Here is a 144,121-nt window from a genome sequence, read left to right on the forward strand (position 1 = left end):
CGGTTGGTTAGGAATCAATAAAAAAAAAAAAAAAAAAAAAAGGGAATTACAGTGTGCACGATTTCTGAATGACTTTAGGATTTATGACCCTCCACTTTAGGCACATATAATCGACGCGCAGCAGCGACATCGAAAGAACACCTGATCGTCCCTTTTCTTTCTTGTCGCTTTTCTATTCAGCTCAATGTGGACAGATCTGAAGAACGCCCGAATATTCGACGCGTCTTTAACCGTAATGACGTTGGCGAACATGGGCGAATGATAATGTTGGGAAGTTCGCAGTCTGACGGTCCGGAATACAGCAATAGGACAGGCAATAGACTACAAAGAAACAATAGCTCGGCTTCAACATTCGTCTTCTCCAGACGAATGAAAGACTTGTAACTGTACGTCGCTTACCTAACAAGGACGTTTAGCGCCTTTCCAGTGAAGTATTGAAGTTAGTCACGCGGCAGTATTTGCGTAGTGAGCGTGCATTCCACATGGGGAAAGCACGCGACAATAAATCGGTTTATTTTGCCCTTTATAGCGTAACAAGTACGAACGTCTACGAGGGAAGACAACCGTGTATAGTGCCGTGATTGCTTGGGTGGAGGATAGTCATTTTCAGTGGTAGTACCCGCCTACGTCGAGTCATCATCTTTTCACGTAACATGTATATTGTTAGATAAGAAATGTTTTCTAGGCCATCAGCTGGTGTGCTTTCGTACTTTTATCACTTTGAGTGGGCTTATTTCAATCTACAATGGACTCTTGATTTGTGGTTCAAAAACAATGTACTATATTTCTGAGTGAAAATAATGGGCATGAGCTAAGATATAACTCGCTTTTGTGGAAGTTGGATTAAAAAAAAATATATATATATATATAACGATGCGTTAATTGGGTAAATATATGCCTTAGAACTGCTATATCTAATACATTTTAATACGAAGTAGAATTCTTAACATTTTGAAAGTTTTCAGTTTACAGCTGTGTGATATGTACATACAAGTATATATATACATGATGTGTATATAAACACCGTATGTGCAGGGCGGAACAAACTCTCAAGAGACCTTATGCAGTGTGTATAGTATACGACTGGAAAATTTTGTAGGAACTACATACATCGGCAAAGATTTCGATTGGGTAATTATGTCATGGTTCTATAGAAATTTTAAAAACATTTTTCTACTTTTGAGCGCAGGCTTTATCAAAAGGTGCATCGCCAGGACAAACGATCAATAACGAGAAATTATTATCTCGCAAATGTATTTCAATAACATATTTCCATCATGCTCGGATACCATGTGGTGATTCTAACTACATAAATGTCACGTGAAGCAGGTCAAAGGCAAAATATTTTATTACCACCGCTTCAGCACTCACCTTCGCATGGCAGCTTTGGTAGGGAGACATTGAGAAACACGGCGATTTTTTCCAAAGGAGATGGATTATCCACATACAACTCAGTCACCCTGAAATCAGAAACGTGACAGAATTGCAAGTCTTAAGAAAATCGATATGTTTATTCGTAGTAGCTTGAAGTAAGTTTTAAGTAAGTTTACAAGTAGTAAGCTTTAAGTAACGAAATCGAATCTTGTATTGCTGATTTTTAGAAAACAAGTTTACCAAATATAATGTCATTGGTTCATATCTGAGTGCACTAAAGTGTTACCTGTCTAATTACTGTGATGACCTCATGACAACGTCGTGATAATAATGTTATTCAATAGACTTCGACTTTGTGTACGTGCAGAGGTCACCGTAGGGTCTTAATACGTACACGTTACCGATAATTAAAGTAGAACTTTTGCTAGAAGAGTGGTTAAAATACTCAAATACTTTTCGACAGTAGGTCTCTCTACAGTACTCCTATATGCATTGGACACAAACGATAATAAACATATAAACAAAACTACATCATACATAGTTTTTCTTCTAAGACTAAAATTGCTTTAATAGTGAACCTACATTTATCGATCTTTCGGCGAGCAAGATAGATGCAATCAAACGAGGTGTGAACTATATAATAATAATAATAGGCCTCTGTTATTTAAACGTAAAGCTTAAATTTGCATATATTACAGTGTGACAATCATCTAACTGTTGGGCGTGTCACAAAGCAAGCGTTCTCCGAGTCGTCTAAATCCACTACATTTACCTCTGACATCTCTGACGATGTTCAGCTTCCCTACGAATCGTGCCGGATGACGGCCTGAAGAACGTGTCAGACGATTGACCAACCCGTCAAAGAAACGTATAGCGAATGGCAAACAAGATCAAGTCGAAAGACTGTTCAGATTGAAAAAAGTCATTTCCAACAGTTTATATTATCATAGAAAGAAACGATCTGTGTCTAGCCGGCATAACAGTATAATTACCGTTAGCGTGGGATTGCCGCTGCTGCTAGTGATGAAAGTAATTGTCGTCCAAAGTAGCGCCATAACAGAAACAGAAATAAAAACGGTTCGTCAAGGGTTGTTCCTGGCCACACTGGCCATTTCCTTCACGTGCTCATCGTTAAGGAGGAAAGAGTCAAAAGAAAAGAATCTAGGAGGACATTTCCTTTAGTAGAATTGCGGAGTAGTGAGGACATCCTTCCTTTGCCTTACTGCCGAAGCGGCCTATCGATTATGAGTCGTAGGGACCATGCGTTTGTGGGGCACCGCGCGTCAACACTCAATAATGGCTGAATTCGGCGAACAGTAGCTTAACCACGTCAATTCTCAGGGAGTGACGATTCAGCTACAATAGATGATGGAACGGAAACGAAGCTGTGTATCGTTCGTAGACGTATACATTATGCTATATAAACGAAAGGCTCGCTTGTTGATTGATATGGACAAACGAGGCTAAACCGAGCCCATACACTGGTACGTTTTTTTTTTTTTTTTTTTTTTTTTTTTTTAGTAACACCTATTGTATGATGGAAGAAATATTTGATATACACTTGTATATTTACGCATAAATCCAGCGATTTCGCTTAAATTGTTTTTGAGATCGCTAATTGACATCCAATATATTTTCTTTTTCTTAACTTTTGCTTATTGAGCGAGTTTTGGAGTACAAATATTCTATTTAGTAGACTTTGGCACCCATTATGGGCCTTACTTTCTCTATGAAGCGATACTGAGACTACGTATAATATGCGCGAGATGCGCACACGTACAAACCAGGAAACGCTACTACGATTACCAAGTTGAATTCTGTGGGTTCCGTTGTCTTACACATACTCTTATTAAGTTACACGAGTCTACCGTGCATATGCGTAGATGTACGGACGAAACGTTCGAACAGGACGCTAGAAACGTGAACGCTAGAAATCCATTCATGTGACTGGAGCACGACTTTTGCGAGGATTTCAACTTACGTCTTCAGTAAGTCACCAGCTTTTAGTGCGTTTCTAGAAAATACAACTCGTGGCGGCTACCTTCATTATTATGGTCAGCTTCAAAATTTCAGCTCTTCGTATATGGCGCTGTAAGCAATGAACAATTAGGAACACCACAATGATTTGTAAGTAAAATAGCCTATATAAAAAGTTCTATAAAGCATAAAGTACTTAACAGCACACCGCAATGTCTACGACAGCCGAAGCGCTTAACAATGAATGTCCAACAGCCGTATGTTGAAAGGCCTATTTTGGTCAGAATATCTTCACTTTGGCCTAAAATTTGTAGAAATGTTATTTAATGTTTGTTGTTGTAATAATTAATGTTGCTTCACCAAACCAAAGCCATTTTGTGTGACATCATTCATTGACATCACAAGAATCACACCAAAATAAAAAACGATCTCACGCTGCGTGTGTCACGCAGTCGATTCATTTATTCATCAGTCGCGAGTAGAATACAGACAAAGCCAAGTCAAACGCACACTTGCATATTCGATTACTCAGAATTTGTCATGTTCCAATGCGAAATTTCAATATGTCCTAAGTTTCGCCACGGCAAAAAACCTACAATAAACGTCGATTCTTTTTCGATAGATGTTTCGTTGAAGCTCTACTGGAACTTCGACATTCCGGCTAGCTCTATCACTGAGGTTCGTAACTACGGCCTAAGCAAAACCTTCGCGGGAAACGGAGGAGGCGCCTACCTACATATCTAAGCTATATACTGGCTTGTCGAAAAAGTACCGACCGTCTTCATAACAAAATACAAGCAAGTATTTTTTATATTACCAAACGGAGTACGCACCGTCCTGACCAAGTGCTCTCTGCCATTTTTCGTATAGTGCCACTATCTCACCGCTGTTTGTTTCTTGTTGGCGAAAAATTGTAGTAAGTGGTTTTTGCACCTTTCAGTTGACAACTAGGGATACCATTAAAGGAATCCTGCGGCAACCTAAACAGATAGTAGTCCGATGACCCAATGATCAGGGCTATATGGCGGATGCATAGGAACTTTTTATCCAGATCCTCCCAATATTTGCCGGGTAGCTGAAGACGTATGTGATTTGGCATTGTCACGCCTTTTCTGTCTACAACTTCTGGTCGATTTCTTCAATGGCTTGTTACAATCTTGTTAATTGTTTACGGTAAAGGTCCCAGTTAATCGTCTAACTAGGTGACAATAATTCACGATTCATTTTCAAACCCACGAAACACATAGCATCATTAGCTTTGGCATCAGTCTGGGCTTTGTCACAGGCTGTAGAGCACGTTATTGTCGTATGTGATCTACTGTTCATCCAACCGCTTTAAAAAACGTTCGACTTCGGTGAAGTTTAGGAGATGGGAATACGACCACGTATTTTATTTTTCGTCAAATTCCCAAACAAACATCGTGTTTCTTTTTTTGTATCGTTCACAACTATTTGAATTTTGGATGTTTAGCTCGATGGTGATACGATGGCTAGCCACGTGTCGATCTTGCAATTTTCTTTTCCATAATTGGTCGATTGCTACGAAAAGCATTTTAGAAGTTTAGGGAATTTCAGAGCGTAAGCGACATGACCATCTTTGGGCCCTCTCTTCTAATAATGTACCTTAATCATAGATGGCACAAAGTTTTCATAGACCGTTTTGCATCTTTTGCACTTTATAGCATTTGTACTTTCATTGTTATAAAATAATAAAGAACAGCGAGTCTTTGCAGAAATTGCACTGATTTTCAGGGTGCTTTATCTTAAATCTGAATAAAGGGGTTAAAAAAATTTTGGCACATCTATTATCGTACCATCTGAGCATTCAAATAATTATAACGCCGACTGATATTCCGAAAAAAATGTATTACTTAACACTATCCACATAAAAAATGTTCTATACTTTTTCGTCCATATATATATATATATATATTCAATTTTGCTAATTGTGTTTTTGTTTTTGAATGATTTTATTATTTTTACTCGATATGCTATTTTTACTATAAGCCCATTTCCTTTTAAATTAAAATAAATAAAAGCTAATAACGCTGTTCGAATCCGCGATTTCCTGTCAAGCGATTCGAGCGGATATTGCTTCTTTGGGGTGCACTTAATGGAGTGCAGCCATAAGTGCAGCCTGCGAGATACATACGTGTATGTATGCTATGTTATAAATCCTGCTAAGGGAAATAGGATAGGTTGGCTGTAAATACGGTCCAAGGCTATTGCAAGAACTATACCCAAATGAACATCCAGTGCCGTCCAAAGGCCGGAGACAGCTGGCTGGTGCCCGCCGTCGCCATCATTTAAACAGAACCCATTGGGACTAACAGCAGCGATAATGGAATAACAGAGCCATCTCCCAATAAGGGCGATTAACCGCTTGAGTTGTTTCCTTCTGCCGGCTGTGGTTCTAACTGTTCGTTGTTTTTGCGGTTTACTTTCCTGTTTCAATCACTACTGCACTCGCTGTCACTGTTGAACGCGATACCCGTTCCAACCCCGATTATTGCTAGCAGGTTGACCTGAGTTGGCATGAGCAATTTAGCACAATGAACTTTGCCGGGGCAGATTTGAAATATACCGATAGTCGTTGCTGCCGTTATCGTCGCTGTTGGGGTAGCGGAGGTTAGGTCGGTTGGATACGATGATGCCTCCGTGCAATGCACCTGTGCCAACAAACGGCTGCTATCAGACAGTACAATTTGTATAGATTGAGCCGGAGGGACTAACTTGAGAAATTAACAAACTGGCTTATTATTACTGTTTCACTGACCACCACGAGTTCGGCATGGGCATCAAACACGTATATCTCAATTTTGCTAACTGTAGAAACCAATAAATAGTCCTTCCGCCCAAACGCGCGGCGTAATCGCGGCTTGAGCATCCATCAGTCGTGGTACACGGGATTCCATTAAACCGTGTCGTCGACTAACGCTGCTCTGAGCCATTTTACTCCATGCTATGCTACTCGACCCTACATAGAAAATGATGGTTATAGCAGAATCGCTATCTCCACCTTAACGTCCTTTTTTTTATCAATGGAGCTTTATGAATGAATGCCGCCGTACTCAATGAACGTGGACTACGACAAACATTTTACGCAAACGTTTGGGTGCGCTCTTATTCTCGCGGCGCCAGCGGCGGCGGAGCTGGCAACGACAGCAGTAACATGGCCCTATAATAGAAAAAATCTACGCATTACACAGGAAGTAGCTGTCAGTAGTAAATGAGTGAGAGCATGAGTGCAGATGTATGTTGTTTCCGACGCTGTCTGGCTGGATTCTGACTGCGAACTATCTTTTCGTCGGTTGCTTGCGAAGAAATGACTAACGACCCTGACGCGCAGCCATCTTTGCCGCTGAGATCTGCAGTAGAATGCCCACCCTACTGCCGCACCAGATATCGAACAGCTGTCGATCAAATAGTAGTAATTATAGAACTACAGGAACATGAAAAAGCACCCAAATCCACAACTAGGTGATACCGATCGGGTAAAAATTGGAATTTTTTAGCGCTTATTATCATGAAGTACTACCAAACGCTTGCTCACTAAAAAGTAGCACCTCAGATCGCAGCGACAGTGGATAGGAAGAGCTAAAATTAGGGAATTGAGCAGCTGTGGATGAATGCATTATCTGTCGTTGGAAAATCCTGGCGGGGAAATTGATTTAAATCATTGGAGTTTACATAAAGGATATACACACGGGCTTGTAGGATACAGATATATAAATACGCATGGCAAGACGTATGAAACTTGTTGCAGAAGGCAAGAACGCGAACTACTACTGTTCACTATTAAAAACGCGGTGACCCATATGGTAATACTATAGATACAATAACCGCAGCCAAATAAATACATGAACAAAGTAGGGCAATTAAACGCTTAGACGAAAAAAAAAATAAAATAAAAAGAAAGAGTAGTTCATATAATTGTTTTTTAAAAATGTTCAAGAAGTCGATTTCCATGACTTTTAAAAATGAGTTAAGTAACTTCGCAACACGCGGCCTTTCATAGTGGAGCTTCCTTTCTTGAGCCTTTGACACGCTCTCTTGAGTAATTTCATTAGAAGTCATATATATGTATGTATATATATATATATTGCGTGACTTCCCATTCGCTTTTAACTTGTGATTTATTGTTTACTGTAGTAAAATGCAGTAGAGTGGATAGGATCATTTATTTAATTTCTATTATGATTATAATAAAAAAATATAATGGTTATTAATCTTAAAAACATTGCGTTTATCAATAGCTGTTTCGATTTTAATTTTATATATACCGCAGTATAAACCTGCTACAGTATATTGCCCTCGTTACGTCTATGCAGCATGTTAGGTTCTTCAGAAATTAATGAACATATGTTGATATGATTGACAGATCCGCTGTTCGAATCCATAAAAATATTTAAGGACCGCCACATGAATAAATATATAGTGAACAGGTTATATTTAACACATGCTTGCTTACTAAGGTCACGGCGCCATAAAGGGCGAACTAAGCCGTAGGATGTTAGTGCTGAGAAGGTTTAGGCCCTACGCAAGTTTGGAACCGACAAATTGAAATACGTGATATACCTTTTGTCCTGAAACCTAGTCATGACACAATGGGAATTAGAAGGAACATTCAACGCCTGTTTAAAATCATTAAACTCCTACTGCAATGTTTTTTTTTTTCGAACTCTAAACTAGAAGGCAAGCAAATTCTTATTATAAGGCCCAGTCAGCACTACTTTTTCTTATTACATTTCTAGTTATTTTACTCCACTTTATCTTATTAGCTAAAAATAACTATTTTACTATTAACAAGGGTCTGAATACATATTTTTTCAGATACGCGCTCTTTTTCTAAATAAACAACGAATATTCTCTACTAGCATCTGCCGTGCCAATGTTTCCATGGTAGTAAGATGACCACGCTAAGGGTGATTCTCTACTTATATAGGTAACGGGTTCAGGTCGCTTGTCGCCACTTATGCTTGTTCTTTTGGCCAAAAGTATTATAAAATAACAATTTCCCGTTATTTCAGACATAACCAATGCGATTGATGCTTTGTTGATACTTTCCTACACATGTGGTCGCAAGTCTCAGCCCTTCTAAAACTTTCCTTCAACGGTCTAGCCCCCGAACAGCACTACAAATATAGAGAGAGTATTGCATACTATATTAAGTAAAGGTTCAATCAATGCTGTTGAGCGAAATCCTCCAGCACCTACGTGTTCCATCGCCAGGACTGCCACGTCTATTAATATCATCATACGTTCTCCAATATAAATATGAATCTAATAATAATGTTTGCGTCAACTATCTATTTCACCCTATCGTATCATTCAGCTGTCCTGCGTCCTTTACAGCGACACCCGCACACTTGTTCTTCACGCGCCAGTCTGTTCACACAACTCGGCGAGAACCGCCGTGAAAGGACCGACCGATAACTTGTCTGATCTGTGATCCTCCCCTTATTTTGTTTATCATTCCGTTGTTTACGTATTTAGCTTGCTTTTGCTGCTGTATCTACTGCTCGTGCTTCCTTCCTTTTTATCTACTTTTATTTATTTGTTCTTTGTTGAGCACCTCCCTTTTTGAAGCCGCCCAACCCCATCCTTTTCTATACTTCGTTTTCTTTTTGTTCTGCCTACCATTTTCATTGTCTTCGTCTTTTTCTGCTTTCGTCCGACAGTAAAATTCCCAAATTAGAAAAGGCCCGTATTTCCCGATGTTCCGGACAAGCCCAACATTTCACTGGAGTCGCCCACCTGTGCCCGTTCGCATAAAACCTAAAGGGGAACTATCGGTGTCTGGCTGCAGACGAAACGACAGAAGCAGAAGCACTTACGCTGTCGCCATTGCTGCGAATCGGGCGACGCTCTAAACGAGAAAGGAAAAACAATTGGAGCGGCTGCACGAGCCGCTCTGAACGGCCAAGTCTGCAAGCGAAGAAATCTCTCAGATAGACTCCTGTTGAATTTTTCGCATGCTTGCGCGCAGGAGGGCTGAAGAAAATGGGGTAACGGGGCTAGACAGTACAGGGATAATTCCCATTACTTTTACAAAGATTCTATTTTTGGAACAAAACTAGTAAGACTAGTGGAGACGCGGACAAGTGGCCAGGCCGGGGCCAGCGTCTCGATTAGTGCTATCAGCGCAGAACCAATGTACGTTCACATTGCTTGCGTTACTGTAGGTTTTTCCTTTATTCTTTGTTCCTTTCCCTTTATTGTTCGATCCGTGTTTGTTCGCACTCTTTGGTGCTAAATCTCGTTACGGTAAACGTCCTGGAAAGATTCAACGGTCTGGACTAGGTCGAACGAATGACGCGACCCGTGTATTCTAGCAAGAGACTTTTCCTTTCATGATCGTATGTGTTGGCGCTTACCGTTTTCTTTAATACAGCTGCAGCCCTGATGACAGCAGCTGCAAATGCCAATCGCGTAGACTCTATCGCTGAAATAGAAAAAAAACTCTCAATCCGATCGCCTGCTGAAGTATGTAAAAGGGCCTATTAAAATCGAGCGCGTAACTAACATGGGAAATGAAGGAAGAACACATTAGGAGGCGAAAGTTAAACTAAAATTTCGTAGAATAACGCGGCCCGCCTTTTTTTTTCTCAGCCATATGATATACGTGAAATTCATTTTCATACGATCTGTTCACATTTGTTTACGTCTGGATGTGTCATGAGAAACTATGTACTGTTTGTGAGAAGGCTCTGGCTTGGCTTTACTTGATCAGTACCGTAAGAGCACTAACCTCCTCATCAAACCTTGAATAAAGTTACGATTACTGAACTGAGATTAATACTGTGCACTCAGAGCTTCGACCAACGACGAGTCTAAGGAAATTCGAGGCTAAGGAAGCGACGAGACCAAACAAATAATTATAGTTATATTGATAAAACTGCTTTTGTTTTTGTTATTATTGCCACTTTTGTACCACGTAAAATGCTTAACCTAACTAGAACGCTTTGAAGGTTTTCTGCAAGTACGATGGCATCCGAAGATCTGTCCTCTGAGTGTTTGAGAATTTTAATTTAATTAGTGTTTTTTTTTTATAATAACGTACTCCATTTGTAGGCACAAATTTAAATAATTCGATTAGCGCGTCTTATATAATAGAAATCGTGGCCCTGGTCAATAATACTTTACATAGTACAAGCAGCTGCTTCTCTCCGCTGGCTCAACAACGTTTTCACTAACATACGCAAACGATACTCTGTAAGTCCGCAACGCTTTTCGAAGTACTATGATTTCCTAACGAGGGACACTCGGTATTTATATATATATACATATTATTATATATATTGACCTTCATGATTTGCTGGCTGGTATCGTTCGAAAATATAATATACATCAACTAGAGGTTCTCCTGACATTATTACGTATTTTTCGGTAATGTGTATATTCACGTATGGTGGCCAATGTGTCTGACGTTTGCATCTCCTTTGTGTCTATGTGAAGCCTAAAAAGGCCTAATGTAGACGCGGGGTAGAAAAATGCATTTGAAAAACTGTCAGTCATTTTTATAATCGAAAATTTTTGTTGTAAAGGTATTGAGTACCGTGCATACATGCAGGCGTACGAAAAATTATTAGGTTATTAAATATTAACGACGGTGGCTGAAATAGGACCAGATTTTAACTTCAGATATACTATATATTTGAGAATAGACGTAATGCACGCGAGAAGTAATGTCATAATCAAGAATTACTATACTATGTCTAGCATGTACGAGGTCAACATCTCCGCACGTAGCCATGACTATATATATATATATATATACCATATAAAATGTATAATTACATCCCAAAACGCTTCGAGAATGTCGGCAGCACAGTAATTTGTCATAAAGTTCTTCTTTACAGGCAATTTAAGCCTGTAAAAAAGAAGTAGATGCATCAAAGACAGAGGAATCTTGGCCACCATTTTGACCTTTGGCACACACACCAACGACGTTAACGAACTTTCTACAACTTCTACTGGCCTCACGATATAATTTGTCTTCCGAAAGCGGCTGAATGGAACGGCCATCTAGATAATGATCTGTAAATTTCGCGTTTCTTCTTTAGTTTGCGGATTTACATAGATTCAAGTTGCATATGGACAACAGTTTGAAACCGCTATTAAATTTTATTGCATATGGCCGGGACAACGAAATACCATGCCCGTAGAAACAAATATTTACTTGAATAAAGACTTTCTTCCCCTTGTCTAATAATTTAAAACCTCACATCTCGCTGTTTACTGAGAGCCGGTAACCGCACCTTAAACGCTCGGACGCGTTTACACACACAAATACGTATGTACTATACGTGACCCATTTTAAACTTTGCTTTTAACAATAAGCTAGTCTCTTAGAGAAACCCTTCCACTTTGGTGAATAAGGCTCATGAAATACTCCATTCGAAGGTTTACAAATTGTCTCAATAATAAATTCGACCGTGTTAGACTGAGAAGCGAATCGAAAGTGGTACCTATGGTAAATATCTGCTGTTCGCCAATTCTTAGTCAACCACAAGACGTCTCAACATCGAAAACCGTGTCTCGTTGACAAAACATGAAGCCACAAAGTTCCCTTTTTGAGGCGATCACCACTCAAGACACAGTTTGCTCCCTTAAGGCCAACAACGCGCGTTCAGGGCAAGAATAGTCGTGATTTTTTGAAGACAAAACGCTTAGTTTTATAACTTGGTCTCGTCAGTTTTAAAGAAATAACGGATTAAGAAACAACACAGGTACAAAGCTAAGTAAACCAGATTTGCTACAGTCAAACCGCTTCCGCTCTGATTGCTGTTGCCATAAGTTAATACGAACTTTCTCCTAAAGTTCGTTTCTTCTAAACTAGCAATCAACCAACTTGGCACACCCTCTTAATTAATGGGTGAATCCTCTCTTACTTTATTAGCCCGATTCTCTACTATTATGGGGAGGTGACAAAATCATCTCACGATTGGCCAGGTGATTTTGTATTTTGATTGCGCGAATATGAGTGGGATGTTCGCTTCAGGAATCGGTCGCGGAAAACTTTAAACGTATCGTAGATTGTTTTCTAGAGTTTTGCCCCTTGGTTGATTATCGTTTACATAACCAAAAGTAAGGATACGCCCACGAGCTCATTGAATGACCTCGTCAAAGAATACGACTTTCACGTAATCTAAGACAGCTGAGCTCTGGAAAGCCGGCTGCTCAGATACATATTCGTACTAGATCACCGACATCTATACGAAAAACTTTGAAGTTCAAGGTCTTCTAGATAATTAGTTACTTTTATAATTTAAATTAAACTCTGCTTTATAACTGTTCACTCATGCGACAGCTCTCTGGTTTTTGATTCCATTCTTTGCTCTTTCATGGAACAGACAGGAATCGTTCTTCGTCCAATGGGGAATCTTCAGCTGGCAATTGAATTGTTTGCAGTTCCGGATGCTGTTCTTTCATTGCGTGTATTTTTATTGCAAGTGCTTTCTTTTTGCCTGCTATACTGACGTTTTTCGGTGCAGTGTGGTAGAACTGGACGCGAAGTTACAAAAACCACCGATACAGATGTTCATATGACCGGAACCGCTATGCTTCGGCCGATAGTTTAACATTGTATATTTTGAGCTTAAGCTTTCAGCGCATGCTATACCGAAGCTGGCGCTTGTGTCTTCTCCTTCCTCTCGCGGTGCAAAAATGACTGTACTGACAGTGGCGAGCATGTTATTAGGAGACGCTTAAAATATGCACATGTGCTTTAAGTGAGGGCAAAATTAAAACGCATCGGGTACAATTACTTTGCTTGATATAACTTGATTGAACCTATTCCTCTTATTCCTACCCAATATAAATTATGCAAGCAAAACCATCCGTATTGCATTCGTCATGCCACATTTTTACATCGCAGTTTATTAAGGCCCACCTATTTTGGTAGTTTCATTTACACGACCGCACATACACACACAAATACAAAAATTGGACAAATGCCACAGGCATGTATTTTGTTCATACAACCGTATAACAACGAACATTAACAAACGTTCCTCTATTAACTTCTAGTACATAGCATTAAATTCTCACATTAACCGTTCTCATCTACGTAAGTAACGTATAGCGCCAGATTAGGTTACGCCTGCTCAGAAGTAAATCATCTCATCAGCACTAGCCATCCATCAGAAGTTTAGAAGCAATAACTTGTCGAAACAATAAGCGACGAACAAATTCTGCTCAACCCTGCCTGACTTCGGTACTTTGGAGGCTGTTAATAGTTGATGTACCTTTCTTGTTATCATTTTGTTGCGTACAGACTTGTCCAAACTTGCTGATCAGCTTGCTATTGTTCAGTTGCCGCTCTGAACTTCCATACGACAAGTCGCATTGGTCAAGTACTCGTGCTGCTTGCGGTTGATCCGAACAGGCCAGTTTCTCTTTACCCTCTCTCGCCGGTGAGATCAGCCTTGGAAGAACAAATATAGCCATTACACTGAAAATGTGCCCGTAAAAGTACATCTCCCACCACATCGCCATCGCTTTGCCAAAGCTAAGCAGTATAAATGGTATTGTCGCGTAAGCAAAGCCAGCAACGGTTGCAACAAACGTGATGGCGTCCCATACAAACCGGCTGCTCGCTGATTTCTGGAAAAATGGCCGAACACTCCGACGGACACTGCGAGCAGCTAACGTTTGTACGGCCAATGTCATGAAGGTGAGATAGTAACCGGGATAGAATCCGTGCCAGGCCGCCGATAGGAAGAAGGTCGTCAGTGTCTTGCTCGTTGCTACCCGATCGTAGCAAATGCTGCGTAGCCATTGTTGGGTCGATTTATTCCAGGCGGCAAGACCTTCACGTTGTGAGACAGCGGTCTCCACTCCCCAGATATCGACGTTCGTACACCCATCCCAATGGTCCTCACCGTTCTCATAGTAATAGCCCAAATTCGACGAATTGCAAATGGCCTCGGCCATCTTCCAAATAACGTAATACTGCTGACGGGTTAAAGCCGTGTACACAAATAGCCAAAACATTTTAACCGGCATATATGAGTTGCGAAACTCATCACTAAATAGGAATTCCTGCTGGAACCTTGGCACAACAAATATCAGGACAAGGATACAGAGGATGCAATCCAGCGAGCGTTTCAGCACATAAGGCGTCGGGTTTGGGTCGGACACCTCAGGCTTTTTCAGCTTGTCGTCGCCCTTGTTCTTCATATCGCGCTGACGATCTTCGAAGATCGTACCCTTAGTAACTGCTTCAAACTCGTTAAACGGTATAAGCGGTCCACAGAGTATTTGGTGAAAATCAAATCCGTAAGCGAGATACAAAATAAAGCTGGGCTTTTTCTTCACAGCGTGCTTGAGCATAAGCGGTGTACACTTCTCAGGAAGTTGCCCATCGCGAAGGTTGAAGGCCAGGCTGGTTAACCGTTGGGTCAACATCATTAGAGCGCCTGGAATAAACAGCAAACCGCAGCAAAGATGCGCAATGAGTTAGATTATCAATTTGGAATAAATTATAATATTTTCGACATAACATCCAAGCATTCTACCCCGATATTATTTATAGTCGATCGTCAATTCTAGACCATAGAAGTAAAAAAAAATAATACCCGAACAGCATGAGACGGCTGCTGATGTCTGAAAAATACACAGTAGTTAGCTGCTAATCATTTTGTTTGATTCCGTCCTGCTTCAAGCTTTATGTCAGAGAGAAAATGTTTCCTCTAATTGTCACCCTAGCAAGCAAATCTAAACGCCGGAAATGGCCCAGCGTGTACATAAAGGACTACTCTATATATGTATAAGCAGTTACATTATTGAAAAAACCTCTAGCAACTTACTAGATCTCAGCTTGCTGAGAAAAATTCAAAGGAGTGTTTACTTTATAACAATGGCGACCAATGACTATTTGTCGGTAACGGGCTACCTACTATTTACAACTGTACAAAGTAGAGTTATTGATGAATCAATTATTCAATGGCTTTGAATTCAAGATTGGCTAAATGGTTAAACCAAGGACAAAAGGAATCACATGATAAAGTCGCATGTAGACCGGCAGCGCTTTTCTCTCGGCGGCTGTTTGCGGCCGGCGGTCGAAGTTATTCTTGACTACATAACAACCCCCCACCCGAACGCGGACACAGCACAAAGCTGATCGCAGGATCTCTTGTTGAATATTCCGTTTGACGCTTAATTGTTATTATTTTGTACCAGAGACAAACAGGAACCAGTCATGAGGACCGATACGGGACCACCACAACGTGTCTGTTTCAGCTATCGTCGCTGCGGACGAGTAAACGGCTGAACATTGTTCCCCATTATCAGCTACGCACAAGAGCGAAAATTGTGGGCGCTCGACACACATTTAAACCGACTTACAGCCGGGCAGACGCATACACACGCGCACGGGTTGCAGCTAAACGCCCGGGATGAACCGTTCGCCACCGCCGCTACCATCGTCATCGCTGATACTCAAACTGGTCGGAGCGCTGACGCCAACAGTAGCTACTTTATATATACCTGCAGCTGTAGGTAAAACTATAGGTACATCCGCTGAGAATCAGCTGTCGGATTTGCTTGCTAACAGCAACAAATCCAGCTAAAACTGGGCTAGTCGAATGCGTAACAAGAACATCCGTCATGTAAATAGTATACTTGTAGAAATCCAGACCCAAGCAATGCCTTAGTTTAACTAACCGCTTAAATTACTGTTTTTCTCTCGCTATGTATAGGACTCGTGTCACCATGCGGTTGATTTAACTGCTCATATTTGCTTTGTAACGAATACGCTTTTCTTATGCAAAGGTTAGAACGGAGCACTGTTAAACGGATTTTCCTGTTTTTGTTAAGATCAGCACAACGAGAAAATTACTCAACAGCTGTCAACTAATCATATGTCCGCTAAATGGTGGTCACCTGGGCGGTGTATGAAAATTTAGAAGACTAAAATTTAAGTTTCCGCCGTTTACGCTATCGTTACCCCCTCAGAGACGGACAAACGGATAGGTAAAATGTTTTGAACACTTCGCCATTTATTGGGCTTTACGTTAATGGACAAGTCGTACACTAGTATATGAAAGAAAACCATGTCTACGACAAAAATCAAACATTACGTTTCGCCAATAATCTAAACCGTTGCTACTTTTAGCAGTAGTAATAATGAGTGTTCGGAAGTACTCTAAAGCAAGCAGTTTTGCTGGTATTATTAAGACATATCTGCTATGTGAAGGTAGTTCCGTCAGATAAGCGTCTGCTAAAGACCCGGTGCTAAATAAACCTTGCGGAAATTGGAGCGCAGGTAAATAGGTGGGATGACATATAATACAATGATTAGCAAACGGTAGTATCTGCCCAGCTAGCGAAGCTATTGAAAAGGAAATGTTTTTTATGTTTTATCAACAGCTACAGAAATTCATTTTCAGTTCTAACTCTGACTATTTCTATACTGGAAGACGTTGATTCCTACGAAACTGGAGCAGCTTTCTGCCTTAGCGCTATTCTGGGACACCTCAGGCACTTCTAATGATCAATCGTCAATCAATATCCTAGTAAAATTGCCAAAAATGTCTTGAAACATCGCGTGTTGTTCATGTTTTACAAGCAAATAAATATTGTCCAGATTGTATTCTGTAAGTTTGTGCGACGTGTTCTGTTAAAGAGCTTCGTTAGATTTCGCGCAGGAAACTTTTTCCTCGACGATACCTAACGATTTAGACGTTTTACAATCAAGAACTTCGAGTATTGCTGGACATAATCAAGCCCAGCACGAATGTTCACTAGTTTAGAATGGCTACTTCTGCGTTGTTTACAAAGTAATAAGGAGGATGCAGGAGTAGACCGAAGGATACAGCATTGCATTGGTCATATGAAGGCGACGGTCAAAAGCGGTACCTCTCCGCACTGCTGGTAATGAAGTATGGATCTTATCCTTTAATCCAAAAAGACCACGATTTATCCTGCACAAACGAGATCTTTACGAAAAGAAGGCCCCGTTTTGTTTGTTTGGTGGAGCGTGAAAGAAGTTCTCGACCTTGAGGCTGTGATTTCTCGTATGACAGTGCTGCGCTACGTTGTGAATGTCAGCTATCTGAACTGAAGGAAATGTAACTTAATTAAAAAGAATGACCATTTACTCGTCAACGCGCAAGTTGCTTCGTGGCGAGAACCAGTTCGCCAGTTGGGCCTAGAAGTTCTCCATTACGCAGCTTGTTATTAGCCAGACTTGACATTTGTAAACCACCATCTTATTAATGTCGATGCACAATTACTAATAGGAGATGGTTTTCGGGCTTGACGGAATCAGAAAATAGGCCTATGATGGTTTTGATTCGACAGAATGAAAATTTTAGCGTAAGGACATTTGCCGATTGCCCGTAAACGGAAAAAGTATAAATCACTATTGACTATTGATGGTGTCAACGGTGTTTCAGGGAACAAAGTTGAATTTACCTGTACACATAGACACACACACACACACACACAAATCGCGATACGGGTTTCAACTTGTTATTGCAATGTCGAAATACTGGAACATATATAGACTAGCAACTAATGAATTCGAATAAGTGATACTTAAACTAGAAAGGGCTTTGCAAAATATATGGTCGACGAGTAGAAAACATTAAGCATCGATCCGCGGCAGTAACCGCCCGAGCTAACATCACGGTAACTAAACATGGAGTACACTAAAACAGTATATTATCGTTACCATGGAGCCATAAGCCTACCCTAAATTAGCAGTTACAGCATTAGGGCCTAAATTTTACAGAATCTTGTAAAAAAAAACTAATAGGATACGGTACGTTATCATTGAAGCCTCAATTCTAGACTATATAACCCCTAACTATCCGAATATATCTACAACATAGTCAAAATACCCTATTGATCTTTGCAAACGATGTATGTACACAAAATATGTTGTTCTCGTATATTATCTAGGCGTTCTCGTGGAGTTCCTCGTGCCTGCATCAGTAGCTATGGATACCTCTAGATAATGCTCAGTTCTCAAACAAATGAGCGATTTGCACTTAGCTAACGGAACATTTTCTTGGAACAAGAGAAATTATATATCTTTCCCTTATCGATATCTACGACGTCTAGACAATTTCATTGACGGAATAATAATAATACTGATAATATAATGCGTTATTATGTACGTAAATTTTAATTACGTATGGAAATTCTAGAATTCTGGACTTACCTGTAATGTCAAGTGTATATCCTTCGTAGTCGTAGTACATCCGTAACGCATGCATGATGCTCTGATAGCCGAGATTAAAGATTAGCGTTGTCCTCGGCAGTGACTCTATAGGGCAGAATGCTATCAGTAGAAAGCTAAGTGCCGTCTGAAGCAGCATGTGCTTAATATCTAACCCAAAACAAAAACAGAGTACAGCTACGCCCACAATTATAGTGTATAACTGTCTCGCTAGCGGAGTCACTCGAGATGGATGAAGGACCACCCGGTAAACGCTACCAAGTAGAATGCAAGAGAATCCGGCTGCAATATAATTAAACTTATCCAGTTGAACACCGAATACATTAGCAACGGGCTGCAGAAGTTGATTGCCCCGGTACCAGCCGTCACGCACTACCCAATGAGACATTGCCAATTGATAGCGGCCCGAAGTCTCAAAAATCCAGATCAGCAGGCACGCGCATACAAGTACACGTGCACACATACACACTCATGCAATGCTCGAAACAGCTTCCACGAACAGTTGTTCGAATGTTGTCGTATATTGTTTGAATATCGATAATCGGTGATGTCTGCGTATGGCCTAAAAGCAAGATGTTCGTGTCGTCCTAAAAGCCGTCCTTAACAGATTAACGTTAGCTGACTAATTAAAACACTCGATACTACTGCCTTAAACATTCGTTGCACCTTCACTGTTGCACTGCAGCTCGGTTCCATTGCACAGAGTCAATCTAATCGTTATTTTAGTTGATGTCGACGGTGCGCTAGATGACTTACAAAACTAATAATGGCGCCACCATCACCAGGCGTCGTCGCAACATTAGCACCGGTAAGAACGCGGTAAGAGGTCTGTGGCAAGAGCGGTTTGGCGCGCTATAGCATGATCACTGCTAGAACGACCACACCAGGCAGTGCAAATATCTGTTTCTTGAAAATGGCTCCAGGAACCCGGTCTGACAACCTAGTGTTGTCAGCAACCGCTGGTCGCTTTCACTTATCACACCAACGCGACGTTACGCTGGGTCTGTGGATCGGAATAATTGGAAGAGCAGGAACAACAGTAGCTGATGGTTCTGGTAATATGCTGTCCTTGTGTTATTAAAAAAAACGCAAAAGGAACAGGAAAACTGAGTATTTAATGTCACTGATAATGACGAAGACTTTTACATCTTCCTTCTCCGTTACCTCCTTCCCGCCTTTTTCCTGGTCGTCGTTGAGCTGCACCTGTTTCTCTCCTTTCCTTTTTCTTAACGTTACGCGCGTGCGACGATTGGTGCCATAGAAATTCTATACTGTACAGTGAATAGCTGTTGAGGCTGTGCTCTCGGCTGTTGTTGGGGGGAGAGACCGATTGGGTTTCTTTTATATTAGTAATGTACGCCTGAAAACTATGCTTCAGCGTTAATCGACACATATATCTATCCGGCTGTCATTAGCCCGTGTAGCTGGCTGTCCGCTTATCGGAACCGTTAGAACCATGGGTATCTGGACGCTGTCTCCCCAGCTAGATTGAAAGGACAACAAAGACCGTCTACAGGACGGGATGCCCGAAATAAGCAGGCAGCAGTAGCAGCAGCCGCAGGATTTCACAAACGTTAAGGCAACAACAAAGTCGGCATACGTCTCGTGTACAGCAAAACGGCAGAAGGAAGCTTGTCGACGGCAGCCATTCGTACTACCCGTTACTATTTTGGAAGGATCAACATGGCGATATTGTATGGCGTTGATGTTTGCTTCAGGCCATATGTATTGCAAGTCGGTTACAGATAAGAGAGCGGAGCTGGCCTATAATGACTTATGTGGATGGCACTCACTTCTGTGACTATAGCGCCTCGAGAAGCGTACGACCTTAACGTGAATAACAGCGCTGGTCAACATGCAGATCTGAATGCGCATAAATTCGTTCAGTAACAGTATCAGGATGTGTTATCATTATAAGTGGAACAATTATTTAAGTTTGTACGCACGCACGCACGCGCAGACAACCCGCACTATAAGACTATCGCGGCAGTGGGCGCGAGCCGTTAATAATTTCACTTCAGAGCGACCGCATAACCGCGTGCTGCGATAATGGTTGTATATGATTTGATTGTCAATTACGCCTTATCAATTTTGATCTGGGTTTTTGATATTAGTAGCATAGGATGATAGAAACAGAGAAGCGGACCGACGTTATCAGACGTTTGTTGTTATTGCTATTATTGTATAAGAGAAAAATTGTCGGTTTGCCTTATATATAGAGTGCTTTTAATAAGGTTATATTGATTTGAAGAAGCTAAGGATCTGCAACGGAACTTGCCGGCGTTATAGACCCTCTATTGAGGGGCGCCTATTAATTCTCTCTTTGCAGTTTCCGTTGGTCGTTGTTTCTTCCTGTCGTCGTTTTTTTTTTTTATCAGTAACAGTTTCTGTAGCTGAACTTGGCCGTTGACGTTGAGCTAGTCTTAATTTTTGCGGCAAACTAGACGTTGGGCAAACCGCAGCCGATTTCGTTATGGTCAAAGATCGCTCCCCACCATGTAACATGCAACAATGTGCCGGCCGTATCGCACGTCACAATCCCTGCACAGTAGAGTAGGACAAAATCTTAATCTAAGTATTTCTTAACCTGACAATAGAAGTTGCAGGCCGCGTTCGATGGTTACTCAAAACTTGCGTGTTCATGCCTGGGCTTTTGGCAAAGGCCGTCATTCGTCGATCGGGATCGTAATAACACAGTTGTTCGTATCCAATACGAGCTTCCATTTCACCATACCGCTGCGATCAGAAATCCCCTGAAGTTATCAGGAATGTTTTCTTCGAACTGACCAGCCGCCTACGTGTTCTACAATAAGATACACGGCAAATCGAGAACGTCAGGGCAAGATGCATCTGATACGCACATAGGCTGATGTCTAGCTGAATTGCACATCTTCGAAGCTCGACATTATCAGCAGCAGCGGCAAAAATTGTTCACCCATTGCTTCTCGTAATACAAAATTGCTGATCAGAAACTTTATCCCTCTGAACAGCAAATTTACGTAATAACAGCATAAGTAGGAACAGATTACTGAGCGCAGGCGGAATATCTGTTGCTGGTTGTATAGAACTAATTTTTTCCATTTAAGATGCCAGTATCTTCTATATCGAATTGTCACCACGAACTTATCTCACATGATATTCACATTATGCATGTGTTGTTTATATTTTTCCATACAGCGCATTATCTCACGGCAGACTTGTTGCCTATACATGATACGTGCAGAGCAGGGCTAGCGACAAGTAGATAGGTAAGCAGTCATCAAGAAACGCCGAAAATCCGCTAGTCTCTTGCAAGTTAGATTTAAAAAGATAACAAACACATGCGCACAGAAATTGGGAAAATTAGCTGCTCCCACAAGCTGCGGGCACCTCCGTGTGCTTCTCACCGCTCGTACTTTGCCATTAATATATTCTTAGATGAACTCTTACAGAGTTGGAAGTTTTTGCGGCGGCACCTTTCACACATAGCTATAGTTACGGTCAACCGCTCCACGCGGCGTTTACCCAATCATTGTACCTACAATATCAGTCAGGAACGTCTGCAATGACCTAACGAGAATTCTTCCGTAGTAATTGCACATACATTCGATGCCTACTCGAGCTGTTTGCCCTTGCTGCCGCTGGTCACGGGGGTGACTTCATCCGTTTGCCTTTCTGCTCTGTACGTTTGCCCTTCCACCAGTTCGCCTGCTTATCCGTATATAAATATGTATGTATGTATATCAATTTGACCGCTGCATGTCCGTGTGCCGCGGTGTGTTCCTTTGTGTATATATCATAGGTCATTTGTTGTTGTGATGGTCGCAACGTTGTTGGTGGGCTCTGGACGAAGTTCGGCTGCTACACTATCGGCAGTTTAGTGGTAGGTCCCGCCAACCGACTCTATGACAGGCTTACCTCCACCCTAAGCGGTAGCGGTAGCAGTAACATAGAGAGATAGTAGCGCGAATCTTGTAAGTAAGATCTCTAAGTAAGATCCGGTCTACTGGTATTGCATCCGCGGCTACAACACGGTAAAGTTCCCCTGGCTTGTGCAGTGATGCGGGCTGAAACAGGCTTGTTGTAGACTATTACACGACGGTCATACGCTAGGACTCCGTTGAAGCAGCCTCTAGGGCAGCGCTATGGACGTGTGCAAGAAACCAGTACCCAGCTGCGACCCAATCCCCTAAACATGCACACACGCACTCACTAAGGCTAAGCCACTTCGACCTTTTTTGGCAAGCAATTACAGATCGATCCACCCCGAACTCTATCGCCAGCGCTTCTTCAAATCAATCAACGAATTCTTTTTCCTACACCTAAAATAGTCCTAGCAGCATAGACTTAACTGACTACGCAAAATCATCCACCACCAAAACATACTTCATCCCCTTTGCTTTGACTTTGTGAAACTGAGCACCCAAGCGTCGTCTGCCAAATAAAGTCGATCTGGGAAAGGGACCTATGTGAGTAAAAACAGGACTTAGCGCTACGTCGAGCGAGTTCGTTTGAGGAGCCGTAACCTTCCGACTAAAGGTTGTAATTCGAAATCCAGTGTAAGATTCAAAAAATTAAGCAATGTGTAATGTCGTTCGAGGTAAAGAATAACGAAGTACGGTTTATCCATTGGTTATATTTACCAAATCCGATGTTATATCTGGATTCGCGGTGCACTCAGCAATTCGTATAATTAATTCACAGCCGTCAATTAAGCCGACTTCGCGCACAGGAGCATGACACGAATGGATGGAAAAGAAGCGAAGGCCCTTTGGTTCTTAGGGTGAGGGAAGTGAACTAAACAACAATAGACAATAGGCATGCGAACCCTCTCTCAAGGCTGCAGGTGCTGCTGCGTTTCACTTAGGGCTTTCATCCGGCACGTCGTAGGTTATTGGGCGGATCATGCGCGGAAAGTCAGGTCGTGCCTGTATTCAAAGAAGCTATTCCAAATAACTCAATCTAACAGGCAGCATTCTATAAACGTGTGTGAAAGGACATAGGTACATATAGACTGAGTAGATCTATTAAATAGCATAGCAGAAGTATAGGAGGAGATCTGCCTTTACTGCTGGACACACCGATTCTGTGAATATGTTTTGAATTATAATACTTGATGTTTACTGATAGACGGGGAAAATCACTTGTGTTTGAATAGGAGACATTGGGAACACGTATACACAAGCTTAGGCTCAACAAGCAGAAAAACTAATAATCTTTATGAGCAGAAATGATCTGTTTTAGAAAATCTACACTGCTGGTGGAACGAGTAAGGAAGAGCTCTACCAGCGAAACATGTTGGTGTAGGGTTCGGCGTCTACTAAGTAACTATTTTAAACAACTAATATAAGTACGAGTATAAGGACAAATAATTAGGCTATAACAAAATAGCTAGAACATAGTAATAATAAAAAGGAGAAACTTATCGAATTTAGATTCGAATTTGCTACTGTTGCTCCAACCGATCTGAACTGAAATCTTCGTTAAATTACAGATAATTTTTCATCTTACTAAGTACACTATTCCAGTAATAACCTGTGTCAACTAAAATCACATCGTTATCCTTCGTTGATCCTTTGTTAAGTTTGATCTGACAAAGGACTATTGAGACGAATATATCGTTAAATATAATCAGTGATGAGCTCTAAAGAACATGTGGCCAGCATACGTTTTTATGCTGTTTCGTGAAAAGGTCATAGCACTATTGCTTTGCTATTGCGCTGTTCGAGTGATACGACAGGATACAAGGCCGATTGGAAGACACTCCGCCCATTAGTCCGAATTTTAACGGAAGATTCAATGATGCTTTTTTATCTATTCAAGTTTTTCACATATATGGAATAAATGAGAAAAAAAAAAAAAAACAGCTAATTAAAGAAGGTACAGTGCGACATATTTCAAAACGAGAATACTCACTTAAAAAATTTATCATCGAATTTTCGCATTTGATTTCTACGTTTCATTTATATTGTGCTTAATTTTTGTCTTCGGAGTGCGTGACAAAGACAGATTTGCGCTGCGTGTCAAGGAGACTCTTGAAGCAGCCTTGAAAGGAGGCAGAGGAGTCAGTGTCTTTTGAAGGACCACGCGTTAGGCATTAGATGTAATAATTCCCGATGTGGGAGTAGCTTCTAAAACGCCCCTCTTCTAGGTATTTTTTTATTACCCTTCCATTTAACCCATCTATACTTCTAGCAAAGAACGAAGTGCCCATATATATATGGATACTTTCTGTAATTTTTATCTGATTTATGTTTATATTATAGTTTGTCATCGTTCTGCCTTAGTTAAGGATCACTGCGGTGCCTGATACTTTATAGTCTGCTAACTATCAAGGTTTATAGTCTATCAAGGAACGCCATTTAACCAACTTAGCCGATACCGAATTCCTATAGCTTCCATTGTCTGTTCACGTACCCAAACTGAACTCTCTAGTTACCTACGAGCATGTACAAATCCACATTTACTATGGCCAAATCGACAGCGAAGACTTGGTTCGTGTTAAGCGGTGTCAGACCGTTGACAAATGGATGGCAAGGCGATTCGACACTCTAAACTTAAATGTTCGAATTAGTTTGCCTAAATTCAGGCTTCATCCATGCGATGGACTAACTAGTAGAAGGCAACGATTAGCCTTAGTCCTTAGCCATCTGCCCACAGCGCTAATTGCAGGAACTGGCGAATACGTTTAACACCGAAGTAACATACATAGCCACGCGAGTCCACAGCTTCGGAGGTACTCATTGCTCAAGCAAACGTAGTCGAATGAACGTCCTCAGCAAACTACGTGCTAAGAGTCTCGTGCACTCAGATAGTTGTCCTTGATGTAAGCGACCTTGCGACGAAGGAAACGAGTAAATTTTGGGGAACTAGTGACGCTGGGAAAACTAAACTTGTCGATCTTGGTCCTCACCTGTGAGGCTCCCAAAAGCATAGAAGATATATATTAGAAGTATATAGTTTGCGGAAATTCGTCATGCCCGAATGGTTAGTTCGAACCGACACACCAGAATTTTTGAAATAGAAAAGGGAGGTAGGCACTCAACAGAGATCGCGTCGGCTATACAACAGGTCGTCCGGTCGAAAATGGAACAAATAACATCGGTCGGAGACCTCATCGTGCTACCCTGTTTTCCGGAACTCAATTTTTCTCGTTTCCTGCCAATATTCTTGCAATACAATACAACAACGGAAGGTTACTCGGTGGCAGGTTCTGCACTTAGGACTTCGCAAATACACATCTAGATAAACACGAGAAGGCCACGCTGCAAAGTAGCAATTTATATATATGTATAATAACCCAAACGTCAACTAATCAATCACATCAACAAATATTCGAGACACGTATACTCGAATGTCAAAGCATAGCCAAGGGTAGCGCTTCGAGACGCTTACAAGCAGAGCTATAGGTTATGCTATGAATATCGAAAACTCTGTGGTTGCTGCCGTTGCGGGATTTGGTATTATAACTACAGCTGCTACGATACTATCGTGCTTTGGACGGTTTAGATTGCGACCACACGCTTCTGAGGTGCAGATTCAGTAGCACCGAACGGCTCAATGAACAAGAGAAGCTCTACCTTCTCCCTAGTACAACTTTCCAATGACCTGAACATTTGCTGCTGTGGAAACTGTACTGCAGCAGACTTCAGGTGTCCATGGTGGCCTAGCAGTAGGTAATCTTCCCAAAAGCCTCTGAATAGCGGTTTATTAAAAGATTACTCTTTGTAATGAAATTCAACCGATTGGTTGAGTTCTTTTTGAGAGGAGTGTGCATGGTCCGGCCCGCGCCGCTGTGCAGGCAGACAGCTGATTCAGATGATATTCCTGGCAGGATCAACTAACTGAACGCTAGAAGAAGCTAACTTATATAGCCACTTGATATCCGTTTGCTGGTGCGTTTAACTGTCTGGTAGAGAAATTTTTAAGACACATATTTAGTGGCCTCAGCGGATAGAATTTCAGTTGGACTTGATCACCGGGCGATGGTGATGAAACCGGGTATCGACACAAGCCTGCGTCGGAAGGAACTGTTGTGGCCGAACGCAATTTCCTGCTTAGTAAATAAGGACACGAAATGTAACATGACTAAGAGGATAATTCTCTGGAGACAAATGCCATCGACCGCCAAAGATGGATTCTCCTAGGTCGGTTTTGGCAAAACGAACAAAAAAAGAAAATAAGTCACTCATATAGTCAAAATAAAAGGCGTTCTTCCAGTTTACATGGTGCCTTGCAAGATACATCCTGTGTACCTCTCGTCTGGATCGTGTTATTCTTCTAATGAGAACGCAGCCCTCCGTGAGCCGTTTCTTCTTCGGAAGCCACTCCGTTTTCACCGCCATCTAAGATAAGTATGGTAGGCTATACGACCATACAGACGTATACGATTGTGGGATTGCTAAAAGTAATCTCATTGTAATATCAGGACAAGTATAAGGCGATAATACGAGCGCCGAAGGTTGAACAATTATATTTGCGTCTGTGTATCTTCATAGCCATACACTTCAGAGACTTTGAGACACGACAAAGATTTGGGTTCTACGAAGAGGGAAACCGGCAGGGAATCGATTAACATTAATTCGCTGCATCCGCTGGCTGTTTCCTTTGCCAGTTCCGTGAGAGGTTCCATGGATGCAGCAGCAGCTCCGTCTAGGCACAAACCATGGATATTGATTAGTTAATGATAAATAAAGAGGTTTTCTTATACGGCTATGTATAAGATCGGTCGGCTATGTTAGCATGAAACAGTAATGCTGAGCATATGCTCGCCAGTAGTTTCCGTCAAGTTCGTCTATTCACGAACGGTATATTCGTCTACAACGCACCGCTGTGCGTGACACCGTCTGGCGGCTAGAAGCCAATTATGATTGCCCTCCTTTAAGATGCATGCACTTACATCGCTATTATACTGTGTGAGTTATCCGAGTGTTTTGCTATGAATGGCTTTGCTGATCAACCGATATACAAAATCGAAGACAAATTCACATACCCTAGAATAGATGGAGAAAAAGCCTTTGTATACGTGTATTAGAGAGCGATGTATAGGAAAAAGACGGATGGACAAATCCGTCAGGGAGCAGAGTCCGCAACGGCCATCAAATGGCCGCGATTAGCTCTTCCGCCAAAAGCCACGAGAAAAGTAGCAGCGATACTAGTAGCACCTCGTTTCGCTGGAACATCCGTTGCCGTCATCGATGCCCAGGCTACAAAAAAGGGCGCACACGCACACAAACACTCACACAGATATGGAACAAACTCATGAAGTGTACGACAGTGGCTATGAGCTTCGCTGAAATATACCCTATTAATTTTTAGGTAATTCGGATGATACGTAACATATAGAGCGATCGCACTTGAACGCTTATGATTTTTCTGTGATAGCACGGGAGTGTGGCTTTGGCTAGCTAGACTGCTAGATGAGTCCATGTTTTTAGTTGTGTTTTAGACACAGCTGGCGACAACTGGCCATCAAAACGTCGCCTGAACCTCTGCCAATTAGGAATCATCTCAAAATATCTACAGGTACAATTGAACGAACAAGAATGACACCAGCTAGGTTCAAGAAGAAAAACACGATATCATTTTGGAGGCAAATCGCTTTCTACAGCGTAGACACCTAATGGTAAGCTTAGAATACATTTCGAAAGATCGAATTAACGAACTTTAACTGCACAAGTCGAAAGCAATTGCTTCTTAAAGGCGTTCAGAGCGTTCATCTATTCTTCTCGTTCCTGGTACGCGATGATGCCAGCAGCGCCAGCAGCGGTGAAAACATACGCACGAAACACGTGGAGCACCTACAGCACCGCATTGCATCTGACGCGTCCTTTAGTAGCACCGCCGGACTTTGTTTGCAAAACGTGAGAAGACTTTGTTCGGTCTACAAGCTCATTTATCGTTTAGGAAAATTTTAGGACGAAAGTGGATGACGGCAAATGGTGAGGCGTGCGACGAATACGTCAACAATATGATAATTGCACACGATAATCATTGAAACTATAATGGTGAAACAGCTTTGTGGAAAACGTTGAACGTACAGAGTTGGTAGCGTTGGTCGTGCTGACGCAGCTTTAAATTGTTCAAGCAGCCATGAAAAATAGGAATTAGTCAATGTTTTATTTCGTAAAAGACTGTACCGTTTAGTTCAGAAGGGACGCATGCCCAAGCAGGCATATGCATATATGCTTTTTCTAGCTATAACGTATACAACTATATTGTGAAAGTAGAGTTTTTTTTCAATTAAGTTTCACTAAGTGTGCGGGGAATGAGCACAAAAGGTTGTAGCTGCATTACGAGCATAAAACCGACGAAAATGAAGGCCGAGCTTTATCGCATATTTTGAAACCTTTTTAAGAGCAAGTGACTTTCCACGCTTGCGCAAAGTACTCGAGGGAACGGCGAAGGATTTTTCCGTTCTTGCTTGCCTGTTCACGTTGCAAATTCGCCCGTTCACGCCCTACGAGCCCAGTAAACGAAACTAAACTCTATCAGGAAACGAATTCTAAACTAGCTGAAGCTCTTCAGCTTGTCATTCGGCTGTGACTAGTTCAATTACCGAACAATAAGGTTCGTACCCCCTAAATTGTTTCATATTCTCGTTCAGTGAGTGACTATTCAGTTCCAGAACAGAAATGTAGATCAACAGCAATCCTCTGGTCACGCTTAACTCGCGCTACATTCGATGAAATTTCGATTCGAATAAATCATCGCGCAATTCGATCACTCGATCGGAGGTCGGTTGGTGAACAGGTGGAAGTCCGTCTGCGCTTATTTACATCCCTCTTTGCTTTTATCTGATTTCTGATATGAGTCAGTAGCAAAACACTTCGGCTCATTCAAGTGTTCGTTATACTAGACAGAAATACATTTGTTGCCGTCGGTGTGCAGCAAGCGCTAGGGATAGTGATCGCGTTGTCTGTTGAGGACAAAGTAGATCAGAGAGCAGCACTAGCAGCCAACGGCTCACGCTGACGATAATGACAGGGGGACCCGTATCACGCAACCACAGCGCCGTCTCTCTCTACGGCGTTTTGATGCCGGCTCGTTGAATAGACGCCGGTTACCGTTCGGTCCTCGCATCGCGGTCCAACTGTCCCTTGCTTTGCTTTGTTCTGCTGTTAGAGCAGGCATCCTCTTGTAGGAATGTGTGTGAATGCACTGACGGTGGGATGTCGCTTCCGCCGGAAGCATTAATGCCGTCGTCCCTCTCCAATCCGTTGGCTATCCTGCGATCGTTTAGGATGCTGCTCTCAGTGATCCGTACACACGGGGAGTACCTTCGCGTACCAGCCCTTCCACTTCCCCCTTTTCCCACCGCATTTCCCGTTTGGTTATGTTCGTACTGCGTCAGTATCAGTCTAAAGAGTGGCAGAAGTAATTCGAATTATTTGTGTCTATCTCGGTGTCGGTATGCGTGCAGAATTACACCGTGCGTGCGTGCGTGCGTCGGGGCGACGCTCAAGTTCGACAGAAACGTTTCATGTCATGGAAAAATATGATCTTCAAATTGGCTTATCGATGATATTTTAGCAGAACGTTTAGTACGAAATCTGTTGCAGACGAAATGCAAATAGGCACTAACATTTCCATGTTTTAATATTGAGAAGAGCTACCGCGTTCAGATTTGCATAGCTCCGCACATACACGCTGCTGCGTATGGCAACGCACGTTAGTTTAAATCATATAGGCTAAGTTGAACGGTAATGAGTAGCGATACGATTTCCTCAAGCGGCATTTGCAATGTACACAATTCACAGACGTCTTCAAGAACAGACTGCCACATCGGAACCCGTCTCAATCTCTGAATTAACGCACCTCTGCAGCAATTTCCCTATGAGTGCTTTCCGTTCGGTGGACATAGTACAGAACCATAGTCAGCGCAATGCGAAATACACAAGCAAAATCTATATTAAAAACAGTTTTGACATGAACAATGTGGAAAGGTAAGGAAAATTTGACCTCCGAGACGAACAGGATAAGGGGTTGTGCAAACAGGTGTTTACTCGGGCGAGGCGGGTACCGGGGAAGACAGACAGAAAAGAAAAGATGGATAGATCTGTCTGCAGTACTAGAGGAGATTTTTATACATCCATTTATCTCTACGTTAGAAAATATGCTAGACATAAGAACGACGAATATCTACAAGCGTTCTATAGCAATAATAGTGACCAGTGTTAGCGTCTAATATCACTATAGTCAACTTATCATAAAATGAATACATTGCGTTTACTGATCCTTCTGTTTATTTTTCACGTCACTATATATACGCGTTAGGATAACATTTTTCTTGCGCCCATCCTTTGCAGAGCCTATCTCCAATTATAGGAACGTTTGACGATTTGAAGGTTTCGGGCAGATACGAAACTCACATTCGCCATCGACATCCACACTCGTGCTATTCGCGTTGTTGCTTCTGTCGATCATGGAACCACCATCCGTGTCGTTGTCTTCGGTTTGTTTTTGGATCGAGAGTGCACGTTGGAGAGAAGCTCTATTTGGTCGTTACAGCCGTTATTGGAACAGACCGGTAGACGGTTAAACAGGCAAAGAAGCTACGAGTGTTGTATGAAAATGTATCATGGATGGCGGCGCTGGGTGGTCGGCAGCTTAAGTCACTACTGCTGCAACTTCTACTACGGCTCGACGTTAAACTGATGCACTCACTCGCGGCGCCGTGAACAGCAATGACTCGTCGCGATTTGGGCACATACGCGATAGATGTCGCTGCTGCCGGTGTTGTCGCGGTCGCCCTGTGACGCTTCCGCCGGAACCAACCCGAAACATTGCTAGCGGCACCGTCACAACCGGCAACCGAACGATAGCAGCAACGGTCAGTCGATAAGTCGTATTTTAGTTACGTGGCGCACGAAGCCGAGACGCCTAGCGCGACCGTCGTAACGACAATACGAATTAATCCGACTTATAATAAAACGGCGTATACTATACACACACAGACCCATTTAGAAACAGAATCTCTGCCTAGAAGCGCGACAGCGATAATGAAAACGACGGACACTTTAAAAACCTATCATCTAGGGCTGACGAGTTTGCACTCTGTTTTCGGTGTTTTTTGTCACATCGCAATGAAACATGTAACATGTGTTTTTGTTTTACAGCCCAGCCATGCGCGTGCAGCGTAATATCATGGACCGTTTTACTGCGCCCTGTTGGGGCTACAGATATTAGAAAACGTTCATTTAAAGAAATTGCGTTTTTTCCTTCTATCCGGTGGTTTACCTTACTATCAGTGCATTTTGAATGTTGTCACTGTTTGAATTGTGGTGTAATACACTCGTAAAGATTGTTGAGTAGATCCCGAAATGCAAGATTTTAGCAGTCAGGGCAACGACAAGGAAAATCCAAACAAAATTGACGGTCTTTAAAATAAACTGGGACATATTTTTGTGGGCTGTTTGTTACAGCGAGCATACGGTCACTCGCTACTCATCGTGCTAGACCGGAAGCAGTTCGTTTTGGGATTCAGTTGAAGGCTGGTGTTCGGAATATGAACGACAGTCAGGTTTTGTCCAATTTTCTTTCGACGAAGCCCCACCGAGGTTAAACTTCTTCAGTTACCTAAAACCGATACAGTTTCCACGCGATTTCTGAAAAATCTAAATGGCAAAAAACGGAGCATCCACGATAAACTGAAAAGTCTTTGGAGTGGCACAGAACTTATTTCTATTACTCTGGAATTTCGCTGCAAAAAATCAGAAGACGTTTTTTTGACACATCTAAAGGAACTATTCAAATATAAGATTTTAGTTAGATTTTATCTGCAAACGAGCAACAGTAGGTTTGCCTCGATTCACCTCAAACATTCTGTATATCTATGGAATTATCACAACCACGCGGCGTATGTATACACTCAACGTTAATAATAATGGCTGACTAACGCATTGTGTTTCTATCGCCATTTTCTAAAGTTTCCTTATTCCATCAGTTGTCGTAACGATAGGAAGCCGCAGCGTAACGTATCACGAGCGAACTAATCGGGTACCCTTCTACAAAGCACAAATCGTGGAGCAATTTGTAGGCAGAGCTGGAGAGCGACGCCACGTTTGAACGCGGAACGCTTTTCGTAATGAATAAATAAGATCCCGAGGTAAATAGTAGCCCCGGAGACGACCAATAACAGATAGATCTAACAAACAAAAGAACCAAACCACTCATAAGACACCCTGACGGACGTAAATAGATACCACATCCAAGTCCATACATAATACGCTAGGGCATTACAGAACACTTGGTTCGAAAGAGTATTTAGATGAGTATAATTCGATCAGTGGGATCAACTGATTCTATCGGAATTCAGCAAGGTAGTAATCATATTGCCCAAACGATGGCAGCGCACGTGGTGCGGCACAGAGTAATATTTTGAGGCTATGTTCATGGAAACGTAAACTTCATCAAGTAAAAAAAAAAAAGCACATTCACACAACATGAGACAGCGGCTTATATCCAGCATTTAGAAATGTGGTTCTCTATTGGAAATAAGATACACGACAGCACGTATCACAAGACGGTGATTAGTGATGACCGATTGTTGAATGTTATATGGTAGAAAATTTTTAAGTACTTTAGTTAGCCAGCTACTTTTGTATGCAGACATGTAAACGGGATGGTCAAATTCGGCAGGCGGTAATAGCTCATCTCTGTTCGTCAAAAAAACGCGCCTTCGTAGTTAATATGATTACCAAAATAAGAATGAATCAATTAGAACAAAAGTCTTTTCCATGCCCTTGACCGACGCTCCGCTACCGTTCTGAATATGATAGCACAGGCAACTAATAATAGTCTAGAATCCCTTTGTAGGGGACAGCGCGGTACATACTCTGTTGTGCACTATTTAAGCGCCGCTCTCTATTAGAGGCTCATGGCTATTCCGAGAACGTGAATATAAAACTTCAGAGTCACAACGTTCTTTTAGGTCTAATAGAGTCGCGTTCCTGACATTGTATGCTTTACTTACAAGTTTTGAAAAGAAATAACCTCATTGTTAACCGGTGATTTTAGTTTTCTATTAACGTAACTTCAATTCTCTCGTGTTCACAGCAACTTTTTCAACGTGACCTGCCAAGTCGGCTTTCCCTTTACTAGTCTACCTCATACACGGCTCAGATCTTTGCTGGCCTAGTAATTTTATGCTTAATTGACAAGCCTCATATGTAAGTAAATCGAGGCTCCTGCAACAATTAACAATACATTTGTGCTTTCATACATTACATGTATCTTTACCTAATCTCTTAATTTTGTACGCGCTTGTGGCATGACTCAGATCATGCACTCTGATCATCGGAAGATAATAGGAACGAAATGACGTAATAATGAATTACTGACAGTGCGGCTTGTTAGCCAGCATCTGTCGTTCGTCTCCGATGCTAACAAGTGTCTCAACAGTTTAGTCCTATAAAGTTAATGTTCTCAGTATTTCAAATCCTTTGGCGCTATGTAGGAATTTGCTAAGGAGGATTTTGCCTCTAACCGTCGTTTGCCTGCCAACCTGTTTGATTAGTTCAAGGTAATAATACCCAATGCGTCAATACTGATTGCTGCCTATTCATCATACTCAGCATATCAGGTCCGATAAATATGGCAGGCTAGGCGCCAGACCAACCACTTATTGAAAATCAGCTTTAATTTGAAGTAAGTTGTACCTTAAATAGACCCTCACTGGTTTCATGGCCTTGTCCGTACTTTATTGAAATTATCATCAACGTTATCACGTTTTTCAAGTCACTTGCATTGATGTATCATCCGTGGGGCAATGGCCGGGTTGCTCTCCAACATGTACTTCTTACCTTCCTCGTAGGATGTTTTCCCTCACTTCTAAATCCGACCCAAGACAGCCTATAATACAGACTCGAATAACTTAACGTGTCGGCACAGATACAAAGATAAATGAAGATAAGGACGAGCTTATTTGAGAGGCGGCTTTGCGCCCTTAACGCTCACCGTCGTGAATGGTTGTGTATATCATGATAAAGCCAGATAGGCGTGGCGCATATTTTGCCATATTTTTCGCAAGTATGAGCAGAAGAAAAGAAAAGCCCGTACCTATGAAAAGATCTTTCGGTCGGTGGAAGGTATCTTCCGAAGCAAAAACCGATAAAAAACGTACCATCGCAATCACTTGTCTCTTCAGCTATTAAAATTTACTCTACGAACAAGTGACGACAGATATTTAACAGCGCAGCATGGCGTCAAATGGCTCGTTTCTGTCTTTCGCTTTCGATCTGCGAAAATCATAATTTCCAAAGCTCCTCGTAGCGCTTCTGTTGGGTAGTGCGGCCAGTAATGTCCTGAACCTGGAGACAGCGGCGCCTGCCTAGAGCCTACACGAGAAGAAAAAAGCGACCGTGGCTATGATAAAGTAGGTTGAATGATCTAAAACGGATACGCCGGCGCAAAAAGCAGCAAGAAAATTCTATGCGTTGTTTAACCGTACGATAAAGCTTTCATTTTCGTTATTTATTCTCCTACTTGTGTTAAGTGTGTCCATGCATGGAATAAAGATCTGCGTATGCAATGCTTACGGAAAAAAAACTAAATATTCCTGATAGCAGCCAAGGAAAGGCCGTTAGACTCGCGGACTAATAGCATCCTATAGGCACCGCATAACATAGGTCAACTGATACAGAATGATCGACAGCAGCACGAGCACGAAGTCTTCCTTCTGAGAGGAAGCTCGGCACCTAGAAACCTTAACTTGATATTTGTCTAATGTTAGAGGCGAAGAATAAAGGGGAATATTTGAATGATGTACGATCCATTTTGCCGTAAATACGATCGAATAACGTGATTACGATGGGTATTTTCGTCCACAAAAAGGAATGAAGCAAGTGCTAAGGACGTATGGTTGACATTGGCATAAATGTGTCAGTAGTCAATCGACTCGTATGTAATGCAACGCGTAGTGATTCATTTGTCTTCGTGCTAATTGCTATCTTCAAAAGGCTCATTAAAACTGGCTGTTTCATAAAAAAAATTGTGCCATATCTAATTAAATTCCCGATAGCCAGCGTATGCACCATCGAAAAATCGGAGTCGAATAATCTTTGGCATATTTAGTTAAAGTTTAAGGTTTACAACGCACTACTAGGAGTAACAACAGAAGACCAAAGGAGAATTCAACCGACACCTTGGAAGTTCCAATCTTCATACACAAAAAACGGTTCACTCAGCAAATCTACTGCAAGGAATAACCAGAATGTGGCCTATAGTATTTTGAGCTTCCTTAGTTCTGTCCTAGGCTCAATAAATCATGATACCTAGACGTGTTCCATAACCTTAATTAAATTAGGCTTTTGCATTAAAAAAAACACTTCAAAAACAATCTTGATTTGTTCATCCGTACAACCTTTAAAACTCTAGAGCCTTAACAAGATCTAGCGACAGACAAGCAACTCAGCGGATCAATGGGCTCCAAACAGAATACAGTCGAACGGAAAAGGCCATCGAAAGGGTTTGTTAAATGTAACGTGTTAATAAACCTCTGGCTCTGTCTCAGAGGAGATAATTCTTTGTCGGTAGGAATACCCAAATTTTCACCAACTAAAATAGATGGATCACGTAACTATTTGATGCTTTATTGCTCAACCGTAAAGTCTCCTTTAAAGATATCTACGATACAAGAATTATTATGTTTTGTTATTAGTTTATTAGTTACTTGAATTCGCTTAAAAACTTGTTTTTTTCTTGCTTTTTTATTTATTAATTATGCCAACCAGTAATGAGCAGCTTCAGTTTTCTGCAGTTCCGTTCAGGACCAAAAGGCGAGATGATCGTACTAGGCATTATACTTTCTCGGGCCTCGCTGACTTTGATCACACAACATTGTACACGACACAATCTAACACCTACCTTATGATAAGATACACATAAGCCAAGTCCGCATGTGACTCTCATCTTCTGTCTACATGGACAGCTCGAACGCCGACCAATAAAAACAAGAATCATCAAAAATTGTTCACAGAGCGCGACAGAAATATTGATTTACGACTGCCTCCATTTGAAATAAACTAACCGACAAAAACCGTTTACATTCATAATCAGCAGGACCAAGATAGTCTGCACCGTTTCGTCCTCTTTCTGCTTGTCCGGTTGAGGACAAAGTTAGTTTGCATTAGTTGTCGTGAATTGCAACTGCTGCGCCCACTACTGGCTCATAACATTTGCGTGCTTCCCGGATATTGGGTCGGGTCGGGTCGGCTCAAATAACAATAGCGTTAACGGTTATAGCGTCGTGTTTATGCTGCTCTCGGCAAAGAGAAGCTGGCCAAGAGGTGACTGAGATATGGTCAAAGAGCGGCGAATAAAAAGTACCAATGATGGTAGTAGCAGCAGCAGCAGTGTTCGATCGAGTTAATTTAGCCGCAGCCATTGACGTTAACAAGGGTAGGTAGCCAGGCAGGCAGGAAGGCAAGTAGGCCGCCAGCGACCGCCCGAGATCAACGGACTGAGCAATGCCTAATACTGATAAAAGGAATGAAGGTTGACCTTTTTTGATGCTCGCAGCGTAAGGCGGTGTTTGCTGGAAAGCTGAAAGCAGTAGAAGGCTACGGAAACGAAACGATTGTCAGGTCACCATTTCCACCAAATGCTGTCTAGTTTGATCATCACTGTTTCTGTATCGAAACAGCAGGTGACCCACCAGAAACATTGGTGACAGTAATAGTAAAAGTACTGGACAACAACTGAGTGTTTTCGTAATCGACAAAGCGACTCAGCCATATCGCGTTTCGACCGGATTCTTGAACACGAATACCTACACTTACATACTTGGACACACACAGATTGGCAAACACAAGGACTGTGACACAGCCTATACACGGTACCGACCCACTGTTCTCGAATCCAATAGAGAGCAGCCCATGTTCTCGTCGTGTTGTTTGTTGTAGCACGAAACGATCAAGACCGCTCTTGTTACACGTAGCAGCCGTAGCGTAGACAACTCGTTCATGATATAGCCAGAGTTATCTTTAGAAATTATTGCTTAATGCGGGAAATCGCAAGTTAAATTAAAGTGAAGCTAAATTAGCTCTCTATAGTACACGTTCACGGCCGGATCTTTTTATTTCTTTTGCTTGCTAGCGCACAGTAGCTACGACTCACTAGTATAGTTCGATCAATAGCATGTTTGTCTCATTTAATCCACTGGGCTCCGAATCGACTTGGCAATGTCACTAGTGTTTGCTTTTCATTGCTATACACATTATCAACGTCACTCATCTTGTCAGAACTCCTTTATTCGCGATTATGCATATTACCTTCGCTTTGATCCTCCATCTATATCTCTCTCTCACCGTTTATATACATGGTTCAATCTTTTCCACCCTATTCTACCGTACGCAATAGAAATTCCACATATTTTTTCATCCAAACTTTCCCGTCCGCCATTCACCTATACGGTTGTAAGCAATGAACACTGCATACATAGGCAGTTGATATTGCTCTATTTTTAAATTCTCTCGGAAAAAAGTTAGTTATGTTGGTAAGACAGCTGAGGCGTGTGAAGGATGCCAAATCAGAAGCTTGTATGTGTCTTTGCCTGCCGAAGCCTGCATTTATATGTATAGTTTTGGGAGTAAAAATGAATGCACGACCGAATGAACTAGTACGCAAATGCGAAGGCGGCCAGCTAGAAAATGTGGGCACCCCATGCGATTCCGATGATTCTAAAGACACAGCATCGACCAGTCCCCCTCTGTCCTTAGCCTCATTTAGCCTCAGATGCAGCAGCCGCAGCCGCCGCAGCTGCCGCTGCAGAGATCACAAGCATCCACATGATTTTACGCAGACGATATTGCACAGAACGAAAACATGCCTCTCCTTACCATACATATGACATGCATACTTGTAAATATTCTACTACATATAGCAACAAGATCGCTAGACGTGAGGCTGGATTATTCCGCGTACAAGTAGTGCTGAGGTTCAAGTAGTGCTTCGTTACAGGAATAAACAGGAGAACGGGCCAGCATTATAAGATCTAAAGCATTTCGAACTGGAATTTCTTTTTAAGTTATGAAGAATGAAGGCTGTTCTCGAAAACGGTTAGCATCGTATGTGGATACAGACATATATACATAATCATGACGTACTTGGAAATAGCTCCCTAAATATATATGCCCCCTCTATTAGCCAAGGAGTATGTTGCATGGAGTAGCAAAATATTTTGCTTCCTTATTATTTTGTTGCCAAACTCAGTGTTTTTACAATAGCTACACAAGGGGTTAGCTTAGAATCTGTCTACATATATAGATAACAATTATCTGGGCTGTCAACGGCCCACTGTCAGTGGTTCTTGGCTAACTGCCACGAATTTGCGCTTAAACTAAAAAACTTGCTGGTAAGGATGTTATCGCGACGCCATATTTAGGGCAACTTGATGGTTTGAAAGGTGAATTGACAGGAAGGTCATCATTACAGCAGGGGCATAGATAGCTGCAGGGCCATAATAGCTGAGTGAACTGCTGTTGTATATTAATCTGTAGTTCAGTATACGGTAAAAGCATAGCTCTTTCGATGATGAGCAGAGTGGTTCAACCGTAACCGAAGAGTCGCCTCTAGAGAAGAATGGATAAAACTAACAGAGTGGTCCTCAGGGGCAAAGAAAAAAGCAGCATCGTCTAAGGGATATGCGGGTTACTGCAGCAAAGACAGAAAGCAAGGCAAGTGGCAGAGAGAACGAATCGCTGGGTAGCAAAACAGGAACACGTAGCAGGACATAACGTGGAGGCAAAAAACTGTAAATATGAGCCGATTTTGCGTAGAGGATCTACACTGACGGGTAATGTACAGTGTGGATCAGACGCAACGAAAAACGGCAGAGAACGCCTTATAGGCACATAGTAGCAGTAATAGTAATAGCAATGGAGAAGTGAGCAACAGTGTCTCCAGAGCAAAAAGCGAAAGCTGCTAATAAAAGCAACCTAATTGCTAACCGATACCACAGAAAAAACGAATAAAAACATGTTAACAAGTCCAATACGGACCGTTGAGTTTTGGGCATAATTTTAATAGTAGTCAGCACGTATTCGTCGTTGCGACAATGAAAAAATAGATTGACTCTGAACAATTGAAGCCGGTACGGAGCAGAAGGTTGACCGACAGACCGATAGGTCTTTAATACGCTGCAAAGACAAATACTGGACAATATTATGATCAGATTAATATGTCCAACCCAAGCAAGCCACTTAAACATCGTCGGCGTACTGGTCTTTACAATCGCCAGCCGCCGTTACACCGGCAGCCACGGAACAAAGCGAGAAAGCTTACAACTACTTTTGTATCAGGCCATTGTACGATTGGTCGGTAAATAAGTTTAAGCGAGTTTAGAGTCAGCTTGTCCACAGCTAGCTATACAAGTAAGTTTAAGTTTTCGAAGTTAGTAGCAGCAGTAACAGCTTAACTGTTCCGTTGGTGAGGGGGGAGAGAAGCGAATCGTAACATGACGTTCACTTCTTTTACCTTGGTATTGCTACCGTAGCTGCTACTACTACGTTGCAATCGTCGCAACGAATGGAAACAAAACAGCAGATGCTAGTGCACCACCAGATACAACAACGCCAAGCGTCTGCAAAGAGACCAGTTCAACAGCATCTCTAGACTAACCTCCTTTCTCCTGTAGCCATTACATTTGCAAGACCTCGTCTACGATACACGAAGTCTTTTAAAGCGCCCGAACTGAGTATCTTCTCTAAGCTTCGATTCTGCTTCGCGGAAGCATGTGTAAGACATAGCTCTGCACTTCGTTTGCAGCCACGCAATCGAGTTGACTATCACTAAGTAATTTGAGTTTTGCGTCCGGCATCCCCATTGAGCGTTCCATCAGACGGTTGACCTCTACACACCAAACGAAGTGCATTTATGTCCGGATTCAAACCTAGAGAACTGCGTGTTTCTAAGATTTGCAAGCAAACGCGTTACCCACTTAACTATCACTATGATTTGTGTGTCCTGAACATCCAGGATAGAAACAAACGATTCCGGACGTGGGTATCCGACAGCAAAAAGAAGAAGAAAAGCTAAACTAAGGGTTTGGCAGAATCGAACGAAAGTAAAGTTCGGGAGAAAAAGATGCCTCTCAGGCTTCTTTCTTGTCAGCGCCGTCGTCATGAGCACGAGCTGCGAGACAAGGGGCAAGGGCAACCTCTAATAACAGCGATGTAATTTTAGAGACAAAAGGCATCCACCATAAAGACTCGACATACATGTGATATAAGGGTAGTAACTAAAACGCGCATGGCAACGTCCGACACGCAATCGCTGCGAATTACCTCCAAGGGTTGTGTTAAATATGTTGAAAGCAATAATCAATAGGTAAATTTGAGACCGAAGAGAAATGGCCTGAAAGTGAGATGAGCACTACGAACGGGGAACGGAATTAGCCCTGGGTCGCGAAGCAAAAAAGATAGTTTTGCGGAAAACTGATGTTATGCAGATATATACCATTGTCCATAAACATAAATATATAAACATATATATATTTGAATATCTTACATGGTATCTTTATGGCACCTTTGTAATACCCTATCGCCATACAGTTAGCGGACACTCTATATTATTATTAGTACTATATAAATGATATGTACATCATGAGATCGCGTCGTGGTGTCACTTCTAATAGTAACTGTCCGGCAAAACGGCTTGCAATTAAGTCAATATTATATGTCAATAGTATATATACATATAAGTATATATCAAGTAAAGTAAAAATATTCATAGGTTCTTGGCACATGTGTTGACAAACTCGATAGCGGCAAAGATCTCATATTATCTAAACCTGGTACATGGATGTTAGCAAATTATTTATAATAATTTGCTAACATCCATAACAGTTGCACTGTATACTTGTTGTGTTGAGCATGATCCAAAGCATCAATATTTCTAGGTCGAATCTAATTTTGTTGACTAAAAGATATGTAGGCCAACTGATACTAACTATAACCATAAAGATAAAATTTCACAAATTTCAAAGAAAAAGTAGTTTTCTTAACGTGCGTAGATGCACTAGCCTTGGGAAAATACAACATTCAAGTGTCTGTGCGCTTCATTGTAAGTTAGTTTTAGGGCTGGCTAGGCGTCGGCAAAATGATTATAGCATATCTTAAGACACTAATATTCATTCTAAGAGATGGTGCTACGTTTATGATACGTTTTCTACTACAAAATTAAAACAGCGATAAGTTTGCTTTGATCTGCTGGTATTACTACTCGATAACAAACTATCGAAACTCGTAAAACGCTAGTCTTTTTGAACGATGTAATAGGATGATTTGGATTTTTACTCGATATTTTTAGTTTAGTTACGTAATAGTACTTACAGTTCAGGTGACATAAAGTTATAGGTTTCGTATACAAGCAGGGTACTGACGAAGAGGACACACCCAATTGATATAGCTGCTCCGAGGTACGTTGGTTGCGTGAGATCTGCTGGCACCTTTCTGTATACATCCAGTCTAGAAACGAAACAAAAACATATCAATAGTTCACTTTTCTAAAGGCTACGAGCATTTGAAAAGAGCTTTTTATCATTACATTCATGATGTATGTTGTTTACTTATGTCCGCATATCTGTGCTTCGCTGAAACGTATTACACCTATAGATAATCTATAACTTCAAGTTATTAGTGCTTTGATAAAATCTATCGCTATGACATTATTTGTCGTTGTCCTACAAATGTATGTTAATGGGTCTGGCAACAGGGGTCATATTAAGCACGCTCACATTGTTAACGTAATAAGAACTCAGTTGTGCAATAACAATGTAGGGCAGAAAATTGATATCGGCCATTGATGTTTCCACCAAGGGTGTTACGGTATGGGCCATTGCGATCAGGGAGAATATCGTTTCTGCAAGATTTGTCAAACGAGCCTTATCGTCATCAAACAAGTACGGACGTTATGTGCTGATATAGAACTTCGACGATAATTTCGACCACATAGTGCAAATGTACTGCTTGTTATTATCAGTGCAACAATTATAATCTTCGGTCTATAACAGGAAAGGTCCACTTTGCAAGGACTATACACATTTTCTTGTCATGATTACCTATCATTTCGCTAGATAACTATAACGTAACGTTGGTTCGGCATTGGTCAGCAGGAACAAAGCTGAGATGAAGGAATTATGAAACTTCAAGGACTAACAAACCCGACCGCCAAGTAAAACATACAGCGGTCTCCATGACCGGTGGTCTTGCCATGATAGCACACTCTATGCAACACTTTTTTTTGCTTAAAAACGGCCGACCTTAAGTATTCTTCGCCAATTCAGACATTTCTCGAGTGACGTCGAACCTCAAAATAAAACCACCCTAGGATAATCAGAATTTTCCTAAAGGTGACTAAGTTTCAGCTTAACAAACTTCTAATAATGTATATAAGGCGGAATATATAATGCTGAATTCTTAGTCTACAAACGTTTAGTGAATGAACTCAAACTGTGTACGTGACATTCTTTATTGATAAAGTTAATTATGTATAAAAAAATCAAGCTCACTTAACCACGATAAATACGCTAAATTAATATAAGTGTATTAGTAGAGTTTTTCACATATCCGCAGAATTCATTGTCATAAGATTCATTACGCGATCACCCTTGAGAATTACTTTATAAAACAACACAGTTTTGTACGACCGAATCCTCAACTGCAATCTCGAGTCGAATTTCGGCGAAAATGTGAACGTTTCTTGTATTCGTATACCAGCATGTCACCTTCAGATGTTTGTTCCACTTCAGTTATCTGCGAGTGTTGGATCTGATGAAAATTCCAACTGCCACACTACATGCGTTCCATTTTTATGCCAATAACCTTAGGAATCATTCCTAGCGAAAACTTTCAGTATGGTCTCATCTTCACGAACGCAATCGCCCATAACGCCACAGGGCGTGAATCAGGCAACCCTCGTGAGATGTCCTTATCGGCGGTCAGGGGGGCGGGCCAACCAGAGATATGTATTCTACGAAAAAGAAGCTACTACGCAAAATTCGTAACCGACCCGCACGCTTGTGTATTATTGAACTACTTTTAGGAAACAGCCGTTTAAATAGAGTTCCGAAATAGAACGCAGGTAGTATATCGCTTGTTCGAAAGTGGCTGCACCCGATAGGTTTCCCAGCTGTATCCACGAGCTGTTTAAAGGCGGAAGTTGCGAGGCACTCCAGATCGAGGGTCGCAGAAAACAATAGTGTAAACGCTGTTACTGTTACCGCTGTACATTTAATGTGTGCAGTTTTTATGCTTTTTTTCCCACGGCTGCTTAAATTCTCGCGATTTAATATTATAAATAATGTACTGTCTTGTCAAAAAGCGCCTATATAGTACGAGCTAGCCCTATTATATTTACTGAAGGGCCTGCTGTTACATCTTTACAGCTTTTAATACGTTGTTTCTCTCGAAAAACAGGCAGAATAAGTAGGCAAGACAGGCTTCATCGCTTATTGTGTATCACCTTGCCATAACGGTGCTATAATGCAGAACGAAGAGTAAAAATGTATTACATAGTTGCAACACGGACTAGAATTACAGACGCGTTCCAAGTAGACGACTCTTACTGTTATAGATATCCTATATGTGTGACGTTCATCACTGTACCCTTAATTCTAGTTCTTGCTGCATTGCTTTAGTTATAACATAGCAAAACAGGTTACAGTAGAACAGTATATCTTAATCGAAATGTGTAACCTAAGAGAAAAATTTTTTATAAGATATGAAGCTGATAATGAACCGAGTTCACTTGGTAAATGACATTGAGCTCAGCTAAGGCCAAATTATATTATTGTGAGGAAAAGGAGTCACCCTTAGCCGACAGTAGAAGCCGCTCAGTCAGCAGTTTACATGCAAACAATGCTGAACCAGGTCAATTAATCTCAATTTCATATTGCAACCGTAACAGTTCTATTTATTGCAACTACTGAAACCACCATGCCGCAGTAGATACTTTTTACAAAAAAAAAAAACAAATAGCAGTATTAGTATAAAATATCAGTAAATTAACGAATGTGCAGTACCGTTAGTGTCAATAGTAACAAATATTAGTGTTAAGGAAAGTGTCATAGAACATAAACGCAGACTCCGTCTACTAAAATAAATAATCATTTTCTTCTAACAGTTTCGCTAATTAACAAACAGTAATTAAAGAAGATTAAGTGTCAATTGATACATAAAGCTCGGCAAACACTACAGAAACACCTTAAATGGGATAAAGCTTTTGCTGCTTTTGACATGGTTGTCTCCAAACCTAGTCATTCCTTCGCCATAAATTTTTCTTACTCATTTTCCTAGAAGCGCATCTGAATATATTTTTCTAAAATCGACTTTACAATCTATAATATATACTTTGAAAGCTTTTTAACGTTTTCTTTCTATATATATATATATATATATATATATATATATGCAAACATGTGGCAAAAAATCACGAACTACGAAACTTATACTCTTGTACCCATTTTTAACGAACAACGAGTAAACAAAAACCTCGTTTAGAAAAAGAAGTAAGTGCAATTTATGGCGTGACTACTATTACGGATTTCTGGGTTCATATAAATAATAAGCACATTTCAAACAAATACGTAAAACAAAAAACAATAAGGGATATTAAAAACACAACACTTCTGTTTAAAGCAAAATCTTTTCTATACTTGTAGGAATCCGAAAGAGAGGCCTGATGGCAAGGCAAGGACGAAGCGAAATCACGAAAAACTATTATTATATCTCTAATTCAAACAAGAATCTTTTGGAACGAGTTTTAACATACTTCTCCGTTACACACTGCCCTAAATGGGCTGTTTCCATTGGTTCTCAAACTGGAAAGGCAGTGAGCACTTAAAGTCACACGACAAAAAACTGTGTGTACCCCGAAGGCACTCCGATCTAAGGCCACCCCCTGTCTGGTGAGAGTTATGCAAAAAAATATTTAGATTTAATCGTTCTCTGGTTAGCTCTAGAAAGGTATTATATGTGTATGCAATTAATCAGCTGGACCGGTCATAAACGAAGTCTCGAGTGAAATTCACGAGTGAGTAGCTAAATGCATCAGGGATCTGAGATAAGCGTATTCATTTACTCATTACTAACGTTATATGCTTCACTAAGCAGATTCCAACCAATTCCCATGAGATAATTGACCGCTGCCCATTTTACAGGTCAACTCGTAACTACGTTGTAAATTCGACGTAGCAGAACTATGCAGTCTTCTAATCTTTTGCTCTATATTACTGCTTCTTCTGATTTCGTATCACGGAATAAAACTTACAACTTATATTTCTGAACTTATGTGCGGCAACCCACTTGTTGTCCTGTTCACTCTATCTCTAGTCCGACACAGCCCGCGGCTCTATCGGATAAATTTGCCGGTTCAGGTATTCGTGATAGCCTGTTGAGCGAATCGATACTAGCACAAACTGACCGCGAGAAAGTCAAAAGGCGAAGCCAATACACTTCAACCGATAGTTCAAGACGATCTACTTCAACCATATCGCATAGTGTCAGCTTTCGCCTAAGCTGTACGGACGTGGACCATCTCACGCCGACCATAAGGCCATCACCTTACGCCAAACCTAAGGATCGAGGCGTGGTACACATAGGTTACGAAAGAAACTTAATTGGAATATTAGACACACTTGGTACAAATTATTTTACATACGGAACACCACAAAATATTGCTGAAGAATGTACGCCAACTAACCATTTAACTGGGGGATTTTAATACAGACCTCGAGCGCCTTCAGGTATCTCAGTATCGTGACTATTGACTAAATGTACTTATGTAATTATACCAGTGCATGTAGTTACGTAAACTCATTACGTAAGCCAGCCATCCCATTTGCAGATTCGACGCCTGCGTCGTTTGGCGGAAAGCATCCGCCTTTGGCACGATAAACATGGAAAAGAACTTCCCAAGGAATACATAACCATTACACCCCCCTCACTTGCTAAGGAGCTAGACAAGATTGAGGAGGAACAGTCGAAGGTAAAATCTCTTCATTGCTTTATTTCATCACTGATTGCACCGCTGCCTCACTTTTATTTTTCTGAAGTCCCAACCGTTCGGTGCTAAGTTGGCCATAACTGGCTCGATAAATGTTTGATGATTTGCAGAGCAAACGGGAAAGGAAGAATCGACGTCTCTATATTTTGCAAAAGGAAAAGGACAAACAGAAACGGAAGAAAAAAGCGAAAGATTCATTGTTTGGCCGATCGCCAAAAAAGGTTCTAAAGCCTCAGAAAAGCTCGCCGAAATCGAAAGATAAGTCAGGGTCAAAAGGAGCCCCGAAGTCTTCCAAACGGTCGCCGAAAGTGCCATCCGATTTCGATGATGGTCAACTTACAACCAGGTCACGGTGAAATCGGCTTGATCAAATGTCCCTATTTAGTTAGTAAAAATAACAACGGAACGCAAAATCAGCAAAGCTGCTAGCAAGCATTGACTACATAAACAAAAGTCGGCTCTATAGGCGAACATCTACTCTTTGGATGAGATTTAACAGCTAATCATAGACGTAGAAATAATTAAAATCATAGCGGTTTGCCATTTCAGCCGAAAAAGAAATGACGGTTAGTTAAAGTGAACGATGCTTTTCAATATATGTGCGCCTAATGTAGGACGTTTAGACGATCGGCATAGGTCAGGCTTTTCAAAAAGATAGGCCCATTTTCTACAATTTTCTACAATGCAGTTCTAATTTTCATATATGTTTCCACTAATAAAGTCCGTTGGTATGCTAAACGCTCTGAGTAATGCTACGTAGTAACAGGCACTATACGTGAAATACATTCATACTAATTTAGAGAGAGACTAATTTAGAGAGCGGAGATTAGCTAAGCTGAGGGTACCATTATTTTGTTGTGCGAAAGCTCGCTGTGTAATGGTATCACTGCAATCACCAGTTTTAATAATAAAAATTCGTACGCTCTCAGACGGGTTTAACGGTAATGGGTCTTGTTAACGTAGAAATGTTTGATGTACACCAAATGCAACACTGTAACTTTTCAATGTAGTGTGTCACTAGCTTAATCGCTTAATGGTTATCTTGATGATAAACTCATGTACTAATGACGATCTAGAGCCCTCTTTTCTTGTAATATAAGGCGACGCTAATTATAATTGAGATATCATTGGGAAAGCTGAAATGCAGCCAAATTGTGGCTTGTTCAAGCAGGCGCATTAATGCCTGCGCTATCTCGTAAGCAGCAGAGCAGCTATACGTACAATAAAGGAGCAGTGATAATGTTTTAGTAATTTCCCTTGTTTATCGGATATTTCATAGCTTTTCGTTTTCAACTAAACACGAAAAATATGTCGAAATGAATAGGATTTGAAGAAGACAGTTTATCGATAATGAATGCGCTATCAAAAAATACAAGGTTATGTCACTAAATTATAATCCGACTATAAAAATTAGTAAGATTTAGAGCCCTTACCAAATGCAACGTTAACCCAATGTAACGCTAAGCGTATTAAATTGAACTCTTACAGTTATTGCCAAGAAGAAGTTTTAATAAACGGAGGTTAAAGTATATGGCTTCCTTAGTTAAATTTCTTCATATTAGCATTCTACGTGATGTGAACATCTTTAACAAATATAAATTCCATGATAAATTTAATTATTAATAAATTCACTAAAATGAACCATATTAACAGCTGAGACGCGCATACAGCGATACCCGATCACAACGACTGACCCCGATTTATTTGGGTACATACGGCTCGTATACTAAAGTAGATCGCCACACTGTTCACGCGAAATAAGGAATACACTATATCTATCACGACGAAGAATTCGATTCTTAACACAAGTTCATTAAAATTCTAGCTTTGTTAGTATGCTTTCATTTTATTATTATATTTGTTTTAAAAATATTATTAATTCCAAATGAAAAATATCTCACTGCAATCCGGTTGTATTGTCAAAAACATCTATGCAATTTGATAACTAGGTTGGTGAAGATCAATAATCTTAAACCAGCCCATCTTAAATACGTGATTTCATTTACTGTAAGTACAGGGCGCCTCGGTTGGTTCAATGCCGATTCCTAGCTATTGGAGCCCCATAAATAAAGTCAGCTTTATCCGCTCTCCGGTATGTTAAGGTCAGTGGTACGAACTACCTTTTCTAGCTAGCAGTCAATGGGCCCCAGCTTCCCGATCGGAAGAGTAAGATCGTCGACAACGTGGCAAGCTGCAACCCAAACGAAGGTCGTCTACCCTAGCCTATACCTTCGACTAGCTGCAACTTGGTGACTCCGAAGCACACTATATTATATGATCTCTCAACTGTGCCTTGCGGAATCAAATTCGTTTCTCAAACCGTTGCCAACTTGTAGCTAATTATGATGAATACATTACATATTCACTCTAGACCAATAACTTCTCGCAATACCAAGATCAAATTTCTTTGAAACTGACACCTCGCTTTTACTAAGAAATCAATAGATCATCGAAAGTTCGTTCCGACAATTTATGAAAATGTTTACTCTTCAATACCTTCAACAGAAATCTTGTAGCTAAAAATTGATTAGGCAAGACGTGTCTAGTTGAGACGGCATAATCGTATGTTTACGCTTCACTATAACCTGTTCAGACCCCAGCGCCACCTGCTCTGAGAACAATGCTTATTGCATCGTAGTTTTCACCTTAAAAATAACATATTTTGGAAATATTTTTCCAGAAATTAATGCAAAGCGTTGTAAAGTACTAAACTCCAACAATGCAATATAATATAGAGTCTGATTAGAAAATTCTTAGAAGACAAACTTCTTTGAAATGGGACACCAAATAAATTCGTAACTTGTCACAGAAATGATAAATTTGTTGCCACGATGCCCTCTTTCCAACATCGTTCGGATAGGTGTCGCGTAACCGTCATCGACAATCTATTTCGATGACGGTTAAAAGAAGATCGTGCACATAAAGAATACGGAGGATGCACGGAGATCAGCTGACCACTGCTGGCTACAGCGCTCTCCTGTAAGCTGCTAACAACACCATACCCAGGGAGGCTAAGGTGGAGAAGATGTTCGTTGACAGGCTCTGTCTAAGGAAGGAGCACACTCACCGGCGAATATCGAAGCCCATTGTACCTCTTGTCGCACTTGTCAGTGTTCAGCAGCAGTACAAATACGACAGCAGGTGTATCAAAAAATTGTGACCACTATAATGGCCCGTTAGCAAACAGTTATTGCACCGATAGACATGCAGACACACTCACAAGAGCCGAAATATATATATTTCATAAACTGTACAAATGCACGCCACAGTAAGGCTCAACGGGATCCGATCTCGCTTCAGCCACTATTCAACTCTATAATACACACACACACACGTCACGATTATAGACGGCTAGAAGACCGGCGGCGGGCGGGCAGGACGATAAACAAAGTCAATCGATTAGACGGCGCGCCGTCTGCTTTAAACGTTTGGCGGACTTTGGAGTAGCTCTCCGGCTCGACAATTAAAGACTTTGCATATAAGAAAATCAAGTATCGAGGGTAGTCACACTCTTGAACTAAGTGTTGATATGACACTTAGCAACTAGTCCGTATCCATGAATTCCAATATTAGTAGGTGCGTTGAAGCAAACGTTTATGTAAAAGTATATTGAGAACTTTTCCACTTGTTCAGGAAAGACGTAATGCTCCACTTCACATGTTGAAATCGGCCTTGCTAGAAGGTAGCGCATATTATGTTTGCTTGATTTTTCCTGAAGCGTGGCCTTTTTTTGGCTACAATACTCCAGCGTGTCACAATAAGAAAAGCACATATCCTAAGCTAAGTTACTGGTCAAAAATACTCTAGTGAAATCGTGACGATCTAATACTGTACTAAGTAACGATCTTATGTAGATATAAAGATGATGAGTTGGTTTGACCGTAATGGCAGTAAGAAGTAAAATTGAATCTAATAGACCAAGAGAGCCTAACTCGCTAAGTCTGCGAGAGAACTAATCCAAGGATTGACACAGGAACCAGCTAAAGTTTGAAGCTGACGCCTGATAATGCGATTCTATTTCTTTACTTGTAATCGAAAAAATGGTAGCATGAAAAGTGCATTAAAAATTATAGAGCGCTATATAGTTTTAATTTTAATGATCTGTGAAGGTCAGGTTTGCTACTCTTGAAATTCTTTTAGGAGAGACCATAGGAACACAAATGAAAATTTTGAACTCTCACGGACAAACTTCTCATTTACCGCCTGGACGGTGTAGATCTCTCTTTCTGGCACGGTGATTTGTTAATTCTTTGTTATTTCCGTTGCAATCTACTTCTTCAGACAAGCCTAGCTAATAAAATCAACACTTCCGAGTTTACAAAAATTGAAGAGCTTTTGGTTCCTTCTACAGTACGTTTCCTGAATCATTTGAGTGACTATAGCACACCGAATAAGTCAGATAAAAGTAAATATTGGACACGCTATACTCAATGGAATTTGTTCAATGAAAAAAAATAAAGATAGCGTATGAAGCACTAGCATATAAATGGGAACCAGATTAAATATGGATATTGAAACATGATGGACAGACAGAACAAAAAGAACAGTATTATCTTATGCTTTTTGTCTTTACCACACCGTACACTATTTGACCAACTAAGTCATACTTTCAATATTTAAAAAAGTTAACTTAATATTCTCAAAAGTTTGCCTCGGATCACTCTACAATGCTTAAGCAATGGAAGCACTCTGAAAATGTTTTTTGAGCTTTGCCCTGTAAAGTAAGTGGGAGGTCCAGCTAGACGTTCACTAAGCGCTATGTCATATAGGTACCCCTTTGTCGAAGGAATTCGGTATCGGCCTTCTTTGTTTCTCAATGAACGACCAGATGTAGCAACCCATAATATTTTAGCAGATGCCCTCTACAGATGATGTGATTCGTCATTTTTCGTTGTACCGATTGATAACGTATTCGCCTCGCACCAAGATCAAATCAGCTGAGATACTACACTGGAACCGTAAGGGAAAAAGCGTTCGTGTACGATTCATCCCATTCAAAATGTTTGAATAACTAGAAAGAATTTGCTAATGTATGTATATTAATGTATACACCTGCGAGCGAAAAAATATCGATTTCGTTTGGCTTAGGTTCTTGTCACAGCATTCTAAGGGTCAGTTACACTAAACAAACAATATATTTATAGCAATCTTTTAACAAAGTTAACTTACACGAAATGATTTTCTGTTGCTAACTCTATACGCGGAAGAAATTTGCAAAAATCCATTTTAATGATACACTGAATAGATTTGCCGCTGTTTGAAGCTTCTATATCAGAGTTTCCTGATACCTTAAGATGATTTCGACGTCTGTCGGAAATAGTGCATATCATTTTTCGGAGCAACTGCCATTACGTGTCTTCAACTTACGATTGCAGTCGACATATGGTTCTGCTTTTTCGAAGGAGTGCCATTAGTAATTGTAATCTGTCCTTGAAGGGTTGTTCCTTGTAGTTGAGGGCTGCTTTGCGATATGGTCTGCTTCTTTATTTAATTACACCTGCCGTGTACTATATATCGTTCTATATATATATATATATATACATGCTGCCACTTTATTAATATATTGTTCTGTTGTGTTTCCATAGAAGCTACTTTCTTGTTTCGCACTCATTTTACCGGTATTAGTGAATCTGAAAAATTATATTTTTTGTGCAGTTATGCACTGCTGGGTAATGAAGATTAACCAGGGATACTCTTTTTTTTTTGTATTTCACCTGGCAATTGCAAGCGGGACTTCAGGAATGGCGATATATTAAATCGGCCGTTGGTTGGATTTTCTATTCGTGTGTGCCTAATAGAACAAACTATCTATGTTGTCATGGAAGTATTAGTTTGCTATAGAATGCAATGAAAGTAATGAGCAAAGAGTAAATTATCCGATTTCTTTAATCGGCCCATCTCATCTAAAGTCACATTATCAAAAAAAGTATTTGTGTTTTGATTTTTTAAAGTATCTTGAAAAATCATTATTTTCCATGTTGGCTATAAGGATGACGGTTTATAATTTTAGCCAATAGTCTAAGAACACTATCTAGTACGTTAAACGTACACACGCATTGTTAGTAAGAGTAAATCGATACCGAGCAATACGGATGCAAACTACGAAATGCCCTTGTTCACTCGGAAGTGAACATCTACCAAATCTTTTAATGCACGTCTTTTAAACATTTGGTGATCCTAGAATTCCCTATTCTAAAGGCCCTGTTAGACAGACAAACAACTGGTAGTCATTTGATCACTGCTCGAACTGGCACAATATAAAATACCCATTTGTCTTTTCCATCACGGTTTCGTACGCTTGGGTTCACGTTAATATGCGACCCACGTCATCAAATAATTAGCCCTATATAGTAAATACTTTTGCTGAATACTAGATCAGTGCCTTGCGATTTTAGGCAACTTTGACAGGTAGTCAACTTAACCTTTTGCCCACCAAAGAAAGAAGAAATGTTCCGACCCAGAAATTTCGAAACACTTTTTTTCTCTCTACATATGCATTTACATGCAAAAAAAAAACAAAAAGAAAAACAAAAAAATGCGCTGGAGCTCACCTTCAGCACTGTCAAACTTTGGCTAGTTTTTACTTTATTTTTGCCATCTACAATGAATAATCTCAATTTTGTTACAGTTTCAATTTCAGTGAAATAAAGATCGCGCAATTAATTTTTCTGCGCAACATTTGAAGTGTGTTATCATTGCGAACTATTGAACGCTTTCGAGCTGTCGAACTTATGTCTATAACTGTTTTTTAGGCGTCCCAATTGCTATTCAAAGAGTTTATAAGCGTCCTTGTAGATAAGTAACATCCTACGAAAATATGGCCACCAGATGGCGTAGATGTGGTACGACGAAGGTAACAAGGGTAAGGATCGTCGCATTACTGACAACGAAATCAGTAACCGGATTAAGACGCACTCTTCCGTTGACCTTTTGAAACGAGGGCTTCGTTTATCGTGTTCAGACGTTTTGCAGGGATAATTGTACGAAACCAGATACACTGATTTTGATAAAAGGTTCTTGGGATGTGAAGCCACCACATTTATTATTTGTTTCGCAATTAAATTATTGAAGCTATAGGCATCTTACAGGAAAAGCACTTTCTGAAAAGAAGATAATTGTCGGCCTCATCCGTCTATAATCACCTTTCCCTCGATGACAGGTTGTGTCCACCTATTCGATGAACAGTCTCGAGGTACGCTACGCACAACCAGTTGACTAGTATTGTATAGGAAGCATTAAACGATCTTCCAAAATATTTGCAAACAATACAAAAACTATCATTATTATTTTTGGCGCAAATCCATGTCCGATACATTGCATTGATGCTGGTACGCACGTGTTAGTGTTTGTGCGTATCTCAAAACGTCGCTTTCCATTGCTTCCTACTGACTTCTAACTTGACTCGCGTTTTTATCCCTCCAATATCCACTCGAGGGACAGCCATGAAGCCTTATTTCACGGTTCCTGTACTATAAACGCTAACTTGCGTCACGATTTAGCATTATGTTGCTAACTATTACAACTAAAACAATTCGTACCCACATGCACGTAGAACTTTATTTTCGTTGTAATGAAAAGACATTTTTTAAATCTTTCCGCTTTTCTCTGACCGGCTTTTTACCCTCGCCTACTGCTCCGAGTGAGCACCCTTGAGTCGATCGGCCGTCGATCGTTGGGCGCGCGGGGGATCTAGTCTCGCTCACGGAGGCGGCGTCCCCTCTCACCCTTCTTCGCCTGTACTAGCAGCAGCGGCCATAGCCAGTAGCGCCGTCTGTGTTGCGCCGCGGCTGCCGCTACCGCTGCCTCCGTCTCCCTCAGCCTCTGGCTCACGTTGTCGCCGTTGTGTTTTGTTCGCGTTAGCCCACCGTTCGTCAGTTGTTGCGTGGCCGGCGTGCGGAGTAGATCGCGTGCCCATTGTGGCGACGCGCTAAGGTTCGTCGTCGACTTCGTCGTCAGTGTGTGTAGTGTTTATGCTGCTGTGCCGTTAGCACGGTTACAGTGAGCCTGTCTCTCCACCCAAACACCCACCCATCCATCCCTAACCTGAGTGCCAATGGCGGCGAGTGATGACGAATGACGAGAAATAATCGTTAAAAGGAATAAAAACAACGAGCAAGCTTTCGTCAGTTTTCAGTTCTTTTGACTACTTATTATCGTGGTATTACGGTCCAAATGGTAATCGTGCATCAAAGCGATTATTTGCTACGCGCATTGTGGATATAGTTCAATGGTACTATAGCAACGCTTTTCTGTGTTACATATTTCGTTTGCTATTCAGTGCTACGTTACTACTTTGTAGTGAACGCTGCTACGATACGAAATACTATTATTATGATTGTTAGCATTAATACGATCACCGTAGTTGTTTCACTAATATCACATGGTTGACTATTACCGCTGCCGTCGCGACACAATTCGACTGATACTAGTTGCAGCAGTAATAAAAAAAAGGCATTATTCTCGATGTTACATATCATATCGAAACAAACGTGACACGCGATATCGTCCTGTGTAATGTTGACCTACTCGTATATGGCATCGTTTCGTAGTTGCATAGATTCGCAGCGGTTGAGAAGTTCTAACAGTGATATAACAGTGAAGTCGTCGTGCCTTGCTGCTGCTGCTGCTGCTGCTACTACTGGTGCTGCTGGTGCTGGTGCAATTCCTACGTGAGAAAGACCGAGCTATATATGTATATATACGACGTAGGGATGTGTGGGAATGTAGCATTTGCTAGTGAGGAATCTATCTGTCTCGGTAGCACAACTACATCTCAGTGACGGGAACAAGACTGGTCACAGCATCTACGGCAGTGTTAGATAGGTCGTGCTGTGCTATCTCCAATTGCCTGTTGTATTGCTACAGCCAGCTCACATCATCGCTGCTACTACGAGCCGCCGCAGCAGCAGCAGCAGCAGCAGCAGCAGCAGCAGCATCCATTGAAGGAACGAAGCTGAGCTATCGATCCTCTTGACGAACGGAAGCGAAGCTGTGTAAGCCAGTGTGTCTGGTTGTGCGCTAAGTGCTAATCGGAGACGAAGGTGAACAGAATAGGACAGGCAAGAAGACCAAGCTGCACTTTTTGAATGCTGGTGATATCGAAGTGAAAATATCTTCAGCCAGAGATATGTCTCTGTATCTATTATCTACTAGCCGTAGATGTTTAGTCTTCTTCGTGTGCGATATCATTACTGCTATCGTAATAGTGACTGTTATTACAACAGCTTCAACAATTCGTGTGTAGAGAATGTGCGTGAGAGTGCTTACTTGTTGAGGGTGTATCGTATGTCTTTACTTTTCTTCTGCGTTCGTCTCAGTTCCTCTCGCTCGAGGAGTTCGATTCTCGCGAGAGTTTCCGCATCACGTCGTAGCTTATCATCGTCAATCATCAGTCAATCAATCAATCGTGTAGAATCGCTGTTTGTTTTAGTTGGTTGCCTATCGTTGAAACCAGCACAGAAGCAGGATCAACGCGATACTGGACAACAACGGCGTGCGACATCGTGTTCGGTGGTGCTTTTGTGTCTGGCAAATACAATCTGGTACAAAATTTGTACCATTTTTTTGTCTCTACAGTAATTTGTGCGATAACGGCGGTGGCCGCAACGGCAGCAGCGGCAGCGTCGACGGAACGCTGCATGATCTAATAGGCCGTGGTGTCTAGTCGTCTTGGACGAATGTTGTTGACATGGTTTGAAGGCGGAGCAAATCCTTGTTACGTTGCAAATGTTCATTCTCGAGAACTGTAAACGTACGTAGTTGTCCCTAGCGAAGCAGTGGGTTAAATGTCAACGTAATACCATCACATCGTCCACCCTCACAATAGCCGAATCAGAATCGTATCTATCCTCCAGCACGGCTTAAACTCTGTACCCTTCCGCCCCCACTTCCGTCGTCCTTCTTCATCCGTACAATTAGCGTTGCGGAGACGGCCGTCCGATGCCACTGCTTCTGCAGTCGCCTGGCATGTTCCTCTGTGGCGGCAAGGGAAGTAGTGCTGCCAAGGGCCCGCCGCGTTCCCCGGGGCCTCATCTCGGGACGCTCGGGCCACACCTGGCCGCCCACCACCATCATCAACAGTCGTTCCAGGTGGTGATGGCTCTGTCGTTCTCGTGCGAGAATCTGCGCAACCATCTCGAGGATTCGTTGGCGTCGCCGCTGCGACAGCGAACTGTGTCGGCAACAAATACGAATTCAGTGACAGGAGCGGCAGCGCCGACGGCGACGACAATAAACACTACGACCGGGTCGGCGGTGGCAACGAGCGCGGGGGCGCCTGTGACAAACCTCGCAGTACCCCCAACAACAGCTGAGGACGCGGAGCAACGCATCCTCATCCTTGACTGCCGGCCATTCTTAGCCCATTCTGAGCGGCGGATCGGAGGTTCCGTTAACGTTCACTGTCCGGCCATCCTTAGACGGCGGCTCGGTAACAGACTGCCTTTACGGACAGTTATACCCGACCGGGAAGTGCGCGACAGACTTCTAGCAGGACTCTATTCGCCTGTCGTACTATATGAAGAGGCAACGTGTACACCCGGGTCACAGCAACAGCAGGATTCGATGGCAGCATTCGTCGCCAGATGTCTACAAAATGAAGCTGGAGTTAGCAGTGTTTACATTCTTGAAGGTATGTCCATAAACGCTACTTTGATTGCATAGAAGAACAGGTAAAAAGACACTCGTATCTTTATATGTAGACAGGCTTAATAATGCTGTTGGCATGGTGTTTGTACTCGTTTTACACAACTAGATATATTCTATGTTTTCTCAAATTGAAAAGAAGAATCATAGCTGAAATGCGTAATCAAATAATTATAACGAAAGCCTGATTGTTGTGCTGGCCTGTGAAAAAGCGTAGAGACGAGGCGATAACGCACACGAAGAGAGTAAACACAATATAGAATAGCAAAAAAAATGTGGGCTGGAAAAAGAGGCTATTTAAAAGTGAAACTATAGCCCTATTTGAATCGAAAAAGACGAAAGGAAGTTCGATATCTGAATATATATTCATTGTGTGCGACCAGTCCGTATGACGTCCATCCATGGACATGTGTACGTACCGTGGATACCTAGTGTTCAGCTTTTGCGCCCAAAAGAAGTAATATTGTTGGGTAGGTGAAGCCTCTAAAATCTTATCCTACGTTTTTGGAGAAGCCGAAGCAAGCAGGGTGTAGTTTTGATGGTGTACCGCATTAAACCGAAATCGGTGTTTACAGAATAATTTAGGAACACCCTATTGACAGACAGATCTATTGTCGAATCATTGAAATCAAACAATCGAGTAAATTGTTTGCGTTTACCAAAATGGGCCAGCATAAAAAATTCGGACATCGGATCCTAGCATACTATAAGATTTTCGATTACGTCAAGATGTGAGTAAATTGGAGTAATCGGATCATTCTAAGACTAGAGTTAAACAATATAGGTGTCCGTTAAAGCTCGATGAATAAACTTGGTGGCTCCAATAGAAATGCTGTTTTTTTGTGCATTATCTTACGAAAAACAATCACTGAAGACAAGCTGAATGAACGATGTACACAGATGACGAAAATCATCACAGTTTCTGATCACCTGATCGATGATGACGATGATTTATTATAAAACTACTTTCTTCTGTATCACAATGCGTTATTGTGAGGTAGATCAATGTAATTAATCTTGCTGCGATCGAAATAGGCGCAAAGGCCTATCGTGATCACTTTCCCAATTGACAGACGGGACACAGCGGAGCACTATGGACATTTGGGTTAGCAATTATCAACGCCTATACTGCAAGAATTTTGAAGTATGCATGTACGGCTAGAAATCACTAATCATATATGTGGTCGTTGCCTCTTACCTTTGCTGCTATCGGTTGATAGCGTCTGTATGGCTTTTCTAGCCGGAGTATTTCCAGGTTATTACTGATATTGCCAGTATAGATCTAGTAACCATAATGAGGATATGCATTTATACTTTGCCAGTGTATCTGTGTGGCAATTATTTTGATCGTAGCATACGTACACTTGTGATTAGTACAGTAAAGATCGTATTGAGAAAGCGCTGACTACTGCCGCTGTTACTCGTTAGCGAGGACGTGTTATGCTGGGTGAGTGCGTCTTTTTCTCTGTCTACAATGGGTAGCACCGTCTGGTGGATTATCCACTATGTAGCAAGCAGTCTGCTTTGTGGCCGCATGCCCACCGGTATTCCGCTGCACAGACGGCAACAATATAGACTTCGGCAACGCGCGTTTTTAACTTGCGTCTGCGATCTGCCAGACGATCTACGCGGCGCACAGCGAGGCATGCCAAGAACACCTATGACAGCGGCAGCAGTGATGGCTTTTGGCGATACGGTTGCGCACATCACGACCGAGGAGTTCAGGGAAGTGCACTTATTAGTTTGTTCATTCGACTATTTTGTGCGTATATATAGGGGCAGAAAGGGGACTGGAAAAGAGTCGTTATTGCACGTGGGCAGTCGACCGAAAGAAACTGTTCCATGGTCGAACCTTCAACTGTGCGCGGGTCATCGGTAAGCACTTGCGAATCTAACAGTTGACATAGTCATATCGCTTCAAGTCGGCTATGTTTAATTAGCCGCAACGAATTGTCGGCGATTGTTTTCGACATCACTGAGCCGCTGGCATTGACATATGGACGCTCGTATTCGTGGCCGTTCCTATGGTCAAACGTTACGTGTGTATCTGCGCGTGTAGCGTTTATGTATACCTGTCTATATGACTGCAGAAGATGGCATCTTCGAAGATCGAACTAGCGCGGCCATTTATAGCTTCGTCGCTATCGGCCATAGTCGACTGGTTGATTATTGATTCAGTAGTGGTAAGTGATGACGTCGGTGAGCATAATGGTTCTCGTCGCTGCCGCCGCCGTTTGCTATTGTCAGCTAGCAACAAAGGTCAGCTCCACGTGAATCGTTCATTCATTCATTCATTCATGCCGTTGGCCATCGTCCGTCCGCTCGACGGACAACTGGCAACACACCAGCGGCCAATACCACGTTGATTCATTCACGCAGAAGAAGCAACAGTAACAATATGAAACAGGGGGATATTGGCAGAAAAAAAAAAAAAAAACGAAAAATTAAGCGTCAGAGGTCCACCTTTGTCTTACATCGAACTGCATTATCAGCAGTTGTAAGACTGTCGCTGTTGTTGCCTCTGCTATAATCATCAACTTCCGACCATACTGTAGCCAGTTAGATTATAACGCAAAAACAACTAGTGGGAAGCTTTCTTCTGCCGTTCGGCGTTGACCGAGCCATATGTGTATCCTTTCCGTTGCTTCCTTGCCACGTTGGGGGATAAGATTCGCAGCGGGTCAGCGCTGTTGATTCGAGTTGCAGTACTCTGGCTGCTTGTAGCTTCCGCCGTTTGATTTCGGCACAGAAAAAAGCTTGTGAAGCTAATGGCCGGACAGATACGGCCGGACGCACGAATCGTATAGCTGATTGATGAGCAAAGTAAAGATGAACACGTTACACGCAATGTATCTGGCTGCAGGTAGTAATGGTGGTTTCGAGAGCTGTAACAGCGGTAGAATAAATGAAAATAATTTCACGAGGCAACACGAGGGCAAAAAGTGACTTTGGCTAGCATACGAACTGGGGCTAATAGGAACGGATTACCGTGTCATATGATATGGTATTGTTATTACTATTATTGCTGGTTTGCGGTACGAACAACTGATGCGGAATCTCATTTTTGCCGCCTATGCGTGACGAAGTGTGAAAGTAAACAAAAAGATGCAAGATACGTACGAATGGGCTATGTGTAATTTTAATAAATGACAATAACGTTTTGGCGTGCGATACTCTCGTGCCAGGTAACGCGACGTCTGGCCTATTCTCCTCCATTCAACTTTATTCTGATGATGCTTGATCGTTGGTTTTTGCCTCATTTGTTGTTAGAGCGGCAAACGTTTTCTCTGCTGATCATTTTCGACGACTTCGTCGTATTTAGTGTGACGATTAACACGGACTGTCGTAGTTTGTCGCCGTACAGTCGATAGCCGCCATGCCCGCCGGCAATACTGGCCCCCCACCACTTTCTACCAGATCTGTTTATCAACAACTGCTCCAGTGGCGTTGCATTACCCTAGTCTGCCCCGCCGCTATACGGCGTCGAAAGTTCCTGATGCAACGACGCGAGAGCTGGCCTGTCGCAGCACTTCTCTATGTGACCGCTGTGTTATTGTAGCAAAAGCAGCTGACGCACAAGACGCTGGCGGCGGCAACTTGAGCGATGCTAATAACAGCGACAGCTGTCTGGACTGTAGTAGTAACAGCAGTCTCATTCAAGTTTTCATCGGACGCCGTCGCCACCAGCAGTTGCGACGGGCGTCGAAATCAGCCAGCGAACATGTAACTCACCAGTCGACTGCAATTACGTTCGTTGACTTAATAATTCAGTTATCGCTGGTAACAGTGTGAGTGTAATTTCAGCCTATCGTTACTGCTCAATGCAAGAACGTTATTGCTATTATTTTTTAGTCGAGGGCTAGCCACGGTGTGGTACCTATACAATGTTAGTATAATCTATTGTTCACTATGGGGAACGTTTCATGTGCGCCTATTACTATTGTCGTCGCTGTTTTCGACATTGACGTTGTTGATATGAGATCGTCGCATCGCCGAATCGGCCGCGTTCAGCGTTGCTAAAACCAAATAAAGCATTGTCGCCTTCAGTGTGTCTCCGAGAGCTGCTCACATGCAGGAACAGCGGGTAGCATGTAAGACTACTTTTTCCAGTAATGTCATGCAGCCGCAAGCGCAACTTGTCACAGCAGTAGCCGCTGAATTGACAAAACGAGGTGGTTCGTTCCTACATAATCGTCTCATTCATACACTGTTCAATATGTTGATCAAATATTACATGTCTTTTCTTAAAGCCGACGGCCCGCGTTCACTCCTTGCTCCGGCTAGACGAAATTCGTCGGATGCGCTGACATAGCTTCAGCACGGACAGGAGACTTGTTATCGCTACTGTTATGCTGTCAGTGGTTTTTTCCACTACACAGCACGAAAGACGGCAAAACAGTACATACAGATATTGTATTTGCCAGCCTTTATCAGCTATCATCGTATTCTTACGTACGATTCACGATTCTGATTAACACGGTTAGCGCACGCGCTGCACCAATAACTTGCACTTATCTTAATTGATTTAGTTTTTGTATGGCTACCGCACAAAACGTACGCGTACCGTGCAGCTGGCTGATTCACGAACGGCTAAACGACTAATTTTATTTTGCAATCGGGTCCTATACATACAGGATTCGTCGAAAAATAAATACCGAAGGGAGAATCTGACCACGTCACCAAAACTTCGTCACCCTTTGATTGTGACCGTTTGCTGTTTACCGTTCTAATCAGCCTGGGACGGCACAACTGTTGCGGGCGAGCCAACAGGTTGGGCTTTGCAGTATCTGTCCTTATATTCGCTGTCGAAGGCCTGCTATCGAACGTGTGTTTAATAGCCGGCGAAGACAAAGAAAATCACCAGTCATCTTCATCGTCACCGCGATGATATAACTGGTGGGACACACTTCGTGTATCCGAAACTAATAGGCTTAGTGGTAATAGTAGTGCTAGCAGCAGCAGCAACTGTAATTATACTGAAATTTAATCATTTCTCTTTTTTGGGACTCGCTTTTCTCGGCTTTTGATACGTGTGTATCTCTTCCTTTTACGGATCAGCCGTTGTCGTGCTCGCTACTCTGTTCTGTCCTATTCTTACCACGTTTCAAACGTTACCGGGCTGCTAACAGCGGCAGTAACACAGAATAAAATAAGCGATATGGTATTCTTTCACATGATTGGCGAATGCCTGCCGACTGGAACCGTCCGTATACGAGTTGTAAACATTGCTGGATGAAGCATTCTATTCACATCTATATATCGCATTATAGTAGTCCATCGCCCTGCGTAGTGTACCGGCAACATTGGCTTGCTGTTGGGTACGCTCCTTCTTACGGATGTTCCTTTAGACTGTTGCGTCTCATTCGGTTCAATCGGCTATGCTATGCCATCGCCGGCGACCGACGTCAGATTTCATGGTTCTGCTACTGCTGATGGCGGCACTGGTGACGCTATAACGTGGGCGGCCGGCTAGGTGCATGTATAATCTGCTTTGTCGTCTCCGAATTTCCGAATATGAACGAACCAGCGAATCAACGAGACGGAAGAGCCAACGAACGCGATGAGTTAACATCGTGCTAAGCAGCGGTAGCAGGATACTATAGCGTAGCAAAAGTACAACGAATCGGCTCTTTGTTCGGCTGTCTGACCAGTTCACGGGGATGGGGTTCGTGCGTCGTTGACAAACGAGTGTGGTTGGCTTCCAGGGCGGTGCGGTTGATTGTCCAGACGCTGCGTTCACGCTTGTAATGACGACAATTTTGTACTCGGCCACACAAATCCCGAAAAAGGTAGCAATAGACGGAACTAGATTTTCTATTTCTAGAAATCAAAGAAACATGAAAGGCCGAAAAAGAAAATTTGTTACATATTTTTGCGCTAAAACTGGAGACTTAAAATATACAGGACAAGGCTAAGGTGAGAATAACTTCGAATGAAAAAAAAAAGAAGGACCATTCGTGGGAATAACGTAATGTGTGCATTGGTTTCTCATCTTGTAGATCTTAGCTACCGTTACATTAGCACATTGTTATAGGTTATCTAATTCGAAACCGGTTTATGGGTAATTGTTATTATAGGCCTAGACAGTCACTTGATCCGAGTGAAAACTCAACTTTTCATGACTTCATATTTATATATTTTAAATTATTACTATAGACTAGCTAGCTTTTGCAGGCTTTATCAGCCACCCGTTGCCCACTTCAGTTATTGATTTGTTCACTTATTTATTTATCGCTATATCGCTCTCAAACCCTGCGCATTTACAATGCGGTGCCTGGCCGTGATGCCTCACGAACCGCTTGTCGAAATATGCCCTATATTGAATGGCTTAATTTTACTCAACATACCTCGCTTTTATTTGCTTCCCATAGGCGACCGTAGAACTATTAGCGGAGAGATCTGTCTCAACAACAGCACGAGGTCGTCTGTATTACTAACACGCCATGTGGATGGCGCCATGTATGCCGTAGTAGTTTTTCGGCCTATTGTTGTTATTGTCATCATCATTGCTGCTTAGCGTTTGCAGTCTGCCGTAATGGTCCAGCTCATTGATGGTTGGTGCGCTGGTGTACCACGTCAGAACAGCTACTGGCCTCGTCCTTCAATGTTGTCATTGTCAGTCGAGGCTGTGTTCGCCATCGCCAGGGAGATCGTCGACGACTTCTGCTCCTGCTGCTGCTGGGCAGGAACTGGTATGGTGTAACACACTGGTTCCCGTAACCGTGTTCATTCTCTGGCAACATCAGCGTTTGCAGTGACAGATCCGCGATCAAAACCTGCACAGGATGTGTACTGCCGACGCTGGCGAAGCGATGCACGAATCGAGCATGTCCAACGTTGCTACTTCGTTCACTTTTTCTATAATTCCATAGCCTGCCGTTTCTGCAGTGTTGCACTCGCGGGATCACGAATTTAAAGCTGCTGCCATGGCGCCGATCATCGCAAAATAGTGCTGCTGTATCGACAAAAGAACACTGGCTGAGTTTTGTTGATGATTGGGTGAGCGTGTGCTGAAATGTCAGCTGGCTCTGCGGTGCTCCTTCCTGTACTGTTCTAGGGCTAACTTATATGGCTTAATAAAGGGGGTTTACAGGGGCTTTGTCTCACACAGACTAAAAGCGCGACAACCGTAGCAGCGTAGAAAGATTTTAGGTGGAAAGAGGGTGGCATTGTCATGAAGGAAGAGACAAGTTGACTTTCTTCCAATGCTGCAAAAGTTACGGCAAAACGAGATACGAATCATGATGGTGTTTGTTGCTGGTGAAAAGGCCGGTTTTTCGCAGCGGTGGCTGCCGGCCAATGACCACAGCAACAGTGCATTACACAGATAATGCAAGTATAGCAGTTGGGTATAAAAACAACGAGAGGTAAGCAGAAAGCCCGACAAAAGTATAAAGAAAGAGTACGTGCATGCGTAAACGAACAATAAATCAATTTTCTCCAAATGTTTTTATCCCTTCGCCACGGCCATGTCTTCTGTGGCATTAACTCAGCATAAGTATTTTCTGCACTAAATTCCATGACATCTGGCTAGCACTGCGATAGTTCCCGTAGCTAGACGAAGGAAAGATAAACTGCCAAATCTAGGTGTGTATCTGTGTGACTCCGTGAGTGTGTGTGTACATTATGTAGTGATCGAATACAATATGTGAAATAAAAGCAGTACACGAAAGGATGGCATAGAAATATTATAGAGAACATGTCCCCGTTCAGGCTAAACCTGCCGCGTTTGCTTCCCTCTCTAGCCCATTGTGTTCCCGGAGAGGAAAAGGTGGTAATAAAGGAACTGCAGTATATTAGGTTTTAATGACAAAATACATAATACAGATCCCCAAGAACGGATAAACGACGGCGGCATAATAGGAATAGCGCCGCTCCATGGTACCGTCACCATTTTTGGCGGGCACCGAGGAAAGAGAGCATATTTTTGTAATAATAGAACGTGTGTAGCCGCATTCGTTATAAACACAGACAATTGTGTACGGTATTTGGGTCGTAGTTAACAGGCGACGCCGCCGTTAGTCTGAGAATGCTCATACTTGAGTGAAATACACAATATGCACGAATTTAGGTACCGTTACACACACCGAAACGGTCGTTCAATTACGTTGAAATCACGTCACCTCTTCATTTATTTCCTGAAACCGTCTGCGGTGAACGGCAGCATTCGTTATTTTATTTATATTATATTTATTTCATAATGCGCGCTATTTTTTGCTCGACACGCAATGAAATTATCTGTGAAAAACGGCTGTTATCAGGTACTTAAATCGTAACGTTTTTAAATGTTATTTGCGTACAGCGTAGAGCTTTGTTGCTGCTGCTGTCATTGTTGCAGTATACGCACGTATGTATATGGTGGCCATAATCTTCTTGTGGCCATAGACTACTACGAAAGCTATTGTCGCTAACTATAAAAAACTTCAAGTGGGTTTGTTATAGAGGAAACGATGCATTTTATGACATTTAACGATATTGTTGCTGACCATATCGATAGATGATACTGGTCTATCACGGGACATTACTGGTTTGGTGGAGCCATCCATGTAATCAGCAACGATAATCGACCATATCGGGCCGCTAGCTGTGGTCGATCCGTTAGAGCACCGATGTTTAGTCGCTACAGACTAAACATTGACGGAATCCTATAAAATTCAAGGCAAACCTTAACCTAGGAAGATTCAAGTATTCTAATAAAACGAGACTTATACGACTGTAAATAGATAGATAGGCTTAAACACTGATCTCAAAACGGACGGTTACTCAAACATTCAGACGACTGCGCTTGCTCTTAGGAGCGCTATTATTATTATAGCATCTGCGTGGCGTCGTCTCAGCAGATTCTTCGTTTCAAGGTGCTTTATCAAAACGCAAATCACCGTGGACTACGGCCTCAGCAACCGATCTAACGGCAGCTGCAGCGGCCCTAGCGAAGCAATCTGTATCCTTTTTTCAGGCCCTCTTTTATTTTGTTGCGACCGTTTGCACTATATGGCAGCACTAGTGTTAGCGAAATGAACGGGCCCGTTTGCCCAACGAGAGCTGTCGAGCCGTCAGTCGGTTCGTGCAATAATGGTTCCGTTTGTTGTTGCCATTTGACTTGTGTCGTGCTTGGTGACACTGCTGTCAGATATATTGTCGCGGTAGAAGTGGCTGTCTTCGCTGTCGATCTAGCTGCTGGCTGGCTTGCTGATACAATGAAAGCGTCTATGGTGCGGCACGGAATGATTGTACAATCGGCCCAGCTGCACATACACTCACACGCATGTACATCTGAGGTGATGCTGGTTGCTTTACGTTTAATTGGCTACCGGAGTTAGCACAGCTCGCTTTCTGTGCGTTGTGCTAATATGAGCAGCGTTTTTTCGGCTGCTGCTGCTGCTACCGCCGTTGTCATTTTAAGAACAACCCACTTTTATGTGTCCATAAGCCTGTTTGCCTGCGTAGGATCGGCTGCTGCTGCTGCTGCCAGGAACGCCACAGCAGGGTAACACTGCAGAAAGGAGAGGAAAAGGAGCTGGTCGATTGGTACCTTAACCCTACTGGCTGCTACCGGTGGGACTAGAGCGGATTGGTACTTGGCGCTGGGATAGTCAGCTCAGCCTGCCGACTAGCTAGATCTAAACTGGAAAAACGTATAGCTGTGATGTAGGCAATATGACCCGCAACAGGCTGGCTTGCTACCTTATCACTTCCTGTGGAACCTTTTTTACTGCTTCGCGTCGTTGCTCTGGTGCTCGTGATCGCCGCTATTGGTGACCGTTGCTGTTGCCTTTGCTGCTGTGGTCATTGTTGTTATTGTCGTTCTCCATAGTCGATGACGTCGACACTGGTCAGTGTACCGTGGCCATCGCCACAAGCAGCGTGAATCTATCTCGGGCTCCACGTACGTTTCTACCGTCATTGACGACATCCGCCACTATAACAGCGGCGGCAGCACCATCACCAGAACTATCTCAATCGTTACAAGCAGTAACTACATCAGAACAGCTGGCTATACTTGGCACGAACGAATAGGAGTCCTTTTTTCACAAAATACGCCCGCAGGGGAACCCTTGCGATTTTGCCAAGGAACAGATGGTAACGAAAAAACAAACATGGAAAAATAAATTTTCGTTGAAAAACGCTCTAACCAGCTAGTTGACAGCTAGTCTAACAACTAGTTGACTCCTGCGCAGGCTGCGAATAATAATATGAATGAAATAGAATATCTCGTGTGCTAAGAATAAGGGAAAAAGGAGAAGCACGATAAAAAAATCTTCTATCTTCTATGTTCAGGTTAACTATGGAAAAATACGAGACTGCAGCGGCCGGTGCGAGCTACACAAAAGAGCAGGTTTTATCCTTTTCTGCCAAATGTAGTCAGCTGTTTTGCTTTTCGATGCGGTTGATCTTGCAGCGAATTGTGACAGTGGGAAGAAAAAAGAAATACGTCTTGTCACGTTAGCTGACGTCTTTCAAAACATTACTGCAAGCAATTTCGTCGTCGTATATAGATATTTGCTCTATTATTCGCGCTGATGGACCAGTTGGTTAATGAGCGGTGCAACCCTGATCGTTGAAAATTCTGCCATTTCTACACCGTTTTCATTCAAAAAAAAAAGCCTCCAAGTGGTGGAGCACGTTAATCTAGCATTGTTTACTTTTGAGAGCGTTGTCCGTTTGAAGTGTCGATATCAGATACAACTGCAATAGCAGCAAAACAGACGTGATATCCTCACTGCTACGAACGCTCAATGTTGGGGTTTTTCGAACGCGCTTTTTGTAACAAGCAATTGCTTTGGGAACAATCATACGCGATTTTTCTGCGCTTTGGGCTAAAATGATGTTGAATAAGACGGAATTTATCGATTTGCACTCATATACGAGTTAGGCCGGCCTTAATAGATTACTATGTCCGGATCGTGACTGACCATCAGTTCGGTGCCACGTAGAGCTGCCCATGTTGCATGATACAAAGGGTACTCTGGTGTCAGGTATACTTTACTTAAGCTAACCTAAATTGTACCATTATTTGATGAATAGGATCTATGTCGAACCGTCACGAGGCGTACATCTCAAAATGTATTCTTTCTGCTCTAATGAAGTTGCTCTTAAAAAGCCAGCTGCTTTTCGTAGTTAGGGAAGGGCCTTGATTCATAGAAATTAAATGTGCAGCATCTGTTTCATTTTAGTTATAGGAATCCTGCCGTTCCCCATTGCTATTGGACCAGTTTTTTTTTATACTTCTTCGAATTATTATTAGCATCGAAGCATTGTTTAGCGTAAACAGCAGTGGCAAACTAAAAAAAAAAGTTATTACATTTACGAAATGCTTATGTCAATCCCACAGACTACCATGATAGTGCCTCTCACCGGCACGGTACTATCTGCCAAGAAATAAAGATAAAAGCACTAAAAAGAGATAAATTGTGGGTTGATTGTTTGCGTTTTCTTTAGTAAAAGTTCTCTTTAATCCATCCAGGTTTTCGTCACGAACATACATGCATAGATCGCTGCATTAACTATCCAGTGCCTACGTTGCCTTAATTATCTCCTAGCTTTTGACGAGGCTATCTTTCCCTTTAAGTAACGTTATTATTTCGTGCATCCAAAGTCATTTTTCTGTTTTCTTTTTTATCAACTACCTCGAATTTCAGGAAACGCTTGATAAACTTCGACGTAGCAGCAATGGCTCTCACTGAAGTACCTACGACCGCTGTGTATAGCAATAATGGTATACGATTGTTTGCTAATTACTAATAAACTTTAAGCTTACACGTCGAAACGACAGCAGTCGAGTGCTGCCACCCGAGTGTTAACCTCGACATTAGGCTTGGCAATGGTTTTCGGTGGTAATTTACAGAAGAGATAATCAGACGGAAGGTCCCTGATTCGTTTCGTTGGACTCTGTGACGCAGCAGGGCCGGCTTGGCTTTCTTTTTTCGTTCGCCTTTGGCTTTCGTGAACGGCAGCGGCAGAAGCAAGATGTATAAGAAAGGAAAAGGAGCACGTATCTACTCCAAGTCAACCAGCCAGCCAGCCAGTCAGTCAGTCAGCCAGCGATCCACCGATCGAGCAAGCCATCCCGATCTGAAGCGCAAAAGGCAGTGAGGGTTGCGAGCCCAAGAAAGAAGATCAGGTAGTCGCGCGAGGTAGATGGCCGCCTGCAGGCAACGGGCCGGGCCGGGGGAAGGGGGTAGTGGGGGGAATATACGGGGCGAGGAGGGCCTTGACCCTTGAGAGGCCCCGGTGCGATGCGAGGCAAGCTGTTTCATCTACGTCAAGTAGACGGTCGGTCGGTCGGTCGGTCGGCGGGTCACAGCAGAATCGCCGCTGCGTTCCTTAGCCGATCCAAGCGCTTGCCATGGCCAAACGTTCTGAGCTCTTCGTCAGAACAGCAACGTTAGGCCGGCAGCGGCAAAAACAGGAGAGTAGATCAATAAAAAATGTGGTAGCAGCAGCAGCCACATCAGCGCTAAAAGATGGTGATGGGTTGGTGGGATGGTGTGCGCGCGGCCAGTGCATGTTTTCTGTTCGATGCGGCAGCGGCGGTGGTAGCGCGAACGGAAAGAGGCTATGGGGAACGGTGTTTCTCCTTCTGCTGCTGTTGCTTGATCTTCTATTGCAACCAACGTAGAAAAGGAGCCCATGACTTTCATAGTCGTAGAGCTGGCTAGCTAGTGTCTAACCAAAGGCAACTTATGTTGCTGGTAAGGCAGAGTGAAAAGACGAAAAGAATAGGTACTACTATCGACGTTGTTGATGCTGATGGTGTCGGACTGCTGCAAATGAAGTGGTAGACCAACATGGCAGAAACAGCAGAAAGACCGAGATGAGGCCGTTGATGATGACGACGAATCCGAGATGGGCCCCTCGTAGATGTCCATTAGTGGTCGGTGGATGCTTACCTGCCGCCAGACTAAACGCCAAGAGAAAGGGAAGGAAAAAATCAACTGTGAAAAAGGAACTTAAACGCGGCGCGATAGGGGTAGGCTATATTGGAGGGTAACACCACTGACCTGCAATAACCATCTAGTAGGTCTTCCGCATGATTTTTGATTAACAGATCATGACCAGTGAGAGGCGCATTGACTTCATAATGAAAGCAGCTTTCTTTCAGCAATTCGACCTTATGCGAGCGCTACCCCTAAATTTGTCTGTCGAGAAGTGGTCGTAATAGTTTTTGTTAAGACTAGCCTCTGCCTGCTATTTGTTATGACATGATCCAGGTGCGATTTTCGGCAATACAGAAAATAAAACTATATTGAAAATGCTCCAAGCTATCTGATCAGCACGTTGTTTCCTCTAGCCGATTCATACTTGTTTCTATTTGATATTGTTGCCTCATTGTTATTGCGGTTTCTGCTTTGTCAACGAACATCATCTTGGTTCCGGCAACGTCGTCGATCGGCAGAAGACAACAACAAAGCGCTGAATAACGGAACCAAACGCAGAGAGCACCACCAAGAGGCGCAACGGTTAAGTTTGCTGTACCTAGACCGTTTGCACACGGACCAAAATAGAAACAGTAGCCGGGTCGAACTGCTTGGACCTTTGCAAATGCCAGATGGGAGTTTTTAGAAATCTGTGGCGCCTCTCATCGATAGAAAATAAGAACGAACACCATACCCTCCACAGCTTTGGAATCTGACAGCTAACGTTATGATGTAGAGCACTGGGTAACCAATCGATCGTCCAACCCCAGTCCAAGGTGGATGCCTACGATAGACCGAGCCACTTTTGAGATTGTTATCAGCATTGCAGTTAATACGTTCGATATTGTATATGCGCGTCCACGAGCAACATGTTCCTGTCGCAATATGAAACATAATTATTCCTGAATGCCGGTTTCCTAAATTTTTAGATATTAAACAAAAAAGACTGGCAAACATAATTTTAGGCAGCTACTCGACCGAAATCATCGAAATGAGTCGATTTTTAGGTTTATTACTATGTTTTTAATCAAACTAATTTTTACATGTTCTATATCGTATTGCATGCTTGATCATTCATGTGGAAATTACCAAGTTTTTCTTGGTATTCATTAACCAGGGGAGATCTTCCATAGCTGCAACTTAATGAATGCGCCGTTTTTATACTAAAAGAGACAAGATTCTTGGATTTCAGTTTGTTTGTTCTGCTTCCGTCACTGCTCATAATGAAATAAGGTTTGCTATTATATATACATCATTTTCAACCGGCTTTGCGGAAACTGCAAAGCTGAGATGTTATCTGGACGAAACGCTCCGTCGCTGCTTTTGCTTCTGCTCTTACGGTGTCAGTAGATTTAAGCCGGCTACCTTGACTGTGATGTTTTTCTGTCTACTTTTTATTTTCAGAAAGCTATTCCTTAAACGTTCCACATGGCTTTCGGCCAATATGATTCTCAAAGTGTTTGCAAGGGCATTATGTTATTCAACTGCGGCATTCATTATTAAGTACAGGCTTTAGCCATGAGATCTATTATGTTGTGACGAGTAGTAAAAATCATTCTTGCTAACTGTAAGTTACAAACGGTATTGTAAGGTTTCCTCCTGCCAATAACGAAACGCTGGCCATACTTCACGACAGACCCTTATACGTCTATAAGGATAATGCGTTTACGGCCGACGCGGTTATTTCGGTTGTCCTAAGAAGTTGAAGCTCCGCATATATTGCAACAAGTATTATAAAGCAGCTGATAGCTCTACTCCTGTTTTTTGTTCTGTCATTGTTGGATCACCTTTGGCAATCCCTTCTGTGTGGCATGGCACCATTTAAATTGTGTCGAATATTGATGGATACATGATTGACCTATAAGCTAATCCGATCCGCAATATAGCGATAAATGTACGTCGGTGTTGGTCCGTCGTATGACGACAGACAGATTACTGAATAGAGTTGGAAAATCCCTCTTTTAGACCGAATTCACCCACTAACAACTCTCCATAAACATTCGATGTACGATTTGTTCTATTCCTGCAACAAAGCGCCTTTTTGCTGGCCTAACGCGAACCCACGCGCCTAACGGCTACTGTGGGTGGATGATATAATATAAGAGTAGGTGTGATCATTTCTTGCTGTTATGATTTATACATCAGAGAGCAATGTTTTCATCTATTTACTATCAGCCAACGGACCAGGCAAATCTCCGATTCTTCAGCTCGACGTAATATTATGACTCGGAAGGCGTCATGATCAACCGACGAACACCAAGTCCGCTAGCTGACCAATACTCCTGTTTATCTGTATTGATATAATTGTCCCGGTTGGCGTCCACGCATTAAATGGCAATATCCATTTTATTTTATCTGTATATGAGTACTACCAATATAAATAGTAGTCGCCACCAACGAATTTTACAATTTCTAATGGGTCAATCAGAGCTTTATTCATGTTCATGGCGATAAGCCGAAGGATACGAGGCAGGAACATTTGCAAACGAATGCCACGGAAGTGACTGAAATGGCTTCCACTTGAAGACCTGTTCTCAATGAAATAACCCTGCAACAATACACGGATAGGCTCAACGGCCGTCTGCTCAACAGGGAAATTGACTTTCCTTCATTTTGTTCGATTTCACTACCATCTACATACGTGCTACGGGAGTTCATGCTGAGAATTCCTACTTTGGTACGCGTATAGGTTTCAATGTCTTTCCTTCAGCAAGTGGCCTATGCGCTGGCACAGCGAATAGTTAGATCAAAGAGAAGATATTAAATAAAAACACATAATACTAGATTGCAATACATAGATAAGTATTTTTTATGCTATGAAGTAGAGAAAGGTAGGCAGGACATCGAAGGAATCTTTAATGCTGACCCACACAGGTTAGAATGTATAAGAGAACAATCAGAGCGGGGTAGGACATAAGCCGTGAACATCAGCATGCAACAGAAGGAAGGTTCTGGCTTTGAAGGTTGTATATTTTAAACCTTCTACTACCATAAAATGGTAGTTATCCGAAAACGTTATAATTCAAAATCTACTGACATCAATCACCTAAAAGATGAAGCCACCGCTGAGTGGCTGGCTTCATAGATTAGTAGGTTCGATGCTTCAGCAGATCAGGGCTCCCTATTCGCAGGATCGAAAAGCCTGCATGAAAAATACTCATAGACCTAACGACGCGGGAACGTAGACCAAAAAAGGCTGAAAACTAATTAGTTATATTCGACTACTAATTATATTCGACTTACACGGTGCCAGTCGTAAAATGAAAAAGTTTCAGCGCAGAGGTTGCATTTGGATACCCAAACAAACATTTAACGCTACCTGTATATGTCGACCAAATATAAGGAACACGAGGATTTTGAAAGTAGTCCGCAACCTTCTTTTTAGGAAAGGTTATATAGAACAAGCGGAGGGGACTCTAACGAAAAAAAATGGAATATAAAACTATTTATAAACGTTTATGATTTAACATGGAAAATGGCCGATATTTTAAAGAAACATTTAATCAGAATAGAAGCGTGCTTGATACGTTGTGTATGTATCAGTGGAATAGGCTAGTAACAGGCAGTCGGCCGGCCACCCTAGAACCCGTCCAGTTTCAGCGGTTAAAACCTGCAGAAAGATACGAGCTACGCAGTTGCATTGTGGGTGAATGAAATCTGTACCAATTTTAAGCTTTGACGTGAAGGATATGTGTGGTATGTGAAGCTCAAAGAACAAAAGCAGAGAATATAGACAGAATAAGACCTGCAGACAGATGTTGACACAGTCGAGATCATGGACATTTCTTAGATGCGAAATTTACTAATGAATTTTTAGCAAACTAAATTCTCCTTGCAGGGTAGAACTCTACGCTTCATTTTGGGGGCTGTCCCAGTTTAATGTCTGAACGCAGATTCATAAATAAGCGCGAATGTTGCAATACAATCTGTCGCTGCCATCCCTTCAGGCAAGCATTTGTATTTATTTGAACTATTTAGAACGGCTGGAAATCGACTTGGCCAACGGTTTGTGTTTCGGCTGGCTCAATTAATGAAAGCGCTCTTTGTGCCAGCAACGCACTGCAAACAACCAATCGTAGCCGTTACTGGCTGAACCCAATTAACGGGCAAAATTTTTGGAGGTTGTTTTATCCGTGTTTTGTTCCTGCCCCCCCCCCCCCCCCGTTCATCTACCTTAGAGTCCAGCTCCATCCAAATCTAACCATCCAAAAGTGTATCTGGCAAATTAGCAAACGTGCAGCCAATATTATATGTCATAATACGATTTCTATATCCTACTGTATGTTGTAAAAAATGCAATCTATATTTCTATTTATCTATTGCGTTTGTATTCGTTCACATGAAAAACATTTTTCTGGAGTTGTTTGTCCGTTTGCAAGGTTTACCTACATGAAGGTTCACCTGGTTCGTTCTGACCTTTTGCTGTTTCCACTTAATCTAAATAGCAACGGCAACGGCAGCGGCAGAAGAATCACTGCTAAAGTATTCGGGTTTGTTGTCTTCCTGTTTGTTCGCGCTTTTCTGCGAGCGTCTCTGTAATCTGACCTCAGCATCGGCCCGTCGATTTTCTATCTGCTCGTTAAATGATAACAACAGCGTTAGGATGGCTAGCTGTTGTCGGCTGTTTGTGTGGCCCTTATATTTTCAGATCCCGAACAGGAGTCAGTACGAACTCGATGGCCGCGCATGTGGTCATATATGGTCCAATCAACCCACTTGCTCGATCCAGTCTTCGAGTCAACGTTCGCCGCGCTCGACTACCGTTCGCCAGCGTTTCACAGCGTCTGGATGAATAGTCGACCCAGGCAAAGCATGGAAGGACCACGACCAACAACGGCCTGCATGTGATATCTCACTCCGAATTTTTTTTGTGGTTACGGAGCGCGGTATGCAGAAGAAAGAATAAAAAGTAAATCAAAAAGAATCTTTGAGTCAGCTAGCGGATGGCGGCGCGGTAGCAACTAGACATAGATTATTTCGGCTATAAATAAATTTTTCATATATATATATATATATATATATATATATATATATATATATATATAGGGTATTACATATAACAGAACACTGACAACGGCAGGACCATGCGTCGAGTAAAGACTAGACTGTGTGAGTTTCGAAGGTACTACGAATAATCCGTTGACCTTAACTGTCTTACGAAAAAAATTGTCGCGTGCCATTGAAAGCCAACATAACAAATGGTAATGCAACACGCACATAGCGCTCTGTTCATATTTTCTGTTTTCTTCATAGATTCTATGTGAAACGGTTGCTGTTGCCCCTGTCGGTTGGTTCTTTTTTCTTTTACAAGTACACTCATTCATATCAAAACTCGGAATGGATAAGCCGTTGCTGTTGGACGTAAAGTCAACGTCATTTATACAAGCGCATCAGCGAACGGCGCTTATAATGTCACAATGAATTTGGGCAGGGGCAAATCGACGCGCTCAGGCACGCCAACGGTGTAACAATAGGCGCAACAAGCTCAGTTCTATTCATTGATGAACTGCGACAGAGAGTTTCTTCGAGTGTCAGCATCACTGCCCATTCCACACTCGTAATGGACATCAACCGAGTTACGTTGGAGATAATGGGGAAGAGTGGTGGCGAGATAGCCTCGTAGTTGTGGGCTCAAGAGTCACCTTCATAACGAAAACGAATAGACGATGGGCCGTTAGATAGACATATCGGACAGGGTCATTTGAGCATAAATGCATCCATGTATCGACAGTGGAACGACCGACGATAGCAGCAACATCAACTCGACAAACAGGCGCGTCTCAGTCCGGCTTACACGGCGTCTGATGGGTTGGGTATTGAGTGATGAGTATTTTCGTTTTGTTGTTCCACTTTTACAAATCTCTCTCTCTCTCTGCCATCCTCGAAAAAGTCCTGCGGGTTTGGTGGCGGCAGTGACGGCGAAAGAGGGGCAAATGGTCCATTTACAAGGAGTCTTTTCACTAGACTGCTGCTTCGGATGTTGCTGGTGCCATCATTTTGCTGATTTCGTGCTATGCGAACATTGGCACATCGGGAACGGTTAGATTCTCTCGCGATCAAAACGGCTAAGCGCTAGAAGAAGACGAAGCCCAATAAAGGAAATACGAAGATTACAGGTGAAAGATGGGCTTTGGCCTGCTTGTCCGCTTTTTAAACCGAGACAGAAGATGCAATAACAGAGAAAAACGGACAATACTCTATTGAACGTTCTTCCTCTCGTTAAACGTTGAACGTGCAGGGCACTCAACAGAAGATGACGAGCGTCATTGAGCGTAGAAGCCAACTCCTATGAATAGCAACGACAAAGCTGTTGCTGCTGTTGGGGCGGCGGTGACCGTAGCGAAGGTGGGGGCTCTTTGATCGGACGAACCGTTCAAACGGTTGTCTACGGTACAACGGCCAAACGGCTAAAACCTTCGACTTCAACGACAAGGACGAGCATATAGACACTCATTACATCCGCCGATTTTCTAGCTAGACGCGCTTATCTTCCTACAGCTGGAGGCAAACGAAGCGTTCGCATTCATGCGATTTGCCCAACGGTCACTGGGGAATGCACGCTGGGCCGTGGCCGTCAGGGGGAAGGACATAAGGGAAACATTTATTAACACGCGAAAAATACGATAGAGAAATTACAACGCTCTTTATAGCGTATAATTCCACGAAACCGTGAATTGGTTGGTTAGATTGTGACGTTAAACGAAGTAAGAAGAGCAAAACAGCGGCCCGTATGATTGAACAGCAGAAGCCACAGATCAGAAGCGAGGGCTGACTTTGAGTTTAAAAGGACGATTTTTTGTGAGTACAATAGCGCGATGATGCAGAACGTGTGCAATAACCGATAGGTCTATAATTATAATATTCGTTCTAGCTGTGCATTGTACGTTGAGAACAGGAATATATATCCAATCACTATTATTAATTAAATTAACATAGCAGTGGGTATCAGCACTCCCTGAATACTTGACAGTTGCACCGGACGTCAAACTTGGAACGTTTATCTTTGGTAGGTACTGGCAATTTGATCAGTAAGTTGTCATGCCCAGTGTATGCATCTATAAAACTACTCGTTTACGAGAGTGCTTTCAACTACAACGAAAACGAAGCGATGCCATATTTTTGTTATGTTCTCGTTTTTCTGTCTTCTGATAAATGCATGTTCCGTTTAAGCCACAGTAGTTCTACAGGCTTCGAGAGCGGGATGACATTGCTACGTCGACATCTACGCGTATCGGCATCAGTAATGAAACTAGCACTAGTAGTGTTATCAAGAGCAACAACAGTATTTAATTGAATCAATTGTACGGCACCCTGGGCAAAGTTGGTTGGCTTAGTCGTCAGCGTTACGTTCTCCTTTACTATCCAATAACCGCATTCCGCCGTCGTGAGGAACAAGGAGACATTGAAGTCATGGGCATAGCTATCAATCTTGCATTGACTGTCCTTCGTCCACCGTTTCGTTTGCCAGTTTCTCCTCGCACCATCGACTTTCTCCCAATCATTTGCTTTTGCCTACTATCAGCTAAACCTCATTTGTTATGGATATCCTGTTTGTGCGGAGAAGTATGACTGATCCGCCGACGTGGAGTATCCATTGGCTGCAAAAGTCACTCCGCTCACTTGTTTGATCGTTCACCTTGCAGTTCGCTCTATTTGACGTCAGTCGTATGATATTTTGTCTATTGCTTTACCATGTGCAGCGTCCTGCCTAGTCACTACCGCTATTGCGGTTATACAATTCCTCTATGGCTATTGGTGGTGCTGCTACTGCAAACGCTACTAGTACGGGTAGCTAGTAAAATAACGACTGCCCTAACGACCAACAATGGCGGCAGCGAGAGTTTCGCCGGGAGAGCGTTGGCACCTGGTGAAAGATCCCTAGGCGTATCATCATTGTTCTATTGTATCGTGCCGTTGTCTTGTTGGCAGGTTGGCCATTCGTGTCGCCAATTTTTAAATGGTAGTTACATGGGTCGTTGTGACTGCTATAACACTCCTAGCAGATAGTCGTTGTACCCCATAGCTTAATCTGAGATTTTGCACACGTCAGTTACTCTGACAAGCGGGCGAAAGCAACGACAGTAAGTTGCGGTAAGTATTACTGCGGAATTAGTTCCGCACTTAGCTGACTGACGTTGGTGGCAGGTTTGCTTTTTGAGCTTAACAAACGCGGGCAACGGGTGCCCGATACGCCAGATTAACGGCTGGGCCTTCGACATCTGTAGGCATCTGCAGTCGCAGTGACAGAATGATGCTGTAGTGACGTAAAGCACAGGTAGAGTTAATAGGAAATAGTTAGTAAAACTATTTAAGTACTCAACTAATCCCTGTGTATTGTATTATGTTACAACGTCTATTTGATGGGTATGGGAGCAACCCGCATGACAAAGCTGCCACTGTACCCTTCTACAGAGAATCCAATCAGCTAGCCCCCGTTTCAGCATGTGCGGATGCCGTCCTCTTCCTAATTATATGTGCCGTGTGCATAATATCATTAACTGACTTAGGCGAACTACACTAAGCGAGTGGCCAGCTGCTGTTATTATTCTGACGACCCATTCCTGCTCCAGTTGATGATAAAAATCTAGTTAGAGGATAAATAAATAAATAAAGGAAACGATATAGATGAAGAGTAGTAAAACGCAAAGCGACCGAATAGGTCGTGTTGCACATTCGGGCGGACGAAGCGCAGCAAACTAGTGCCATTCTGCTGATGATTGATACATCGCGAAAAAAGGAAAGCAGGGACTTGTGGCAAGAGCAGCTATAGTATGAAGCGGTCAATCAATATGTTTGTGCACGCGTAGACATTATGTCGATGTATGTACGTAGGAACAGCAGACAGCGCACAAGAGTGAATAACAGAGGCTGTTTGCGGCGGGTGGGGTAAAACCAGACGTCGAAATAAACCTGTGTTCAATTTCGTACTGGTGTAGGATCATTTGTATTGCGGCCTAGTGCTCAAGTGGTTAAGAGGACGTGAAAACAATACCGACGGATTAGTGTGTAGCTGACTGCGTGAGCTGATATTTTGACACGAATCACCGGAAAAAAACAATAACAAAAAAGTTTCGTTGTGTTACATTAATGATTTGCTCACAATCAAATGCATGTCCTTCAATGAGCATCACCACGTCGTTAAGGAACGTATTGAATTTGTATCGACTATGTTTTTGTCGCCACAGGATACGTGTCGATATTTCGTGGAATTGTTTGTTTTTTTCTTTTCAAAATCTTCTACGTCGGTCGATTTTGTTCCTCTTGAACATTCATTCAGCCTCCAGCCTTCCTATCGCTTTTGCTTGTGGCCCTTATGTGTATGGTGTAAAGCTGCTCGCTTTCACGGTCCTGAGTCTAGCGCATGCATACAGGAAGCTGCCCGAGAGCATTCGATCATAGAAAAGACTGAGTGCTATTCGAGCGCTCTGTCCGGCAGCTCGGGTAAAGAGCTCAGTCAGTTATTACGCAAAGACATTTACGCAATGTCAGAGCCTTAGTACAATTGTGGACGACTAGATTAAACTATGTCGGTGGCAGTTGGATTGTTCCACGCGCGCGCGCGCATACGAATATTTGGTGATATTATATGACCTACTTGTAAACACCGGGAGGTATTTACAAGTAGGTCATATTCGAACAAAAGATTATCTAATAGGAAGGCTCTTCCGTCGGTCAGTTAGCAACAATACTGACGTATTTGATCAGGTTTTCGTTTGCTAGCCGCATGACGAAGAGTTGGTTACCTTGAACCAGATAAACTTTGACGCTATTCCATATCATGGCGTCTTCATAAGGTGTTTAGGGATGCGTTATTGTTGAACATCATGATCCTTTTATGCTTGCTGCATCGCCGATCTGCAGTGGTAGAGAAGTGTTTGTTTCGTTCGGGACTACGTACCGCTCGGTTCTTTCCCGCGTCACATCCTTCCGTATCATCGCATTTATCGTCTGCGCCGCAATAACTTGGGCTATCTCTACAACGGTGCAGAATATATTAGCGCTTGCTTCAGGCGTCAGCTACTCCTAGCACAAGATCAACGCCGTCTTTGGTGACTGCTCCTAGCTGTGCTGGTGCTGGGGCGAATATTGTATTGCCCTCCTTAGCTTTTACCCTGTTCCTGCTTGATACTGTGGCGTTCTGTTCTTCATCGACAATATCTTCTTGGTCCTTTCATTCTCTCAACGGGGGCCTGTTCTTGTTGGCTTCAAGGTCTACTCAGACGCCTACCTCTGTTCCAAGCAACAAAGAGCGTTGTCTACTACTCTACCCATTGGTGGCGTGCGGACGGAGTCGGTGCGGCCTACTGGTCCAGCCGATACTGGATTTTGGGTCTACTGCGTCGCAGAAAAGAGTACACATCAGACCAGCTCAGCTCGCTCGCCCCAAACGCTTATGGGCTGCTTCTGAGATCTCTCCCTAAGCTTCTAATGGATCGAAGTTACTCGCTGGCTCGTTCACCATTGAAGAAGAAAGAGAAAGATTGTATGTGTCGGGGAGAAGGGACTTTACAGCATATTACATTAGCATGTTCATCTAATGTAGAGCATTTAGCAGGGCGCATTGTTAACCTGTTGTTATTGCTATCAACGTTAATTGCTGGGTTGATGTCGGATAGTCCGTTGCCACAGTTGTTGACCCACGTCACTCTGACCTCCACGTTGTGATTACAGTATCCTGACCTGTTGAGGTAGCAGAAACAAATAAAGTGCTAGTTTTGACCCGCCGCAGATGGCTATGGTGAATAATACAGCTTGCGTAAGCCAAGCCTCACTGCAGGACCATAGGGTCACAAAATTATTTCATTTGTACTGCTGTTGTCAAACGACGACAATGATCTTACCCACTAGGCCACTTGATCACTCCACGATCCTGCTTCATCGCGCATGACACTATTGTACATTGCCCATACACAGGCAGGTCTCCAAAACACGACCGCGGCAAAGGCTGAGTGTCGCTGCAGCTGTGGATACAGTTTTCCACTCTTATTTAAAGAGTGACACAGGTGACCGTAGTTGATTTTGGCTTGCGCGCATAGCTTACGCGGGCTCCTTTTTTCCTTCTGTTCGCTTGCTTCCTTTGTCTTTGTGATGCCGATGGAGGTACTGCCGCCGACCCTGCTCATAGATCGACGTCGCATGGTGGCCAATGGTTTTTGGTGGCGGCTACCTCGCTAGCCAGTTCTACGGCGTCGTGGCGAACGAAATCAAAGAACTGTCGGCAGAGAGAAAGAAGGCTGAGCGACGCTTAGGATATTAGTGAAATGAACCGAATAAAAATCAGGGAGGATGGTTCTTTCTGAAGACGGTTCTTAAACAGGAACCTGGCAGCGAATCTTTCCCAGTCGTTCGCAGTCATTTGTTCGAAGTCATGTCTTCATTAGTGGGCATAGTGGGTACTCCGTATTCTAGGTGCAGGCGCTGATGCAGGGAATTGAAGGTTACATCTAATCTAAAGTTCTACCGTATCGAAATTTATATATATATATATATATATATATACATATATATATATATATATATATACATATATATATATATATATATATATATATATACATATATATGATATGTAGAATTAAGTCAAAGCGATGAAAATAATACAAATCGTTTGGAAATGTTTCCGGACGAATTGGAAAGGTAAAAAGATACTGTAGTCAGGAAATGAAAATATTTATCTCAACAAATTATTGTCCATTATCACTTTGCCAAGAGAACAGAGCCAATACGTTCCACTGGTACAATGGAAATCTAGATTGACCACAGGTAATGGTGGGGCACGTTAAATCGGGCTTATTATCCTTTTGCTCATGATGACTAAAACCCCTCTATCACTTTTATTATTAAGTAATGCTTGTTGCAGTCGTGCTTGGCCCTAGTACGTTACTGGATGGACCTACGGGCTTCGCCCCGGGTCTAGTTTGGCTTTGATTTGACTAATCTGATTTACTGATGTTACACCCAGCCTAGCTTAAATCATGCTTTACACCAGCAGCTATCCCATTGCTCGTTACCGTTTTGCAGTTACTTTATTAACTTGCTCTAGTTAAACAAACTGTAGCTTGATTGTAGATATACATCATTAGAGCAATTCCGTTGTAATTGAATTTTGTAGGATTACTGCGTTATTCTCAGCTATCTCGTCGCAGGAACTCTGCTTCATGTATCGCGTTTTTTTATTGGAATGCCATCAGGTTAAAGCTATTTTATCAGTCCACTGTAATATTTTGTGTGGTTTGCCTTCAACCCCTAACATAACTTGTTGCACTCTTCTGAACTACAATAACGTAACGAACGTCCAATTGTTGAAATTTTATAACATTTTAACATAATCTTCGGTTAAATTGATGTCTTTCTATTCTATCCTATCTAGTAACACCGTCTGTTTGATACGGTTATTCAATAATTATCCTGTTCCAGCAATGATTGATTACTCTGCTAGAATGCCCTAGTAACTTATTTACTAGACGCAATCTACTGCTTGGACCGAAAACGGCTGACATGGATTCAAAAACTAGCAATACATACTTAAATTAATTAACGCATACAAAATTGACTTTTAGTGGGGCGCAGTACTACGGTCTAGGACCTTGGCCCAGTAACTTTCTCCGGTAGTTCCCTATCTCCGATTGAAATAGAGCTACAGTCACAATATTGTTGAATTTATCCTGTTTTACTCGTTTAACTTTTTTTTCTTCTTTCATTCGAAACCGTATTGATCTAATCGAGGAGAGTATTATATTGAATATGTCGAACTCACCTAAGATTTCATCAACCATTTCGCGGATTAGCCTTCTCCAGAAGAGAAAAAAAAACCCTTTAAAAGCACCGAGCTCAAAATAGACGATTTTTCCCTTTAATCTAACTGTGCGCGTAGTTTGAAGGGTTTTAAAAACAAATAAGTTCCCAATATTAACAGCAGCTATTGAGCATATTTAAAGAAAACGCTTAATTTGCGCATATTTACGTTACACTCCACGGGGTAGAAACAGTCTCCCCTGGAAACTTCCACCCTACATGCATATTTTTCCAAGAGAAAACTCTTCCGACACTGGACACATTAACCCAATCTGACCGTATCAGAGAGCCCATTTGCTGACGAACACAGAGTTTTAGTAAAATATGTATATGCATATATATATATATATATATATATATATATATATATATATATATATATATATAGACAGATGACATAATTGTTTTAGTACGGCCCTTTGCCGACAGATGTCCCAACAGCGGAATATGCAGTACAATAGAATGCGCCAACTTTATCTTTCCTGCGTTCGCTATGTTTTTGTATTGTCGAAGATGAGAACGTTGTCGCGCTGACTGACACTCATAGCTGGCCTGGCCAGGCCAGGCCAGGCCAGGCCAAGCCAGGCCAGGTTCAATCAATCTAGCTTCCGTTACAAACGACTCGTAGAACTCTTCGGCACTCCCCCGGTTCGACAGGCTTTACTTTTGTTTCGTTAGTTAATGCATTGGCGGCTTTGTAGTAGCAGGGTCGACTCTGCAAAAAGTGCTTCTGCTGTAGTCCGTTTCAGAGGCCCCGATGCCACTCAAGCTAGTGAGCGCCCGAACGACCGACAAGCGACTACGCCACTAAGAAGTACTGAGGTAGAGGTCACATAGCAGCTATCGAAGCCGGGCTGTCCATAGTTAGTTGTTCTGCTCACTGAATTACTGCGCCGCATTTACTGTAGCGCATCTTTTATCCACCAGCAGCTACGCTAAGACCAAAATTGCCAGAGCTACGTACTAGCGGCCTGAGCTTTTGTTGGACGTTGTTATTCTGGCGACAGACCGCAGAATAGATGGACCCTCTAAACGAATCACCGCGGTCGAGTAGCAGCGCTAACAGCGATAGCTGAATACTGGCACTTCACTGCCGCCGTTGCCGAAGCAAACTCGCTGATTGTTGAAGTAGTCAGCCAATGGCTACAACGAAAGACGGGCTGCACGGCAAGCAACAGTAATAGGTACATTGCGGGTACTAGATGCACCAGTCTCTGTTGAGCTGTGTGGCTCATGTTCGTGCTCCGCCACTTACCCCGCACCGTCATCGTCGTCGTATGGAAACTATCGTAGACGACAACCCCAATGAGAATGAGCTGCGAGTCTATGATTGCTGTCGTTGCTGCTGCAGGCTGTCGTCAAAGGCTCCAGCGGCAGGGGCTCTTCGTTTGAACGCCCTGAGTGAGCGAGTTACTACAGACTGTGCCTTAGTTGATACTCACGGGCACACTGATATACATGACAGAGGGACATACGTTCACATGCACGCAGCAACATCGACGCGCCGTGCTTAGCATACATAATATACCAACATACACAGACGAAATAGTCGACAGGGCAGCGAACTGCTACAGCCGTCGGCGGTTCGCATTCTACTACCACTCCTGCGCCAATAGGTTCAATCAGGCCGTTTCGATGCCCACTAATACACAGCAGGCCGTCGTCCTAACGATATCGCCTGGCCGTTGTCGTTACTATTGGATTGTTGTTTCACTCAAGTCGACCCATACTGAGAGTTACGCATGGCATCAGCTCGTGTTCTTAAGCTCTCATGAATTCAACCTCTTTATTGCTGGAGGAACGGCACTTTGATGGAAACTGCCGACCAATTTTCAGTAACTGTAAAGTTTATGTGTCATATTTTCGTTCAAGCCTTTTGAAAAATGTACATCATACCGTACACGTTCCGTCATAAACATTAACAACTGTTACATTATAGGAAGGGTAAAAAGAATGAAATTATCCTAACAGTCAACAGATTTCTACTTAACACTTGTTATTCACATGTATACGTAAAAGGTCATTGAAGTTGCATCTACATACGGTACGATATGCGCCCAGATCGTGGTTGGACGTAATATCAGCCCACCTATTTAGTCCCTTGTATATTTAATCTCTCCGATATTGAAAGAACCCCAGACGTCATATACTGGTGTAAACTGCCAATAAATCCTGCGAACCGACATGGCTGTGTCCCCATTCTGTACTTTGCGATATATTAAAATACATATGTTATCCTAGATGTTCAAATGGTTCTGCGTAAGCTGTTGTTAGTTGGGTCCGACGAAACGCCACCTGCAGATTTATCTGTTGTTAGGGGGACGGCGACACTGGATCCATTGACGGCCTTCTATCGTCGTCAGTAAGACACTTAGTGATGATGATTCTTAACACGAAAATTAAATAGCGTTTATGTATGTTTGTGCTGGTTACTTTTATCTACATTCGCATCCTAAGCTGCTATCTAAAGCGAAGAGAGGGTAGTTGTCACGTTCTGAATTACGTATGAAGATCAGCGAGCGCTCGCACGGTTAATAGGAGGTGCAATAAGCAGAGGGCAATCACTTTTAGCTGGTGCTGCTGGCACCGCACTGTTATCAGCTATTGCATGGAAGAGAATATTTGTTATTGGTTGGATGAAGAGAAGTCATGAATAAAGTTAAGGCATGTGCTGGCTGACACTGGCACTACAAGCCACAAGCGGCTTATAATTAGACTAGGTGTCGTCGTATTGCCCGCAAGTCATAGAAGTCCAACGGAAAGTTTATAGTATATTTATAAATACGAGGAGTAAGCAAGTAGTAATCAAGACGATTCGTACATGTCTTGTTACGAGTCAGCCGTTGACGTTTTTTTTCGCTTTCTTACGCTGGCCTTAGCAATTCATTTCAAGGCTCAGGCGTACATACGTCGCACAGAAACGATCTGACCTCGTTGAACTCCAAATCGTTTTTTTACTGTCCCGCGTTATGAAGTGGTAAACGCCGTAGCTTTGTCTTGATCTTTGTCGAACGAAGGACAGAAATGCTCCACTGCAATGGACGTCCCGCGTTCACTCTTCGGCGACGCAAAAACCAAAAGCTCACGGCCGTACACGGTACCGCGGATCGCCGAGGAACGGACAGAGACGGCTGCATTCCCAGTCATAAACGTCCGTTCAACGGTCGTTCTAGGTAAGCGAGGTTGGGTCCAACGGATGAATCCAGCCTGAACAGACTGGGAAGGAATGGGGTTATCTTTTTCGTGCCGTGGTATTGTCGCTCCTCTAGCCGTCCGCCGCAGGTAGAGTGCCTTGTTTGTTTATGGGACTAGAACAATATCAGCGTCAACGCCAGCCACAATAGCCGCCGCAAGGCGTCTACTCCTGTCTTTTATTCTCTTGACTTTTTCCCATCGCAGCAGCCGTAAGAGCGCAGAAGCATAGAAAAATAAACGTTGCTACTGTCTTCCTGTGACGTCGACCAACAGAATTTGACTCGGAAACAGCAGATCTGAGCTATTCCCTCGGACGGGAGGGTCATGTGTCTGTGAACGCTCGACAAGGGAAGAGTGCAGCTTGCCGACGCACCAGCGCATCCATCGGTAATGTTATTACGTTGCAGCGAGCTAGAAGCAATGGGATAGCGTACAGAAGCCAACAAGGGTAGAAGCTAAGGGACGGCTATATATTCAGTCTTTCTGTTATTTAATCTCTTGTTCTTTGGCTGTTTTGCCTCCTGTAACCAGCTCTCGTTTTTGGCTTCCATTCTCTGTGTCGCTGAAGACTTCCGGCGTGTGCCAGAGCTTGCGCACATTGAAATGGGGTAGCACCCACCGACGATCAGCAGTGAGTGAGTGTGAATTGTATCAAGAAAGAATAAGACTCGCTAAGTCTACGTAGTGGGTCGGCAGGGGTGCGGAATGTTAGTTCACAGGGCCAGCGAGGCCGACAACGAATGATGGACGAACGATGGCAATGCTGTTTCTTCTTAGCATGTTCGTTATAGCGCGATGTTCCTAGTCGGCTGGCCCAGAGCAGCAGCAGCAGCAGCAGCAGCAACAACAACAACACGAGGTCCGTTGGTTAGCATGCACACATAATGGCCTCAGCGATGATCATCATAGTATGTCGCCTATGAGAAACAAGACAGAGAGAGAAAGGATAGAAAAACATACAACAAACCTTTGCACACTGCGACTATTACGATCATTCCCCATCGGCTGTTGCATCTCTTTTGTGGAGTGTCTGTTCTCTAGTAGCAGTAATAGTAGCGCTGGACGCAGGCCGTAGAGGCACGCCCCTGGAAGGTCAAGAAGAGGATTGGAGAGAGACGTATACCGATGAAAGGAAACTTCGTCAGTTTCCTTTTGAGTAGCCTATTACGAATTATAATGATAGAACACAGCTGGTCAGTCGATGTTGACGATGAAGAAACTGCTGTTGATCACGATGGAGCGAAGCGAGTAAAGAAGCACTGAAGATAAGTTAGCACTAGTTGTATGTGCGTGTATATCTACGTGTACAGTGTGAAGATAAATAGTTGTGTAGAATCCCCGCGCGCAGAAATCTAGCTGGCGCTGTCCGCATGACATGAATGAGAAGACGCTCTCACCGTCATTTAGCAAAAACAATGCTTGCTGAAATCCCATATAGAAACTGTGTCATGTGTATCCTCCACTTGCTTGACGCTCTACTAGCTTGACACATTCCTGTTGTTGTCGATTTTCCTTAGTAAATCATATGGCTGATAGACAAGTACAAAAGCAAAAGGCGGATAGAACGAGGCGATGCAAATAACGATACGGCCATGAGCTGGACGTCTCGTAGTAATGAAAATGAAAAATGCTAAGATTCCGCCTTTCTATTTCGCTTCTCTCATTTCCATTCCTTCTGCTCTTAGGTGAACTCCGAGACGTAGTTAATCAATATCCTTTTATAGATAGACAATATATTGTTGAACAAGCATTATTTATGCGTAAAGACGGCATAGATCATATTTGGCCGTTCTACTTTAGCCATGCATGGATTTGAAAAATCAAATTTAGAACAACAGTGATGTCGCTGGTGCAGTGCTAGTAATAATTTACGCTTTTTATGCATAAGATAATTGTTTGCCGAAGTATTATACCGTCACTCATCACTCTGGGGCAACAATCTTCTTATGAACAGAACCAGATGCTGGAGGCCGATGAATCGAGCTGTAGGCCTTCGAGACGTTACCTTACGCAAGCCATCAGCATAGCAAAGGGGCGCCAGAAGTGTCTATTAGTGTCTGACTCTAGCTAGTACGTAGTTCTCATAGAGGACTTTAAATATAGATGCGATATGCGTTAGGAGCAAAAGCAGACCGGAAAGCCCAAATGTACGTATACGAAGAGCTTCCACGGCAGGTTATTGTACTGACGCGCCTCTTCGGTTTGATCCGCCGTAATCTTTGCTTCGCCCGAGAGCGTTAGCAGTGAGTCGACGTTCAACGGTTCAAGCTTGCGACGATTCCGGTGAGCGGACAGCGGTTTAGTTCAATCAGACTGGTAGCGTTCGCACTCATCCATGAAAGCGCCCTTACTAGCGCGTCCGGTAAGGGCGTACCCACTGCCTCACAGATCCATATTATCTATACTTAAATACACATATATTGTAACGAATAGAATCATTCAGTTCTACTAGTGGCACTGTTACTTTGGATAGGAATGATCCTGGTCCGGCTACTGTTTCACAGAAAAGAAAGAATCCACAGTTCGAAGAGAAGCTGAGTTGAAACTAGGACGCCGCCTGCAAATCTGATCGGGGTTGGGCGGTTGTCTATTCAGCAGGATTATGTGCAGAGAGCGAAACAGGTTGCTATGTCGTTCTTACCACGTACAGCAGTTATCCGAGTCTGAGTGAGCCGAGGTAAACGTTGCCTTTCTCACAGCTGGCGCCTCAGTTGTGATCTTAACCAAACGAGTCTACGAATGAATGGTTCTTAACTTTGTAGGTTTCCACCGAAGACGAATAGTACGTACTGAAGGCTGTGTGATGGTGTTTATTCGAGATAAAAATTTCCCGGCGCGGCGTATTCAGCTTTGTCACGCCCTTGTTGTCAGCAGCTTTCTCGAAACTTTATAATTTCTACTACGCTGGCGCTATAGTGACAAATAATGACCGATACAGAACGTAGATCTCCGAGACATTATTGCGCCTGCTTTCCAGACGGGCGTGGCCTTAACAATAGAGCAGTTACAAACAGGTACGTCGTTTAGCCGAACGCAAACCGATGGCTGATTGAATGAGCTCACACTAACGTAAACATAACAGTACTTATGGTCGTTAGGTGTGGCTACGATTGCACTGGCAACACAGGTTCGAGCATAGATTCAGATTTTGAATGATTTATGTGCGATACTCGAATTAATAGTCGGACACTTGTGATACCCGTGTGATTGTGCGTCTATTTTTACTAGACTCGATGCTGCTGCACGATTCGGCAAAACTCCTCTGCTGGCGAAGCCTGCAGCCCTGTCGTGCTCGGTTGCACACGTACACAAACAGTTGACATCTGCGTCGTACTGCTCTGACGGCGCCTGTCGCTCCTGCGGCTATGGTGGGTCGCGCCGGAAGAGGCCGTTGGACGAGGACATGGTCGTTGATAGACGTCTGCTGCGCTGCTGTACGATGCCGGCGACGTGGAGTAACGTTCATAGCAATTCAGACCTATGCCGTGTTCTGCCGAGGCTAAAAGAACGACAGCGGTGACTAAGAGACGCTGCGGCGGAAATCTGCTCCGAGAAAACGGTTGGCAACTCGGGCCGGCTGAACGACCCATGGGCACGACAGCCAGTGAGTTCGCTCATTAAACAAGCGAATCCATGAATGAAACAGGCCACTTTCGTAGATCGAGTAGTAATAGTTGGGTAGGTTGTAGCATTACTACTACGAAGCAAGGACGCGTACGCGCTGACAGAACGGTTACTAACGTTAGATTGGCACAATAAGAGAGGGAATGGCCGGAATGATCGTTGACAGGACGGCAAATCTAGCGATCTTTAACTCTATTCACATGTACTATTATAGCATACGTATTGTAATTAGGTACGTAAGACCATGTGTGAAGCACAAGCTACGAAGAGGCGCTCAGGAGGGGCTCGACAGTAAAAAGAAATCTCGATTAGAATAACCAAAGAAAAGAATGAGTAAAAAATCGCTTAAATAACTCGTTTCTGCGGAAATGCTACTTGAGGTGCTCTATTTTGAGCAGTACAGTGTCGAACATTTCGTCCGGGAGCACTCTATTTCATGGTGCCAAATTCTAAAATCGGAATCAGTTGTAGATGAGCTGTTTGCGTTAACAGTGCCCGCCTACGTATCTGGGTTCGAAGAATGTCAGTCGATCGGCGTAGCGTCTTTGGATAACTATAAAGATAATTCATAGATCTGTCAACAATCGCGCAAGCTTCGGCATTGTCATCAGTACCCTGTATCATCGTATGCGCACAAATAGTGTGCACATTTGTGTACAGCTTATAGCTTAAATCCTATTTCTCATTCATAATTTTTATGTTCCCATGTCTAGATAGTAGACGTATAGCGCTGGCTAATACTTCGTAAACATTTGATAATTGTAAATTTGTTATTCTACTGAACGTGGCATGCGCTCACCGGATTTATAGACGTTCCTGTCGCACGTAAGCGATGGCCACTTGGGCCGTACCGTCAGTTATTAGGATCTCTGTAGCCAACAGCGTCACAGTGTCTATAGTTTGAACGATCAATAATATTCAATATGCTGAAAATGTGTAGAAATTATAATATACGATACGAATGTTGCCTCTAACCGCATAGTGCTTTGTTGAACAAACGAACGACACATGACGATGCCGTATACATGTTTATACACATGTAAAATTTGATCACTTGGGGCTCCATAGATTTTTTCGTCGGTTTATTTAGTAAATATGCTTAGTTTACGAGCATTTCACCCATCGCTTTCATGGCCGCTGTAAAAATCTAATCGATTTAATAAACCGCCGATGAACAGTGAGAAGCATTACTGCGCTTATACCAACTACTGGGCAACTTGCCGCGTATTTGCGTGCGCTATGAGATGTTCCCCACCGAAAGCCGCGCGCCCATCGAGTGCTAAGCACGTTCGCTGTCTCGTTGGCTAAGGATAGTTTTACAGCTGCGACACGATCGGACATAGCTGTCGTCGGCACTGCCAGACGGCTATGTCCGATCGTGTCCGATCTGCCAAGGAAGGGCGCATGTATCGTTCTTTGGTATAATGTCCCGCTGACTGTTATTTTTTCATCGGTTTTATCTGTACGTGCACTCGCTTGCTTACTTAACCGGGGTTCGCACGTAATATTTCTGTGTACTGGGTTCATCTTTAGAAATTGATAACTATTAAATGTGCAACGACGGCGGCGAACCGCATCTCTTTTTTGAATTCCCCTCAACAGGGTGAGCCTAGCTCATATTGTCTCCTCTGATGTCGGACTCCGCTATTCCTCCGGATCCATAGTTTATTTCTACAGGCGTGAAGTATCTTCTCGTTCCTTTTGTTCATTATATGCCAGTGGTCGATTGTTTGTGTGATATGCTGCCAGCTGAGGAACTCAGGAAGACCTGTCTGAAGAACATTTGAACGTTGTCCGTGAAAGCCTTTCCTCGATCTGTCTGTTCCATTTTTAATCTCCCATAGCATCCCGAATACGGCTTTATATGTGAGTGGAGTAAACCTGCTATCAGACTTTTTGGTCCTGTTTCGCCACTTCGATGAGCCTAGTTCCTGATCCGAGCTGGCCTTTGGCGGCTAGCTGAGTAGCCCACCCGGATGCGGAGGTCACGATCTGCACAGATCCAGCTTCTCCACTGTCGCTGAAGAAGGCAGGATATGCCCCAAGAATCCGTAGTGTGTCGGGTTCATCCGCAAGATGCCCGTCCAGCTTGAACATTACCAAGTTCTATTTGCGATGGATACAGATGGTTATTCGTACACCGAAGCTTCGCTTCATTTGATGAGTATCATATTGTTGTAGAGGATATAGACTATGACGACCGTTATCTGGTCTGTATCGTTTATTTGGGTCAGTATGTGGGAAGTAGGCAAGAACTGGGTCTAAAAATTATAATAAGGACAACTCGCGGGAACCATATTAAAGTTTATCTATATATATGCGAGTTTTAGGAATTTGTGGGTTTTATGCGCACATATTTTTCACATCAATCTAGGCGGGTAACATTTCCCAGCTAGTTATCTATTTTTAGCTATCATCAGTTCAGAATGTCCTCTAATACTGACGCGCTGTCGAACATTCCATCCGCCCTCATATGTTGCAAGATATCATTGTTCATATATAGGAACGTACGGAGGATCTCAGGGGAGGTTCTTATATCTACGTACGGAGCGTTTACGCCGATCCTGGTTTTACAGTTTGATGTAGTTTAATTGTCATCGATTTTGCTCGCTTCCTCTTTACTGTTGATACTTTTGTTGCTGTTTTAATTACCGCGGCGGCACCAGCACCTGATCATCATAATGGTTAATTAGCGCAGTGGCGCAAATAGCCATACTTTAAAGTACCTTACAGTTTTGGTATTGTCCGTTAGTTCAGTCGTCATTCTTACGATTCAAATTATAGATCCACGAAGTTAATCCGCTAGGCCGGTTTCCGTACAGATCTCTTCATATATATGTATATACCGGTGCGGAATACAAACCCAACACTAAGACCATTCATCCTATATATTGTCCTCATGCGTCTCTGTCTGTGTATGTTTAAACATATGTAGGTCTGGCAGTATGTATATATGTTCGAGATGGTGGGAGGGGGGTGAGCGGACCCATTCCCGCCACGCACGCAGCTCTGATCTGATTACAGTCATTCTTGCCTGCTGGTCCTCCCTCTCTTTCGGTAGAGTCACGGTGACGCCGTCTGACGTTCTACTTCGAGCAGTAGTTGTTGTTACAATGATGGCAGTAGAAGTCTGGTGGTGGGCGGCAGCGCACAGGCTCTGTTGCCACAGCTCTGATGACTGCAATGACTGCTCGATGTGCGCTCTGTTCTGGGTTCATATCGAATGAACTTCCACAGTCGTCGCCGGACGGTATCGGCTTGCTGCCTGCCGATCCGACTAGAAGCGGTGGTCTGCTTTCTGGGCTGGACTCGTCTCGCAAGACCTAGATGCGTGGGCGCGTGACGTCGTGTTTGTAGTCAAGAGCGGCTGCGTCCACGGCGGCCTCACCCTCTCCGCAGCATCGGTAGCGAATACAATGAGTCTCCGTCCTACCAATTCATAACTCGGCCACGCTATAGCGTGGCTTGGTTCATCTAGGTTCGTCCATGCGATTCGTCTGAGCTAGATCAGAGCTCGGAAACCAATGGAACTGAGTAACCGCATCGTCTTATAATCGCGTAAGCTGTAGCGATGGGTCAGAGGTATTAGGGTCGTAGAAAAACCCCAAGGTTTTGAGACTTGCTCGGTTTGGCATAGCACGCTAGCAGCTGCGTCTGAAATGTTCTTATCACCGTCTCCGTCGTTTGACTTGAACGTTGTTCTCGTTCGTTTTTCCACCTCAGCAACTTCGTCTCAATCTAAATTACTTTCCCGTGCAGTATATCGCGTACTTAGGTTGTGCACCGCCGTCTGATTGTATCCTATTTTCGTTTTATTCGGCTGGTTCGCCCCCCTTAGCCATCAGATTTTCTGGTCTGTCGGTCGCGCTTAGAAGGGGGCGGCGAACTGCCGCTAGCAGACGGGAATCCTCCAATGGAGGTGAGTTGGTGGAAGCTCGGACCCGATTTTGTTTCGATATGAGATTCGATCGTTCGTTCATGACGTGAAAGGGATCCGAATCATTGTCGTCATTAGCCGACCTCGTCTAAGGTTTCATGCTAACAGTTCTATTTGCTTCCTTCGCCTGGCTCTTGATTCGAACATGCAAGCCACCGGCTGCAGCAACCGTCACAGCAAGTGGAAAAGGTCTGAAATATCAGAAGGTGCGCAGGATGTTTCGCGCGTGGTATGCCATGATATGATTGGTTCGAGAGCGAACATGCTATAGGAACCTGCAGTAGCAGCAGCAGCAGCTGGACGAAAGGAAATAGAAACTGCAAACGAAGCGCCAACGGCTACTCGCCGGAGCCTACACGTCGGTAATGATGTAGCGATTTTGTCCAAGGATACTTGACGATATAGGAAAGTGCCTGTGTCTTTCTTAATCTCTCGTTGTAGGTGATTGGGTATTACCATCAGCTGCGGCAAACACCTTAAATATTATTGCTACTATGAGTGGGCTGTTGTCATTGTCTTTTTTTGGAATCAGGTGTTTCCATATAGGGCTATATAGGTTACCCATCTTGGTTTCGGATAGTTGGGCCATTTGGAAAAAACACGAATCAGCACAGTTGCTTGTTACAAATGAATAGATCTATAGATGTGTTTCAAGCAAAACCTTGGACCTGTTTACGAATTTATTCAAGAATTGTATTACATGCTTTATACATATTTTTATGTATAAGTTTCTACATGTTCCTCAACGCAAAGAGGGACGTATGCATGCTTTTCAGTGAGCAAATAAAGTCGTGCAGGCCTTTGTTGCACGAGGAACGCATAAAACGAAATTTAGCTCACGAATCAAAGCTTCACCGACCGTGTCCATCGAACGTCGTCGAACTCGCAAATCTAACTCGAAAATTAATCAACATCGACAATGTTTTCTTTACGCATTCAGCGTCTTGGAGGGTTTGAGTATCGTCTTCCTTTTTGACAAGTTGTCTTTTGAGAACGCTCGCTACTGTTGAATAGGATGGGAGATAGCAATCGTTTGGGTTTGGTGCCCCTTTCAAGCGCCCCGCATGTCGTACGTCTTCAATTGAAACTACTACAAGGTAACATGCTACCATTAGCGTACCGGTTAAATACGATTGCTGAGCGAATATACTGAAAATTATACTGCTACGAGTTGGTGTCCGCGAAGTCTAAGCCTTCGCGGGTATCATGTGAATAGCAATCGTTCGCTCATTCAGCGGTGTTGCTCGACCAAAGGAGGGGCTTTAAGGGTTTCTTTGCCTAGTCGGGTATGGTGTACCTCGATGTCAATATGGGCGCGAGTGTTCGCAAATTGTCTGGCAGATTCAAAAATGGAACCAGAGCTTGGCAGCCTCTATTCTACTCCGTCATATAGATGCTGCCGTGCATTAACTGGGCGCGCTGCCTGTTGGGCGTGCTAATTAACGGGTTGCAGTAGCTGTTCCCAGAAGCTTCTTTCCCAACGTGAGGGCAGACTCGAAACACTTCCAACCTTGACCTAGTTCGTCACCAATCCCTTTCTTTCATCTTGAATACCGAAGGCAGCAGTGGTTCCCCCCAGAGCAGATGCGTATGGAACCAGGCGAGAACGGTCTCTTTTCCTAGCCGGAGTTACCTCAAGGAGGTTCTGACTAGCGAATGTTTATCGTAGGAAAAACCTCTATACTACAAGCAGTTGACACTCATGTGTTAGACTGTTATATTAATCTAGTATAGAAGCCGGGCGGTAAGGCTTCTCGTAATTACGATTTCCTTTATTACTGCAGGGCAACGTTTGTGGAGTTTCATACGTATGTGGGCATATGCTATGCATACGAATTTCGACTGTATGAAACAGTATTTGGCTCGTTTACCAACAGAACGCTCAGTCAATCAATCTGAAAGCTTTTATGAAACGTTTCTCTATAGGTGTCCCAGGTCTGTGGTACAAGTAACGAGCGTCTTCGCATCCGATAGGGGTGTCTGCTCCAGATCCAGAAAACCTACTGAAGATCAACTGTATTTTTGAATGCAACTCAACCAAATAAATACATCTATTCGATATAGAGTTAACTGTATGTGTTCCTCTGTAGGCAAAGCAAAGGGCAGACGGAACGAGGTGAAACAGCGGACCATGTAGCATGCTTTTCCTACATTGATTGCACTTGCTACTAGCACTGTTGTTACTATTTCGGCGATCCGACGCCGACAACGGCGAGATGAGGGAGGCTAGGCAGGCCACAATTGTAAAAAAAAGATGCGTTTTTGTTGCTGATGCCTCTCCCAGATCGATACGAGACACAACCGACCGGCCGGACCGGCCGACGTCCGCCGGCGCCTTGTCGAACCCTTCTTCTCGTTGTTCCCAAACACCGGTAAGTTGACGACCTTACTACTCCGATTTACCTTTGCTAGGCTAGGGCAAGCAGGCTGGCATCAAGGCCACTACCATGATCACCACTGACAAAAAAAAAACAACCTAGAAACTGCCGGCTTGCTTTTGTAATAGAAGGCGACGGCCAAATAGCGGTTACGGCAGCGGCAAAACTAGTAGCAGCAGCAGCAGCAACGGTATTTAGTCAAACGGATTGCTTCAATTACTGCTGCAATCCTCCCTTTCGTATCTATTCTGTTCAAGTTTCGCCTTCGTCATCGTCGACAACGGCGATCCGAACGTCGAACACAAATATGGAAGCATACTCTTACAAAGCAAACTCGCAACAAGCTGATGTGTGTTTATGTGTCGATGTTTGAAGGTGGCTGGCTGTGGGCGTCTGAATGTGCTGCTTGAGTGGAAATAAAACGCCCCCTTGCGTCCTCCCTTCGCCCTTCACTCGCTGCCGCCGTCGTCGTCGTCGTTGGTCTGACTGGAGCTGCCCTCCGTAGTAGTAGTCGTAGCACCAGCTCCAATTCATGGCTAGGCCGATGATGGGCGGGAGCAGCTGAGGCATTGGCTCTGGGGCCGATGGTAGCGTGAAAAGGGCTTTTTCGAGTGCTGCAACTTACTATTGCCGACTGCCGCAGCTGCTGCCGTTGCTCGCAAGGGGAGAAGGGTAGCCGACGTCGATTCATAAAGAAGGCCACGGAGCTGCGAGTAGTGAGTGAGGGAACGAGGAAGCGGCACACTTGGTTGAGAGAGAGAAAGAAGTTGGAATGGTAGTGTAGTACGCTGGGTGAGCTTCTCAATGACAGCAAGCTTCCCTCGTAGTCAAGTCCGCAAGCCCACATAACATTTTCAAGGAGATACCCAAACTATTACCCTTGCCCCCGAGACAGACCAGCCCTAGGCCCAGTTTTATCCTATCATCGTTTCTGCCTCATTCTGCCAGAGTCGCCGCTAACTTAAATTCCGACCAGTGCCTCAGAATAGTGGAACGTCACCCAAATTCTTTTTCTATTTTGTTTATTAGTTCTCTCGGCCTTTTCAAAATACACGTACGAGCTGTGTAATAATTTTTATAAATTTTGGCTGAGCACACACGCAGTCTTACGTAGTTGCCAAACCGCGTCGTCTAGCTAATGACTAGTTGCAGCAAGACGACAACGACGGCAACGGACGAAGAAACAACCGAAGCAATAATAGCCTTTTTGGTGTTAATTTTCAGTCTCTTTAAATGTTCGAGTCTCTATTTTAACCGTTATTAGTAACAGTACTGCCACTGTGGCTGCTGCACGTATGCTTTCTGCTGAGCGACATCGAAGGTAGTCGAAGGGAAAGGCTGGGAGACGGAAAAGAAAGCGGCAAACTTGAAGCAGCAAAGAACCAACGGAAACGGGCGAGGCCAAAGACATCGTCGACCACGTTGACGATCCCAACGATGAGGGGAACGAGCGAATGCCGCAGTGGGAAAGCGAATGGTTCACAGGAACGAAGGGGAGGAGGGTATAAGGATAAACGCATCGACAGTGCCGCCTAGTCAGGGATAGTGGGAGAGAGGCAGCTGTGAGTGACCCAGACGACCATTCCCAATAGGAAGGAACGCTTAAGGTCCGCGTTGGGCTTCTTCCCAAAGACCTCCATGAGTGAGAGGCGCTAGTTAAGAGGATAGGGCGAGTAAAGCAGGGAAAGGGAAGAAAGCGAACGAGAGAGCCCAGTGTGGAGTATAAGAAGGGGGACAACGGCGGGAAGATCGCTTGGTCGGTAGAGTAGGTCTGCTTTGTGGTGGAGGCGACAGTAGCAGACGTGAGCTCAGCGCAGAGTCGGCAGGCGTCTGTTGCTAAAAATAGAAGCGCTTTTTCAAGAGAGTTGGGAAGCGGGAGAGAACCAGACAGAATATAGCGGTCGAACGTGAGGTCTCTATGTCTGTCGGTTCGTCCATGGCGGTCTGTCTATCTGTGGATCTATCTGTCTGTGTTTGATGAGATCGGGAATGCTACCGTAGTAGTGCTATACAGCAACGTGCCCAGCTAATTTAGGGTAGAAGAGGAGAGGCTAGGTTAAGCCAGAAAGGCTATTGTATGAACTAACAACAAAAGTTTGTTGGGCTGAAAGAGGTAAAAGCCTGTGAACGGACCAGCGGTCAACCTCGGAGATCGGTACGATTGAGTCGGGGGAGGGGGAGTAGGCAGGCGGTGCACAGAAGGGTAAAGGAGAGTATGGACTAGCAGAGAGCCGATCCCTATGCAGAACATTACTGAATAAGCCCCTTGAATGTGGGGACACGGCTTTAAGATAAACTTTGTTCGACTGAGTAACGCCCAAGTATGTGGATTCTTGAAATGTATGCCGGAGCCGTATGATGGTAAGAGCTGCTGCGCAAACGGGGACGGGTATTGAGGCGCTTAGTGGAAATGAACTCCACTAGAACAGAAACAGGAAGGTCTCCGGCAGCATATGGAGATACTACGAAGGCACGTAGCACCATATGAGCTGGCTGGTAGCGAAAATTGGTACGGTAGAGTATATTCTACCATATACCAATATAGCTAAATACTGACAGTTCAAACCGGAGAACAAAGGCTATACCCACCATGCAGCTTACGTTGTCCAAGGCGATCTTAGGTGGCAGCATTAAACAGGCTCAAAAAGACGTAAAGGCTAGAACGGTGAGAAAGATATTTAAGACGAATCTCCTATTGCAACCTGATACGATCTAAGTTGTGTTTTGTCGACCCACAGTAAACCCAGAACGATATCTTTAGGTAAGCGTTACCTGTCTGTAAACCGGTTAAATTAATTACTTTATTAATTAATTAAATTAAAACAACCGGTCGTTTTCTTGGAGATCCAAAAGTGATGGGTATTATCTTTCTACCACAGCGGGTGTTGGTAGAACTTGAATTATGATTAAACCCTTATACCAGAACAAAAGAACGAGTCGTATGCGCATGTATGTTGCATAGGTGCACCCAGCATAACCGAATAATTCCATTCCTATTTCTGCTTCTACTGAAACCGTTTAAGGCCTTATAGATATTGGTATTTAATGAGCGGCACGAGAAAAGACGAGGACTAAACAGACCCCTACCTTTTCAACTGCCTGATAGTAGTAGTTTAGTGATTTACCCGTTCGTTGGCTTACCCCATACATACGCAGAGATATAGAACCTATATCCGCAGCTAAGTAGGGTCAACTGTATTTGCGACGTGTTGCAAAGCTGGTCGCCTAAATGCTTCGGCCTTTACGTCCTATACCGTCGTTAAAAACTCCGTTAGACGGCTGGCACCCAACACGAAACAAAGTGTGTCTACTACCAGGCTACGATTCAAGCCTAGGCCGCCACGTATCCCTAACGACCTGGTATACCAAAAGCTACATATAGCATTAGCGACATGTATATGAAAGGTATATAATCATCTGGCACGGTAGATAACAACTGCGGTATCAACTTATGTTTTGACTTTTACGAATTGTGGTGCACTCAATTGTAGCAGGTCGTGCTACACTCTTTGCGGTACAGCAGTATCCAATATTTTGACAACTGAGGCACTAGTAAAAAAAAAACAGCATATCGTGCTGTAAAGGTATGCTATAGTGCGGGTATTCATCTGACAGTAGCAGTAATGTCACTGTAGTATGTAGAGGGTCGCCGATGGATGGCGTTTTTTCAGTGATCAGCTTCACACGCAAAATTAAATAGATAAAGACACGAACACAGCGACTCAACGGGTGAATGAACTTTTCGTATTCTCTCTCAGTTGGGCCTTCCCAGTTTAGGCTGTCGATTGGAAGAGTTCCCTGCATCCTCCACTCGACGGCCCCAAGCTCGGAAGGCCATCCCTCCTTCTCTATTCTCTAGGCCGCTATAGGCGCCACAGCAGCGGTGATCTAGTAGCGGGCCATGGGCCAAACTAGTCAGACTCTGTAAAACATCAGTCCTAGCATTCTACGTAGCTTTTCTATACTCGGGCTTGCTACACAACCAGCATACAGTCAGAGCATTAGGGCCTTCGCCGTACACTCACTGCTGGCAGTCTCCTAGGCCGCTCGATCGGTCGCCAAGCGGTGAGGGTAAAAGGCTGCTAGAGGAGGGCCGAGTCAGATAGGCGAGAACGGAGTGCGGAGTACGCCGCGGAATACTGAATGGTCGTAGCGGTTGTTTCCATTCAGAGGAAATTGCTGCAGCTGCAGAGGCAGACGAGTCAGCTGAGAAAGGCTCAAAGATTTCGTTGACTCCAGGCCACCACCGTACCCACCGTCTTTAGTATTGTTGTCTTCGGCCCCTACAACCGCTGAGCCTAGGCAGAGTGAAACGCCCTACTTTTTATTGGCATGCATGGTGTCGTAGACGTGCCATCACAGCTTGTCGGTATAACACAACCTACCAAGCGGACAAGCTTGCTTGACTAGGCCAGTCTGCTAAACCAAGGACGATTGTAGCTTGAGGCTGCTAACCAGGCCTGGTTAGTTGCTTGACGAAGAAGACAACCCGCCGCGCCTGAGTATTGGGTGTCCAGGTGTCTGCCTGCGTTGAGGCGTGGCACAGCGTAGCAGAAAGACACGCCAGGAGACTAGAGGACGCTCGGAGACGTTACTCAATACTGCGCACACGTATACACACAAATACAAAGACTCGAACACGTCGACCCCATGACTCAGAGATAACGAGATGGTTGTGCGTCTTAGTTGACGATCACTACGACATGTAGCGACCGGGTTAAACTCATTGGTGATGATTATTCTTCTCAATGTCCTGTATTATTCTTTAATCCTACTTACGTGTATTACATAGATACATAGAAGTTAACATATCGAGTACATTATTGAGATCATCACTATCTTGACTACACTTCAGAGTTAACTTTTTATCTAGTAGGATGCGAACGAGAATACATGGTATTTATTGAAACACCTCGTTGGATTATTGTATATGTAATATTATACATATGATGAATCTATGCACAGATGGCGTATCCTCTTGTCCTAACAATTTCCTATTCTACACTTTGAATAAATGTCTATACTTTCGCAACATAGGCTTGCCCATTTTGACCATCAGTAATATTTAAGCCAAAGCGACGTTCGTTGTATACCTGCTACTACGCCTAAATGTCGTCCGGCAGAAACGACATTTAGGTGAGTTGCAGCTGCACGGAATAGCAGACAGGAAGTGGTAGAAGAAAGAGGTTCATTGTCCGACTAAGGACTGAGGTCAGGCGTTAAGGAAATTGATAGGCTGTGTGCGCTTGGCTGTCACCACTCTGGCCAAAGAAACTTTTCTTTGCTGTTATCTTTCCCCCTCCTTGTTGCTTTTATTTATTTTTCATCACCATTGCCATCACCGTTACCTTCAGCACCCGAATATGGAATGGCGATGGCACGTGAAGCCACTAATCAAAGCTTTACAACAAAACTGTTGTACCATTTTCCATTAGCCTTTCGGGTATTCCCTTGTCAGCCGTTACGATTACGTCCAACGCGCATGACGTTGTTGGCAGTGCGGATGACGCTGCTCACGTTCTCCGTTGACGAGAACGATATCTTGACAACATTGTTAGCATACGACAGAGTCAAAAAAGCTGCTGCTTTTTTCATGCACCGTTCGTAGTGCTTTTGCCAGCGGCGGCTGACGATACTAATAGGTTTAGCTCTCAAACAAGAAATTCAGAGGCAGGCTCCTTGAAATCATAAAGCAATAAAATAGAAGGATTAGTATCAGACGATATTGACTTAACCACTCTGGTTTTGCCTGACGTACTTTGTTGTTAAATAAAAGACCCTTTTCAGAAACAGAACGATAAATTCTAATTACGCTGTGACGGTTTCGTGTACCCGTCAGGGGGCAATAGCTGTTAAGTTGGAGAACGGCACGAGTTTTATAAACAGCGAAGTCTTACTATCGTACCATCTAGCCAACTGATAGTTGGTAAATCGATGAAGCACATTATTGACAATGACTAGAAAGATGTCTCATGAACTAGCATTGGCAAAATAATACAAAATGGTCAGTCTTCACCACCAGTTCAATGTATATACAATACTTTGTCTTCGGTCTACTACTACGAACGATGACTTTAAAGTTATGCAACAGCCTATTTTATTAAAAGCCATGTAGCATGTCTTGAAGTGTGGACCAGCCTGGAAAAACCTGAATGAGAAGACTACTGCATATTCGTCATTATCATCACACCAGAACAAACTGATGGAAAGAAAAAAACCAAAAGACAACGTTATTTGCTAGCCCTGAGTGAATTCCTGGAACAATGCAGCTTGCTGACCAGTCGAACCGGCACCAGCTACCGGCACAGGTAGATGTTGGGCTTCTTGCGCTGTCTAGGACAAAACGCAGCGATCGACTGCTGATTATTACCTGCAAGTCGATCCCATCGCGTGCCCTCTATTCTCTTAGTCTTCTTGCCCAGCCATCCGTCCACCCAGCTATCAATCTGTTTCTCTGCCTCGTTATTTCGCTGGACCGTTTTCTGATATATAACAACGCATTTCGGTTTGTATTACATTGAGCGATATTCCCTTCTTAGTGATACTGTACTCTTGCTCTGCTTTCGGCAGCCCGAATTGCACCGGCAACGACGATCGATTGATGTTGACTTTCATGGGAACACTACTCAGAAAAGATGGCGTGCAGCGGCAGTGGTAGCTGTCTTGGCCACGTTAGTAGTGCATGCTGATGATAACTTGTGCCAAATACCCTACTGAGCGCGTCATGCAACGCGTGTAGTAAATGACGTTGTTTATTTCTACTGAGCGACGATATGTACTTTCATATGTATCCCAAGATTTGGGCAATGCCACTTACTCATCGTACGATCGCAATGATGGTCGTGTTTCTGGTGCCCCGGACCGGCGGCCGCTGTAGCCACGGCAGGCGGCTGCCGTGATAGTTGTTATACAGAATATGATCGCACCATCATGACCGTTATCATATCAGCACTGACAATTTAGTATTTTGGTGGTCTTAATAGGAAAGACGAAGGGGGCGGAGTCCACCTTTTCCAAGGTGGTGTGGTAACTGATCAGTGAAGTGGCGCGAGTATGGGAAAAAGGAACAATGCCTACGTATTTGCCACCCGGATTGTCGCTGGGGGTGTGTACACGATATAGATCATTCGTACGAGTATAGCACACGCGCTACCTCAGTTATCTTTTACCCATCCTAATTTATTTATATCTCGCATTTAGCGTAAGCATTACTATCTGCCGGATGTACAAATGTATTGTAATCCAAGATCTCGGCTTTGCCACATGTTTACGATACAGGTGTGCACAAAACGATGAGTTTGTTCATAAAAAAAGATTGGTGCGCTAGCTATCCATCCTAGCCCGTTACGATGTCAATACTCATTTATAATACCATCATTTGTTCCTCCTATTCATTATCAGTCCGATATACGTATACATCGTGTTATAGTAGAAACAAATACCTGAGGTATACTCACATACTACCCTATGCAGTGCGTGGATGCTTTGTATATATATTTCTGTACCTTGAATGAGCGGAAACGGTTGCGTATATATGTGTGTAGAATATTATACCTGACTATTTCTCAAATAGTCCTCATTTGTTCGTATGCGCGTTGCGGTGCATCTAAGCAGCTTTTGCCTAGACAAGCGGCTATGCCTATCGGTGTGTGTGTGTCTTCTTCTGTTCCTCTGCATGTGATTTCTTTGCGAAGCTTTGCGGGTAAATAAAATGCCATGCGATACGTTCTACGTATATATTGACAAGTTGATTTTGGTTATTCTTCGACTCCAGTCGAGTTGCCCTACTAGTAGGTTTATGTAGCCAGGGCAAGTAAACGAATCTGAGCTGATACTGGGTTAGTCTTGCTCACACTGGTTCACTAGCGAAACGTAAGTCACGGCTTGTTAGCTGGCATTATGTTTTTCGCCCTGTCCTTAAGCATTACTCCAGAGAGTGACTCGAATCGAAGTGTGTTAGCGCCTGGACTCAAATCCAGACCACGGACGTATCCCAAAGTCTAGCGGGCAAACACGTAACTCATTGCGGAAACAGCGATCGGCGTTGCTTGACGTAAACCGATGATGGCTGTTCTCGTCATTACTCTTTTCGTGGCGTCCACTTGAGAGGCGGCGGTGACTATTGCCGTTTTTGAAGCCGCTCCATTTTGCCAACACTGCACCAATTTACCGACGAGCGAGAGTTCAGGCGGTGAATCTTGTGGTCATGAATGGGTTCCGTCGCTCCGTCGATTCTGCTGCTTGCCCTGGGTTGAATCCAGCTGGGTTAAATGTGCATATATATAGAGCTGGAACAGCGGGCACGTATTCGCACATGCTTCTAATACTATATATGCTACGCTATGTGCACTAGGTCGCGTCGTGTTCATCGTCGTCACAAGTGGAGTTAGCGTGGCTTTAGCTTCTTTAGCTCATTGCTGACAGTAATAAAGATGCTCGTACGAGCAGCAGCAGTATCACTGGACTGAGTGGAAAATGAAAAAGGTCTACTGCTGCGACGTTATCAGTTTTGAGTCGTCGTCGTCGTCGTCGTCGTCGACGAACACGGAAAGTAAAACAAAGCCTGCAAAAGCTGAACAGCAAGGGAACGACGAAGGATTCAAATAGGAAAGTCTGAAGGCAGACAGAAAAAAAGAAGGATGATTGCATGACACGACACGCCGCGGCGAACCGTGAATGAGCCATTGAATAAGGCGTCAGGAGCCATCTTATGTGTCGCGGTCTTTGATCACGACCATCAATGGCCGTGGAGGGCTATCGCTGTTCAACGATGAACGGTGAACCAGCCAGCTACGTAATCATCTATTCATAATCTACGTAACAGCGTTCGTCGGTGAGTGTTGACGATTATTATCGCGCGTAACGCCATCGACATCAATATCTGCCGGCAGGGAGGAATTAGACGGCAAAAAGTAGATGCACGCGAGTCGCTAACGGCAAACAGATATCGATTGATCGTAATAGGTTTACATATGTATCTAGAATAATTTTCTATATGTACGGTATAGAGCGCACATCGTAGGAGCAAGGTTAATTTAGAGGACGGCGATTGTGGTGTTATTGTTTTCGTTATTGAATTGTGATTCGGTTGAACTCAGCACGTCATTCTCGTGACGAGGGAGGCTTATTATCGTGCATACTAAGGCGAATTTCAGTGACGAGGGGTGCTACCACAACGAAATATATTCGTTCTGTAACAGCAATAATAGTATTAGTAAGTCAAGATAATGATGTGTTACACGTTCGCTATATTATATTTTGGATATAACCGAGAGGAAGTGCTTGACTGTGGTTGGTCACTCTTGACGTTTGAGAATACGGACTGTGACGATGATGTTTCGAAGTCCTTGATCGTAAGCTAGAACAAAACAACAAGAAAGAAGCAGGGAGCTTATCCAGCGGGTTTGTTCGGCTGTCACCGGCCTCATATACCAATCAACAGTATTGATACACGCGCACACATACAGCTAGTTGGCGCCGTCGCTTAGGTGAATAAGATCAAATGACTGACGACAGTGATGACGGCTATGCGTACGCGTTTTTCTCGTGGTTTCTGTGTAGTTACGATATCTTGGCCGGCGACTGCTTACTTTGATGTTATCTTGCCGACACGTAGTACCTGCGATTGTGCTACAAGGGCCTGTAAAAAAGACATAGAGTGGTCGCGACCACGGACGTAGTTGGCATTGCGGTGAATATCGGACATTTTGGGCCGCTGATTACACGTAGTTGTGGACACCGATTGTAGTCTCAGCTGCTGTTGCAGTTGTTCAGGTCGGTAAGCATTGCTAGGTAACTGAATTACAGCTACAGTGTTTATTGGTCCTGCAATTGTAGTTACTGTTTTGCATAGAAGATGATTGTGGCGGCCCTAATAGGAACGACAGCCCTTGTCACCGCTCCAACAGCGGCCGAAGTAAGCGTGCACAATTAACGGCGGCCAGGACTTAATATAAGGCATTGCTAAAAACATCGCTCGCATCAAAGGTTAAGCACAAAGGGAACAGCTTTCAGTCGAAAGGAGTTGAGCTCCGCTCTTCAAGGCGACCTCAACTAAGCATGTTTCTTTTTCTAAATCTCCTTCACGTCGTACAATCGTCATGGCGTATGCAGCGTACAATAGAACGGTTGGCTGTGGCTAACTGGTGATGGCCTTTGTGGTGGTTCATTACGACGAATTTTACAATGAACTAGCGGGAGCTACGGCACGCGTTCGAGGGCATGTTCCTACGTAGTTAACGTTTGGCATCAGTTTGTTCAGTCACTACGATAGCGACAAGAACGCCAAAAGCGTCACGGTGCACGCATTGGCGCTTAGTCATATCATACACATATACAGGCGTCTGACAAGTGATTACTGCATGGGCACTATCTTCATTGAAGTAAAAAGGTAATGAGTAATATGAAAGAGATGCAGCCAGCGCCCTGGATGGGTCTGATTTTATTCTGTGCTCCTACCGCAATTGATTCTAGCCGGGGTCTGCTAGTATAGTACTGCCTCCTCGTCTGCCTTTACCGCCATTAGCAACTGCTCGGTTGTGAAATACGCACAGTCACACTTATTTATATGTACATTATACGACTGCTGTTTTTTGGTGCTAGGTAGGAGCAGAGCCCCACTGTCAGCCTCCTCCAAACGTTGTCCGACCATCCGGCGAACTATAGTGCAATCGCAATGGACAACAATAATAGCGAATGTGTGAATACTCATTATACGTATATATAGAGATACCCATCAACGCGCGGTCGTAAGCAAACTTTTTTTTTAATGTTCCTATATACGATGGTGGTGGCTGTGTATACTGGGCCGTTGGTAGCCGGCCGTATGCGTTCTACTGGGGAGAAAACAACGAAGGGACTTTTGCTCTCTCTCTCTCTCTCTCTGCTGCCCCCCTCACTTGGCTCGTTCCCAACATAGGTGTCTATTTTAGTCTGTCTGCTCTGCATGTCTAGGTCTATCTGCAGACGGTGTCTATACGCGGACAAACGTGAATGAAAGTATGAGCTATGCTTATAAATATATGTGTGAGAAGTTTCAGACAGTGAGCGTCATATAGCGTTTTAGCATCGTAGATACGACGTTGCATTTTGTTGTCCCATATGTAATGTAAAAGCAGCAATAAGACAAATATTAAGGTTATTAGTATCTCTAGCCAATAGACGGACAGACACATACGCAGAGAGACACCCACGAGTGGACAGTTGTATTCTGGACGGAGAAGGCAACGAGATTGAGCTGGTTGCAGTAACAGCTATCACCCGCTGTTAGATATATAATGCTATGGATAGTATAGGTTTCTCATTATGATCTAATAATTACCGCTACAGTCTTTGCGTCCCATTGATGACGACGTCATATTTATTTCGCCCGGCTACGATGAATATACCAAATAATACAATATAGTAATATTGTTGAGACCGTCACTTGAATTGAAATGGCTCAGTATTTAGCGAGTTCATTATTGATCTGATTTGGCTTCGTTACGCGGAGTGATACCTATTTCGTTCGTTGTTTCACTATGACCTAGGCTTTCACCGTGGCAAGCTTTACAACTTACGATAGCGTGATTATTTCGAAAATTTAGGTACAGACAAACGAGCATCAAGAGACCAGCGTCAAAAGCGCATGTTTACGCATTCTCAGTTTTGTATGTTTCTTTCGTTACGATATAAAGAAGGCTAATTCTATCCCTTTGACAACAGCAAACCGTTCAGTCGTATGCGGTAAGCTTCGATTCCGGATAACCAAGAACATGTACCATCATCAAGGGTCAATCTGGTGCGAACGTACTATATAATAGTTAATCTTCGCTAATATTTCGAAAACTGGCATTTTGCCTCTGCCAAAAGGAAGTTTTGTTGCATAGGAGGAACTGGCATTGTTTTGGCATCAGGAGCGCATGTCTGCTACAATAAACAGGCTCCATAACGTGCGCCAATTTGACTCAAGAGCCCTGTATCTGTGAAGGATTCACGTACATGGCGCACATAGTGGTTTTCGACAATGTTTAACTATAGTTTTCGCGACCGTCGGATAATGGACGGATCGTCGATTGTAATCGGTCCGAGAGTTACCGAATGCCTGTTCTGCCCTTCTGCTCTTTTTCTTCCCAGAAATGATGAAACTGTCGTATTAGCAGTAGCAGTAGCCACTGTTGAAGGCTAACGAAGCCAATGGGTGATGTCGTGTTATGCCACTGACATCGATCATCGCGGCAGTTATTGGTGGCAAAGCTCCTCCCGCTACATCGTTCAACGCCCCCACGACGCATTACAGCAAACCACTTTTCTCCACTTGTCTGCCGCTCGCGCTGTTTTAGCAGTAGCTCTAGGATGAGAATGATGACCGCGTAGAAATGAGCGCAATCAGCATACTGGCTTTCCTACGTTGTGATTGGCAATGTGAACAAGGCAGCGCATAGATGTGCTATGTGACAGGGGGCAATATGTTGATTGCTGAAGTATAATCAGTCTGGCCATTTGTGTGCGCAAATGTCTTAAGGGGTTGACAGTAACAATGCATTCAACAGTGGTCGACAGAATGTGTCTTGTCATATCATCGAGTCATATAAAAGCAAAAGCATCCTCTGACCTGTTCTGTGATCTCTGAGCATGTGCAAATGACTGGGAACGTTCCGTTTGGCTGTACACAAATTTGCCCTTCTCACTCAAGAAAGTGCCGATGACAAGTGCAGTGCTTTATAAAATGTTTGATCAATATGTATTTGATTAATCTTCAGTACTATCACAGAACTCGTCAGTTTAAGAGATTACGCGAAACCCATCGTTGTCATACATACAGATCCCTTTTCCCAGCCCGCAATTCTCACGAGTTCTCCATTCAGCCATAAAAAATTAGTCATAGAATTTTTGGCTTATCTGTGCATAAACGCGCTATTTGTTCGGTTTCGAATGTGGTGGCATTCGTCGTAAGTCGTCGACAAAATTATTTATACATTTTTGTGCGCAGATAAATCTTTTTAGCTATTCGGCTGCAATAATAATAAAGTATTTCGAGTTTACTATATTGCAGCTTGCTAGTTGTAGAGGAAGCAGCGCGGCTGCATGCTTGTTAATTTTTCCTGTTCATCATTCGCGCTCCCTGACGCACAGCAACGGTCATTTTAGCGGTCTCCAGCTCTCGCGCTAGTACAGGACTCGTTTACGACAAGCCATGGTAAAGCAAGCTGCGACCAATGTAGTTCATGACTAGCTAGCTACCCCGCTTGTTTCCGCCATTACTACGACGACTACCGCTGCTGGAGTCAGCTGTATTTCTCAGTGGGCTAGGACGTTGACGGTGAATGATAGAAGTGTCTGTCGGCTGTTTTCCTCTTTTGGCCAGTTTCGCCACGGACGCTGATCTAGATTATAGCACGGGTCCGATTGTCGAACAAGAGCGGACGCAGTGACGCTGGCGGTGGAAAGAAGGACGGACTTCGATAGTCCAAACTAGAAAAGTCTAACGGCTAGTTAACCCTTAATGATGGCAGGTTCAGTGTTTTTGCTAATGCAGAAACTAACCCATACAGTCAGATGTATTAATCATAATTCCGAGCAGTGGTCGCTCCTAGTATTGCTGCCGCTAGTTACCTGTTCCCGTAAAGAGAGAGAGAGAGAGGGAGAGAGAAAGGGCCTTAATCGAAAAATAGGGCAAAGCTCGATATTATCGAAATGATTTTGTGAAGCATTGTCAAGACCGTCGACCAATGCTTAGGATGAGATTCACTTCCACTTTTGACTCTGAAAACCATCTGTGAGGTTCTGGTCTACAACCAGCATTAATGCAGATGGCATTTCTCTGTGAAGAACCCAGATTGAGCGAGGTGTATTGCACCTGAAAATTGCCAGTATCCACCCTGGATGCATCTCATAGCGATCAGTTCAAGCAAAACATGGCCGGCGACAGGCTCAACCACAGCTTTCTGCCACATGTACGCTGAGTGTATGCATGCATCGTACTCGTCTGATATGTATGTATACATATAATAGCATAATACGTAACAAAAGTGAATTTGGACACCCGTTTAGCCAAGCACTCTTTCAAGTAATAACATGCGTCAAAGATATACACAAGGAAGTATTATTTGCCTGCGGACAACCCGTCGTTGTGGTGTGTCGTATTACTCAGACCGATAACACGGTAGGTCTGCCTATCGACTGGATATCGACCAACAAGAACGTACAGCTTAGGTCTATTTGTTTTCTCTAGACGCGAGTGATCCACGCCTATCACCCATACACATATATACAATCGATTAGCATCTACGATTGTAGGACAGCTATTGCGGTGAACCATTGCCATGGGCGAAGTGAGTGGCGTGTACGTTTGCCTATTCAACTTCGTATGTCCTGTCGTGTTTCAGCGGGTACTTAGACAGTTCTATTAGAACTGAAAAACTAGAAAACAAACAAAATTTTATTTTCAGCTCCAGCCCTGCATTGCCCCTCGCACACACTTTCTCCCGCATTTTTATCCTCTGCTGTACGATCGCCTCCGCTGGCGACTGCTGCCAGGGACGCATGGGCGGCGTTCTTGTGCGTAGTGTCTGTGCATAGTTCATGTGCGCGTCGAAGTCGGTCTCTGTTAGCAGCAATAGCAGGATGTATCTAGAGACTGTCCTGTATCGCGGATTTCATGATTATACCGGGTTAAATGTCATTGCGGTTGCTGAACAATAAATGTTTTATATATATATACTTAGCACGTATGTGTGTACATATATACATCACGTGGTGTTTCCCAGTAGCATGTATTAGAGTAGGCACTACATTGCCATGCATTTTACATTCTACTACATTTTAGCACTTACATAAAGGCGGGTACATAGCAGGTAGTATTATTTACTAAACAAACTAGTTTTATGAAAAAGCTGACCTTTTCGTTGAAATTATTTAATGATGGTCAGTATCTACTTAGACTGCGGGATATTATCGGAATGGCATGTCTAGTTCTGAAAGACAGTCGTATGGTTCTAAGAGAAAAAAAAACAATGAATCAATAAATAATATTTAAATCGAAACTGTCGTAAATATGCCCATTGTAGATGAGCGCTGTGAGAAATGTTTCGCTGAATTGTCATTAATGATTCCTAGCACATTTTTTCATGGTTACCATTACTGTGATTGGGCCTGCATTTAATTGGATCAACCCAATGCAAAATGACGGCTCACCAGTCCAAGTAAAATTGTTCATACATATTCATACAAGCGTATCTATGCATACGCACTATGTCAATAGCAAACCTCCGACTTATTTTCTACTATTAAACGTCGTACAGCTTGATCGAAGCAAATATGAACGCATTCGCGAACGTACGTCATTTTGTACATTTACACATATAATAAATCGCTACGGTTCGAGTGTCTAAACCATATAGTATGCCAGATGGCAGGCGAGTACACGCTGGCGCCGGACGCGCGCCGTATCTGGACGATCTTGAATTCTAAGATTCGCTCCGATTATTTGACATTTATCCTGTCCGATGAACCTTTTTTTTTTATCTCTTCTGTATCTTCCTCATCGAATTGTCTACGGGCGGACCTAGTGGAGGTCCGTTTGCCATTTATATTTACTTGTCGTGCACATATAACTCCGCCCGTCTTTCTGTATCTGCTATGTTGGCCTTAGGAGATGAACTCCGTTCATGTGCAATCTACGTAATCTTAGCAATGGCCCTCAGTGCCATCATTGTGGTAATTTATTGGTGCTAATAACGACTTAGTCTTTAGGTAGACTTTTTCTCGAGTGGAAAATCATCGTTCTGTGTGTCCTACGTGTTTTGACCTACTGATCCGATACCTTATCGTATCTCTAACTATGGCGTCCCTTCCACCTGTCGTTTTCAACTTCGCATGAACGAATTTTTAGGAGGCTTTCAGCAGTTCTGGCAGCATTACCCACATCTATGTGTATCGGGCCCAGTGACGTGTGGATCGGGACAAGGAGTCCATCCGTTGGGGCTGAATCATGCGCCGCGATCTCCACCAGCCGGACTCGCAGGACATGCGGGACACAATCATCTATGGCCACCCACCCTTTCGCCACTGGGAGCTCTATCGCGCAGTTCATCTTCGCCGGCCCTTGCGCAAGCGGCCAACGGTCTAGGCCCGATTAATAGTCACAGCAACAATCACAACGGCCACGTGCCCCACGCAAGCACCTTGCCGTGGTATCAGCAGGAGCAACAAGACCCGGTCGAAATTCTGCCCCATTTATTTCTCGGGAGCGAGTACCATGCTAGTAATAAGGCTACGCTACAAAGGTTAGTATATCTCTGGCCCTATATGAAAATAGCAGACAGGTTTATTTGTTTTGTTTTATTTCGCTGTTCTGTAAGTTGACTAGTCATGATTTTCCTTATTCACACAGGTTGTAGAGCATTTGCCACTGACCGAGTTTGAAGCACCAACTCCTGTTTTTTTTTTATTTTTTTTTTATCAAGAAGCTTGGCTGTTCAAGTTAGCTAGTTATACTTTAGCTTTCATATATTGTTTATCGTTTCATTCATCCAACATTATTATTTTTGCCAAACTTCAATTAGCTCAGATCTAACTTACGGAACAAGAACAAAATTTATATAAGTACATGAACATGTATGCACATTGTATACGTCTACTTATAAAAAAAACTCTCTTGGCGCGTTAGTACTGCATATCCTATAATGATTACCCTGTAGTTATTTGATAAAGGCCCATTAGAACTGAATTAGAGAAATTAAAATGCGTTAGTCGAAAACACATATAGGTGCCAAGTACACATAGATTTATGTTGCACAAATACGTTTTTGCTGATTTTGGTAACGTAAAAGCTGGTTCTATAACAAGTGTTGGTCATTCATGATAATGCATGATGATTGCTCTCTGTGACAGGTTAAAGATTACAGCCTTACTGAACGTGTCGCACAATTGCCCTAACCATTTCGAGGACGTTTTCCGGTATATGGCCATACCCGTTGAAGATTCAACCAGTGAAGATATCGGCGTGTGGTTTCGGCGGGCAATTGAATTTATCAGTGAGTATCGACATATATGTATATATACACACACGTTGCCAGGCGAGTATTCATTTATGAGATTAGCTTGGTAAGTTAAGGAGTTCTAAGTATTTCTTTATGGAATAGAAGCTTGTTGATGGTAGCCTTCCAAACTTAGCTCAAGTCGTGTCTTTGGCGAATATTGCATAATAGGATGCAATTATTTGTCTGTTGAAAAATTACATATCCTATAATACTTAAGCTCAAGGTCACGTTGGATGTCAATTTATTCAGTAGTTTGGCAAATTGTCCTAGCCTACCTAGCTGACTGTCGCCACACGGAACTTGAAGAGTCCGGTAGTAATGCTTGCATGACATATGCAGCAGGCCTCAATAGTTTGGCTGATATGATAAACTTCGACAAACAACAACATTATGCACAGAAGCCCTGCTTATTTCACTTGTTAACATCAACCTCTCGCCGGCCAGGCCTTATTCTTCTGCTATGATATACAATACAGTATTACCTTTATCCATTTACAACAGCGTATGTTTTCCGTTTAAGGCGTGATGACCAATTGTTGTTGCCGCCGCTATTTTCATTGTTGCCGTTGTTGTTTATGTCGTTATTGTGCTCATATTGCTATTATGGTGCATTAATGGCGTATGCATATAGATGTGCTAGAAGATTACAGGTGATATTTTCGCTGGCTATTTTGTAGCTTTGGATAGAGTTTTACATTGAATACGTATGACTATTTGAAAATGCTCCGGCGAAGTAATATTTCAGTTCTCCCTTACTTCGAGCACGACATAATGTAAGTTCTAATCAATAATTGCTCACGTCGTAGAATTATTGCTACTGGATCGTTCATTCGATCTTCACTTGTTGCGCTTCTCCATCGGAGGCAATATCTTCTTACTCAGTCCCACATGACGCTATGTAATAATTGTCTGATCGTACCAATCGCTCAAGTGGCGCTTATAGTAGTGGTCCGATGAACCCTGGCTAAACCCACCCATAAAAGAATACGTTATATGGGCTGTGCAAGAACTATAGTCGATCTGTTATCGGGTAGAGTCGGAGGAGCCTCCGACATCAACAAGCAGTGCTATGCGATCATTGGTCGATTCGTTTGATCTCTTCCGTTAATTTTCGGGGGTTGTTGATCCTTCGTTGTGCACAGCCGTAACTTCCACTCACTCCCACTAAAGATTCGCACAGACAGTCGCGCACCCATCGCGTTCATATTTAACAAAGGGTACGTGTGACGCTTAAGAGCAAAACTGCCGCAGCAGCACCGAAGCGACGGAGCGAGCCAACGACTGAAGGGGTTCAACGAGACAAGAATTGATGGTGCGTACAGCTATGGTGGGCAGCAGCAGCGGTCGTAGTTGTATATGTCGACCTATTGTTCCAACCGGGGGGACAACGGCATGACAATAGCGGCGCGTGGAATGGTGGGGGCAACAGTACAGTCAGTTAGCCGTCGATCTAACAAGCCAAACCTATCAGAGCGATTAAAATAAGGCGTACCTAGAGAAGGGACAGACAGTTTTATCGCAACTGCCGTTACGCTTGATGTTTATAATGGGAATAGGCCACAGTTGCCATAGAGCTAAAATGAAAGCTTCGAGTTCTCATAAAGTCATCTCGATATGCGCATTTACGCGCGCGGAGTCGTCTATAGCTCAAACGTTCGCAAGCCTCCTGCAATGAAACTCATTGCACGCTACTCGATCGCACGATATAGAAATTTGCAGATCTGCCAGCTAGCGTGAATGCCACAAACCAATAAAGAATGAAAAATGAACTCGGAAGCTTAGCCGTTAGATCACCACTATAATGGGTTTTTAATGGTAATACAAGTCTTCTACTTTCACGAAGGATAAATACATAACCTTGTCATTTTTGAAAAATGGTGAAATTGACAGTACGTGAGAGCAGTGACCGAATACATTATAATAAACACAGGGCAAATATATTGACTAGGAGTTGCCATTATTATAATCTTCAATTACTTTTATTTCAAATACGTGACAACCATGGTCTATCTGAAGTTTACTGAAAAACTTATTCATTAATTTGACGATAGAGTTAGCGTATTATATCTAGGTAGTAATTCAAGGTATTTATATTCTCGTTGACGTAGATATTATAGATAATTATTACTTCATGGACAGTGTATAATAAGTACTTGAGCCTTTTAGTATCGTATTAGCATTACGTCCAATTCCTTCTACATGTCGTGGCCGGCATAATCGTTATGGGTCGAGGTTTCTAACGCTGAAATGTTCTAACTAACTTGATTTCGTTCTTTTTTTCTTCGAACGTTTTTCGGTCGATCTTGTATAAATCTTATCCAGATGACGTCAAGGCTTCTGGAGGCAAAGTGTTAGTTCACTGCCATGCCGGGATATCGCGGTCAGCTACTATATGTATGGCCTATCTCATGGCCACGTTACGACTTCGTATGGAAGATGCTTACGAACATGTGAAAAGTCGGCGCAAGATCATCTCGCCAAACTTCTCTTTTATGGGTCAACTGCTATCGTTCGAGAGTCAAGTCTTCTCGCCTCGAGGAGGGACGGTTACATCGCACATGGGGTCGCAATCAATCGTCTCACAGAGGTCTCCCCGCTCACCATTGACGAGTCTACCTACCATGTGCAACAATAATAATTCAACGGGTTCTAGCCCATCGCCCCGACCATTGGCCTCACCTAAGACTCCATCGGAGCGCGGAGGAACGTCAGGGACTGGTCACGTGACCACGGCATTCGATTTCTCCATTTCACCATCAACGTTGGCCTCACTCGTTAACGGCACCTCTAATGGGGGCAACACTAGCCCAAGTTCAACCCCATCACCGACGACGCCCCTCTGTCCATCCAGTCCATACTCACCCTGAGATCGGATCCGGCGGCCATCGCATCTCGAATTGGCTGTGTCAGGCGAACGTCGCCGAACACGATCTCCGCGAGCAGTTGGAAGATCATCGAGACAGAGGCCGCTACCAAGACCTGCAAACATGACAATGAGGACGACGAACCGAACGTTTTCTCGTAGCCGGCGATAACAACACGAGGCATGACATATGTGGCGCGTATGGTAAGGCACACTCAGAAAGAGAAACAGTGACGTGATATACATCGCCCCTTTCGAAGATTCGCCGGCATGCGTACAGCAGCGCCTTGCAAAAAAAAAAACTGAGACGACTGGCTGGGAGTGGTGCCGGTAGAAAAATTAGTTCTGCGACGTTATTTGAATATCCTCATCGCCTGTCGCGTTCTCATTAATGACGGTGAACAGATTGTTTGTGAAACTCGAACCGGAGAACGTCCATTGGGAAAACCGGCACAACTGTTCAGAGTGATACGCAACAGAACTATGTAACTGACGTAAAGGGCATTCTTCTCGCTGGCAACCTATATATAGATATGTGTTAGGTTGAATAAAAGAAACAAGTTTCACAGTAATTTATATAAAAATGAATATTGATCATTTTGGTAGGCGTGGTAGATTGTCAGTGAGCCTACTTACTTGGCCCGCGAAACGCGCCGATATTTTTTAGGATGCCAATTAAGTTTTCATGTTTTTGAAAGGAATAAGATTACATTTATGAGATCTTTTTGATCTATGTCGAATTATACAGAAACAAACTCACTTCCCTTATCAGCTAATGAAACTAATAGTCGATATTGTCGTTGAAAATTTCTATGAAACGTGAGTAAATGCAGATGAACGCACAGAACAACCTGTCGGCGATGTTCAAATCGGGCACCGATCGACGCAATGCCACTAGAAACAAACTTCGAGTGTAGCGGTACTTGAATGTGTAACCAATCAAACTTTGCGGTCAACTTGTTCGAATTGCACTACAAGCATAACTAGACAAGCAGACGATATCAGCTGTAACTACAATACCAGAAAAAGCAATAGAACTAGAATAAGCAAGAAATTACTCAACCTATGATAACAACAACAGCAACAATGGTTACCGAGGTACACATAGCCCGTATCCACTTCTACAGGAGTGGTCTAAGCAGGCCTAAACAAAATGATAGAAACCGGTGATTGGTTTAATGGCAGATAGAGCAGATTGGCGCGAGACTATTAAACCAATTGATAATACGATACGAAATAATAAAAGCAAAACTCTATATACAGTTAATTATATACATTACACACACACACACACATACATAAGTTTGCAATCTTTAGCAGCAGTCCCTTGTAACAATAAATTGAATATGAACTACTATTATTATTATCGACACATGAGATGGCAGTGAATGAAGAATAAGCGGCATCCTGCTCGATAGTCGCCGCTGCCACTGATAAATGTACAAAGTCAGGGCCATCGAACCCGGGTCTCATTACGCAATGTGCTACCAATGTTTCTTCAATGGGTCTGCTCATCAATAGCATATTAGACGATACCAACGATACTAATAACATGAACAACAAATTGAAGTATACAACCATGAAGCATCCATTGGCAGACGCGGTGCGAACATTGTTTCGGCTAACACAGCAGTAGCATATTGTGCTAAGCTCAAGTATAACAATAAGGATTATTGCTACTGTCATCACCGTCCTAATTGACATTACTACTATAGTTGCCGTTTAGGACCTCCTAATAATTCACGGCGTTGGTTCAAATTTGATTTTTAATTCCCACACTAATCCGTACCCCCCCTAAGTTGCTAAGAGCGGCTTCATGAGTTTTCTGCATACGAGTATCAGATTTTTAGCGAATAATTGTTTGTCTGTGGCATTCATTCATGAATTGATCTGATATTAAACCAAATACAAACACCAGCACTGAACCACATATACACCGCTATAACGGATTCAACTGACGTTACACAAAACGAAGAGTCATGTATTCAATGGACACGAAGTTGCAAATAGCAGACAGGGTAGAATAGCAACGGTTGGAGGTAGCCACCGACAACAAAATCTTTTGATCTCGATCATCACAAACAAATGGAACACGAGAAACTAATGACTCCAACGGCATGACAATAATTTAGAGCAACTTAACCTATTATTATGGTAACTGGTATAAAGAGAAATAAATAAAGTTATACAAAACCGAAAGCATAAAGTTTATCAAGAGGAAGAGCGTGAAGAGCAGATAATAAGATACCGGAAATTTAAACCGATTTCGAGGAAAAATAATGCTAGTATATATCGATTATATACACACTTACGTAGCTGCATTATGTTATCACATTTTTTTACTGTGTCAAGGTGGAAATTAGAGTTGTTCTTACCCCACTGGTCGAGAGTGAGACAGAGCTGTAAAGAGGAACAAAGATACCGACAGCAAATGGAAATATACTGAAGACGTTATAATAATAATAACGAGAATCTTACCACTGATATTAATAATTACTGTACATCATCTTGCCATTATTATTACTATTAAAAAAAAAAAGTTATACTTGTCACGATTTGTACGAAACAAACCACAAGCGTCTTGGAGAAACGGATTAGCTGCGAATGCAGACGTCAATGTCGATGAGGGAAAAATGAATCGTATGAGTATTGATGTCTATTGAAAAGGAACTTGTGCAGATCTTCTTGTTGTGGAGTGGTGTGGGTGACAGTTTGAGGAAGTACTAGTTAACACCGACATCTGAGGCGATTAGAAGAGACCAAGGGAAACGCTGGTACAGAACTGGACTGTACTATTGAGCTGTGTTCAAGTATGCAGCTAGCCTCTTTTAACTAGCAGATGCTGGCGGATAAAAACTATCAGCATGGAATGGATAGGCTTGAGGTTCACTCGTTAGGTTAGAAGGGCAAGCTGATGAAAATAGACGTTCATTGGTTGAAACACCGGTGTAGTCACGAGCAATGGCGAAGGAAGTTAATAAGAGTGCAGGGCTAATGGTTCGCTAACTGATGATTCTAGTTATAACTGTACTTTTTAAGTTACGAACGTTTGCATGTTGAATGCAGAACTTCCGGTACCTGTCACACTCTAACGACGAAAAAATGGAACGTTGAAAGCGATAGCGATGTGCGAGTTTGGATGAACGATGGAGCAAACTGTAGTAATGGTAGAGGGGCAGCTAAACTTCTGGGATGGAAATTGCAGAGAAACATCGAGGCTCGAAGACTAACTTTAATTCGAAATTCGCTTTTTGTGTCAATATAAAACATTAGGGTATGACAATTCCACGTGTAGCTGACCACTCTTTTTAGAGGGGCTTACTGTCATGAACGTTCTGTCTGTGTTATAAAACATGTAAATTGAATAAGAGATTCAATTGTGTAAATTTTGCGAATTTGAAAGCTAAGGATCCATTTGAGCGCTGATGGCAAAAAATAACCCTAATAGCTCCACTTTCGATCAACTTAAAGCTTTTCTACCATCGTCGACCGTTCCGCTGCGAAGATGGCTTTCGTAGCGTTGGCCGTGTGGTTTCTTTATTTTAAACACGTAAATAATACAAATAAACGGGAAACAAGGAGAAAACGACCAGCTAAAGACTATATATATACCCAGTATATATATATATATATATATATACATATATATATATATATATATATATATATATATATATATACTGGGTAATAGAAAGGCAAACAAATTCAACGGTGTTTTAGAAGGGCCAACAGTGCCAGAAAAACCATTCTGGATGGTAGGAAGGAGCGATGCCGTCTACCTTGTTCACATGTAAACAGCATGTATATATACAACCTGAATATATTATTATTATTATTATTATTATTAATAGAGAGTAAAATAGATAACAAACACTAATGATATATGGAGTTACTGGTTAAGAGTAGCACAAACCGGTTGATTACCTGTTAATTATGAAAAGCCATTTAAATTGACCGGGAAAGCCTATATGAATATTGCTGCTAATCAAAGGGAAACAAAATAAACATTGGTTGAAGTTGGTGACAGATACTATTTCATATTAAATGACTGGTTTTTGATAATTCGTATCGTGAATGGAGAAGACCAAATGTAGTCAGAAGGATATAAGTCAGCGATTTTTGCTTCTGCCAAAACTCGTAAACAGCAGCAGCAGCATAACATGAAAAGGTCCAGTGAAACTTCTGCAACAGCTTTTCTGTCGTTGTTCGTAATATTTAGGAATGCCATGGTATACATTGACCATTAAATACACATCAATCGCTGGCAAATGCATGTAGATGTACGTGTATACGTTTTTTACGCATACTTATGACTCGCACGTAACAGACCTTCCACACAATTAACTAAGAACTTCATTATCTGATTAAAACTACTATGTTATCTCGTACTACGATTCTGTACGAAATATGGAAAAATGCTGGTAGGACACTTATGGTAATATTGTAGTTCGCAGTCGGGCAAATCATTTACGTGATCGCCCCCTAGGATTTGTGTTATTTGTTAGAAAATCACTAACGAGGCGGTTCCAAAACAGGTTTAGGCGACGCACATCTGTGCAAAAAAAATACAAAGCAAGGAAAACTAAGCAGGCTACTTTAATAGAAATATTGTTACCAACAATACTATGCCCCAATTTTCTAAGCTGGACCACATGATTGACCAACAGAATATATATATATATATATTGAAGAGATGGAGAGCGCACGTGTGCTTCCATTTCATTCTTGTTTACTAACAACACTATTTATTATGAAAATTATTTATACAGGATATCATAATTGTCACCGTGATTCCTGTTGTTTTCACAGTATCGATTATCTAATATGTATTAGAGTTTTTTTTTTGTTTTTAGCCACCGACAGAGTAGCGTTAGTAGCAGAAGCAAACAATATCGAGGCGAAAAAAATGGCAGGTTTGGTAGGTAGTTTGGTAACGTAACTGCGTTAACATGGAGCAGGGAAACAGCAGAAAATGCCAGTTTACTGTTGAAGCCTACGTGCTGCTCAATATTTGTATTTAGTTTTCGGGCTTGAAGGCATGGGAACAGAAAAACGGGGTGAGACAGTAGAAAAAGTGGGGTTACGTGTACGTTTGGAGTACGAGTGAAGATGGCAAAGCAAACGAATAGGTGGCTCGTATTGGCTAAAAGGCATCTGTTCATACATGGAAAATCCTTCTGTCTTTTATGTTCCCTATTTGTGGAAAAGCACGCGGAGAGGATGCATGGTTCAGAAGAAGTGGCAAAGCCAAATGAAACGATATTGCCTTGAAACGTAATAGTAGTAGTAGTAATAATCAAGTAAATATAAAATAAAGACGATAATAATGAACACGACGATAATAATCATTACAGTAATCACTAATGATACTATATGCTGCTCTGTGTGTATTATAAATAGCTGAATTAATACTATTTCTCTTTCTCTGCTTGTCTCTCTCTTTCTCTCCGTGTCTCTCACTTTCTAGGGAGATAGATAGTAAAACATGGCGAAATCGAGCGGGTGTGTGGCGGAGAGAGAGAGAGAGAGAGAGGATACGAGGCGCAAGTGTGGTGAACGTCTAAGGTACAGCAATGAACATGTATGCTAATAGTGGTAATAAAGATAATGAAAATGAGTGTGAAGAAATGAAGCTATGCTGATGATGATTGCATATGAAAACAACAACAAGACAAAAATGGCAAAATGACGTCGTAAACAAATGAATAAGTTCTAAGAGTACAAATAAAATTATATGTAATTATTTCTAAAAATACAAATCGATATCTTCATTTACATGGATATAAACGTGGGTATAGGGTGGTTTGACCTAGCATACACCTCGGAAGCTATCAAAAAGTGGGCACGCACAAAAGTTTATTGACTATGTACCCCCACATGTTGTAAGCGTCCAAGCATCTGATGTATTGGCTGAAGTCATTGCTAGTTGTTTATCCTATTCTATCCTTCTCTATCCTATTTTTTCGTTTAATAATACTAAAATCAATGCACACAGTTGGAAAATTTCATGATATGATACTGGCATCGTTGAGTGATGGAATCTAAAAGTGGTTATGTGGGGTGCTAAAAAAACACGATTACAATGTCTCTTATTTACTCCTATTTGAACTGTCAAACTGCCAGAACCATTTAGGCGTTGCGTATACGACGACCGTAAGCTAAGACTTAAAGCAGCTTATAAAGGTCAAAAACGCAATTTTTAATTTGAAGATTTGATTTTTCAAATCCGTTCACCCTGAGTTATATTTGAAGGAGGATAATTGTTAGATAAGTATACATCTTTGTTTTACAGATACTCAGCGTAACTCGAATAAGTTATTGGGGCTGCCTCGTAACTTCCGGACTTGGAAGGGTTATGAATTAGAGCAAATACGGAAAATGCTGCCGTTACCACTCCCGTAGGACTCATTGTAGCCCAAAATAAAGATAAAACTTTGTGATCCGTATACGAACGACGATAATAGTCTAGTATAACATTCAAAAAGCTTTTCGTTAATGGCCAATGAGAAAAAGAAGCAATATACACAAACTGATAGTATCTACGTACCAACCCAAGATATTCTTGCAAAATACAGAACATTTAACTAAAAATGCATTTATTCACAAATATGATGTTTATTGTCGGTGTTCTCTACGAAAAAACTGAAAAATAATGAAGCAATCAGAATGTGAGTCATTAGCATTATTCCTGAGTTGAATCGGAGTAGAAAATACCATTAAATATTGGTTACACTTCTAACGACTCTAAGTATCAGAAGTTAAAATCATGATAAGTTATATTTCATTCATGATATCCCGACAACAACTCTAAACAACAAATCAGATTTTTCAAATTGATTTAATTGTGAGTTTGCTGTGTGGCTGCTTATGGTTTGCTTTGACTTTGATTTTTCTAAAATTCGTTTGCGGGAAAAAGGAGCATAAGTGGCAAACTGTTCTGAAATTGCCTTTGGGTGCATTTCTCCGAAATCTAACTTATGTATCATTTGCCTAGTGTTCCTATTGCAAAATATATTGATTAATTTACCACCTTAATTTCCATGGAAACAAATTTTCAACAAGGTACATTGTTAGAGTTATTTAAGTTAACTTCTCTGTATTCTTAGTCGTTTCAATAAAAAAAAAAACTGTAACTTTATAGAAATTTAAATTTGAAGGAAGCATTTGTTTAAAAGTCAAGTTTCACATAAATCAGCCCCCAACAACAACGTGGTAAAAAAGTTAATTTTGTAAAAACGTAAGTTCTGCTAAATGCGAAATCGGTCCCATAAGGCCCTATATAATTTCTCTAACAACATTCTGTACTACAGACAAAGGAAACAAAGTCATCCAAAATCTAAGTCGGTATGCGTCGATGATATAGGCGTACATCCTTTGGAAACTTGTATTGAAACATTTACCTCGTAAAATTTGTGCGCGGTAGACTAAAATGTACACAACAGGACACATTGACTTTACTTGATAATTATCATTATTTTGGAAAAAAACTACTCGCCAATGGAAGAATTGTCTGAGCCCAATAAGCCCGTTTCTATCTGCTTTATTATGTACACGTATTGAAAGAAGGATCCGACACGAACAGATATAGCCAGTTGTCATATTTAAGGTCAGAGTTCAGCCAACGGGCAAATCCAGATACGAATGTAGCCTCATCGAGAGTTGATTTACTTGTCACAGTACAGCAATGTTTCAAAGCACATGATTTCCCAGAATGTTTCTGCCTTAAGATGAGTGTATTATACTTAATATTATTAAGTAATCACCACTGTTGTGCCGTGCGCCGGAAATATCAAAGTATAAAGCAACGAAAAGTTGGTTTAATAGTAGATTTAAACCGTATTCTACATGTATATATGTACACGTTTTTTTACCATTTGTTTTGGACCTGAAGGCTATTCTAAAGTGTTGTCACAAATATGCTTATGAAACCAACTTGGTGATCTAAACGCCTAATATTTTAGTTGCAGAAGCCAGTGCTCGGTCATGTGAACTTCTCCGTAAACATGTACAACACAACATTTATGACTAAATAGAAATTTCGAGAGAAATGTTGAACACGGAGTACCTGATCACCGCATTTCATCGAGAATACCTACTCATCTGTAATTCTGTATTCTACCCCTTATCTTCTATTACTCAACATCTAGCGCATTATCTTCCTTAGTACGGCTGGCCAACCACTTTTAGCCATGTGTGTCATCACCGATTACAACAAATTTCGCCGGATCAGCATCCTTTTTGAGCGCACGGATTATCTTCTGCTGTTATTTTAATCAACCAGTCAATCAACTTTGGCTTCACTCCCATCCTAGGTTTTCCTTCCCGTGCAAGACAGCCCGCCGTTTATTTTCTTAGTTCCCGTGTTATGCGTTTCAGTGGAAGAGGCGTCCTTGCCCATATCGACTCTGTCTCATGTTCGGACGGGCAGTTACTAATGCTACTATCTATTCTATTGCGCTGTTCGTATTACACTGCACAGCGCTTTCCTGTCCGTGTCCGTCTGTGCTTAGTCCGTCGTCTGCTTGCGGCAGACGAGCGAGTGAGGGGGTCTGAGGCGATGCTAAGTTCCGGTTTCGATTTTGCCATCTGTAGTTTGTTGTGCTTTGCTTTTGGCGCGAAGGCGCGCTACGACGAAATCCTTTCGCATATAAGTCGGTACAACAACCGAACAACTCCATGGAAATGTTTTGCCATAAAGTTCTCGATCTCCATGAACTTATACTAGTTATCTAGACGCGTAAGGGTTCAGCAAAGAGAAAATTTAAGCTTACACTGATTCGTGTGTTTTGTGAGTGGATATTCTCTAGTGAGTGCATCCTCTTGCTCTACCAAGAGTAGCGGCACGGTGACAAGATGAAACAAAGTAGGTTCATTGAGGTTTCTTCTAGCTAACGCAGGTGCTAAATGTAAAACTATAGCTATTTACATGAGTGTTCAAACGTTAGATTTTCGAAATTCGGACTTTGTTGCAGTGTTTATTTATTTGTTAATTAGTGCACATAGAATGACGTTGACAAGGGACTACTATTTCTATTGTAGTAGATAATGTACACAACATTTGCACGCTATAAGAAAGGATCGAAATTATGAATGGAACAATACGAAATGCATTTTTCTTATCAAACTATCTATTACCTGTCAGCATAATTAACGTATCGATCCCATATAAAAGCTATATTCATGAAGTAAAATCTTTTTTGAAGCACAAAGTACACACTTCGTTTATCTGTGGCTCGCAAATTTGGGTTATGCTTTAAACTCTAAATGTATATATTGAATTAAATTTTCTTCGAAGAATTCGATAAGAAACAGCAGAGAGTCAATTCAAGTAGAGATACGTTTGTGCAATCATTGCTGATATGAAGCATATTCGAACTGTTAAAAGATAGGCTGAGCTCCTCCCATCGTATTATCAGTCAGTGCATATATTATATTATATAGTACTGTGAATGATCGGTTAGTGCGTCTTAGATCTAGACATATCAGTACATGGCGTTTAATAATGGCCTCACTCTAAGGTTTAGGTTTGATAATTTGTTGCGAAAAGATAAGCTAGTTAGCAATATATACAAAAAAAAAAAAAGGATCTAACGCTTTGAAGTTTATGAAAATGACAACGACTCTGCAGTTATCTATTGTAATCAAATTCCCTATAAGTAGATTACGGTAGATATTTACTGCTACTTGGAAATCTGGTAATCTTTTCAGTTTATTTGAAAAATTTAGAATATTGCCAAGTCAGAGATGACGATAACATACGTAGCATTAACCTCCAGAGTTGTTTATGATATGATTATTTTTGTCGCAAATCGGATCTAGCCAAAAATACTTATCCGCAGCTGATTTTTAATAGTTGAAAATTAAACTCTAGACTAGCGTCGTTCAACTAAGTGAGCTATTCGATTTTGTAGCGAGCAGCTAAAATCAGTATCACGATCAATTTTATTGTATACATTCGCCTATGACTGCATATATCATCTCGCTTGAAAGACAATTCCGGACATTACAATAAAATAGTTTAACAAATATTGACAAATAAACAGTTTGATTACTCTATCGGATGCTGTTAACCAGTTACGATACGCGTTTCTGACTTTGAATTTGGTATAATAATTGCACCAATTGTGAGAACGATCGCTGGTTTTTACAAGTTAATTTTCATGTGTTTATTATGTAATTACTACACTGAGAGCGCGTGATTGGCTTTGAAGCAAAATAGCGAGCCAGGATGAGTATTTTGCATCTATTAATATTTTTTTTTAAATTTTTACGATCTTTAAATTAAGCAAAAGATATATATTATACTTAGAAGATATTTGAGTTGGATTTTAACTTACGGTGATAGAAACGTATTGATACAGGGATCACATGCTAGAAAAAGAAGGCGATTAAAATTATGAACGAAAACGTTACTTGTTACAGCTCGTTTGTCATTCGGGACAAAGCGGAAAGATAGTCCGAGCTCCTTCAGCAACAATAAAGAGACTAACTCGAAAAATGATATCATAGTTATCGACCTATCTGAAAATAGTCCCACAAAGGTAATTAAGATATATTTACTTTATTCAATAAATAGATAAATGGATAAGTGCAGCACACCAGGAATTAAGTCACTATGACTATCTAGTGCACATAAAGATGTCTGCCAAATAGTTTTTTTTTTTTAATTTTTATGCCGCTGCACATTCAGTAGATTTTAAAAACATATACGCTATTTTAAGAGTTTATGCACACCTTACAAGTTTGATTATCCTAAATTCTATGAACTATGAATGATTGCTTTCACTGCAGTCAGCTTCACCACCTACGAAGAAAGTACGACGAACACATGAAACCGAAACTGCTTCTTTAGCTGATAACGTTCCTAAAAGTCCTGTAAGAACATCGGCGAGGAGAAATACGACTACTACATCCGCTGATGTTGACAAGATCGAAAGTCCCGTTAAGCTGGCGCCTATGCAGCAAAGCCCAGCCAAAACGCCCGTAAAACAAAGTCTTGTAAAGACGCCTACAAGACAAAACCCAGACAAAATTTCTTCAAGTCACACAAAAGAACCTCAGGCAAGTGTCTTCTTTCAGCTAAATCACATCGATCAGAAGTATTCACTTTTAGCACAGCTTTCAATATGGAAATGAAGCTTTTGATTAATTGTCTAATTGAATTTTACTGGTACAAATGTTCATCAAATGCCATTTAATCAGCCTAGCACTGTTATTATCCTTCTAGCAAAATGTTTCGCTTTTTTTTTTTACTATCACATTATTTACCTTAGCTTATGGCAGTTTTATCAGATCTCAATTTGATTGAATTTGATTTTTTCTGATTATCATTGTACCTACCCTTGGCGTGCTGAAGCTAGTTTCATTATGTTCCCTGCAACGCTGAATAGTCGACTATATGGTCCGGAAAAATAACCACTCTAAAGTTTCGGATTTGTTTAAATTTTTTAGACCGAATGCTTGTTTATGTTAAAGAATTTATACTCTAATAATCTAAAACTGCATCAACTATATTGTAATCTCGTATTTTAGTCTGAATTTTATTACATCATTAAAGTGCGTAACCTTCAATAATATACTGCATTTTAAAATGCCCATTATAACAGAACTGAAACCTTTCAATCTGCAGGTCACACCACTTACAAAGAAACATAAGACAAGCTCATCTCAAAAGGATGGCAACATACAACTATCAAGTGATAAAGTTTTCAGAAGTCCTGCACAGACGTCAACGAGAAAGTGTTCTAGCAACACATCAACCATCTCTGCTTCTAACAAAAGTTTTACAAAAAATACGTCATCTGAGCAGAGTCCAGTTAAGGTACCGTATCAGCGAACTCCAACAAAAACGTTTTCTGAGCAGACGCCTTCAAAAACTCAACCTCAAAGCAGTCCTACACCAACTCCGCATTCGACTCCATTAAGCCAAACTTCTAGTGCTACTCCGTCAAGTCAAATACGGAACTCACCTGCAAATCGAACTCCCGTAAGGCACAGCGCTTTATTTGTTATAGCATCTATACAAGGCTAAATGATGCTTGTAAAGGAACTTTCTTCCAACATTGGAGTTTTATTATGCATTCATAGTTCAGAAATAAATTGATTCTCTAAAACCTAAAATTAGTAGTTTTCAAATAAAATTAAAAAATTAATAGCAATTACCTTATCAAGGCGCAGAATAAGCAAGTTTCAAATTGACGGTATTTTATTATACAATATAATGAGATTCTCAGAAAAGTGTTGAATGATACTAAAAAAAACAGAAGCGCAACAGGTTAAGAACATTTACGAATAAATTTATACTGCATCGCGATTTGTTAACGGTCATAGCTTTGTGGTCTAAGCTCTTAGACATCTATTAAAATCATCATTATATTTTTCTATCTATTTCGACATTCTAGAGACGAAGTAAAACGGAAATTGCCTACGAGGAGCTCAAGAAACGAAAGGACAGGGAATTTCGTCTTAAAGAAAAGGAAGAGAAGATTAAACAACGGGAGTTTGAAAAAGAGAAACGAGAGGTTAATAAAATTAGAGAGCAAATGTCTACTTTTTAGTCAGCAATTTTCGTCAAAATCTGGACACGCAGATCGAAGCCATTATTTTTTTTTATCTAGATCAGTAGATTTTTGTAACCGCAGAATTCCTCTAGGGGAATTGGGTTAAAGTCATAAATATGATTGAATCCAATGTATACAATTTATGTTAACCACTTTGGTATAGTTTTCTTTTGCAGCGGCTATTAGCATGCACACAATTTCTACGGAAAGTATCTTTCGTTCCTTGTAGTGAAATCTATCAGCATACTTCTCCCTTCTCCCATGCGCTACGCGCTTTGATGAGGCTCAGCATATTAAAGAACTTGTTAAGAAATAGCTGAGTACACACTTACATAGTAGCATCTGCTTCTAGGAAGAACGGCTTCGTCGTGAGCAGGAAAAAAAAGAGTTGAAGGAACGTAAAGAACAAGAGCGTCTAGAAAAAGAAAAAAAACGTGAAGCTGAAAAACTCGATAGAGAGCGCAAGAAGGAGGAAGAACGTCTTGAAAAGGAAAGGGAACGCGAAGAAAAAGAGAAGCTTCGTAGAGAAAAAGAACGCAAAAGGGAGGAGGAACGCCTTGAAAAGGGAAGGGAGCGTATCGATAATTACGTAATAAGCGTCGCCGATGCAAAATGTCCCGTAGTACGGATTTCAACCGAATTACTAAGAGTAGGTCATCCAACGATCGCCCCTACATATGTAGAAAAATATCCTTACTGTACTGTATTTCCTGAGCCTAATGAGCGTAGGCCACAACAGCCATCCGATGAGAAGGTCTTCATTGCCGAAGTCAATGAAATAGATATAGTTCCAAGACATATGCGTATGTTTATCACAATTATTGATAGAATAGGTGAGCGCGATAGGTTGCAAAAAAAACTTCAAAGCACCTACGGCCGAAATAAGAACCAAACAATTCCTCTTAACCAGTTACGCAAAGGTCTACCTTGCGCTGTTCCATTCGAAGGCACTCAGGATTTTCACCGTGCCGTTATTCTGCGACCGGTAGTCAGTCGTCTCGTGCAGGTCTTATACGTAGATTTCGGCACTGTCGCAGACGTGGTTAGCGAGTCGCTTATTTTTCTGGATGAGGATTTCTACAAGGTTCCAGTTCTAGCCGAGCCTGCTGTACTTAGTTTCGCAGTGCCTTGGAAAGATAGACGTGGGGTAGCAGACAAGATACTTAAACAATCTTCAGTCAAAATGATTGTGTTGGGTTGGAGCGAAGAACAGAATTCCATAATTGTTCAAGTCAGTGACCTGGCTTCGTACCCGATGAAATTACGCAGTGAACTGCGTGCGGCTTGAAGTGACGGGACAATTAAACAACTTCAGAGCAGAGTAAGGTAAACCGGTATTCTAGTAATGACAATGTAGTAGAGTAATGGCTGTCGGAGCAAGATACTTCCTATATTTAATAATAAAAATGTCCTTCATCTCAGTGTATGCTTCTGTGGGTCACGTTGAATGTTAGGGTAAGTGACAAGCGGAGAAGGCTAAAACCGTAAAAAAACGAACTACGCTTAAGAAAAACTAGATTTGGTATCCATGGTGTTCCTTCGTGTGTTTTGGTTTCTCATAGAGGCCCTTATTATGGAAGGTGATGGTCGTCTTAAAGGGCGTTGCATGCTCATGTCTCGCTTCCTTCTTTTCCAGGGACTACCACCTAATATCATAGCCTGAACCATACACTAATTAATTTTCAGAAGGATGTAACTACATGTTTATAGTTCTTCTCCGCATATCGGCAGTCAAGTTTTCTGGCCTAGCATTCATGTAACATCAAGTAATTCATAACAACCACTCACGTAATTAATATTTTTCGCACAATCATTGAACTAGAGCTTTTAGAAAACCTCATACTGTAAAAATAAGTTTTTGCTGGCAACTATCAAAAAAGCCATACGCACCGTACAATTCGTTGAGAGTGAATAAAACAAAGCAAGATCCTATTATGTAGCCCAGTGCGAGCTGAGGACACCACAATCACGTATGACGAAAATGTAAGCAAATAAATATAAGCAGGATTTCGGAATTCTCACGCAATGGCAGTTATAAGGCCAAGGCGAGATATAGCGAATACTATTCTCTGGTAAGTGTTTAATGCATAGTGTGCAGCAGTATGCAGAATCAGGTGTGCAAACTATATTACTGTACAAATGACATAATCACTATCGAGTCTGTTATGGAATACACAAGCGATAGAAAAAAAAACTGCATGTGATTTACTCCGATCGTGCGGGCGGAAACTTCAGGGAAACCACTATTGTCGAAATCAAGAAAAACTCTATTATGCATCAAGTTCATCACGAAAACGAACGCTATTATGTTAAGTTTGCTTTTCTGTGAGCTTAGCTTTTAAGTTATTTTATATCTATGGAAGCTTTTTTCTGAAATCCGAAATATTGCCATCATATACGGCGCACACTATATGTAGTTGCGCTGAGAGAATGTTCACTGGCATGTGTTTCAGTGTATGTGACATTCGTAATTTAGATATTTTTGGATATCGCAGTAGTCCCGTGAGCGCGCGCCCGCTAACATCCAGATGTCGCCCAAGACGAATCATTTACAGCATTATCTGAGTGGAACCCCAATCGCCAAAAAAAAGCTACACAAAGGAAAGGGCTATAGATTTTTCTCTCTATACTAGGGTAGCCTAGGGATCTTCCTTTAGAAAGGCAAATATCTCTGCTCAGTCACAGACGACAACGACGAAATAACAAAACGTAGACTTGAAAAATAGGGATTTACTAAGAAATGTGGCTGGTGAGTTAAGTTCCAGATAGATAAGAAACTATGGAGGAGTAAGCAATAACACAGAACACGAATGCCAGTTAAATTTTCTTTTATCTACTTATAGAACGAATACATGTGCACATAGTTATAATGAAATTGTACAAATTAAGAATAAAGCGTTTGCTAATCAAGTAAAGTACCATTATGGTTATTCTTGAGTTCTGAAGGTTCGGGAAATCTGGCAAGGAAGATGTAGTCTATCAGGCGGCGAAACTAAAAACAAGGACTTTCACATGCGTTTATCTTCGTGATATCGATCACCAGTTCAAACGGGCATTTCAAGGGTAAAATTCTGCATGTACCACGAATGGCGAATAACTGTTCTCCTTCACCGTACGTTATGGCTTGCAAAAGCGGTAGGTTAACAAAATTGCGCTAATTTACACATAGTATCAAGGGTATGCGCATTTATACAATTTGCGTTACATAGATTACATACAGTTATAGATAGCTATAAAATCCTAGATCTCCAATCTCAGAAACATCTTTGATGTCTTTGGAATATTCTCTATTTTTGAGGACTTATAGACAAGGATCGCTGTTGTTATTTTTTTGGTCAGGAATGCAAAAACTAAGGTGAGGGCTCCAGCATAGATATTCTTAAAAAAAATGTGGTTAAACAATAAGACAGTTTGGAATCTTGGATTATCAAAACACCATGTCCAGAAATTGTAGAAAAATTAACAACATAAAAAGCATTTCCTCATTTTATTACGATACAAACTTTTATTGTACCATTGTGGCTGATGTATGTTTAAGAGCAATTTCGCCTGTGTTTGCCTGTTTATTTATGAAGTTTATAACGAACTATATGGTAGTTCTTTGCATTTTTATTTTTCTGTGTATCTGCACATCTCTGCACGCATCTGTGTATCATATGTATCTGCACAACCGCGTACGCTCAGTCTTTCTCACTGCTTTTGAGAATCACAATATATGTTTAGATGATCGAGTGCAGCCAGCCTCCTCAAGACGTGTTGGACTTCGTTATATTTCCTGCCGTTTAGATAAAGGAAGTTGGTTCATTCTCTAATGCAATAATAGTGTTACAGCGTCCATACTTAAACGTTCGGCCGCAGTGGCTACGACCCTCCAGATCGATAATGTTTGCGCTGTCATGTTCAATTTTCATGATAGCGGGCTGAACCCCAATAACATACGCTGTGCTTTAGACATCATCGAGCGTCCACCTACTATCGAATTTCATTTTCTAAAACTAAAAACATCACGAGAGATCATTACAGAGAATGAGCAATGATATCGCAATGAATAGTTATTGTGTCTGCGTGTAGTGGTTCTAGTGTTCGTTCAGTCTGACCACTTCCCATACACACCTCTCAGCTACGATGTTTATGAAGCTTATGTTAAGCCTTCCTCGGTGGGTTGAATAGTTCTCACTTCTTAGCTATTGCTGCTGCTGCTGCCGCTGCCGGAGGAGCAGCTACGGGCACGTACCCTGGATAATATCCGGGGTAGCCGTAGCGGTAGGCCCATGGGCCGAATGCAAAAGGTCCGCCCCAGAGGTACGGCGAGGTTGCTAACGCGAGAAGAGCTAACGCACCGATTGTATGGTACGAGAACCTATCGTAGAAAGCACCAACACGAAATAGCACGAAGATGTTGAAATATAAGGGCTAAAATCTATTTCGCATAACGAAAACGTCCTTGATCATAACATCTAGAGAGCCTGCGGACGCGAAATCACAGAATTAAATGGCAGATTCACGCATGGTAGCTGCAATTTGATGTAATTGACAAACCCAACAATCTGAACAATCAGTGTTAGCTTCAGCCACCACTTCACTTCCTCATTTCTATAATGCGTATATACTTATTGAAAAACTACGTTCTACGTTATATGGTAAGTGAACATTCAGATGAATGAAACTGTTCGATCATAATAACCATGCTTAATAAACTAACCTCTTCTGACGAGGACGGCTAAGGTCGCCGAAAGATTCATAATTAGAAAAATCGTCATAGGCCCCTGTTCGTTTGTCAGGATGTCCTGGATGCGGAAGCACATCTCGGCGTGCACGTGACGACAGTATGGAAACAGGCTGAGCAGAAGGTTCAACCCTGGTGTTCACCACCGAAGTTAATGCTTCTCTATTGGTGCGGATGGATAGCTGTCCAATTAAAAGAACCATACAATGAAGCAATTACGAGAGAATCGGTTCAACAATGAAGTCAAATCGAAAGATCTCGCTACGAACAAATGTTTGCCGTGATGTATACAGCAGTCTCTTAATTAGCACATGATAGTTATTTTTTACACTGTCCTAAAAAGGAATTATGTCTACCCATAGTTGTCCGGTTAGGGGTTTGGCTGAGAAAAAACAGTTATGATAAGCAAAATAACTGGACAGCCCAAATATTACTTATAGTAAGATGTGCGATTGTTCTTTTGCTGTTCGTACTATTTTTAAAATAATTCAAGGATAGTGGGCCCTTACCTTGTCCATAGCTACGGAAATAATGCGGAGAGATTGCAGTGAAAGCTGGTGTTCAGTTACGAGAAGCTTAAGAATGTTGGCTAAATCCCGGACCGATTTGTCAATCGGCGCTTTGTCAAAGCTTTTCATAGCGGCTGCTATCTTTTCGTCAGCGACATTCGGATTAGAAAATATTTCCTGCAGAAGGTCGAGTTGCTTCAGGTCGGGGGTACGAAGTTCTGCGGCCGGCTCCTCGGCCAATGCTACGTGTGCGGGTTTTGTTCGGTGAGGGATTCCACGTAGGGATTGCAAAAAAGCGTTGCAAACGTTTTTTGTATTTGCAGGATTTATCAAAGAGAGCATCATCTGTCGTGTGTTAGTTAAAGCTTCTATTTATATATGCCATAAAGGACGAGGTGTAAATGCAAGAAATCATCTCATTCGATAAACATTGAATAAACTTTTTTGTGACTTTTTCACTGAATTTATGAGAGAACCTTAACATGAAACATATAAGAACAAATGCGTGCTACATTAAGAATGAAACTGGTAAAACTAATAGTCTTAGCTTTTGGAGATTGGCGATATTCAAGATCTCTGCTAAACCGATGTATTTCAAAGATATATTATAATTATAGTTAATTACTCATATATCATATGCAGTTATACTTAAATAAACGGTCATCCATGTAGCGTGTAACGGTGACGCTAATATTTTCAGGATTTCTAGTAATCTCATTACTCTATCATCCGGGTTTGCCTTTTGGTCTAGATTATGCCTGATAAAGTTTTAAAGGTAGGTATTAATTAGTCGATTATTTAGCCTAATTTAGCTTGTTAATTTGCTCTAGTCACACACTGATTCTCAATTACATGGCAGCAAGTCAGCGCTTAGGCTGTATTCTAAAGCCAGTTAACCATGTAGAATTTTCTGTTCATCAACGATATTACTGTTTCGTTAGTCACTTGCTGCTTAATTGTATTCGCTAACGCGTCCGTGATAGCTTCTTCTAGCGCTTTTCCTTCTTCCATATTTTTATTGTTTCCGCTCATCTCTGGTTAAGTTCCCCGACTTATGCCAGGGTTCATGCTTCTATCCATTTCGTTGTTGATCAGGTCCATGGCTGGCACATCGGCTGCGAATGATTCATTTGCTCCCATAGGTTGTGATAGATCTACAGGTTCTGTGGCTTCTGTAACCGTTGGAGCAGGATCCGTTCGTTGTGATTTCATTGTAGCCACATCAATATCCTCCGGCGTCCGTGTCGTGAACTTTGGTTGAGATGCGGGTACGAGCGGTGGTGCCAAAGGTGAACTTGGACGGGTTCGCGTTGTCAACGTGCTACTTGCGGGGTAGTGCATCACCTGAGTGATCATCGAGTAGGGCACATAGCTATAGGCGTGTTGCCCAGGCATCATGGCCGTGGTCAGGACGAACGGCATCGAAATACTGATCGGAACGCCGGTGACAGGGATATGCCAAATGCTGCTATACTGCGGAGAATGATACTGTTGGTGGGTTTTCACTCCGTTCGGGTAAGGTCGCGCCATGATTCCGGCGGCGGTCAGCTGTAGTTGGTCCTGCACGGCCGCCGGCATGTAGGTTGGGTACGCGTGACCATCTGCGGCGAAGGGATTAAGGGCTCGGAACTCAACTCACTGTGTTCACAAAGTGATACTAATCTCACAGCTTGCGGAATTAATTTCTTCAGTATCGATATTTCGTTTTTTATTTCAAGTGTGTTTGGTCCATCTTAAGATTTGATTGATAGAACAACAACAACGGCAACGTCAACTTCCATTACTAACTAATCATACCAGCGGAACAGTTGCTCTCCAAACACGTAGTAAGAGGACAGCGAAGTCCACTAACTGTGGCTCTAGAAACGGGCCAAGATGAAAGGCATATAATGGTGCTGACAGCCGTGGATATATAATGAGTGCGTTTATGCTGCACGCTTAGACGTAGAAAGATGTAAAGGTCATTATTTGGTGAGTGGGTAATAATGCCATATCTGCAACAAATGCGATGGCGCGGGGTTAAATTGTTCGATATAACTAGCAGGGTGAAAGAGCGCTAATTCCGAGACTTACGGAAGTTACTCGCACTCAAAGCCAAGATCAACTTACCGATGCACTGGAATGCGATAGCCGTTAGGCCGAGCAAAACGAACGAGAACTTCATCGTTTACACTTATACGGGGACCACTCGCTGAACGAGTTTGCGGTCCCGTGGCGGTACGTGACTGATGCAAACGTTCGCTGCCTTTGTTAAAGGGTCTTTGTGGTTTCGAATGACTTGATCTGTCCCTCTGTGATTTGGTATCCTCTGGTAATAACGATACTGTGACCAGTTTCCCTGTGGTTTTATACGAGTAGCCCAGCTATCGTCCACCCTCTCTTACGTTCGAACCCATAGGGACTACTATCATCATGTCAAGTGCGGTGGTCTGCCCATAGTCCTTATTCAGCTTTACATATAATAATATTAATAATAACACTGCTAGCTGCAGTAGCATCAAGGAATAGCACCTCAATCGCAAACATAACAGTCAATAATGCACCATTGGTATTAATGTTAAGATCTTATCTGCTATTCATTTATCAGTGTCATCTGCGAAGATTCAACATGAAGAGAGGATGTTCAGTAGTATTTCATTATTGCTTATAATATGCCCAACACTGTCAATTTACAAGTTCTGCTGGAAGTTTGCCATTATTGATAACGGTCATCCTTATTGTGGGGAGTCGTTCGTGTTTTACCCAATGATATTACATTGGATGAAGAAGCAAATGGCGGCCGGAGCTCATGTAAGTTCTCATTGTAATTCTAATTAAGCAGATTGGCCATAAGTTGGAAAAGAGATATCAAAGAGAAAGAAAAAGTGTTACATGTCGGTAAAAAATGACCTAGTTTCGTTTGTAGCATTGAGAAATAATGAAGTCAACTCTTCCGGCTCGAAAGTTGGTCAAAACGGATTTAACATCTGTTTTTACTATTGCTATGTAAACTTATCTATATAAGTGCCTCACTATTAACTGGGTTTCGAAGATCATAGCGGTGAATGGGTTACGAGAGTCGAAAACACGGCAGAGGTCGAATGTATAATTCAATAAGATGGCTTCAATAAGATTTTGTAGCTTTGCATTTTCCAAAGGGTTATTGAAGAGACAGTATCTTTTTTGTACGTATTTTTAACAATTACTGAATGTCTGCATCTTAGAAAGACGAGCGACGGACGATATCTTACATATATGTTCAATGATAAAGGGAAGCCTCGATAATACTATCAAAAAATATAGCGACTCTTTTCCTCCACACCAATTTACAAACTTTACAATGAACTTCAATATCATATAGAACTGATATCGCCACAACAGATAGAGACCATAAGGCTAGTAGTAGGTTTCATTGTCGTAGATTAGAGATTACCCCTCAGATATCTCATTTTCTCTGCCGTTCATTGCTTGTTTATTCACTTATATTCAGCGCCACATCAGGCTGCCATGATGACGAGTCTGTTGGGTTCGAGACGTTTAATATAAGTTTATAGCTTATTCCTGTTCTTCTGGAGCTGATCTTTATCCTGAGAATATTTAGCTTTTTTTTATTGAATGAGATTTTTAGAATTTTGAGAATGAGAGTCTTTTGAAGAACTAATGATATAAAGCACACATCGATTTCTTGTTTAGGTACGTATTTTAGTTAGCGAATTAGCTGATTCAATAATTTCAGTAAACGTTTTCTTCTGTTGATTTAGCCTACTTTTAGACGGTACCGGCTCATAACTTAAAACACTCAGCCAGTTTTTCTAGTCACGGGTTCGCTCAGCGTCAGTATGACGGTTGTGATATCAAGGGATTCAATAACTTCGCTTGACTAATACATATCGATTTATTAGCGTTATATTAAATTAAGATAAAGTTATGTTAATACAATTTCGATAACAGAATTTTATCGTTATACAATACAAGCTTTCGCAAAGACAATATACCATTCTTTCTAGGACCTTGTTCTTTGAATATGCTTTTCAAACGGGCTTCTTTCGTTTATTTACACGTAGAGCTATGTCCAGGGTCCACACAAATAGCATGGGATACAGAAATATCGATGTTCTGGCTTTTCCGTTGCTAAACACCTGGATATGAATTTTTTTTCTGTTTTGGAATATAATAAAATGTTATTGAATAAATACCTATTAATTCAAAACATGACTATTTAGCGTGCGTTCGCTTATGCTTTTATTTATTTTTCCATGTAGCACATACTATTAAATTTTCAACAGATGCTGTAAACGAATTCATGTGCCAGTCCAGCCAACAAACGAACTAAAATAAGTATACTTATGGATCAGTACCTATTCCTGTTTCGGTAAAAAACTAGAGGGTTTCGTTCCAATTTTAATCTACAGATGGGACCCCGCAGCGACTTAGGTATGCCATGGCAATCGTATGTTAGGCGAAGAGACAACTTCAACGAAATAACCATTATTGCAGTTGGATATATAGCTCTTACCCTTTTCCCAGTAATAAATTAACAAATGTCTCGTATTAAAAACGAAAAAAGCTACCGACTAAGGTGCGGGTAAATTTGAATGGTGAATACACATAGATATAGCAACGGTCGAACCTTGGACAAGGGTAAAAGAAATTATTTTGGAAAATATCTATTCTAGAGCGTAGGTATTTAAATAATTAGTCGCTTAAGTTAAAATAATTATTAAATGACTTGAGGTTTCAGATCCCGTTTGAAAAGCATCAGGAATGGTAACAAGTTTAATAATTTAATTGCACCGCAGGACTTATAAACTGACTAACATGGAACCGTGTTAGGAAGTTTTTGTGGATACATTTTTCTTCATTTCTTGTGCTTTTTTAACTCAAATGCTTTTTAGCAACCTACTATTGTTGAAATTTGAATTAACTATGAATACTCATAATATAAATTTTGAACCAAGCATGTACTAGTAAAACCTATCCAATATGTCCTCGTTTGCATTTACATAGAAATTTTGAAAAGAAATACCGATAGATTTTTAGATTTTATAGATGGGCTTAACTGGCCTGATCTTTTATAGATTTCTAAGCTGCGAGATTTTAAGATCGCTACTCCACGATTAAATGGCTATATTCTGAGAATGAAATGCCTTTGCATGAAGCGTCTACAAACCGCTAGTCTAAGCACAACTACGTTAATCACACGCCGAAAGCCGCGAAGAGTAAGTGGAAGCTTACGTTGCAAGGTGTCAGGTTCGATATGAAGTACTATTATATATGGCATGCTTCTTTTTATCGGTTATTGGCTATCCGGTTTGCTGCATTAGTGAGATATGAGCCCATGATGCCTGTGCTCCCTATGTGCGGAGAGCCGCGAAAAAGGGACTGTTTGTTGAACTAGCTACGGCCATAGCCACTAGCCACGTCTTGCCGATTTGTTATGCCATTACGCCGTACGAAATCTCTGGCTAAACGTGTTGTATGTTCTGCCGCTGTCAATGACATTGAGATTTTGGTATCCGCTAGCCCTTATGGGTACAGCTACTCTTGGGGATGTGCATCATCGATGATCGAATTCTGGTTCAGGGTAGTGCGGGAGAAAAATTACAATCGAAACTATCACTTGGGCGCGTTCTCGTCTTTACGTTACAGGTTAGTGCGAAAGCGAATGCGGGATTACTCATTATTGCGATTCTACACTATATAGTATATAAAATAATTGTAAGTCATGGCCGTGCATGTTACTAACCAAAATTCGATTCTATTATTGCAAAACGTCGAACATCTAAATTTAAGACTATCCAAATCCCTTGGCGGTTTGCGACGACATGGTCATCACACTAATGGGCTTGGAATTTTCGATGTATTTTGAGTGGCGGTCCGCACATTGACTGGGCAAGTCTGAATAAGCTTCTACTACCCCGTAATATCTTTTTAGTTTAAAGTCATAGAGATAATACGTTAAGGATTCATAAAATGTTTGTACAACGTGCACTTATATAGAATATACTTGCATTGGAATCAGCCAATGGCAAACCGTTTTATCCGACCTCGATTGTCAAGCTTGAACTAAGGACACGTCAAGGTTATAAATCGCCTGAGCATTTGTACAGTTCGTCTCTACATATCTAGGCACCACACCACCTAGTAGGCACCACATAGTTTGAAATAAAAATTAAATGTTGCTAGTTGACTTTATAAAATACACAGGTATCGTTTTTGTTTTATTTTTCTTTGCCTCTGATAATTGATTATACTACAGTTTTGTGCAGCCTCCTTCTGTAATCTAGTGTGAATAATAATGAATTAATGACTTTTATTTTTGGAAATATTACTGCCAATATTATTAGTTGTTCATTTTGTTTTTCATTTCTTTTTATAATCGATATACCCTCTAAATCACCGATATCAAATTCATCAAGAAAATTATTGCCCTTATATAGATTCGTGCTACTCATGAAAGCAGCTATATATACGCCACGTAATCCAAGAATCAAAACTATAGGCTATAACGATATAAAGGAAACCTAAAAAGGAGATATCATTAAACGTGCTTTTATCCCGTATACACGCTTTGATTATTCTATCTAAAGACAAATAAAGAAAAAAGTACTAACTTAGCATTGGATATCCACCACCAATACCATCACAATGTTCCGAATCACCATATATAGACACCCCTTTAATGTTTCATAATTTACTCTTTCCTGACTTCTGATTCACTAGAAAATGCAGCAATTCCGTAGCAACATTTTTGTGATTTGTATATAGACGAAATGAACAATCTTCGAATTGGAAATTAACAAAATAAAAAACCGTGCATACGCTATGGTAATCCGTTTGATCCAAGATCACCTAAACTATTCGTCTTCGTCGATCACCATCACTTCCTCAGGGTTAAGCACAGGTCGAGACTTGTAGTCTTGTTTCATTGTTACTGTTCTCGATAGCGTCGTTAATTGAATACGCTTTTTTACCTTAGGCGTGCCCTCGGTAGTAGGTGTCGTTAGACTGCTGTTTGAAAGAGTGCCATTGCCCTTTGACGAACTGCTGAAGAACTTTTTGATAGACAAACTTTTTGAAGTTGATCCCTTTGGCATGTTCTCTTTGCTTTTCGTGTCATTCGTGAATGAGTCTTTACTGTTAGAATCGTGGCTAAAGCCGTTCTTTGCGATCTGATCTTTATTATTTCGTCCTGGTCCTGCTGTCCTCTCTTCCTCAACAACCTCTTTTGTATCTTTTTTGTGAATGTCTTTCTTATCCTTAGCTGGCTTTTCTTCTGCCTTAATCTTCTTGATAAGCTCCTCCAGGTTATGCATTTTGAGGAGTTCGAGCCTAACCAGCCAACAACTATGCACGTGATCGAAAACAGCGATTGTGCGCAATGTGCGCTTAACTTGCGCTTTACCAAATTTCAAATCCTTCATCTTATTGAGGAATTCCGTTATTACCTGGCTGGTGCTGGAAGTACCGTGCGCAACTTTGATAAGATCAGGAAGAACCTCATCAGGAAGTAGTTTTGCTGAGAAACTGGGCGTTCCTTCTTTGGGGGTATCGTTGTCGAGCTCCTTCAAGCCAAACTTTTCGACCCAATCCTTATTGACAACAAGCCTGTTGTTCTTCGACTTCTTACAGGTCCCTGTTAAAGTAAGCTTTAGGCTCTTCAAACCAATTTTAACGTCACTCACAGATCGCCACTTCTTGTAGAATTCTTCATACAGCTGGCGCACACCACTTTGGAAGCCATGAGCCGTCTCACAGAAAACTTTTAGGGCTGCAAGAGAAACAAAAATGAATAGCCTTTTAATATTGATGCGGTAATGGCAGTTACAGTGAGACCTACGCAGGTTGTATATAACAACTCACAATTAATGCAAGGCACTCTTGAATGAAGCTTATCGAAATAAGAAAGAAATATTTTGATTCTTTGAACGCGCACCTTCATCAGTTAGCATTTTTGGTTCAAGGTGGTCTTTGCTGCTCTTTGGTGTATTGATGATTTCTGGTTCTTGTTCCCAACTCGGTTTGAGGGGGTGGTCCTGAGAGGCAACCAGAAGCACGGCCCTGAAATTCCGTAAGGTGCCCAATGTCTGAGCGCATTAGCGTACGATTTATAGCATCCCGGAATTTGACGAATCTCTATATGCAGGCGTTGACATGGGAATGAGTTTTTTTCAAGGACTAAACCCTTTCAGGCGCGATATGATCGCAATAAGTAAAAATGTCTTAGGAATGGTGAGGACCGATTTTTTTAATATATTACAAATAAGAAGCGTGAAGAAGATAATCACGCTGATAAAATGTAATTACACGATGAAGTATGACTAAGAATGCTTATATTTTGAATAAATCACGGAGGCTCAGGTCGAACCTGATACCGCATAACTATACGGCTCAACACGCTACGCGGCCCCATACAAAGGCAACTAAAACGCAGTTAAATATTCCGCAAGTTACTCGAAAATCCCAATATTAGGCTTCAACTATTCCAAAAGAATATACAAAACAAAAAATCTAATATTTGGTTTTTACTTGAATTGTTGAAGCACTTGATATTCAGCTTCAAGGTTATGTCCTTTCCTTGAAACAGCACAAACAGCAACCATCTTCTTTGCCTGAAAACCTGCCTTTCGCTCCGCTCTAAACTCCTCCTGACGAGCCGCTATTCGTGCTTTCAGAGCTGCCGGGTCAAGCGGCTATCAGAAAGTGTCGAACATTCATGACATCAAAAGGACAGTGCAGAGATTCAGTAAGTCTAATATCGAGCTCCCTGATGACTTATAGGTTTCCACATACAATCAATGACTCCGATAAGTTTGTCTGGAGTTAGTCGCATTAGCATCTTTTAAAGTTCAAACAGAAGTATACGAAGTTTTTTACTCTTTTGTAAAGCCTTACCTGGTCGTCGCTCTCTTCTTCCTCACTCTCACTAAGATACCCGTGAGGAACAAAGAAGTCATCCTCTTCATAATCGTCCTCAACATTTTCTTCTTTGTCCTTTTCGTCGTCGGTGCCAACAATGGACTCAACTTCACCTTCTACATCTTCCCATTCGTCATCTGAGTCAATGGAATAGTCAAAATCCTCAAACTTATTGAACGGGCGTCGTCCAGTAATCTATAGAAAACGAAACATTAAAGAATTGGTAAAAAGTAGAAATTTTTTTTTATTTCTGAGTACCGTTTAGGTATATGCATATATATTATATTGCCACTTGATTTCTCTGATCAGCCTACGTTAATTTATGAGCACCCGGGCTAACATCGTCGTGTGATCCTGCAGCAGTTGGCTGAGCACCTTGCGTTAATTCCCCCGAATTCCCATAAAAGAAAAACTGTTGACCCTTTACGACCTTGCGTGTATCCAGCCATCTTAGACAGTAACAGAACGTACTTTCTTTTACAGAACAGACTTTACTGTTACAAATATTACAAATAAATATAAGGAACCCGATAAGCAATCAATAAAGAATGGCTTTTTTTTTTAGAAATTTTCGGCTGCTTCTTTGTAAGGCCAATGCTATATTATAACAAAAATTATTTATGTCAAAAAGCCAGGAACCCGAAAAAACAACTTTTTCCCGTTTCATATTACGTCTATGGGGCAGCTTCTTTAGTTTAACCTGTTTTTTAACTTGCCCACGAGAACTACAATTTTTAAAACATGTAATCTAAAAGTAGGCTGACCTGTGGACATGTTTTTCTCCAAGTGCCGTAGTAAGCTGGGCGGTAATTTTCTACAAACTGTAGAAATTTTGCCCGTACCCTACCACCAGATGTCGATTCCTGATCATTTATCAGATTTTCAGTTCCCACGACGAAACAATCCGTATCTTCTCTCTCTCGATGAATTTTTCTCTTTTCAGCCTTCAGCGGGCGATAGTTAGTCTTCTTGAGCACGTCGAGGTACAGCATCGTCGACTCGTTCTGAGTATCGGCTTTCTTTATCGAATTCACATTGTTATCTACTGTAGCATCGGCTGCTTTGCCATCTGACTGTTTTTCACCTTGTTCACGAAGCTGGCGCCCTATAATCTCATCGATCTTATTTCGGTCGAACCTAGCTCTGGCAGCAGGTGGTACGATTGCTGCTAGCGCCATGTCTTTCTTTAGCTGGAATGGCTTAAACTTTCCTAGACTTCCATTCGATCCGGAACAAGCGGCGCCGACAGCAAAAGTACTACCATTATAAAAAGCGATCCCACCAATGGTACCATCGTCTGCCCCTATTTTAGTTCCATCACTGGGGTCTTCCGGGCCACCGGAAGAACCAGCGTCTGCGCCGCCTCCACCTGGAAGACTTTTATTCGGTATCGTCTTGACGACGAAGAATGACTTGAAAGCCTGTTTTGCTTTTTGCTTTTTAGCCTCTTCCTCTTTTTGTTCGCGCCGTTTTTCGTCCTCTTTTTTCCGTCGCTCCTCTTCTTTTTCCTTGCGAAGCTTTTCCTTCTCTTC

General features: G+C 42.2%; 6 protein-coding genes and 1 long non-coding RNA gene across 18 annotated transcripts in view; 3 read left to right on the top strand and 4 right to left on the bottom strand.

Moving 5' to 3' along the window:
- LOC111253811 (endoplasmic reticulum-Golgi intermediate compartment protein 1-like) overlaps positions 1-49,863 on the bottom strand; it is a 67,945-nt gene extending 18,082 nt beyond the window's left edge. For 2 of the 8 annotated variants that reach the window (XR_002674826.2, XM_022813841.2), the window contains exons 1-3: positions 49,590-49,858; positions 41,851-41,985; positions 1,372-1,460 (exon numbers count right to left, since the gene is read on the bottom strand). Coding sequence is in view for 7 of the 8 variants with exons in the window: in XM_022813841.2 (XP_022669576.1) it covers positions 1,372-1,460; positions 41,851-41,985; positions 49,590-49,609 (244 nt within the window). In the remaining variant the exon portion in view is untranslated. The other 6 variants (XM_022813839.2, XM_022813840.2, XM_086975475.1 and 3 more) reach the window with 6 other exon arrangements.
- Positions 34,200-41,837, bottom strand: LOC147754582 (uncharacterized). 2 transcript variants are annotated; one of them, XR_015317549.1, is made up of 2 exons: positions 40,139-41,837; positions 34,200-34,857 (listed from the first exon to the last, which is right to left on the bottom strand). It is a non-coding gene; the product is annotated as an uncharacterized LOC147754582 (long non-coding RNA). The 2 variants fall into 2 exon arrangements; XR_015317548.1 differs by lacking the exon at positions 40,139-41,837 and adding an exon at positions 37,364-38,359.
- On the top strand, positions 38,411-48,060 carry LOC111253815 (uncharacterized). The gene is made up of 5 exons (XM_022813854.2): positions 38,411-38,577; positions 45,180-45,425; positions 45,850-46,108; positions 46,364-46,504; positions 46,633-48,060. The coding sequence occupies exons 2-5, from the start codon at positions 45,313-45,315 to the stop codon at positions 46,876-46,878; spliced, it is 759 nt and encodes a 252-aa protein (XP_022669589.1). The 5' UTR covers positions 38,411-38,577; positions 45,180-45,312; the 3' UTR covers positions 46,879-48,060.
- Positions 49,864-54,360: 4,497 nt separating the features above from the next.
- Positions 54,361-121,655, top strand: LOC111255027 (dual specificity protein phosphatase 5-like). Its single transcript, XM_022816655.2, has 4 exons — positions 54,361-57,152; positions 111,884-112,277; positions 112,885-113,027; positions 115,356-121,655. The coding sequence occupies exons 1-4, from the start codon at positions 56,462-56,464 to the stop codon at positions 115,898-115,900; spliced, it is 1,773 nt and encodes a 590-aa protein (XP_022672390.1). The 5' UTR covers positions 54,361-56,461; the 3' UTR covers positions 115,901-121,655.
- A 1,627-nt stretch (positions 121,656-123,282) lies between these two features.
- LOC111254324 (uncharacterized) overlaps positions 123,283-144,121 on the top strand; it is a 39,770-nt gene continuing 18,931 nt past the window's right edge. Inside the window, exons 1-6 of the mRNA XM_022815030.2 lie at positions 123,283-124,759; positions 126,319-126,437; positions 126,688-126,957; positions 127,526-127,882; positions 128,298-128,417; positions 128,809-129,033. Of these exons, the coding sequence (XP_022670765.2) occupies positions 124,750-124,759; positions 126,319-126,437; positions 126,688-126,957; positions 127,526-127,882; positions 128,298-128,417; positions 128,809-129,033 (1,101 nt within the window). The 5' untranslated portion in view covers positions 123,283-124,749. The remainder of the gene's footprint in view (positions 124,760-126,318; positions 126,438-126,687; positions 126,958-127,525; positions 127,883-128,297; positions 128,418-128,808; positions 129,034-144,121) is intronic.
- Positions 131,942-136,026, bottom strand: LOC111255028 (uncharacterized). 4 transcript variants are annotated; one of them, XM_022816658.2, is made up of 4 exons: positions 135,801-136,026; positions 133,692-133,933; positions 133,159-133,364; positions 131,942-132,816 (listed from the first exon to the last, which is right to left on the bottom strand). In XM_022816658.2, the coding sequence occupies exons 1-4, from the start codon at positions 135,853-135,855 to the stop codon at positions 132,630-132,632; spliced, it is 690 nt and encodes a 229-aa protein (XP_022672393.1). In that variant the 5' UTR covers positions 135,856-136,026; the 3' UTR covers positions 131,942-132,629. The 4 variants fall into 4 exon arrangements, 3 of the variants coding, with proteins under 3 accessions (XP_022672393.1, XP_086830080.1, XP_086830081.1); XR_002675330.2 differs by lacking the exon at positions 135,801-136,026 and having other exon boundaries at positions 131,984-132,231; positions 132,570-132,816; positions 133,692-134,036; XM_086973954.1 differs by lacking the exon at positions 135,801-136,026 and having other exon boundaries at positions 131,981-132,816; positions 133,692-134,036.
- The window catches only part of LOC111254327 (uncharacterized), a 5,516-nt gene continuing 1,251 nt past the window's right edge, over positions 139,857-144,121 (bottom strand). The window contains exons 2-6 of the mRNA XM_086975023.1: positions 143,354-144,117; positions 142,566-142,784; positions 142,200-142,363; positions 141,607-141,731; positions 139,857-141,441 (exon numbers count right to left, since the gene is read on the bottom strand). Of these exons, the coding sequence (XP_086831149.1) occupies positions 140,528-141,441; positions 141,607-141,731; positions 142,200-142,363; positions 142,566-142,784; positions 143,354-144,117 (2,186 nt within the window). The 3' untranslated portion in view covers positions 139,857-140,527. The remainder of the gene's footprint in view (positions 141,442-141,606; positions 141,732-142,199; positions 142,364-142,565; positions 142,785-143,353; positions 144,118-144,121) is intronic.

The sequence above is a fragment of the Varroa destructor genome, unplaced genomic scaffold, assembly GCF_002443255.2.
Source record: "Varroa destructor unplaced genomic scaffold, Vdes_3.0 BEIS01000007.1, whole genome shotgun sequence".
NCBI classification, from domain to species: domain Eukaryota; kingdom Metazoa; phylum Arthropoda; class Arachnida; order Mesostigmata; family Varroidae; genus Varroa; species Varroa destructor.

Coding starts and splice junctions, on each gene's coding strand:
- LOC111255027 (XM_022816655.2), top strand. CDS start 56,462: ATGCCACTGCTTCTGCAGTCGCCTGGCATGTTCCTCTGTGGCGGCAAG. Junction 57,153..111,883: donor CAGTGTTTACATTCTTGAAG/GTATGTCCATAA, acceptor ACGAATTTTTAG/GAGGCTTTCAGCAGTTCTGG. Junction 112,278..112,884: donor AATAAGGCTACGCTACAAAG/GTTAGTATATCT, acceptor TCTCTGTGACAG/GTTAAAGATTACAGCCTTAC.
- LOC111255028 (XM_086973954.1), bottom strand. CDS start 134,036: ATGATGCTCTCTTTGATAAATCCTGCAAATACAAAAAACGTTTGCAAC. Junction 133,365..133,691: donor TTTCCGTAGCTATGGACAAG/GTAAGGGCCCAC, acceptor TTAATTGGACAG/CTATCCATCCGCACCAATAG. Junction 132,817..133,158: donor AGCCGTCCTCGTCAGAAGAG/GTTAGTTTATTA, acceptor TTTCTACGATAG/GTTCTCGTACCATACAATCG.
- LOC111253815 (XM_022813854.2), top strand. CDS start 45,313: ATGGGCTGTTTCCATTGGTTCTCAAACTGGAAAGGCAGTGAGCACTTA. Junction 46,109..46,363: donor AACCTAAGGATCGAGGCGTG/GTACACATAGGT, acceptor TCCCATTTGCAG/ATTCGACGCCTGCGTCGTTT. Junction 46,505..46,632: donor TTGAGGAGGAACAGTCGAAG/GTAAAATCTCTT, acceptor GATGATTTGCAG/AGCAAACGGGAAAGGAAGAA.